The sequence below is a fragment of the Sphaeramia orbicularis genome, chromosome 6 (assembly GCF_902148855.1).
Source record: "Sphaeramia orbicularis chromosome 6, fSphaOr1.1, whole genome shotgun sequence".
NCBI classification, from domain to species: domain Eukaryota; kingdom Metazoa; phylum Chordata; class Actinopteri; order Kurtiformes; family Apogonidae; genus Sphaeramia; species Sphaeramia orbicularis.
In genome coordinates this window covers 5,852,107-5,982,496 of record NC_043962.1, presented here as the reverse complement: position 1 = coordinate 5,982,496, position 130,390 = coordinate 5,852,107, and the positions used below count along the sequence as shown (strand labels likewise).

The 130,390-nt window shown below is 36.6% G+C and overlaps 2 protein-coding genes and 1 long non-coding RNA gene across 3 annotated transcripts; all 3 read right to left on the bottom strand.

The window, feature by feature from the left end:
• Nucleotides 1-15,025, bottom strand: LOC115421581 (uncharacterized). The gene is made up of 5 exons (XR_003935703.1): nucleotides 14,993-15,025; nucleotides 10,330-10,465; nucleotides 10,100-10,209; nucleotides 5,754-5,885; nucleotides 1-15 (listed from the first exon to the last, which is right to left on the bottom strand). It is a non-coding gene; the product is annotated as an uncharacterized LOC115421581 (long non-coding RNA).
• A 10,029-nt stretch (nucleotides 15,026-25,054) lies between these two features.
• On the bottom strand, nucleotides 25,055-90,673 carry il34 (interleukin 34). Its single transcript, XM_030137519.1, is given in 9 exon segments — nucleotides 25,055-25,160; nucleotides 25,162-25,196; nucleotides 33,331-33,514; nucleotides 37,158-37,265; nucleotides 42,960-43,037; nucleotides 43,168-43,245; nucleotides 45,339-45,442; nucleotides 69,988-70,212; nucleotides 90,396-90,673. Coding segments are annotated over 8 exon segments (702 nt in total). The 5' UTR covers nucleotides 70,034-70,212; nucleotides 90,396-90,673; the 3' UTR covers nucleotides 25,055-25,091.
• On the bottom strand, nucleotides 81,435-84,206 carry LOC115421579 (trichohyalin-like; the record flags this gene model as incomplete). The annotated part of the gene is given in 2 exon segments (XM_030137518.1): nucleotides 81,435-81,764; nucleotides 82,992-84,206. Coding segments are annotated over 2 exon segments (1,545 nt in total), but the record flags the coding sequence as incomplete, so codon positions are not given.
• Nucleotides 90,674-130,390: the final 39,717 nt, after the last annotated feature.

Here is a 130,390-nt window from a genome sequence, read left to right as displayed (position 1 = left end):
CACAGCATCTAAGACCTTCCAACAAAGACATGCAAAGGGTTCATTTTATTATATACACTCATTTCAGAGGAAAAAACATAATAAATGCTGTCACAGTCGCAGAAAAAATTATTAGACCACCCTTGTTTTCTTCAGTTTCTTGTTCATTTTAATGCCTGGTCCAACTAAAGGTCCATTTGTTTGGACAAATATAATGAAAACAACAAAAACAGCTCATAGTAGTTTAATTTCAGAGCTGATATCTATCCATTTAACATGTTTTCTTGATAATAACCAGAATCACTTCAGTTCTTCCATCAATATCTGTCATTGGACTGATAAAAACAGTGCTTTTAGACGTTCCATGTTTTCTTTTCTGTCTGTTTTAGTCACATGACACACAGGAGTTAGGACTGGATTGCATAACCATTGTTTATGATGACTTTTGATGGTCTAATCATTTTTTCTGCGACTGTATATATACACTATATGGACAAAAGTATGTGGACACGTTGAATTCAGGTGTTTCTTTTCAAACAGGGGTCTGGGATACAAACCAATAATGACTAATGTCAGAATATAGTTTTATATTATGGGGTAAATATCATTGCATTGGTTAGTTTGGTTTAAATTGTTATCTTTGTTTCCAAAATGACACAGAGATGGTTTGGACTTAATTTCTCTCAACATTATTATTATGTTATTTTAATCCATGACTATGATTTTAAATGTTCTACCTCTAAATTTCCACAACTAACCATCTACTTTCTGAGGAAAAAAAATCTCCCATTAAACTTTAAGGAAATATTGATGTTTTTATCTCAGATCATCATGAACAGGACACCTTACAGCTGTAGACATGATGCGTCCCAATATTTATATTATATTTTATATTATATTATATTAATAATATATTTATATATCAGTATTTCCTTAAAGTTTAATGGTAGATTTTCTTCCTCAGTAAGATGTGAAGAAAGTAGATGGTTAGTTCTGGTAGAAAATTATTATTTACAGTCAGAGCAGGAAAATACTTGGGAAATTTAGAGGAAGAACATTTAAAATCACAGACATGGATTAAAAAGCAAATCAATGTCAAGAGAAATTTAGTCCAAACCATCTCTGAGGGATTTTAGAAGCAAAGATGACAATTTAACCCAAACTAACCAATGCAATGATATTATCCCATAATATAAAACTATACTCTGACATTAGTCGTTATTGTTTTGTATCCCAGACCCCTGTTAGAAAAGAAACACCTGAAGTCAAAGTGTCCACATACTTTTGTCCACATAGTGTCTGTATCTCCATCTTGATCCTGGTCCAAACACAAATTAAGACCAAAACAACCCAAATTAAACCCCCTCCTTCAGAGATCTGCTCCTCAAGGACTCTGAGATGAAACCAATTTGGTTTCATTTGAGATTAAATGAAACCAAAGGCTCAAGTCGACCAATTCAACGGAACATTCTCAGTATTTAACTGAATGTTCCAAGAACTAATTCCCCCAAACTCTCCTGGGGTAAAAGTTCCTTCAGCACATTGTGATTCATGTTCTTCGGGTAAATCACGCAGATCAGATCCATGACATTCAAAAACAACATAATATGAAGCTGAGTTTTTCCACGTGGGAACAGGACCATGAGCCCTGGACAACATTGGACTACAGGATTAGACCCATGATCAGTCTGATATAAACCCTTTCACAAAGTCGCAGTATTCAGACAATCAACATAACTGACTGAAACAAACCATAACTCCAATACCAGTACAGCGGACATGTGAGCCTTCAATTCTAACACTAATTCTTTTCTTTTTTTTTTGGATTTTATGTTGTTTTCTTACTTGCTGTTTTTAATCACCTTTTACATGTTTCTTTTATAATGTTTTAAATGTGTTTCTTTTTCCCTGTCGTTGTATTTCAATGTCCTGTGTGAAGCACCTTGAATTGCCTTGTTGCTGAAATGTGCTATACAAATAAACTTGCCTTGCCTTACCATTTCAGGACATATTTCTATTCAAGGTGAAGAAGTAAATCCAGTTTAAAGGTGTGGTCCACAGCTGGTTTAGGAAGTAGTAAAGGTTATTTATTTTATTTTTTTTATAATTAATTTTTTTTACTTCCTTTTCACATGTTCATGGACATAAAATACAACAAACAGTACAGCAAGGCCAGTTGAGGGGTGCAGTATTCAACAAAAAGACATCCAATAAAAGGAAAATAAGGGCATCACATTTCAGCGCTGACGTCTTTGTTTTTAAATCAAATCCATTTGTCCCATTTTCTATCAAACTCGTCTTTTTTTAATCTTAAGGTATAAGTCATTTTTTTCTATCACCCTTATTTCCTGTACTATATCTAACCATTGTTTGTACAGGGTGTGGAAGCAAAATTTACAATGAACATTTAGTTGTTTTTTCTCAGCAGGCACTACGTCAGTTGTTTTGAAACCAAACATATATTGATGTCATAATCATACCTAACACTATTATCCATACCTTTTCACAAACTTTTGCCCATATGAGTAATCAGGAAAGCAAACGTCAAAGAGTGTGTGATTTGCTGAATGCACTCGTCACACCAAAGGAGATTTCAAAATAGTTGGAGTGTCCATAAAGACTGTTTATAATGGAAAGAAGAGAATGACTATGAGCAAAACTATTACCAGAAAGTCTGGAAGATACTATTAAAGAAGAATGGGAGAAGTTGTCACCAAATATTTGAGGAACACTTGCGCAAGTTTCAGGAAGCGTGTGAAGGCAGTTATTGAGAAAGAGGAGGACACAGAGAATAAAAACATTTTCTATTATGTACATTTTCTTGTGGCAAATAAATTATCAGACTTTCAATAAACTAATTGGTCATACACTGTCTTTCAATCCCTGCCTCAAAATATTGTAATTTTGCTTCCCCACCCTGTATACTCAGTGCCAATGAAAACGCAACACTTGAATGTGTTTTATTGTTCCTGAGCTGCATCCGTATGTTTCAGTTTCACCTGTATAAGATAATCCCAGACAATCTCTTAACAACCTGAGACAGGCTGAGCTATTGTCACGCTTGAATGAACTTGTCTGCATTCATAAGACTTGTTTTTCTCATCGCTCAAATGAACTGCTCACTTCAGGAACTGTGGTCAGTTAAGGAGTGTCATGTTCTGTATATAAAGGCAAACTGAAAAGCACCAAAATCATTTGCAATAACTCAGCGATGCCTAGACTGACACTGACCACAGATGCCATGCTATGGGGCTCCTGGAGGCCGGAATCTCTGCTCGGCAGGTGGGCGCCGTTTTGGATGCAATGTGTCCACCATAGTCAGGATGCAACAGAGGCATGAAGAAACTGGCCAACTGCAGACAGACCTCGCCCTGGACGAGCACGTGTGACCACGCCACAGCAGGACGCTACACTGAGCTGCAACCTCCGGGACCGCTTTGTGACTTTTGGTTTTGGGGGTCCTTGAGTTTCTTTCTTTATCCTTTTTTTTGTCAACAAATTTGGATGTGATTTTTATTTTACTGTATAGAAATGGCCTATGATTAATTCCAAAGAGTGATGGAATAAAAATCCTCATTGATTTAAAAAAATATAAGAATCTTCAAGTGTTGCGTTTTCATTGACACTGAGTATATCTAGGTTGGTCCGTAACAGGCCAGTTTCTTGTTACGGCCTTCCTGCCAGCTGTGAGAAGAATTCTGACAAAGTAATTATCTTCTTTCAGTCCAACTGTACTTATATTTCCCAAATATAAGGTGGAACAATTCCTGTTAACCGTATATCCTCGTACCTCATTTATCAGAGTTTACTTTGTCCCAAAATGGTTCTATTTTGGGGCAACACCAGAAGACATGTGCATGGTTTGCATTTATTTGACCACACTGCCTCCAACATGTTTGTTCTTTTAATAATGTAAGTAACGTTTATTTACTTTTAGTTTGGATAGATAAGGACAGATTTGGACAAAAAGATACTAAAACTTACTGCATTTTACTTTTGTAATAATGTAATAATGTAAGGATAAGATGACAAAAAAAACAAAAATACAAAGAAAACTTCCATGTAAATATGTTCAAAGTTCAGTTTTACTCAAAGTAACGCAATCTAACATGGCCGCCGTCCTGTGACGTCACAATATGCAAATTAGATGAGTACATTTACTCCCATCATTATTAAAAGAGAAAATCTCACCCAGAGGTAAAGCTTCTGGAACTCAACTTTCTCTGAAATTGAATGGTCAACAGCATGGACGATACCATATAAATTCTGTATTACGAACAAAATTAAAATAATACGTCTCAAGATTTTACATAACATATACCCTCCAACACTATTTTACTTAGACATTTTCTGACATTGAAGAAATACGTAACTTGTGTAATTCTTATCCTGAAACAACTTTACACTTATTCTTTCTTTGTGTGCATTCTTCTGACTTCTGGTCCTAAATTGAAAACTATCTTATATCTAAATGTAATGAAACTATAGTTATAACATCTCAAAATGTATTTACATATTTTGAACATGACACACATAATTCTGAATTTATTGTTAATTTGATCATTTTATTTGGAAAATTTTACATACACAAAAGTAAATATGCCAAAACATGCCCAAATTTTTAAGTCTTTATAAATGAATTTGAAAAATATATTGATTCACAGGAATTTATCTTTAACAAGAAAAGCACAACACTCTGACAATTATATAGAATTCTTTCAAATGACTGAATTTTTTTTTTTTTTTTTTTTAGATATATATTTTAAGTTATTATTATTATTGTCTTTTCTTCTTTGTGTCTGTAAGCATTTGTATTATGTTAATTTATTTGTTTGGATGATTTTTCCTTTGACATCTTGATGTCTGTTTAAAATGTCTTGATGTTTGTATACACATACTGTATATTTTCAATAAAGTTGAAAAAAAAAAAAAAAAAAAATTTAGTCCCATTATAAACTTTGGGTCATACTCAATACTTTTCTCATTTACAGTCTGACTTTATCTCTAAACACTTCCAGGATACAGTTTTTTCAAATCTTAGCGTAGTCCACTTGAATATTGTCACTGTCGGGCTGAAACCTCGTAAGTCTATTTTTGGTCTTTTTATTTATTTTTTTTATCATAAAACTATTCTATTGGTCAGTGTTCACGTTGGCTGGATGGTTTTGACATATTTAACCAATTAAAAGTGTTGAAAATGCCCTGTGACTACATCTCCATTCATTTTTTTTAGAATATAGATCATTTTTCCAGTTTCCTGAAAAATGACCGTTTTGGACATAAGAGGTTTCTGCATCTACATTCTTCTGAAATCTGGATATTGAAAGCACCTAAAGGGTTAACATTTTTACAATTATCAGTAAAATCTCATCCAATAAATGAAGTTAAAAATGCCCTTTGTGGCTTTGATGGAACCTCATTAGAGGCGGCAGTCCTGTTACCACTGAACCCAGTTTATTCATTTAACTGATTATTTCTGATCCAATAAATACCGTGGAAAAACAGTTGATGTGGACTTTCTTTACATGATTGTCAAATGTTTACAAGTTGGAAATATTAGTTAATAGTGTCCTGGATCACTAATGAATGGGATCAGCCCAGACCAAAAGTCGCATCGATCCATGAATGACCGACTGTGTTTACGTGCACAAGGTTTTATTTATATATTTTTATTTATCTACAGTATGTGGACAAAAATACTGGGACACATCATGACACCTGTCAGATTCTAACTTTCAGAACATGTTTTTAGCATCAAAACCAAAATCCCCCACCTGCAGTTTCTCCTTGTTGGAGGTGCGGATCATGGACGCCACCACATCTGGAAGCGTTTCCCTGGGCAGGCTGTCCAGAAGACGGCGGAACTTGGCCACAACTGGAACAGACATGTCCAACATACCCAACAACTACACACACACACACACACACACACACACACACACACACACACAGTTACACGTCTCCTCGGATCTAAAATCACATCCATCACATCCTGATGTTTTCATGATCATTGACAGTTTACAGCTGGAATAAGGCTCTGTTCACACTGCACGTCCAAATGCTCAAATCTGGCTTTTTACAGAAACCTTCATCAGTGGTGTTTATTGTCTCCAGTGAGTAATGTTTGTACAGAAGCATATTGCATTCACACAAAAAATTTATTTGGCTCTGTTTTTCCGAATGAATGAAATAATTCTTGTAATTACGAGAAAAAATAAGTAAAAAAAAAAAAAATATTCAGCTCTGATTTTCTGAATTAATAAGATACGGTTTTCTGAAAAAATTTAAATTCAGCTCTGTTTTAAAACAGTCAAATTTTTTTTTTTGTGTGAGTGCAAGATGCTTCCGTATGTTTGTTTATTTGTTGTAAATTTAGTTTTCTTATTGCTTATTATTATTATTATCATTATTATTATATTATTACTTACCACCTATATTACTTGTATATCGTTGTTATGACTATTATTACTATTATCACTTTATTATAATTATTAGCGCTGTCAAACGATTAAAAGTTTTAATCAGATAAATCACAGAGTTGCTGTGGATTAATTTAGATTAATCACAATTAAATATCATTTTAACCTATATTAATGGCGTTTCATTTTGCATGAGTCAGACTCAAGAAAGAAGGGAATACGTATGCACTTAATGTGTTTGTCGTAAACTGGGTGACGCGTTAGCTGAAGTGCTAGCAGAATCTGAACCGACTAATGTATGCGTCGTGTTAATGTGCTTCAGTGAAAAGAAAACTCCTTCCTGCAGAGTGTTTAATACTTTATGTCGGTCGACTGTTCCATTTTGGGTTTTCTTGTCCTCATATTTCTGGATTAACTGCCCATTTGTTCGTGCGTGACGCTAACTCCACTTGGACAAACTGCCCGAAATGTGTCACCAAAGACGTTCAGAGTTATTCTGTGCTGCAGATGGGTTAATTGTGTTAAAATTTGTAATCAGATTAATCATGATGATGGATAAATCCACGTTAACATGTTAATTTTGTCAGCATACAACACACACATACAATATATTTATTTATTTTATAGTGCATATTGTAATATTGTAACATAATTACTTATTTATTTTTATCATTATTATTATTATTATTATTATATAATAATAATATAATATAATAATAATAATAATATAATAATAACAATAATAATAATAATAATAATATAATATATAATTATTATAACAATAATAATAATAATAATAATACTACTTTATTTATTTCTACTAGTATTTTCTAATATGCAACTGCCTGTTTTTCAGTACTGTTATAATAGTTATTGTTATTACTATTTCCTTTCCTTTTGTCTTGTAGCATTTTTATATGTATACCTGGATGTTGTGTTGTTTTGTGTTGTGTTACCAAAACTTCCTGTGTTGGATTATACATAATCATGTTGTGAGCATTTACTATCCAGTCTGATCTTATCTTTTGGTTGGTTTGATCTCCTAAGCCAGTGTCAGACATACGGTCCGGGGGCCAAATCCGACCCTCCAAGGGTCCAGTCCAGCCCATGGGATGAATTTGTGAAATGCAAAAATTACATTAAGATATTAACACTCATTTTAGTTCAGGTTCCACATTCAGACCAATTCAATCTCAAATGGGTTGGACCAGTAAAATACAATCATAAACCTATAAATAATGACAACTCCACATTTTTCTCTTTGTAAATGTAAACATTTTCATGTAATTTTACTGTATTTACATTATAACAAACTATCATTTCTCAAAACACAAGAATAACCTGAAGAAATATGAACAGGTTCAATAGAGCAGTATTCATGTCAGGGATAAATGAACATAAGTTTGTTTATTTTTCGACCAGTACTGCAGGCTCCGTCTGTCAGAACTGGGCACATGGGTCATTTCCAAGACAGATCACCCTTTTAAAGTATCATTTACTACCATAACAGACTCCTACGTCTCCACACTGTTAGTATTCTGGAGCAGAGGACAAGAAAAGACTGTAGCAGAGTTTGGATTTCCAGAAATGAATCACAGGTGTTTCGAGCAGCACTAAAGGCAGGAGCAGGACTTTCCTGACAACACACACTTTTCCACAGATCCAGGTCAAAGGTCAGATGGTGATCCCACCTTTTTTCCCACTCTTGACTGATTTCCACAGCCAAAGGAGGAACAGAAGTAAGACAGGTTATGTTTGTTTACTGTACATGGGTCATGGTCATTTTTAACCCCCCCCCAGGGGCACAGGGGTTGCACATGTACATCATCAAAACGTCACCCCTTGGTTGTGGAACCAGAGCTGTTCCTTTTCCATAGCATTCCTGAATCCTGCTTCCACCTTTATCAGCTCTGTTTCTACCTCCAGAGGAGTTACAGAGGTAGGACCAAATGATCCACCATTTCATTTACACAGATGACGTTCAGGAATAAAGGGGAAATTCCCGTAACAGTAGTGATGTGGTAAAGGGGCGATAGTGTCGAAAGGAGCTTGTTTTGATAGAACGCTTTTACAAAGAGCTAATCTTGGTAAGACTAGAAGCACTCGAGAGCACAGACCTCCGCCTAGGCAGATCAGTGCCCTGGATTTGGATGAAAATTTCAGGAAATGTTGATGCTGGCACAAGGAACAAATGATTCAATTTTGGTGGTGATCGGGGTGGGGGGGCACCACTGATCTGCCTTGGCGGAGGTCTGCGCTCTACGAGTACTTTTCTAGAAAAGACAGCGCAGACCTCCGCCAAGGCAGATCAGTGGTGCCCCCCCACCCCACCCCCGATCACCACCAAAATTTAATCATTCGCTCCTTGTGCCAGTATCAACATTTCCTGAAATTTTCAACCAAATCTGTCCATAACTTTTTGTGTTATCTTGCACAAAAAACAGACAGACAGACAACCAACGCCGACAAAAACATAACCTCCTTGGTGGAGGTAAAAATGACTAAATCTTCCTGAAAGATGATGTCACATAAAAAGTCTTTGATTCCAGGGTGCGACTTGTTTTCACATCACTACTTCTGCTCATTGAATTTCATCCCAGGGATGGGGGTGGGCAAGACAACCAACCAATGTAAATACCACAGGTTGTGACAGTTTTCTTCCACCTATATCCTACATTACTGACACTAACGTTTACCTGAACCGAACTGTTGCAATCTCAGAATTCGTGAACATCCCCATGCACTGGGGTGCCGTAAAGGGGGGGTTAACGTGAGTGTCCAGTGGATACAGGTTAGAAGGTGTGAAAATTTCACGTAAGATCTGTTTATAATAGAGGAATGGAACCAGGAGTTGGACATTTAAAGTATGTAAAGTTTCACTTTCGTTTCATGCCAGCGTTAGTTATGTTAGTTATGGACCACACCCCCACATATTTAACTGCCTCCACCCCCCCCCCCCGCTCCGACAAAAAAAAAAAAAGAAAAAAAAAAAACATCCTCCCTTCTTTTTTTGACAAATTGCACCCTGCATATACTTATACAGATACAGAGAACTTTGTTATTCCCCAAGGGACAATTCAGTTCAAGCAGTTCCTGAACATAGAACACACCAACAACAACAACAAAGCTTCTGGTCCTCTGATTTATGAGAAATCACTTATTTTTAGTGCTTTTTGAAAATACACTGCAAAATTTAAATCTTCCCAATGTATTTTCTCATTTCTAGTCCAAATCTCATCATACTTAAAATAATACAGTCACCTAAAGAGAACTTTTCAGTGAGATATAAGAACTGATTTTTAGACGATAGATCTGGAAAATCTGATTTCAAGAAATCTTACCAAGATAATTTTCATTTGTTACACTGGCAGAATGGAATTAATAGATGAATTAAGATTGTCTATCTATCTATCTATCTATCTATCTATCTATCTATCTATTTTGAGTTTTATACATACGTACAGTACTGTGTAAAAGCAGTGAAAATTTAATGTAAGATCTGTTGTATAATAGAGGAATAGAACCTGGGAGTTGGAATTTGAACATGTAAAGCTTCACTTTCATTTCACCCCAGCGTTAGTTATGGACTGCACCCCCACGTATATAACCGCTTCCTGTATACATTCGGTGTTCTGTAAAGTTCTATCTAATCTAATCTAATCTCGAGGAGTAGATACATAATAAAAATCAGAAACGCAAACCTGTAGCGCAGCCTGATAAAACTTCTGAGAAAGTTCCCCTAGTTCTCCATCTTCTGTGGGACACTGTCTGATGGTGATGTGTACTGCTCCAGTTTATCCAACTGCTCCACCTGCACATTTTACAGACCCAAAGATGCATTAGATGTATTATTGTTATTGCATTCAGTCTTAAAGTATATACACATTAGTTCAATGACACGGTGCTGATGTGAAACACGCATGTGCTGTACCTCTGCGAGTACGAAGGGTCGTTCCTTCAACAGACTCGTCACACTGAAGCGACACAGTCCAGTGATGAGGAGGGTGTAGTGTGGCTTTGGCCAGTTACTGCCCACCACCTGCACTGCGATGCCCGCTGTACCAACCCTGAACAAAAAAAGGCAGACACACTTACAGGAGCGTTTTAGATGAGTGTAATGACACCGTGAACTTTCTGAGTTCATCGAAAAACTGGATCTTTACAGAACAAATAATTAAACGATTAACCATTAAAACCTGAGAAGTGATTCCAGGTAAAGGTGCTGCTGTGAATCTGCATCTGTTTCAGGTTTAAAGCTGCTATGAGTATGTGTTTGTGTTCCTTTCTTCAGTGGTTTTGTTTTACTGTGTGTTTTTGGGTCAAAACAGGTGGAATAACGGACAAAGACAAAGAGAATTGAAGTTTGACAGGTTTGGACTAAATAAGGCATTCAGAATGTACATCAGTAAGAGATTTAGGATGTTGAACATGAACTGTGAACTGGAACACAATGGACAACAACAAGGATTTGAATTTGGTCTCAGTAGTTTTAGTTTTGGGCTCTTCTTTTCTAAATCAGTCCAGCTGATTTTTGACACCTGGTTGAACTCCAAAAAGCAGTTACACTTTCAAAAAAACAAACAAACACATAAGCAACAAAATGAGCAAAAATAGCCAAAGTGATCAATGACATGAACACAAATTAACAATAACCAACAAAATAAGTAACATGAACAAAAACAAATAAATACTTACAAAATATAATGACATGAAAAAATATGCAAAAAAAAGACTAAAAGGAAGTAAAAAAAAAAAAAAAAAAAAAAAAAAAAAAAAAAAAACAAGAAAAGAAAAGAAAGAAAGAAAGAAAGAAAGAAAGAAAGAAAGAAAGAAGAAGAAGAAAGAAGAAAGAAAGAAAGAAAACCAAAAGCAACAAATATTTGAATTTGGGCCCAGTAGTTTTAGTTCTGGGCTGTTTTTTCTAAATCAGTCTAGCTACTTTTTGACACCTGGTTGAACTCCAAAAAGCAGTTACACTTTCAAAAAAAATTATAAAATAAGCAACAAAATGAGCAAAAACAGCCAAAGTGATCAATGAAATGAACACAAATTAATAATAAACCAACAAATAAGTAACATGAACAAAAAGCCACAAACTGAACAGAACTGAAGAAAATATAAAAAATAAAAACAAATGTAAGAAATAAACAAAATAAGCAACTAAATGAACAAAACAAATAAAATATTTACAAAATAATAAATAACATGAAAAAATATGCAAAAAAAAAACTAAAATGAAGTAAAAAAAAAAATAAAAACAAAAGCAACAAATATTTGAATCTGGTCTCAGTAGTTTTAGTTTTGGGCTCTTCTTTTCTAAATCAGTTCAGCTGATTTTTGACACCTGGTTGAACTCCAAAAAGCAGTTACACAGACAAAACTCAGTAAAAACACAGCAAAAATAAATAAAGGAAAACCATGACAACACTGCAAACAACAGTAAAAACAAACAAACAAACAAAAACACCAAAAAGAAAATGGTGTAAAAAAATAATAATAATTTTAAAAAAAGCCCAAACCTTCTATTTTTACAGTGAGTCGATCTCACTCACTGCTGTGTTTAGCCTCCATTCTACAGGAGGCAGGGGATGTACTGAGCATGCTCAGATGTCTATGGACAGAACAAGGTCTATTCAGCAGCACATTTTCCTATTGAGGAAAACGGCTGAATTTTTATGAATATTTGAAATAAATCATACATTCACAACGTTCAGACATGTCAGGGATTAAAGGGTTAATAAAGATAATAATAATTTGTTGGAGCCCTAAATGACACTGACTCAGTTTCAGTAATGAAGCTGGTAAACAGTCGAATGGGCTGTTTTCTACATGTTAACAGGACTGGTCTGCATGGATCTGTCCAAGGTTAAAGTCCACCTCTGAACTTGGCTGGTGTTTTCGAATGCAGGGCAAAAGTCTGGACTTTTCCAGAAACACAGCAAATACAGTATGAGATGTTTATCTGACGCTAGAGGCACAGTTAACCCTAGTGCTTCCCTTTAATTTACACCCTCTGGACCCTCGAGACAAAAAGGCTCATGTAAAAAAAAACTGCCATAAATCATCATATATCAATATTTTTCTGCATTAATTTGTCAAACCAGTTCAGCTCAGCACAAAACTAACAAATGTTCAGTAATGCTCAGGATTTTAACCATTTAAATTCTGGTATGAATATATGGTGTCATTGTTATTTATGGAAAAAAAAATAGATTATATTTTTACATAATGAATAGTTGGGCAGGGGCATTGCTGGTGATTAGTCTTGAAAATTAAAAAAAAAAAAAAAAAAGTGCATCTTCTGAGGACCCAGGAGTCAAAAAAGTACATGTAAAAAACTTCTACAAAATCATCATATAGTAATATTTTCTATGTTTTCTGCAGAAATCTCACAAATCACTTCAGTTCTGCTCAAAAGTACCAAAAAGAGAAAAATATTCATGCATGATGATTAATAGCAGCAGTTTAACTGGTTTTTGGCCTGAGGGTCCTCAGAGGGTGCAAAAACAAAGATATAATGATCACAAAATCAAAAAAAAAAATGACCAAATTGCACACAAATGGCCTGAGCGTTCACTAAGGGTTACGTAAAACTGTAATTTGACATTGAGACAAGAACAACTGTTTTTTGTGACTCTGACACTGAGTCTTAGAACACCTGGTTTTAACTGCACTTAGACCAGAGTGTTTAGGGAAGCATTTCAAGACTGGATATCTGAAAAGGACACTCCATCACCAAAGCTGGAATACAAAGACATGAAGTATCGAGTTATAATACAAAACAAAAAATGGGAAATTATGTATAACACCTTAATTAAGATTGTCAAACAGTTTAACCACAGATGCAGATTCATGAAGAGCCACCCACTGTTCTGAATTTATATCAACAAGATAACGAACGGGAAAAAACAAAAAAACAAAAACAAACACTGAAATGTGTCAAAAACAAACAAGCTTTGACTGTTTATGACAATATAAATGTACTGATCCTGATTAGACCTCTGACTTTTATTTAGTTACTTATTTTATTTTGCTTTTTGATATGTTCTATACAAATAGCAGCCCGAGAGACATAGTCTCTCCAACGTGTCTAGGTCTTCCCAAGGTCTCCTCCCGGTGGGACATGCCCGGAACACCTCCCCAGGGAGGCGTCCAGGAGGCATCCGAAACAGATGCCCGAGCCCCCTCAGCTGGCCCCTCTGGATGTGGAGGAGCAGCGGCTCTACTCTGAGCTCCTCCCTGGTGACTGAGCTCCTCACCCTATCCCTAAGGGTGCGCCCAGCCACCCTGCGGAGGAAACTCATTTCGACCGCTTGTATCCGGGATCTTGTCCTTTTGGTCATGACCCAAAGCTCATGACCATAGGTGAGGGTAGGAACGTAGACTGACCGGTAAATCAAGAGCTTCTCCTCTCAGCTCAGCTCCTTCTTCACCACGAAGACCATAAAGCGACTGCATCACTGCAGACGCTGCACCGATCCGTCTGTCAATCTCACGCTCCATCTTTCCCTCACTCATGAACAAGACCCCAAGATACTTGAACTCCTCCACTTGGGGCAAAGACTCTCCACCGACCCGGAGAGGGCAGACCACCTTTTCCCGGTCCAGAACCATGGCCTCGGATTTGGAGGTGCTGATCCTCATCCCGCTCGCTTCACACTCGACTGCAAACTGCCCCAGGGCACGCTGGAGGTCCAGGTTCGATGAGGCCAACAGGACAACGTCATCTGCAAAAAGCAGAGACGAAATCCTGTGGTCCCCAAACCGGACCCCCTCCGGCTCCTGGCTGCGCCTAGAAATTCTGTCCATAAAAATTATGACCCATGCAGATGGTCACACACGTGGCATTTTATGTAGCTGGATTGCCACTATAAATATAATTTTTGCAGTTCACAAATTCATCCTACGGGCCGATTGGACCCTGTGGTGGGCCGGTTTTGGCCCCCGGGCCATTTGTTTGACACCTGTGCTCTAAATGCTCAGTCTGGAAAATAGTATTTTTAAATAGTATTAATAATAGTATTCTTTGTTTATATTTTTGCTGTACTTAGTCTATTATGGTTTGTTTTCTATTGTCTTCCTTATGCTAATGTTGTCATGAGGTGAAATTAATATTATAAGCCCCATGGGTTTTCTGATCTCACCTGCACAATCGGTTTCTGGGCTTGTCCTAATGTTGATTTGTCGTTGTATGCAAATAAATAAATTAATTTTAAAAAATTAAATATTTCTCTATGGAAATCTTTTGAATGTAACGCCAGATTTTGATTAATAAGGTTGGAGGGAAAAAAAAAAAAAAAGTAAAACTGTATTTACAGTGGAGTACATCTGAAGGAGCAGATTCGAGGAAAATCAGGAAAATAAAAACGTATTATCTACGGTTATGTGGTATATTTTTTGTGAGTGGCAGAGCTATTGACTTCTACCTTGACATGAAAATAATTTTATTTCGTGGCTCCTTAAAGTCCAGAGGTTTGAGGTTTTGCCCACTTGGCAAATGTCACCTCAGACCCCCAGGGCAAAACAACAACACCAGAAGTCCATCAGCCACAACCGAGCTAAAAAACAGCAGCTCCACACAAACTGGACTTTACTTGTGCAGGGTGGGGAGGTCATCTGCTTCGTGCTCGGGTCTCTGGTGTTTGGAATCAGTCCTATGATGGTGCTCTTCAGAGAAGTGCCCCTCAGCAGGCGGTTCTTCACCAGGTGCATGTTCCGAGGAGAGTCCCACGCTGAACCGGACCGTGGAGCCCGGCAGGAGCACCCCTTCATGGGTCAGGAGCAGCGGGAGACGGCTGGGTATCTGATAGCTCCGCCAGAAGACATTACTGATAGTTTTCAGCAGAAGGTCAATGTTTGGGTTCAAGTTCCACAAACAACAACTTCACTGTCACCGTAAAGAACGACGTAACGCGCACTTCCGGGTTTAGGTTTTCATATAAAGCATAAATCCACGTCCTTGAGGAATTTGTTGTATTTTCAATATATTTATAAAACAAACTTACTGTAAAATAAACACACAAAACTACATTACTTTAACTTGTTTTCTTTGAGTAGCGTTATTTGGCTTGAGGGGCCACATTTTGACTCTTTTCTTACAGAAAAAACGGTTCTTTCCTTATGGTTTGCACTTCCGGTAAAACTACAGCAAGCCGTAAAGGACAAATGACATGCTGACGCTAAATGCAATTAAGGTAAGAGAACATTATTTGGATCCGAAATGGTCCTCTAAGAGACCTCTGAAGTCTCTTGAGACGAAACATTCTACTACTATTATTATTATTATTATTATTATTATTATTATTATTATTATTATTATTATTATTATTATTACTATTATTATTAAAAACAACAAGACAATATCAATAAAGTATTGAACAAAAATACAGTATGATACATGGAAGTAAATCTAAATTTCTGGATAAGCTGTTGAGCAAACACAATTCATATGAACTAATCTCCACTGTAAATACACCCACAAACCAGAAAACAAGTGGTTTTGCAAAGTGATTACTCTGACCTTTCTGAGAGCCGTCTAGAACTAGACCTGTTCTGAAGATACTATAACTAAAACACTGCTTTATTAAATGATTTACTATATGAACAATAACAGTAGCTGTATTTCATCCAAACTCTTTTTCCTGAATGTCCAGGACTTTTTATTAGTTTATCACACAAACACACGGAGGAGGAAGAACTATAAAATATTCTCTGTATCTTAAACATCATGATAAATCCAGTGCCATGTTCAGAACCACTAACTAGTAAATCTAAATTCTCTATGCTCATGTTGTAGGAATTTAGGATTTATGTTTTCTTCAGATCATGCCTTGTTCTTATGGTCTTTTTAAACAACCCATTTTTGAAACAACCCAACCTGAAACCCAACTGTCTGTGACCAACTGGTCACAGACATCGGATTATATGGATGTTCTCCTCCTTCAGACGGCTCTGTTTACATTTTAAGTGAGAGGCTTTGTAAGAGCAGAGTATGCACATCCCTGCAATTGATATTTCTAGAGGAGATCATAAGGATTTGTCATGCATGTAGGATGGAAAAGGCACCTGGACCTTATTAGGACCAAATTATTTTGATTTTAACTTATTGCTCCTGTACAAAGGTAAATATGTTTTCATCTTTATCATATTTTTTTTATCTTATAAATCTTTATCTGATTTAAATTTGAATTAAACATGTTGTTAAAGTGAAGTGTTTTTTGTTCACTTACCAACATATTCCTGAACTTATACCCATTACAAAGGCATTGTCAGAGTTGCTGCTGTTTCATTTACTCAAATTCCATGGAAAAAGTGGGCCAGTTTGGACATGAAGCTCCCGGGCTTAAAAAGGGGCACACTCTGGCCCTGATGGTGTGTATTATTGTACAATGTTTCCTAGAGTTAGAGCAGATGTAAATAAATTGTCTTGTGTCCCTATAATTGCGTGCATTAAATTATATTTCAAATATGTCTGCACACTTACATTTGTGTGTAATCTTAACCTAAAATCTAAATAGAAATAACATGAGTGTCACTTGACTAAATGATCTGTTTATCACCAGAAATTAAACAAAAAAAATCTAACTATTGCATTTCTATAGCGCTTTTCTTTTCCTTTTCTTTTTTTTAATTCTCTTTTATTGAAAGAAAATTTTTCTTTTCATACATTGAAAAAACAAACAAAAACACAAACTATGTACATCCAGAGAGTGGTTGTAAAAAAACAAAACAAAAACATTTACAGCAGCTCATTATGGTCCTGTCATACAAGATTTCAAAGTAAAGAATCAATGCAAAAATAAAGATAAACAAAAAACACAAAAACATATTTCCTTCAGATGATTTTGGGTCCATATTCATGCCTTCATCTCAGCAAATCAGATCTCAAAGGCTTCACATATCTCACCCATCCCTCCCAGTGTCGCACAAAAACATCCATCTTCAAATTTACAGTAAAGGTTATTCTTTCCATCCTATAAATTCCCATGGTTATGTCTATCCAATTATTTATTGTCGGTTCTTCTTGTGTCATCCATCATTTAGTTATTGCTTTTCTTCCTGCAGCTAGTAATATACCAAAAAGGTATCTGTTTATTTTCTTGACCTCTGGAGAAATGCATCCCAAATACATTGTTTTGAAATCAAAAGGTAAAATAGATATTAAGAATGATTTCTATGGCTTTATGTATTTCTTTCCAATAATGGTTAAGTTTTGGGCATTCCCAGAATATGTGAAAATGATGTGCAATGTGGCAGCTACAATTCCTCCAGCACTGCGAATTCCCATTTGTGTAGTGTGACTTATGGCTAGGGGTAATAAAAAAAACGGGTTACGTTTTTCCAACAGAATTTTTTTCCATAAATGAGACTTTGTACTTTTCCATTGAAATTGGCAGATGTTTTGCCATTTTTCATCCGTTATTGTTAGACCTCCCTCTTTCTCCCATTTATCTTTTATGTATCTTGTTGAATGATTGTTAAAGTTATGGAGACTTTTGTACAGTTGTGATAGGATGTTTCTTTTCTCTATAGCGCTTTTCATGGCACTTTACATTAGTGATCCATTATAAGTCTGTTATTGTTATTAATGTTTTGACTAATGAATGGACACACACTTGTTGCTAAAATTTCCTTTTATTTCTTTCATAAAAGTATTGTCACATAGCATTATACACTTTTAAAAAATAAATACATTCAATATCTTGTGTATAAAAATCTGTTACCAAATCTATCTTCAGGCCTCAGACAACAACCGCCCGTGTGTTTGATGATATCTCTATGTTGTTGCCAGAAAGCATCAGGAAATATCACTTAATATTTGCCGAAGGGATCTTTGAATATACCTTAAAATGCTTTTATGGTTACAAAAAGATCACCATACAGTTACATATGATTGATAAAGTATAATAAAACTGCATTTATAGCAAAACACCAACAATGATTATTCATCTGTTACGGAGCCGTTGTTATCAGGACAGACTTTACGCCCTTTAAAACTGGGATGACTTTCAGAGTTACTGTTATTCTCTCCACAGACTCAGGCTCGACCGTTGGCTGTAATCAGTGAACATCATTCTCCCTGCCGAAAGAGTTACACCGTTAGACATGCGAGGCTTAAACGTACATCATAAGTGAAGTGTGGAGTGAATGCATGAACTGAGACTGGAGCACTCACACACACATAATGAGCTTTCACAGATACTTTGTGCATTCATCGAAGACCTGGAGAACTGAGAAACATCCCAATAAAAACACCAAACCTCCCACTGGTGGTCGACGCTAATGATCCTATGCTAGATGATTTGTTTTTTTGTTAATTTCATGCCCTGTTCTTAACCTCATTTAATGCATCAATAATAAACCACCGCAGTTATTATTATTATTATGCAGTGCATTTTTGAAACCATGACTGGAACCAAGTGCATTAGAAACACATAAAACCCCTAAACTCAAAAGAAATATAAGGGTAAAAGAACTTTACACCTGAAACTTACTAACCAGCAAGTCAAGGCTTTGCAGGAATCAAACCAGTTGTACAAAGGGTGGAAGTTAACACCAGTATGCACAAAATAGGACCAAAGAGCTTCGTATAGATAAGTACAGTGTATAATGTATGGACCAAGTAGTCTTCACTCCCATTTCAAACCCAACTGTCTGTGACCAACCGGCTGCAGCGGGTAAAGGCTGGAGGATAATCAGATTAAACGCATGTTCTCCTCCTTCACACAGCTCTGTTTACATTTTTAAGTGAGAGGCTTTGTAAGAACAGGTCATGCACATCCCTGCAACTGATATTTGTAGAAGAGATCATAACGATTTTCCACGCATGTAGGTTGGAAACTTGACAATGGCACCTGGATGTTATTAGGATCAAGTATCAAATGTTGTAAAGATAAAACATTTCATTGCCCAACTTAGCCTCTTGAAACCCAGAAATGCATTTTTGTCCTCTGAAGGGACAAAAGTTTCACATCTTTACTTAAAAAAATACTGTCCACTGCAAAGGACATTCATTCATTCATTATCTGAACCCGCTTTATCCTCACTAGGGTCACGGGGGTCTTTTGGAGTCTATCCCAGCTACATAGCGGCGAAGGCGGGGTACACCCTGGACAAGTCGCCAGTTCATTACAGGGCTGAACATATAGAGACAAACAATCACTGTCACATTCACACCTATGGGCAATTTAGATTAACCAATTAACCTATCAGTGCATGTGTTTGGATGGTGGGAGGAGCCAGAGTACCTGTAGAGAACCCACACAGACACGAGGAGAACATGCAAACTCCACACAGAAAGGTCCCACCCCCATCAACTGGTGTTGGAATCGAACCCAGGACCTTCTGTCTGTGAGGCACAAGTGCTAACCACTGCACCACTGTGTCGCCCTGCAAAGGACATTCCATTAAAAAAAAAAAAAAAAGAGGACCAAGGCTCCTGTAATCCAACAGCATATTTAAGGACATTAATTGACATTCATTTAACCTTTCAAAGTCAATCAAGGTCAAAGGTCATGGCACCAAATGAAAGCCCATACTGTATAAAACTTCCTATCTATTGCTAATAGTAATTATATCAATATTTTCAACTGTTTTCAAGTTACAGCACTTTGAAATGTGTCCCATTAGAAACCAAAAGGGATTTTTAAAATTTGAAAAATTCATAAAATTTTTTTTTTTTAAATCTGTATTTCCCAATTGTTTGAACAAACTTGGCAGACCTTAGACCAAAGATGTTCCACAACAAATATAAAGTCATTCTGACAGTTTCAGAGAAGAATATTTTTGAAAAATTGTTTACAGACGGATGGACGATGGACGGACGATGGATGGACGATGGATGGACGATGGATGGACGGATGACAACAGATCCATTTATAGTCCATTGGACCCTTCAGGCTGTTGGACTGAAAATGTATCTGTTGCATTATACTGTTTTCAATCACAATTATATCATGTAAAAAAAGCCAAAACCTTTACTTTTCTGGGTCTCAGGAGGTTAAACCATTCAGCTGTCGTCACAGGTGGGTGTGTCTATGCATACCAAACACAAGTAATATTTAATTTCTCTTTAATTTCATTTATGTTGCAATAAGTAACACTGAATATAATAACTGTAAAGGTTCTGTTTGAATGCATTCTTGTAGGTTTATGTGCAGACACTGGAATGCACCATATTGTCTAATGTTTTTTCTAAATGTATATTGTACAGTTTTATGAATGTGATTTCTATTGTATTAATGCTGATGTTTCCTGTTTTTAGGGGGACTCGAACATCTGTCCAGGGACAACAGATGAAAAATAATTAATAGTTAAAATAACTCTAGTACATTTACAGTAGTCGCTTTTCCATTGACCCTCAAATTGCGCACATATAACTTGCGCATAAAAATTTACCAAATGGAAAAACGAAAATGTCTCCAAAAGTCTAATTTTTCGATTAAAAGTTTTTGCGTTGGCAAGAGGTGTTTTTTTGGGCGTAGCCCAAATGGTATGGTACAAATGGTAAACTGCAATGGAAAGACCTTTTTTCGCAACTAGAGTCAGGTGAATTACAAAAACGGATGTTGACGTACGTTACAACAAGTGAAGAAGAAGACGAAACATGTGTGGTATGTGTGGACACACCAGGAAACCACATCATTTTTAAATTTAGTAGGAGATAGAGGGGTAATATATAATAATAATGAATATATCTGTAAATCACACCACATTTACGTTCGTCGCTATGTTTATGTAATGACTTCTCGTATCATCTCATGATAATAAATAAACAAATCATCACATTTGTGATTTAATGGAAAAAAACAGCATCACGCAGTTCTGTTTTTTCGACATTTAGTAAATATCGGTAAAGTTTTGCGCAGATGTCCAATGGAAAAGCGACTAGTGATGTTGATGAATGTACATTGTCCCTGTCCAATTAAAAAAAAAAAAAAGTTAAAAGGCCAAAAAAAGACCCAACTGGCAACATTAAAAATGCAAACCCCTGGGATACTGTTAGGCCTCACTTCATAGGCTTTGATTGGGAGGCAGCGACATTATTGCAGGGCTCTCAAACTCCTTTTTTTTTCAGGTTCCACATTCTGTCTGATTTGATCTGCAGTGGGCCGGACCAGTAAAATAATAGCATAATAACCTGTAAAGAATGACAACTCCAAATTTTTGTCTTTGTTTAAGTGCAAAAAACCCTCATTAAATTATGAAAATACTTATTTTATAAACCATCCAAACAAAAAAAATTTAAATAACCTGAAAAAAACTGAAATTTCTTCAGAAAAATAAGTGCAATCTTAACAATATTCTGCCTCAATTTATCATTCACACATGTGCATTATGGATCAGATCTACAAAGACACTAAACACAGAAAATTGTTAAAATTGTGCTTAATTTTCTTTAGACATTTCAGGTTGTTCATATTTGTTCAGATCATTTACAATTTATTGTTACAGGATAGTTTGGAAAAGCAAATATTCCCATAATTTCATGTTATTTCTTGGACTAAAATAAAGGGAAAAAATTGAAGTTGTTAATTCTAGATTTTTTTGCTTAATTCAAGATTTTTTGCTAAATTTGAGATTTTTTTTGGCTTAATTGAAGATTTTTTTTTTTTTTACTTAATTGAAGATTTTTTTTTGGCTTAATTCAAAAATGTTTTACTTAATAGAAGTTTGTTTGTTTTTTTTTTTGGCTTAATTCAATATATTTTTTTACTTAATTGAAGATTTTTTGGCTTAATTCAAGATTTTTTTTACTTAATTGAAGATTTAGTTTTTTGCTTAATTCAATTTTTTTTTCTTAATTGAAGATTTTTTTGGGCTTAATTCAAGATTTTTTTTTACTTAATTGAAGAATTTTTTTTGGCTTAATTCAAGAATTTTTACTTAATTGAAGATTTATTAATTTTCTTTCGACACTTCAGGTTCTTCATATTTGTTCGGGTTATTCACCTTTTATTTTTTCAGGATAGTTTGTAAATGTAAATATTTTCATAATTTAATGTTAATTTTTTGCACTAAAACTACGACAAAAATGTGAAGTTTTCATTATTTATAGGCATAGTGTAATATTATTTTTTTCACATCAAACCGAGAAGAAAATCTGGAGTCATTCTTTTTTTGTGGGTTCTTCTGCTGTTATTATTTGACTGTAGATCATATTGGTCTGTATGTGGAACCGCAACTAAAATGAGTTCCACAGCCTTGACTGTGGAATTTTTGCACTTTGCAAATTCATCCCACGGGCCGGATTGGAACCTTTGGCGGGCCACATTTGGCCCCCAGGCCGCATGTTTGAGACCCCCACATTATAGCAACATGTTACATTTAGTATATTTCCGTGACTGGACGCATTAATACTGAATTATTGTTGCCAATAGCATTAGGATTCCCATCCTGGACAAGACAAGGCTGCTGTTCTAATGAATATGAGCCACTGTGTCCTTCAACAGCAACAACAGCCTTTAGTTGAATTGTACAACTGATCAAACAAAACATAAAACTGGCACAACCTGAGCGGTGACAGCAAAATAAGAACCAGGAATATCTGTTTAGCTTTGAAGTAAAACTCCTACTCAGAATTTACTGTTTAAAATGTTAAGGTCGGACCATGAAAAAAAAAATCCAGACCAGCATGAGATGGTTTACAGCTGCACGTTTAGGCTCCGATCAAATCTAACCTGTCATCTGACACATCAACAGCTGCTTTTCTTTTGGCCAGATATTATGTTAATGTTTTGGGAAACTTTCAAGACCTTTGATTTGAAGAAAACTGGATATGGAGCATGAATATGTGGACAAAAGTATGTGGACATGTTGGATTCAGGTGTTTCTTTTCTAACAGGAGTCTGGGATACAAAACAATAATGAGTAATGTCAGAATATAGTTTTATATTATGGAATAAATATCATTGCATTGGTTAGTTTTTACTTCCAAAATGCCTCAGAGATGGTTTTGACTTAATGTCTCTCAACATTTTGTCTCAAGTTCTCATTTGCCCAGGTCATGGTTCTTCTTGGTAGTTCTTCTGGGTTCAACTGGACTAGTTTTGCTTTTTTTGAAAACATCTTCTTCAGTTTTGATTGCTGGTGAGGTTAAGTGGACTTATGGGCTAAAAGCTGTAGGGGGCGTGGTCTGTGGAGGTTGTTTTTCATATGCTAATTACCTTCAGTGTTAGGGTCGTAGAACAGGTTTCAAGGTGTAAATTTCTAAAATATTTTTCCTACTCTGACTGTAAATAATAATTTTCTAACACAACTAACCGTCTAGTTTCGTCACATCTCATTGGGATAAATATCATTGCATTGGTTAATTTGGTTTAAATTGTTATCTTTGTTTCCAAAATGCCTCAGAGATGGTTTTACTTAATGTTTCTCAACATTTTGTCTCAAGTTCTCATTTGCCCAGGTCATGGTTCTTCTTGGTAGTTCTTCTGGGTTCAACTGGACTAGTTTTGCTCTTTTGAAAACATCTTCTTCAGTTTTAATTGCTAGTGAGGTTAAGTGGACTTAAAGTGGCTGAAACCTGTAGGGGGTGTGGTCTGTGGAGGTTGTTTTTCATATGCTAATGACCTTCAGTGTTAGGGTCGTAGAGGAGGTTTCAGGGTCTACATTTCTAAAATATTCTTCCTGCTCTGACTGTAAATAATAATTTTGTACCACAACTAACTATCTAGTTTCATCACATCGCACTTAAAATGAAAACTCTCCCATTAAATTGAAGAAAGTATTGATGTTCATAAACTATATGGACATAAATATTGGGACACATCATGTCTACAGCTGTAAAATGTCCTGTTCATGAAGATTTGAGACAAAAACATCAATATTTCTTTTATTTTGTCATTATTGTTTTCTACCCCAGACCCAAAACACCTGAACATAACATGTCCCAATACTTTTGTCCATATGGTGAATATAAAACAGTGTCTTTTCATTAATGTAAAGCTGATAAATGCTCAATAGTCGCCTGAGCTGATTCTTGCTGATTGAAGGAGTTGAATTTGTCCAGGTCCTACTTTCTTTTTCTTTGTGCATTAAAAAACATAGAAACAGAAATCCCGTCCATGGAATAGAGCGTAAGTGAACCAACGTGAACGGAGGAGACAGCAGTTATTGGTTTTGGCTTTAGGCTTGAAGTTCACTTCCAGTACAATACGTTCGCCTGTAGCTCCATACTTTCGGCTACAGTACCAGTTTCAGTCAGCTGGATACTGAAGTTGTTCAACAGAGCATTTCCATGGAGTTTCTCATGGTCTCTGAAGTGAACCGTGCACGTCCACCGGAGCTCTTCTTCGCAGGTTTTCCACACAAAGGCCACGTCCTCGCTCCAGACGAATCATTCGCTAAGCAGCTTCAGTCCAAAAACTCCACTTTATAATAGGATTATACGTCAATTTAGTTGATATACGGATGTGAACATGTACAAATCTGTTCCAAAGTGTGAAAGGCGATCAGGAAAAAAACACCCCGACCTTCTCGGCGAGTGACGGAAAGCGAAGAATGAGGAGTCGTCTGCATATTCTGTTGGGGGGGTCTTTGTCTTTGTCATATCATCCAGACAGTCTTGGGTCTCTTTTTCTTCGGGGAAAGACTTATTAATGTTCACAAACAGGACTGAACGTCTTTAGTTTCAGTGTGGATTGTCATTTAGACCCTCTCCCTGTAGCTCAAGGAGTTTTACCGCATCAATCCCTAATCGGTAGACGAACAGGGACGACCTGACGACACTGGCTTCGTCTCAGCTTTGAGGCTTTGAGTGTTTCTTCCTGCCTTTCCTCCAATGGGACACACTGCAATCTGGAAAGAAGACCACCAGAGAAACTTAATTAACAGCTTTGTATTAACTCTTTCAAAGTGAATTATCAGAACCTCAGTCAAGAATTTTTTCCTCAGTGTTTTTTTTTTCCTCTTTAGATGTGAAAAAAACAATGCAAATGATTTTACATTTTACATCACATTTATGCATTTGGCAGACGCTTTTTTCTAAAGCGACTTACAGGGGAAAAACCAAAAAATGAAAGAAAAATACAAGAATAGATTAAAAACATAAAACAGCTGTACAATTAAAACCCGTTGTACAGAAGAATAAAAAGCAAAATAATAGACTAAAATTCAAGGATAAATTAAAAGAGACATAAAAGCAGCTGTACACTTAAAAACTGTGAAATAAAAATACCAAGTGAAAATAACAGAATAGATATGATAATAATTGAATAGACAAGATAAAAAAAATTTCATGAACATATTTTTCATGGAGTTACAAAAAGTGAGTTTAACCATTGAAGCAAAGAAACATGTATTTAACAAACCAAAGTATGAAACAAATCCATTTTTAATGCTGCTAACATAATGTTTTCTCACATTTTAACATATTTTAATACAGGCTGTTGCTCACTTTATGGAAATATGCAAAAATAAAAACACAAAAAAAGGCCAGATATTGAAAATTAAGTACTTCCTGAGTACCAACACAAATATAATTACATTGGTTTAACAGCTGTTTTGTCAAAACACAACGGCTGAAGGAGGAGAAGAAATGGATTGGTTGCAGATTTATTATCAAAGCCATTTTCACGAAAAGCTGGACATCGTTAAGAAAGGTCGGACAATTCCGAAGCTAGCAAGCAGGTCACAACCAGGAAAAGGATTTGTCCGTCACTTTCACTCCACTAACTATGACCAGTACACCTGGTACCCGGTACCCGCATGGATAATCTGTACAACAGAGTAGTTGAACTTTGAGGAAAGAAAGGAGGATGGCTTTTGTGTATAAATAATCAGAATTTTTGGTGAGTAAAATGTTGTGATTTTCCTAAATAATATTGCAAGTTTATGAGGTTATTATTGATGCTTTTTTCTGTGTCACAGCTGTAGCTGCAGTAGAAGCAGACCGGTGCACCCCGGGTTTGTTTATTCAGTAAAGGCATTTATTGTGGCTACAGGAGTTATCTGTCTGCGATGCAACGGCTCTTTATAATGCGTTTCTGCAGAATACGATGGTTTTTATAATCATAAAATAGTTATTGAGGGGTGGATTGATTCAGACGGAGCACTACTGAAGGCCTAGGTGTGAAATGCACGGTCTGCCACTGGTAGATGATGACACTTTATCACGTTAATGTCCATGTGACTCCTATTAACACAGTCTGTCATCGTTATGACGTCACAGCCGACAAAGATGGATGACCTTGTTGTGAACATGTGGTCGGGGCAACGCAATTATTGCACATTCCAACTCTAGTGTAAACTTCTGTTTTCCATCAAGATAACATATTGCATTCCTCATCTGTACCACGGAAATGATTATTGATGTTCTGCCAGGGTTCTTTAGAAACGTAAGATGACGAGAATGAACAGTCTACCTTCAGGTTTCACATTTGGCAGTGGTTGTAACGTACGTCAAGCGAAGAAGAAGAAGAAGAAACGTGTGGGTATGTGTGGACACACCAGGAAACCCAATCATATTTTAATTTAGTACAAGATAAAGGGGTAATATATAATAATAATGAATATATCTGTAAATCGACACCATATTTACGTTGGTCGCCATGTTTATGGAATGACTTCTCGTGTCATCTCACGATAATAAATAAACAAATCATCGCATTTGTGATTTAATGGAAAAACTGACATTACACACTTGTGTTTTTTCGACATTTAGTAAATATCGGTAAAGTTTTGCGCAGATGTCCGATGGAACAGCGACTAGTGATAAAGTCTGAACTACCTGCCGTTGTTGGAGCAGCGCCCACATTAGAACCTGTCCAAACAACACGGTTTAAGGTTTGTGATACTGATATTTGTGGACATGAGTCAAACTGAACCTTATTTGGTCCAGAGCTGATGTAATGTGATTGTGTGTAATTTTGTAAGTGTACATGGAGCTCATACTTCAGACCAAATAAAACCCCTGTGATAGTCATAAACACAGATTAACCTTCAGCAGCCGTCTCGTATCATATGAAAGGGTCGACCCACAAACTAAAGCCTGTCACATGAGGATTTTCTCTCTGGTTTATACGAGTTTATAACTTGGTTAAGAAATTCAATTTCATGCAGGCTAATACATAGACATAGAAACATTCGGACTCATCTGAGCGGAAAGACGGCGTCACTATTACATCCGCTGATTCTTCAAAGATGTTTAAAACTTCGGCTCCTCTACTTAGATTTTTTCTTTATCGATTTATTTATTTGGACATCTTAGGCACAAATAGGTAACATCCTGCAACACACATATGATAGCCACCGCTAACCATGCTAACGGCCTTACTCCATCCCTGTGGTGGGGGTCTGGTTCAGTGTATTAAAGGCTCATAGAGGCACATGACAGAGTAGACACTGTTTCCTTGATAAACGTAGTCACATGTGTTCAATGTCCAGTGGCTGGAGCCTCTAACTGGGAACACTGTGCAGTCACAGCCTGACATTAAAGATGTATCGTGGAGTAAAACCAGGATTAACACGAAGATAACAGAGGCTTCCACTCCAGAAACTCTCCTTCTACACTGTAAGAACGGATAAGTGGAGTTTACTTTGAGTAAATGGTTGCCTTAAAAAATTTAAGTAATGAGTAATGAAAACTTGAGTGTATTAAACTTAAATGCTTGATTTGAATGGAATTACTATTTTAAGTACAACACACTAAATGCCAAGTTTATGACCTCCGCCAGGAGGTGTTGTGATCACTTTGCTTTGTGTGTTTGTTTGTTTGTTGTTAGCGACTTTACAGGAAAACTATTCCAACCATCTTTACCAAACTTTCCCCACAGATAGGCCTAGGCCCTGGGACTAACCCATTCAATTTTGGGCCAAGTAGGCTAAAGTTCAAGGTCACAGCAAGGTCACAACATCTACAATTTTCCTATCTCCTATCACTGAGCAATTTTTGAAAATTCATAAAAAATTCAAAACGACTCCGATTAGCCTCCAATTTGATCCACCTGTAGCTTAGAATAATATCTTGTATCTGGCACAAAACTGTCCACATCCACTGTGGAATGTGGACTCTGTGGACATTTACATTTAACATTGAAAATCCCATTTACCACACATTTTTCATTATAACTCAAGAAATATTGATTGGAATTGAATATAATTTGACATACACATGACTGGTACCAAGCTTCAACTTCTTCTGCTGTATGGAACAACCTGGAAACTGTTGAATTTAAAAAGAAATAGTCGATCCACACATGCACACCGTTCAGGGTGCTTGGCGGAGGTTTGCGTTCTCTGAACACTTGTTTAACTTAAAATTTGTTGCAATGTCAATTAGTTTGTATAATCATCAGACTTAATATCATCAGTTCATCGGACTCAATTCCAAGTTGATTTAAATTAAAATCTTTTGCAATATGAACTGCTTTGTATAATTATTAAACTTAATATATTATAGTGTGGATGGAAGATAGGCAGGAAGTGTGCTTGCTGTAATTTGCCAGTACATGAAGTGCTTTTAATGTGGTAAGGCATAAAAACTTACATAGAATGCAAACAATCTAAGCTGAACAGTAAATCCATTGTTTGGCCTATGGCTCTGACTCATGGTGCAGCTCTACAAAAATACAAAAACAAAGACAGAAAGGCCAATAAACACTGACATACACACATTAGGTCCAAATGAACACTAACAGTACAACCCCGCTGAACCCCTGCACATTTTTAACAACATGCCCAATACCCACAATGCAATGCGGAGATAAAAAGGTGTGGTCATGACTAAAACTTAGTGATTTAAATCCATTCAACTTAAACTGTTTTCTACTTTCGACTATGTCTACAAATTACTAGAATATACTGAACATTTTATAGTAATGTCATAAAACTGAAATCATTTAAGTACATTGTAATTAAAGCCTTTTAGTGAATACAAAGTCTGGGCTTACAGTGCAGGAAACAGTTTACTTCCTGCATATATCATGTTCAACTATGCCAAGATAATATTGTGCAAAATCTGGATTGGGGGGTGGGGGGCTCCCTACATGCAGACCCTCAGAAAAATGACTGCAATTATACCTGCACTGCAAAAATCCAAATCTGACCAAGTGTATTTTTCTCATTTCTAGTCCAAATATCTCATCACAGTTAAAATAAGACAGAATCACCTCAAGAGTAACTTTTCAGTGAGATATAAGAACACATTTTTAGACAATAGATCTGGAAAATCTGATTTCAAGAAATCTTACCAAGATAATTTTCACTTGTTCCATTGGCAGATTTTTTGCTTAATTCAAGATTTTTTTTTTTTTTTGCTTAATTCAAACAAAAAAATCTGCCAATGAAACAAGTGAAAATTCATTCATTCATTCATTCATTTTCTGAACCCGCTTTATCCTCACTAGGGTCATGGGGGTCGTTGGAGCCTATCCCAGCTACTTATGGGCGAAGGCGGGGTTCACCCTGGACATGTGACCAGTTCATCAGAGGACTGAACATATAGAGACAAACAATCACTGTCACATTCACACCTATGGACAATTTAGATTAACCCATTAACCTATCAGTGCATGTGTTTGGATTGTGGGAGGAGCCGGACTACCCAGAGAGAACCCACGCAGACACGGGGAGAACGTGGAAACTCCACACAGAAAGGTCCCAAGTGAAAATTATCTTGGTAAAAATTCTTGAAATAAGATTTTCAAGATCTACTGTCTAAACATAAGTTCTTATATCTCACTGAAAAGTTCATGGTCCATGGTAGAACTTCAGAGATGACCACAAAAATAATGAAATACGTGTGGCAGGGCACCTTTAAAGAATGAGTCTAGCCGGTGGATGGTGGTAAAGGCCACATTTGGATTCAGCACTCACAGACAGACAAACTGCTGCTGTGTGGCATCCCCATTCCCACAATGCATTTTGCAACAAAATTTCTGAAAAGGCTCGAGTGATGTTTGGGTTTGTTATGTAAAAAAGCAGACTGTGTTTATGATGGAGTCATCTTCGCAGTTCTTCACCGAGAGGGAAGTGATTCAGGTGCATAAACATGGAAAAACTAATGCAGGGGTCACCAACCCTGGTCCTGCAGAGCCACTATCCTGCATGTTTTAGATCAGGGGTCTGCAACCTTTATTATCAGTCACAGCCATTTTACCCCCTCTTCTGCCAAAAAAAATAGTCTGGAGCCGCAAAAAATAACAGAGCTTATAAACTTTTAAAAGTTTTAATCTGTTTTTACAATTTTATCTGTTACAACCACTGAATACAACGAACAGAAATGCAGTGTGGAATGGATTCTGGAGTATGATTACTTTAAAAATGCACAGTAAAAGTATTTCACAGTATTTGTGCTAATAGTATATGAAGTACTAATACCAAATATACCAAATTCATGAGCTACTTATTGGAAAAAATATTTTTATTCATCATTGAATTTAGTCTTAAAGCCTATTTCAGACAAAAAAAACACACTTTTGGAGCTTGAAAGTGATTTTCGAGTATGATTACTCCAAAAGTACGCTGTAAAAGTAGTTCATAGTATTTGCGCTTATTGTACATGAAGTACTAATACCAAATATACCAAATTCATGAGGTACTTATTGGAAAAAATAATTTTATTCATCATTGAATTTAGTCTTAAAGCCTATTTCAGATGAAAAAACACACTTTTGTAGCTTGGAAGGGAATCTGTTGTAGGATTACCCCAAAAGTACACAGTACTCATACTCATACAGTCGCTCTATGAAAAGTATCGCTCTTTATGAAAATGATTCTCTTCAAAACTCAACACTTCCTCCACAGTTTCCAGTTGTACTGCTCCATATTCTCTGTCTGGGTTCACATCCGCAAGCTCCCGGAAAACGGACAGAATTACATGAGTGATAAACAAAGGACGGACAGAACCTTCATCTGTGTCTTTAACGCAGAGCAGAAATGAGCCCTTACTTTGGTTATTGAAGGCACATTCGCTCCATGCAGCTCATCTACCGTAATTGTCTAATGCGTAGCGCACAAGAAAAACGCTAGCGGCTGGTTTGACCATGGAGAGGAGAATGGTGGCCGGACTGACCGCAGTAAAGGGAGGAGCTACGACAAGGAGGATGAAGAGACGCAGTAAAGGGAGGAGCTACGACAAGGAGGATGAAGAGACGCAGGCTGCCGACTCCTGTTTTAGGTGAATCCTCTTCCAACACCTGATTCAAATGATAAGCCGATGATCAAGCTCTGCAGAAGTCTGATAACGACCGTCAGGTGGACTGGAAGAGGGAAACATCTAAAACATGCAGGACAGTGGCTCTGCAGGCCCAGGGTTGGTGACCCCTGGTCTACTGGATGAGTTATAATTCAGATCTGACTGGGGTTTGGACACATTTGAACAAACATCTGGGATCAAAGTCAGATGCTGCTTTAACTATGACTCATTACAACAATGTTTCCTGAAACCTTTTAGTGTTGGAATAAGAAGTACGACTGTCTTTTTGGTATTTTATACTGAAAGCACTACGGTGAAAGAATGTGTTTTCTAAGTATTTGAGGAATATGTGCATCATTGATAGCAGTTCCATCGGTGTAAACTGATCCTGGATGTGTTTGTAGAAATGTGCAGCCACAGGATTTCTTCCACATGGTGTGGTTTAGTTTTCAGCCTGTCTCTGCTTGGATGAAAACTGAAAAGAGATACTGACAAAACAAACCCTGAAGTCCAGATAGTGAGATATACCGCATTAAGGTTTAATCTAATCTGACAATCGAGTCCAAGTTAATTCTTTCAAAAACATAAACATGTGACATTAAAAATATTTTTGTGGGTTTTGTAACCTGCAGATGAAAAACAAATATTGCTCAATTACTGAAATATTCTCTCTCACTGTGTATCGTTATTTTATGTCAATAAAACACCCGTATTACACAACAGGTGAAACACCACAGAATTTAATATATATGTGTGTGTGTGTGTGTGTGTGTGTGTGTGGGGTGGGGGGGTGGGGGTGGGGTTCAGGGCGGTGCAGTCCTGCGGCTCTTTCCTGCAGGTCTGTACTATATGGTTGCCCATAGCAACCGATAGCTTGTAAGTTCAAAATGGTGCAGCCTCCCAGATATGTCATGTGATATGATGGATGTCGTCATTCCTACTTCATATGTGCGGCACGGACCGCGGGAGTGAAACCGAAACTGAAATTTAATGCCCATTTACCTGTTCCCGACCTTCTGAATCTTCGCAAACTTTCATTTGGGGGGGGGATTTAAAAGACGGGGTCTCTCTCTCTCTCTCTTTCTGAGGCATACGGCTGCAGACGCCAATGCCAACATGAATTCCCCAAGGTGCCGCAGCCAAAAATAAACAGACGATCAATAGTAAAATAACATGACGACTAAAAAAATTGCAGTCAACTAATTTTCACGGTTGATTATGTTGACTAATTGCGGCAGCACTATAGACCAGCGTAATTAGTACTGGTGTCCCACAGGGTTGCATATTGTCATCACTGCTGTTTTCTCTGTTCATTCATTCATTCATTCATTCATTATCTGAACCCGCTTTATCCTCACTAGGGTCACGGGGGTCGCTTGGAGCCTAACCCAGCTACTTACAGGCAAAGGTGGGGTTCACCCTGGACATTTCACCAGTTCATCACAGGACTGTTTTCTCTGTATTGAAATAATTTGCAAATTCACTTTTATTGTGGAGGTATTTTACTTGTAGACCAGTGTAATCAGTACTGGTGTCCCACAGGGCTACGTGTTGTTGCCACTACTGTTTTCTCTGTATTTAAATGATTTGTAAATTCACAATTTATGTGGAGGCATTTTACTTGTAGACCAGTGTTATTAGTACTGGTGTCCCACAGGGTTGCGTATTGTCACCACTGCTGTTTTCTCTGGATTAAAATAATTAGCAAATTCATTTTTTATTGTGGAGGTATTTTACTTGTAGACCAGTGTAATTATTAATAAAGGTTGTTGTTACTGTGTCGTGTGTTCTACTCACAGTCCTGTTCTCCTTCTGAACTGGAGAAACACTTGCTGAAGAGGCAGTGCATGGTGCGGCAGAAGTTATCCAGAAGGGATTTTGGAGAAACAAATCTCCAGCTGGACTCTGGCACTTTGTCGGGCTCTTCCGTTAAACGATCCCAAATGTCCTGCACGGCGTCTGGAAGCTCCTGCTGGAACGCCTGGACCAAAGTTAGAACATTAAAGACCACATTTATTCACAGTCAGCATTTTAGGACGTGATTTATGTCACTTATGGCAGCTATGCAACGTCAACGTGCACAAAATATGGGAAAAGGAGCACGGATTCAAAGAAAACTAATTACTCATCAGTCGTTCTTAAAATCTCATTGATTTACTCTGAGAATAAGCCAACAGACCACTTTAAATTCGTGATGCAGCCAAGTGTCAAGGGTGAACTCATGACTGCTTTACCATCTACGGCGTGAATCCAAATCATTACCAGACTGTTCTCCACTGAGCAGCTGTGGACGTGAACCCTCATGCATCACAGTCTACGACCAGAACGTCCACAGAAACAGAACCCAAACAAAACAGACCGGGTCCTGTCTGACAATGACCATGGGGGTACATATAGGCAGGGTGGGATTTGTTTGGGAGATTGGGGGGGGGGGTCAACCCCTCCTCTGGTTTTTACATCCCTACTTCTGCTCAATGAGTTTCATCCTCGGGGTGGGGGTGGGGGTGGGGGTAACAACCAACTAATGTAAACACCATCAGGTTGTGTCAGTTTTCTTCCTGGAACCTGGAGTTGGACATTTAACCCTTTCATGTATGAATCATGAGAACCTTAATTAAGATTTGTTACCCTGAGTGTTTTTATTCCTCTTTAGGCATGAAAAAAACAATGTGATTGAAATTTTTTGATGAACCTATTTTTCATGGAGTTACAAAAATGTCCACTTAGCTGGACACCATTTAATTAATTTAATTTTTGAAGATAAGAAACATGTATTTACTGATATACTGTGTGAAAACTATGAAATAAAAAACATTTTTAATGCTGTTGATCTGATGTTTTCTCACATTTTATGCTAGTTATTCACTCAAATAATATGAAAAAAAAAAACTTTTTGTTTAAAAAAAAAACCCTGTTAATGACAGTCTAATAACAATTAGTAATTAATTTACACCCAAATATGATAGTGCAGATCAGGTTTATCATAAACAGGAAAGTTACAGTAATGGTCTGAATGTCAGTGTGTGTGATGGTGCATGAGCGTCCACTGTGTTGGCTGATATGGAACTAAAACAACAAAACCTGTAAATATACATGTCAGGATCTGTGCCTGGGTGACTCTTTGCTCCTCCCTTTTGGTCATGGACCTGTGCCTGTGTGACCCTCAGCTCCTCTTTTGTTATAATCATTATCATCATCATACTCACCTGCTGGCGCTGCGTGGCTGCAGCCAATTACCATTGGCCTATTTAAGGATTAGGTTTGCAGCCATGCAGCGCTGGTCCATTACTCCTCATTCCTTTCCATAGCCCGGACAATTACCCATATTCATCCACGGACTCTGACCCCAGGTTTTGTATGTTTTTTTTATGGACTCTGTTTTCTGATTTAGTTTTTGTGTTAGGTTTTTGTTGTGTTGTTTTCAGATTTTGTTAAATAAACTTATTTTTTTCCCCTTCAGTACCGAGCATTTGAGTCCTTTCTTTTCCCCTTGTGACAATACAAGAGAACAGCTGGAGAAGAACTGTCCACTGGAGTGACCACTATGCATGAAAGGGTTAAAGTATGTAAAGTTTCACTTTCGTTTCATGCCAGCATTAGTTCCGTTAGTTAAGGACCACACCCCCACGTATTTAACTGCCCCCACCCCCTGCTCTGACAAAAAAAAAAAGAAAGAAAGAAAGAAAAACATCCTCCCCTCTGTTTTTTTGACAAATTGCACCCTGCATATGTAGATACAGATACAGACAACTTTGTTATTCCCCAAGGGAGCAATTCAGTTCAAGCAGTTCCTGAACATAGAACACACCAACAACAACAAGCAGAAGCTTCTGGTCCTCTGATTTATGAGAAAATCACTTATTTTTCGGGCTTTTTGAAAATACACTGCAAAAATTTAAATCTTCCCAAGTGTATTTTTCTCATTTCTTGTCCAAATATCTCATCACACTTAAAATAAGACAGAGTCACCTAAAGAGGAACTTTTCAGTGAGATATAAGAACTGATTTTTAGACAATAGATCTGGAAAATCTGATTTCAAGAAATCTTACCAAGATCATTTTCACTTGTTCCACTGGCAGAATGGAATTAATAGAAGAATTAAGATTGTATGCTTATCTATCTATCTATCTATCTATCTAGCTATCTATCTATCTATCTATCTGTACTGTGTAAAAGTTTTAGGCGTCCTTTAGATTTGTTGTTTTTGCAGAGTTTAAATGAACATGCATATTTATTTCTCAATATCTTTTCTTCAGATACAACAAGAAAATACAGGAAATCTGTGCACAGCCCTAAAAGACAAAAAAAAAACCCAGAAGTAAATGGCTTGTAAAGGTTAAAGTCAGTATTTAGTGTGACCTCTGACCCCATGACAAGAAGCATCAAAAACCATTACAAACATCTGTCATGTGTCAAATGAAACCAAACATCAGAAAGTGAACCAAAGGATTAAAGACATGTTTGTGTAAAAGGAACCGCTGTGGTTTATACAAGCTGTTTTTTCACTGAAAATTTGTTTTTACTGTTCATACCACAGTAGTTTTGTACATTTTTTTTTTTTTATTTCTACATGAATGAAGCTTCTGCTATGGGCTAATCCACTTACAATGACTGAAATGATTCTGACTAGAAACAAACTGACCAGAGTTTAACAGATTAAAACATGCCAAACCTTTAACAAAAATAATGGAAGTTATGTCAGAATTGTGTCCATTTGGAGGAAAGTTCCACAAACTGAACCTAATATACATGTGATGTGATCAGTAATAAGGTCTAGACTTGTGGTCTACTGTCTTTACACTGACTGTCTGTCTTAAACAGAACCACAGGACATTATATTAAATATCTGTGAGAGCAAATATGAGAATATTAAAACTGACTGGCACATTGTTTTCTAATCACTGCTGCTGCTGTTATTGTTCCAGTGTGGTTTTAAACCCACAACCAAAACCATCTACTGATCTGAACTGTTTAATACGTGTTGATCCATTAATTCTATCAATACATGTAAATAATTGGTGTAAAATACAGTTGTTCATCTATTCATGGTCATCACATATGACCCATTTGGACATTCAGAGGCTCCGTAGTTAAAAAAAAAAAAAAACAACAACAACAAAGAACCTTGAAGTATGGCATAAAAGTTAACAAATCCCTCTAAAATGAGGAGAAAATGACTGAAATACTTGAAAAATTTAGAAATTTGTCATTTCATCTCTGTTAACCCTCAAAAACCAAAACCATCTACTGATCTAAACTGTTTAATACCTGTTGATCCATTAATCCTATCAATACATATAAATAATTGGTGTAAAATACAGTTTTACCTCAATTATTCATTGGCTAAAATGTACAAAAACTTGTAAAATGAGAATAAAATAGGCAAAATACAAGAACAATAAGGAAAAAATGGACCAAACAACCTTGAAACATGGTATAAACGTGAACAAATCATCAAACATCAGAGACAGAAGCTGGGCCTAATTTACCGTCCACACTGCCATTCATTTCCAATACTGATAAACAGAATAAATGTGAGTTTCTTCTCCCACCAAATGTCATGTGATGTTCTGAGGGATGTTTTGTTGGACGCCGTGGTGCAGGTACCTGAACTCTGGCTTACCTCGTCAGGATGTGACTGGACAAAAACGCCCTCAGCATCCTGCAAGCGTCGCTCCAACTCTGCAGTGTACGGACGCGAAGGGTGTCGCTCGGACATCACCCGGAGGATCTGCAATTTCAGTTTAGACTCACATTAGTCCAACAAGACGCTCCTCAACAAACAGGAACACAGAAAAGATCTTCTATTATTAGCCTCATAGCATAACTGACTAAGTCATGTTTTTGGAAAAATTAGGTGTAAATTAAAGAAAAACTGTCGATTACTGTAATAACAATTATCAGTGGGTTTATATTAAAACATGTTGGGTCAGATCAGGTTTATCCAGAACAGTAACGTTACAGTAATGGGATTAATTACAGCTGAAATACAGACACTGATGCATGGAGTCCAATGGCCCCGCCCCCTCAAACAGGTGGCAAGGGGTGTTGTTGGTTCGGTTGGTTTGTTGAATTCATACCAAATTGGGTTTATATATTGCCAGTGACCCAGAATAGATGTGATTACATTTTGGGAAAGTAGGTCAAAGTTCAAATTTTTTATGAATTTTTAAAATCTTTTTTTTTTTTCCCCATTTACTTACAATGGCCGGAATTTCAAATCACTATAAAAACATCAATTTTAATTCAATTTGCTTAAAATGTTGCAGCGATATAGAGATTCATTTAAGACATCACTCTGCAAAAAATATCTAAAAGATAGCTCGTTTTTGAAATTTTTTTGTTAAATTTTGAAATCTTTTTCTTTTCCCATTTTCTTATAATGGGAGAAATTTCAAATGTCTATAAAAACATCGATTCTGTTTGAATTTACTTCAAACTTGGCACATATATATTTTTTATATTTAACAACTATTGAATGTGGATGAAAATGGGTCGATGCCAAAATAAGCTAAAATATGTGCAAGGGGCGGGGTTTGTTGTGCCTGGCACCACTTGTTATCAATGATATTAATCCTTAGATGTTACTTGATGCTAGTAAATTAATTTATACTTTCAGGGGTGTTTCCTGATATAGAAGGATTTACAAGAAATTGCTGGGATGTTCAGCATTTCTGACCATTTCTGGCCATCTTGGTCATGAGTAAAAAAAATACATAAACACACCTCCCATGACTGGCCAATAAGTGTCAGTGTATGGGATGATGCACAAGTGTACACTGTGTGGGTGATATGGAACTACAATAACAAAACCCATGAATACACAAGAGAACAGCTGTGAATAGATGAACACTGGAGCATGAAAGGGTTAACCCCATAAGGTCTACCATAATAACAGGCCGCCAAGATTACTTCATGTTGTTTTTGCAATAAAAGTGTCCGAAAATGTCTTTTTTGTCAATTCTTTTGCACCTTTTTTCAGGAAGAACTTAACTTTCAATATCTGTCCATTAATTATCATTATTATATGTAATAAATGCTTAAAACAGTGTGTTATAGCAAAAAAAAAAACTGACTAAAATATATACATATATGTGACCATAATGTTATAGAGCAATAGAAAGAACCCAGTCCCAACTAAAACACAATGTCTGATTTTTGTCCATAGTCAGTCATTTGAATATCGGTGTATGCAAAATTGTGGCATCAGAGACACAGTCGTCTGAAAAAGTAAAAAAAAAAAAAAAAAAAAAAAAAAAAAAAAAAAATCCCAACCAAGTCAGCAGCTCATGTTTTTCACCATCAGTCACCAGTTGTTCTTTTTGACCAAACTGGACAGAAAAACACACAGCGTCACCGCAAACAATAAAATACTGCCTTTGATTCCACTGGGTTTGAGAGGTCTCTGTATTTAACATGATATTCTGTTAAAGTTAGCTACACTCGTAATTATGGAACATAAAGTATGTGTCTCATGTGGAAAATCTTTCTGTTTGTTCAGACAAGTTTAGTATAAACGGTTATTTCAGAAGATTCAGAGTCATAAAGTTCTACCAGCTGATGACTGATGTTCGTTATGTACCACAAGTTAAAACTGTTGGGTTAAAATAAGGCGACGTTAAAGCACTAGAAAAACAAAAATATATGCATATATACATATACATGCACTGGTCATGGACAGAAATGGTAATAATAGTCATTATTTTATTCCACTGGTACCTCACACTGGGCTGAATATATTATTTTTATTATTATTATTATTAGTAGTAGTAGTAGTAGTAGTAATAGTAGTAGTAGTAGTAGTAGTAGTATCATGCAGCAAGTGAACATTTACTTATATCAGGGTGGTCAAACTCATTTCAGTTCAGGTTCCACATTCAGACTAATATGATCTGAAATGGGTCAGACCAGTAAAATAATAACATAAGTGGTTTCAGGCACAACAAACCCCGCCCCTCGCACATATTGTATCTTATTTTAGCATCGATCCAGCTGATGTCATCATGTCTATGCATGTGCTGATGTCAGCAGATCAACTGCCTCTATATACAGGGTGGGGAAGCAAAATGTACAATATTTTGAGGCAGGATTGAAAGACAGTGTATGACCAATTAGTTTATTGGAAGTCATGAGAATTTATTTGCCACAAGAAAATTTCCATAATAGAAAATGTTTTTATTCTCTGTGTCCTCCTTCTTTCTCAATAACTGCCTTCACACTCTTCCTGAAACTTGCGCAAGTGTTCCTCAAATATTCAGGTGACAACTTCTCCCATTCTTCTTTAATAGTATCTTCCAGACTTTCTCGTAATAGTTTTGCTCATAGTCATTCTCTTCTTTCCATTATAAACAGTCTTTATGGACACTCCAACTATTTTTGAAATCTCCTTTGGTGTGACGAGTGCATTCAGCAAATCACACACTCTTTGACGTTTGCTTTCCTGATTACTCATATGGGCAAAAGTTTGTGAAAAGGTATGGATAATAGTGTTAGGTATGATTATGACATCAGTATATGTTTGGTTTCAAAACAATAGACGTAGTGCCTGCTGAGAAAAAACAACTAAATGTTCATTGGAAATTTTGCTTCCCCACCCTGTATGTGCCAAGTTTGGAGTAAATTGAAACTAAATTCATGTTTTTATAGACATTTGAAATTTCGCCCATTATAAGTAAATGGAAAAAAAAAAAGATTTAAAAATTCACAAAAAATTTTAACTTTAACCTACTTTTCCCAAAATGCAATGACATCTATTGTGGGTCACTGGCAATCTATAAACCCAATTTGGTATGAATTCTACCAATAGTTTTGCTGCTAAAGTGTTAACAAACAAACAAACAAACAAACTGAACCAAAAACAACACCTCTTGCCAATACTCCACATTTTCATATTGTAATTTTACTTTTTTTACACTAAAACAAACAGAAAACTTTAGAATTGACATTATTTCTATATTATTATGTAATTATTTTACTGGTCTGACCAATTTTCCAATTGATTGAATTGGGTTTGGCTTTGAATTGTGTTTAAGGAACATTGTTGTTATACTTTTAGTACCTTTTAAAATAATGATGTTTTATATATATGTTCTTATCAGTTTTAATTTGGTTTTTAGTACTGACTTTCATTGTGTTTATGTACAGTATATGGATGTACGGCTGTGATTTCCATTTTGTGTAACTTCTGCTGCTGCTGTCTTGGCCAGGACACTCTTGAAAAAGAGATTTTTAATCTCAATGAGCTTTTTTTCCTGGTTAAATAAAGCTTATAATAACAATAATTTGAGATCGCATTGGGCCAAATGTGGAACCTGAACTAAAATGAGTTTGACAGCCGTGTTATAAAACATGAAAATACTGAATACAATAAATATATCAACACATAAATATGTACAAGCACAAACATAAAAACACAAGAGAAAAACATTAAAATACAGAATACAAATACAAAAAATACTACATGGACACATAATTAAATACACACATTTACACACCCATCCATCCACACTGAAACCACCTGTTCTGGTCTGAAAAGTCTGAATGTCTGACCCGAATAGGCTGATGTTATTACATATAAGAGTGGATTTGATTAAATGTACTGACTCCTGAAGCTCATCTTCATTTATGGCATGGGTCCACGTGTTATCGGACTGTAATCAGAGCTGCAGAATACAGTTGGTCACCATGTGGAGCTCCATGGATTGAAAGTTTCAGTGGGTGAAATCCATTACATACAGACAAATGTCCAACATATGAATCCCACAGATGATCTAAAGCCCTGGGTCTGCTGTGGGGAACTGGAACGGCTCTACACAGTAACTCTGTTAGGACATAAAAGCGCTCACACGACTCCTTTGAATGTTCCACTTCCTTCTATTGAATACACAAATACTCCAGTGGAGGACTGAGGGGCTTTTCCTGCTGCTCAGATAATAAAAGGCAGAAACTAGTCTGATTTGAAAACTTTTATCCTTGAACATATTAAACAAATTTACATGTTGAAATAGTTTTGTCTCAGTAATCCACCTTTTTTTTCTCACAGTTATTTTTTATTGCGTTTTTATAGCAGTAGTGCAAAAAAAAAACAAAAAAAAAATCAAACATATTTTATACGGCTTTTGACAAATTCTGTAGGTAAGTAAAAAGAAATCTGCTCATATATAAGTATTTATATAGATTTGAATTGAAATATTACATATTTACAATGTCTTTGCACATGGTCTGATACAACACAGTTTCAGTTAGTTATTGTTTTTTTCTTTTAATTATAGTTTTTATTCTTTTTTTTTTTTTTCAATTAATGAAAATGTTTTTTCAATTCTAGTTTTCATCATTTCGTTAGTTTTCATTAATGATAATAACCTTGGTACTGCCAAACATTGTAATATTCCAACTGGTTGCATTTTGACATGTGTGTGTGTGTGTGTGTGTGGGGGGTCCTGCTCCACCAGCCAGTGAGTCTGTGATTTTTTTCCCCCTCCCATCCTGTGCGAGGGGGAGCAAGTGACTTTTTCAGCAAATCTCTCATTAACTGAACATAAACCCAGTGTGTCCATCCACTGTCACTGATCCAACTCCATAGGTTTTACTGGTGAATCAGTGTTGTAGAAGATGATGGTGTTTCCATGGTAACTACGGAGCCTCTGAACGTCCAAATGGGTCATATCTGATGACCATGAAAAGATGAAGAACTGTATTTTACACCAATTATTCCTCTTATTCCTCTCAAACAGGTGCAGAGGACGCAGGTATGACCAGATACTTACATACAAGTACAGCTGGGTTTGGGAAACTGTTTTCTTTTTCTTTCCAGAACAATAAAGGATCAGTATCCTCAGCCAAACATGATGTCATGTTGTAATCATATGTTATATATACTGTAAAGCTTCACTGTTAAATACACTTTAATAATGTGTCATGAATTTCTTTGAATTTCATGAAATTCCAATGCTACTTCCTGCGATTTGAATTTGAATTACAATTCTACATCCTGTTTGCAATCTCAATTCAAATTCAAATTCAAGAATTTAATTAGAGTTTTTGGGGTTCATTCTCAATCCAATTCTGAATTTTGTACAACCCTGACACATACAGTAGTGTAACAACGGTTGGAAATATACATGTGTGTGGTTTATTTTGATATTTACCTGCAATAACACACTCAGTGCAGTCTGTCCCATAAACAAACATGACAGTGTACCGTTTGTTTTGGAACTGTTTAGGCTTACATGAACCATGCGATCACTACAGTGGTGAAATCAAAGCATGTCGCAACTCTATTTCTCTATGGCTCTGGATAATATTACAATCAATGGGGATGAATCACTTAAGAAAGGTTAAATCTGGAGAAAAATTCATTTGGGAACTGACTCAAAAATAACACTGAGTCTTTATGGGTTCAGATAAAATACATGTGAACTCGTACCTTTTTTAACACTCCTTGGTTGACCTGGAACCACAACCTCTGGAGAACCAGCTCATCCAGGTCTTCTATGTTTAACCTCTGAGGATGAGCACAAGTAAAGGGGGTGGGGGGGTGGGGTGGGGGGTGGACACTGTTAGTTCCATGAAGTCTGACCTTTGACCTCTCACACAAACTGATGAAAATAAAGACAGAGTCAGAAGTTTGTTACCATTCTGTTGATGTTGGACAGTTTGAAGACCTCCTCATAGTGAACCCTGATGGTGTAGTTAATGGGGAAGTTGTGTTTCTGGAAAACACACAAAGCAAAGAACAAATCAGTCAACGACGTCACAGAGTTTGTCTTACATGAGCAGATGTAACCCTTACATACACAATATTTTAGCCTCAAATGACACTTTTTTTTTTTTTTTGGTAATTTATTTTTTATTGACATTCAGTATCAGACATTTACATGTAGTATAACACATAAACATATTGCACATTTCTGTTGTCTGCTCTAAATGCCAGAACAATATATTTTTGTAACCAGAACAGATAAATGACACTTTTTGAGTCAAAAAATGAAATGGAAAAATAATTGTAACAAATGTTTGTATATTGACGTCATCTGAGCTGATAAATAAAAAAAACATTACATTTTCCATTAAAAAAAGTTGTTTGTATTTCCCTTTTCAGTTGATTGTTTTGTCATAATAGAGGTTTTTCTCCTTTGAGAACCAGAGTAAAGCTGCTGATTTACACTGCAAAAAAAAAGTATTTTTATTAAAAGAAAAAAAAAAACAAAACATAAAAAGCCATGTTTCTGTAAAATTGCTCTCTCTCTCTCTTTTTTTCCCAAAAAGAAAAGTATCATTGCTAAGCAAGTTTTCATTAAGTGCATCGAACTTTTTCCCCCAATAAGATATTTTTACTTACCAGAAAATATCAGGTCTGCTGAGAGTCTGAGTTCTTTTAAGTCCAGGTTAAAGAGGTTAAAGGTTAAAGGCTTTTTACTTTTTAAATTTTATATTTTATGTTCTCTTTCAAAACTCTGCACTGCAACTCTTACTTTAACCCTTTCATGCATGAATTATGAGAACCTTAATTAAGATTTTTTCCCTGAGTATTTTTATTCCTCTTTAGGCATGAAAAAAACAATGTGATTGAAAACATTTTTTATGAACCTATTTTTCATGGAGTTGCAAAAAAGTCCACTCAGCTGGACACCATGTGTTTAATTTTTGAAGCCAAGAAACATGTATTTACTGATATACTGTGTGAAATGTATGAAATAAAAACCTTTTTAATGCTGCTGATCTGATGTTTTCTCACATTTTCACACACTCTAATACTAGTCACAACTCACTTCATGGGGATAATATGCAAAACGTTAATGACAGTCTAAAAACAATAACAAGCAACTGATTTACCCTCAGACATGTTAGTGCAGATCAGGTTTATCAAGAACAGCAGAGTTACAGTAATGGTCTGAATGTCAGTGTATTATGGGATGGTGCATGAGTGTCCACTGTGTTGGCTGATATGGAACTAAAACAACAAAACCCATGAAAATACAAGAGAACAGCTGCAGAAGAACTGTCCACTGGAGTGACCAGTGTGCACGAAAGGGTTAATATATGTGTGTATTTTTATATGTTTGGCTTACTTGCTGTTTTGAATCACCTTTTACGTGTTTCTTTTATGTTTTAAATGTGTTTCTTTTTCCAGGTCATTGTATTTCAATGTCCTGTGTGAAGCACCTTGATTTGCTTTGTTGCTGAAATGTGCTAAATAAATAAACTTGCCTCGCCTTATATTGAGCTTATATTCACTGGTATAGTGAATATAAAAGTGAATATAAGGTAAGATAGATAGAACGACTGAATGATAGATAGATAGATAGATAGATAGATAGATAGATAGATAGATAGATAGATAGATAGATAGATAGATAGATAGATAGATAGATAGATAGATAGATAGATAGATAGATAGATAGATAGATAGATAGATAGATAGATAGATAGATAGATAGATAGATAGATAGATAGATAGATAGATAGATAGATAGATAGAGTCTTAACGTGTTTAGATTCATGGTGGTTTTATTAATTTGGTTACCACACTGGCACTGGCTTTTTTTTTTTTTTTTTTTTTTTTTTTTTTGTCTCAAACAACACATTTGGATGAAATGTTTGAATATTTGTCTAATTTCTGCGTCTCTTTGTCTGGATGCTTTCACACTAACCTCATATACTGTTTATTATTTAAACACATTTACTAGTGGAGTTTAGGGTAATTTTTACATTGAGGATTCATGTGTCCCCTTTGACCCCCCCCCCCCCCACTGGTCTAAATGTAAGGCGGTTGACCCCTCCCCCCCACTCCCACTGGTCTCACCATGAAGCGTCTCCTGTGGCCCAGGCTGTCGTTGAGGGTCTTCAGTGGAGTACACAGGCTGGACGGGCTAGGAGCCATGAGGACAGGCACGAGTAGAAACAGGCCTGGAAGAAGACACACACACATAAGACAGCTGGACATCTGGACATCCATCCGTCCATCCATCCATCCATCCATCCATCCATCTGTACATCCATCCATCCATCCATCCATCCATCCATCTGTACATTCATCCATCCATCTGTACATCCATCCATCCATCCATCCATCCATCTGTACATTCATCCATCCACCTGTCCATCCGTCCATCCATCCATCCATCCATCCGTACATTCATCCATCCATCCATCCATCCATCCGTACATTCATCCATCCATCCATCCATCCGTACATTCATCCATCCATCCATCCATCCATCCATCCATCCATCCATCTGTACATTCATCCATCCATCCATCCATCCATCCATCATTGGTAGTATTGTGACTACCACACTTTTTATTTTTCACCATCTCTTTGCTTGAATCCAAAATAACTAAATTATTTTTTTCAAAAATACCAGAAATGCAAAGGTTTGTGGACATTTTCCAGGAAGTCCACGTCAAATCCTTAACATTCTTAATGTTGTTTTTAACATCCACCTCAGACCCTTGAAACCATCACTCATCACACCTTAAAGTTTCCACAGACCTGTTCCCAAACGGCCTCTACTCTGACCCCCACCCGAAAAGATAAGAAACAGATGAGAAGAGAGGAAACCTCAGCTTAGGTCAAGTACAGAACACAGAAAAGGTCAGAAAAATGGAATAAAACAGTGAAAATAATAATATTTAAACCATTCACTTCAACTGCCTCCTTTGTCCATATTAAGGCTCTGTTCAGACTGTAGGTAAATGTGGCCCAAATCTGATTTTTTTGTCCATATGTGACCTGTATTCGATCTGTTAAAGACAGATCGAACAGCACTAATCCCATGTTTCCAAATCTGACCCAGACCACTTTCATATGTGATCCTAAATCCGATACGTATCCAATATTTTGCAACGTGACTTCAGTCTGAACGGCCAGGTCGCATTTATCTGACCTTTACATCATTGAAATGCGATAAACCTCACAATTCTGCGTCCCAGGAGTGTTACTTCACTGCAAAACCCAAATTTTACCAAGTGTATTTTTCTTATTTCTAGTCTGATGTTTTTTCTTGAATTGAGCAAAAAAATAAATAAATCTGGAAACATAACCTCTGCTGTTCCTTGGTGAAGGTAATTAAGGAAAAAAATCTGCCAATGGAACAAGTGAAAATTATCTTGGGTTGATTTCTTGAAATCAGATTTTCCAGATCTGTTGTCTATAAATCAGTTCTTATATCTCACTGAAAAGTTCCTCTTAGGTGATTCTGTCTGATTTTAAGTGTGATGAGATATTTGGACTAGAAATGAGAAAACACACTTGGGGAGATTTAGATGTTTGCAGTGTTCTGTAAACACAGTGTGTGTCTGCGTGGTCACGTGTTACGTCAGGACCTCTTTTGTGCATGTGGGTCACTTCAGGGTCACATTCAGTTCAGACTCAAAACTGCATTTAATGTGTACACTGTAAAAAAAATCTGTAATTTAACAGAATTTTAACTGTTTATTTTACAGATGTTTCAAATATCAATGAAATTCCAAAAACAGACTGTGATTTTACATGTCAAATGTAAAATAACATGAAAAAACTGTAACTGTGAATAACCAAAAAATTTCCATTTTTTTCAAGAATTTTTTTTTTTCACAGAAAAATACAGTTAAAATACATTTGAAAATGTATCATAATTTCAAAAATATTTATTTTCTATTTATGAGATTAAACTGTTAATTTAAAGTTTAATAGTATAAAAAAAATTTAATAAAATGAGATAAAATACTGACAATTAACCATTAAAGAAGTATTTGTTCTGTAAGTTTAACCAGACTTGTTTGTTAATTGACAAATATCTTGTGTAATTACAGGAGGTTTCACAACAAAAATGTTGAATAAATATATTTTTGTGAATGTATAACATATATAAGCACTGATAAACTGTCCAAATACAGTTTTTATCAGTGGATTGGACAACTGAGTCTCATTGAAAATTACACTGGGTTACAAAAAAATGTTTTTTGCAAGTTGTCTTGGTTTTTTCAACTGAATTAGGACCATTTTGCACCGCTAAATCCAAAAATGACATCTGTTTTTCTCAATCAGGTCAGGGTTTTTTGCTAATTTCATTTTGAAAAATTTGACCTTCTCACAAAATTGATTACATTTTTGTGACTTTATCAGTTGATTTTTTATATAGTTCTCACCCAAAATAGGTTTTAAGAGAAAAAAATCATTTTCTAACAGGATTCCTGTTAGGTACAATGGTGTATTCACCGCAGATGTAGCAGAATACGTCAGGCTTATTTTTGCAAGATCTTCTAGTCGAAGCCATTTCATTCACCTGTAATATTAAAAAAAAACATTAATCATAAATTGGCAAAAGTAAAATCTTCAGAACTCATTTATTGCAAGAAATATGAAAGAATTTTGTATCATGTGATGTGAAAATGCCCATAAATGTAAGCAAAAATGTTAAAAAGTCAATATGTAGCATAGTTCAGAAAGTTGACCTGATTGAGCAAAATTAATGTGATTTTTGGATTCAGCACACCAAAATGATCCTACATCAGCTCAAAAAACTTCAGCAATAAATTTGTTGTTGACCAGTGTTATTTATATATATATTTATAGGTAATTTGATTGTTTTAATACATGTAAATATTCTCTATTAAACAGTAAAAAGTAAAAAAAAAAAAAAAGTATGCAAAATCTCAGTGAAAGTTAGGGCAAAAAACTGCATTTTAATTATGGAAAATTACTATATTTTTATGAGATGGTTATTTTCTGTTATATTACAGTATTTTTTCGGCACCCCTGCTGCCGAAATAATACCGTAATATCGTTTTTTTTTTTTGTTTGTTTTACAATTTTTTTTTTTTTTTTCCGGTGTAATATGAACAAGCACATGAAAAAAATCTGATTTCATAAAAAAAATCCAAATTGTGCCTGAAGGCCTGCACTCTGAACGCAGACTAAATAGATTCTTGGAGATTCAACATTAACGTCTATCATACTACAGCATCTTTTCTACGTATCCAGTACTGCAGGGTTTATTTGAATAATTCCCTATAACATAAACATCTGGTTCATTTAGACAAATCTTCAGAAAGACCTTCGTTTCATTTTCTTCCACTTGCCACATATTTTCTCTTGACTTTTCAAAGAAACGTTGGCACCTGTAACTTGTTATTCACAGAAAATGACCCGTCATACTTCTTGCTTGGCTGCGCTAGAATGGAGAATATTTACTGCTGCATGAGTGAAATCCGTGAGACGAATGAAGACTATAAAACACCAGTGACACCTGCTGTTTTGTGTGCTTCGCATCACTATCACATGACCTTTACAGCCTCCAAGATCAGATTTATCAAAGAAAAGTAGCAACGAACAGTCTGTGCAGTTATGAAGCATGAAAATGTCATCGGTCACAGACTCACAGTCCAGTTTGTTCAGCGTTCAGGAAAGATGAAGCCTTTTTCAACCACCATGGAAAATCCTACACCTATGAAGACACCCATCAGCCCTTTAACCCTTTACCGGGCAAGTGACTACTTTTAGTAATTTCAGCAGATATTAAATATGGAGCCAATCCCGTGCCTCAGTGAGGTCAAGAGGCATGTTGGTTTTTGTAGAGAGATTTGACAGAACCTGTGTCACTTTATGACCTTATAACTGTTGGTTTATTGCATGTGTTTATTTTTTAGCAAGTGCTGCTCAGATGTTTTATGGGGAGGGGAGGGAGACTGTTGTCACGGCAACCGACGAGGAGGTAGATGACGATGTCCAATAACTCTACATGATGAATTATGTTGGAACCACACAAATCTTTGCGACGCTGATCAGTACAGATGTTTTGTTTGACACTGCTTTGTACGGTGGCCAACAAGGGCCAAATACCATACCATACCAGACCATACCATACCGTACCAGACCATACCATACCGTACCAGACCATACCATACCATACCAGACCATACCAGACCATACCAGACCATACCATACCAGACCAGACCATACCAGACCATACCAGACCAGACCATACCAGACCAGACCATACCATACCATACCATACCATACCATACCATACCAGACCATACCATACCATACCAGACCATACCAGACCATACCAGACCAGACCATACCAGACCAGACCATACCATACCATACCAGACCATACCATACCATACCAGACCATACCAGACCATACCAGACCAGACCATACCAGACCAGACCAGACCATACCATACCAGACCATACCAGACCAGACCATACCATACCATACCATACCATACCATAATATAAAACTATACCATACCATACCATAATATAAGACTATACCATACTATACCATAATATAATACCATACCATACCATACCATACCATACCATACCATACCATACCATAATATAAAACTATACCATACCATACCATAATATAAAACTATACCATACCATACCATACCATACCATAATATAATACCATACCATACCATACCATAATATAAAACTATACCATACCATATCATAATATAATACCATGCCATACCATACCAGACCATACCAGACCATACCATACCATAATATAAAACTATACCATACCATATCATAATATAATACCATACCATACCATACCATACCATACCATAATATAATACCATACCATACCATACCATACCATACCATAATATAATACCATACCATACCATACCATACCATAATATAATACTATACCATAGCATAGCATACCATACTATACCGTACTGTACAGTACCGTACCATACCATACCATACCATACCATACCATAATATAATACTATACTATACCGTACCGTACCATACCAACTTTATTTATAAAGCACTTTAAGAACTTTACAGTTGGCCAAAGTGCCGTACACGAGTCATAAAACAAGGAATTAAATAAGTAAATAAGTAAAAACAGCTATAACACAGGGTGCAAAGCAGGCTAAGAACAACAAAATACAACCATCATAAAACCAAAGACAAACTAAAATCTGAAAAAAACAGCATAAGAAATATAAAAAAGAAACATCTCACTCATTGATTAAAAGCCAATTAGAAAAAGTGCATGCAAACACATTCCAGTGCGTCTCGGTTAGAGAAAACTATGCAAATTCCCAAACTCAAACACAAGTCTAAATGAGGTACAAGAAGAGGAGCGTGGTGCAAATGAAAAAATGCGCCGCAAGACACAACAACACATGCATAATCATCAGATGCTCTGCAAATAAAGAAAGGAAGAAAACTTCTGCGAATGAAAATGCTGCACAACCAGTCAGTCCAACAGAAGGGCTCCAAACCTTCCTCCCACTCCTTTTCAGGCATGTAAATGGAACTGTTGTGCTGTTCTTCTGTCTAAGATTGTTATGATTCTTGATATTTGTATTATTATGTATGTTTTGCTAGTTTGCATATATGTTAAATTTCATTGCATGTTTGGAATAAATCAGATAAACCTGTAGGGGGCAGCGTTTATAGATAACGGACTAGTGTCAAATAGAATCAAATAAAAGTCACATGACCGCGCTACACCGTAACTTCAGTTTGTTCCACTGTAGTTTGAAACCCTGTCAGTCAGCTGTTCTCCATCTCTCTCTCCATCCTGTGTCTGTTCTGCTGACAGCGCAATGTTTTCTTGGTTTGCATCGTTTCTTTATTTGCAGAACATTTGGTGATTATACATGTGTTTTTGTGTCTTGCTGCACATTTTTTTCATTTGCACCACATTCCTCTTTTTGTTCCTCGTTCAGACTGTGTTTGAGTTTGTGAATTTACATCGTTTCTGTAATTGCAGCTGTTTTCTCTAAATGTGACGCGTTGGGCCGTTGGAATGTGTTTGGCCTTTGTCAGCCACCGTAGCTTGTCCCTGTCTCTTTGAATGTAGAAAAAATGCATTGCTCTTTAATTAACAAAGATTATTGGTAAAAATAAGGAGAAAACATTGGTTTTATATGTGGCAAAGCACTGGTTGCATGTGTTGGAAATTATTAGAGCTCATTTGTAGATCATTTCTAGGGGTGTAAAGGAGGTAGAAACTCAGGAACACGTCTGTCCTCGGGGGGGGTTATGTTTTTATCTTTTTATGTGATGGGTAGAAAACCCATTTTGTCTTTCAATTCTACTTTCTTTTTAATCTAACTTATTCTTAGCTACTTATAGTCTGCATTTGTGATCTATCTATCTATCTATCTATCTATCTATCTATCTATCTATCTATCTATCTATCTATCTATCTATCTATCTATCTATCGTTCTATCGTTCTATCGTTCTATCGTTCTATCTATCGTTCTATCTATCGTTCTATCGTTCTATCGTTCTATCATTCTATCTATCGTTCTATCTATCGTTCTATCGTTCTACTCAAAATAAGATGCAAATTCTGACCTAGAAAAGGGAAAATATATGTTCAAAAAACAAGGTTGACTTTCTTACACTGCCAAGATATTTTTTCTATCAGCACTTAAAACTAGAAAAAAAAAAACAACAAAGATTAATATCCCCAAATTTCCCTTTCTTGAAAATCACCTTTTGCACTGTAAGGTTGAAATAAAGGCTTAACTGAAAATAGTCACGTTATCGGGATTAAGACAAAGAGAGAGAAAAAATGATCCATCACACATGCTGCCAGCAGTCGAAGTGCTGCTTCACATTTGGAGGTATTTAAGTACAGTAATTTTACAGATGAAACACGTACAGTCTGTAAGTGCTCTCAGAATTCTGGTTTAGATTCAAGATGTTTAACCCATAAAAACCCAAACAGACACTGACGACCAAAACCATCTACTGATCTAACAGGTGGAATACCTGTTGATCCACTAATCCTAACAATATATGTAAATAATCAGTATAAAATGCAGTTTTACCTCAATTATTCATGGGATAAAATGTATAAAAACTTGAAAAATTACAATAAAATAAGCAATACGCTTGAAAAATAAGGGAAAATGAACCAAACAACCTTGAAATATGGCATAAAAGTGAACAAATCCTTCTAAATTGTGGAGAAAATGAGCAAAATTACTCCAAAAATGACAAGAATTCTTCATTTCATAACATCCCGAATCCTGTATTTAGTTTGTTAACCCTCAAAAATCAAAATGTATCTACTGATCTAAACTGTTTGATAACTGTTGATCCACTAATCCTAAAAATACATGTAAATAATTAGTATAAAATGCAGTTTTACCTCAATTATTCCTGGGATAAAATGCACAAAAACTTGAAAAATGAGAATAAAATAAGCAAAATGCTTGAAAAATAAGGAAAAATGAACCAAGCAACCTTGAAATATGGCCTAAAAGTGAACAAATCCTTCTAAGTTGTGGAGAAAATGAGCAAAAATACTCCAAAAATGAGGAGAATTCATCATTTCATACCATCCCAACACCTGTATTTAGTCTGTTAACCCTCAAAAACCAAAATCATCTACTGATGTAAACTGTTTAATACCTATTGATCCTCTAATTCTATCAATACATGTCAATAATTGGTGTAAAATACAGTTCTTCATCTTTTCATGGTCATCAGACATGTCATCCACAGGCTCCGTAGTTACCATGGAAACACCGTCATCTTCTGCAACACTGATTCACCAGTAAAACCCATGGAGTTGGAGCAATGACAGTGGATGGACACACTGGGTTTATGTTCAGTTGTTGATATATTTGCTGAAAAATCCACTTTTTCTTCAATTTTCTCTGTTTCTGATAGAATAACCCTCGACCCTCTTCCATCTATAGCCTACATTACTGACACTAACATTCACCTGAACTGAACTCTCGGCAGTCTCAGAATTCGCGAACGTCCCCATGCACTGAGGTGCCATAAAGGGGGGGTTAACATGATGAATAACCTGGGGTCCAGCATTTGCGTGTCCAGTGGATGCAGGTTAGAAGGTGTGGAAGTTTCTTGTAAGATCTGCTGTTTAATAGAGGAATAGAACCAAGAGCTGGACGATGAAAGTATGTAGAGTTTCACTTTCGTTTCACACCAGCATTAGTCACGTTAGCTATGGACCGCACCCCCACATATATAACTGCCCCCCCCATCCCCCTCTCTGTTTTTTTTAACAAATCGCTTCCTGCTCTTATCAATGCTGGTTCTGTTGTGAACATACGAGTCAGTGCACGTCTGTTCACATACCAAATCCAGTGTGTACACGGGTTTAATCCAAGACTGTTTCTGTCATTGTGTGTGTGTGTGTGTTTTTGCTGGAGTGACACCAGTTTATTATGTGATTCCATGGCAGTGTGTTGGATCAGATAACATCAGTGTTGTGATCCAGAACAGGCCGTTCTCCGTGCAGTGGCTTCATAATGAAGACCCTGTGTTCCATGTGAGTGAGCTGTAGTCTGGAACGGACGACTTTATCCATTAATCATCAGAATTAACTAATGCAGTGCCGTGACACTGACTTGGACATCTGCCAGATTAAATATAAATCTAATCAAAAACACTTGAGATCATCTATTATGAGCCTGTGGTCGTAGTGTGTTATTCAAACGTCCTATTTAACAGCGTCATCTTCTGCGCTTTGAATCTGTGCAGACATGTGCAAAACATGAATGTAAAGCTCAGGTTCCCCTCAGCTGAAGGCCCTGTTCATTAAAGGTGCAGGAGACTTTCATGAACAATTTTTCATCAGATCTTTCAAACCTCAGTCATATCCTCAGTATCAGGAATCTGTAAGTCTGTCTGTCATTACTCACCTGAATCTCTTGCATTGCGGTGAACAGTTTCTTAGTTCCATCCACCAGAAACAGACCATGTGTTTACAAACAGAGACAGGAGGGAACTCGGGCATCTTCGGAATTTTGTTGTGACTTGCGTTGTAAGAAGTGAAGGCTCGCGCCGCCACCTGACAGCGGCAGTGGTAGCGGCAGCACGACCATGATATGATATTATATGGATGAAAAAAACATGCGCGGAAACGGCTGAAATGCAGAAACGGCTGAGGAATATGCATAGAGGGAAGGGAGCTCCTGTCGTTTCTGCCTCGTTTCTGTAGCAGCTGCCGCTGTCAGGCGGCGGAGCGAACCAGCAGTTTCTCACAGTGCACATCATGACAAAATTCCGCAGATGCCCGAGTGACCTCCCACCTCTGTTTGTAAACATACGGTCTGTTTCTGGTGGATGGAACTAAGAAACTGTTCACCGTAATGCAAGAGATTCAGGTGAGTAACCACAGACAGACGTACAGATTCATGATACTGAGGATATGACTGAGGTTTGACAGATCTGATGAAAAATTGGTCACAAAAGTCTCCCGCACCTTTAAATACAGCTTATAGACTTAAACATCCTCTGACCGTCTTCAAGTGTACAGAACAGTGTCATCTGTGGATTTGACACCTGGGCCTTTAGTGTTGTTCTACCAGACTATACCATCAGTACTCTACAAAAGGTAGTTCCAGTGTCCCTGTACGTCAGCATCATGTTCTATCTGAATCAACCCCAGTTGAATGTGTGAGGTTGTCAGGTTCTGTTCTATGTTCCAGTTCTTGTCATGTCGGCGTTTGGACTTTGTCTTTTCTGTTTTGTTTGTCATTTCCTGTTTTATTTTGTTAAGTTTCCCTCATGTGTCTTGTCTGTTGTCTTTACTTCCTCTCCCTGACCGTGTTCACCTTTTCCCTGATTACCTTGCTCCTCCCTGATTATCTCCACCTGTGTCTCATTGTCTTCCCGCCCTCCTGTGTATTTAAACCCTCAGTCTTCCCCTGTTTAGTTGCCAGTTTGTGCTCTACAACTCGTTTGTGTTCACTAACCAGCATTTCTTGGATCCTGTTCGTTTGTCTGCCGTTTTGACCTGTTTTCGTCCTTCGACCACCGATTCAGCCTGTTCCTATCCTGCCTGCTTGTTCTCGACCTGGTTCGTGTACCCGACTCTGTCTCTGCCTGCTCCCTTTAAATACCTCAGCCTCCACCGATCACCTGTGCTTCGACCTCCGCCTGGATTACTACCGTGAGTCTGCCTGTCCCCCATGTACCGTTGCTTGTTTGACTGCTTATCCGTGTATGACCTGGCTTGTTTTTTGACCACCCTCTGTTTGTCCCTAGTGGGGATTCTGTTGGGGTTTTCCCGGCTCGGCCAGGCCGGTCGTCTGCCGTATTCACCCGCAGCCCAGACGTTTATCCCCAGAATCGGAGGCTTCACAGAAGTTACATTATCTCTGTGTTGTATATTATTCCCTGTTAAAGTGTTTAATAAAAACACTAAACCTTACTGGTTATTGGTGGTCTTGCTTTTGGGTTCAGCCTTTGTACTTAGCCTTTCACAGTTCTGTGGTCTGGATGCAGATCAATTTAACAATAGAAGTGGGCGGGACTTTCACTGGAGGAGAACTCAACTAAATCAATCAAAGTCCATATATGACTTCTATCAGTGATCAATAGGAACTAAGGAAGTTACATAAAAATTTGAAATGAATCCAACCAGTAGTTTTAGAAAAGATCATTGAAATCCAGACCTTGTGTTTGACCCTTCAAGCTCATAAAGGTCAAAGATCATGGACCCAAATGAAAGTCCATATATGACTTCCTATCAGTGATCAATAGTAACTATATTGATATCTGTAACCATTTACATGTTATAAGCCATTAAAATATGGACCAGTATAAGTGAAGTCAAAGTTTTAATATTTCAAAAAATTGTCAAAATTCAAAAATTTTAATATCTCAAAACTGTGAAGAAACTTTGTAGATATTGTCCCAAGAAAGATACATGTAGAATTTGAAATGAATCCAGCAAAGACAATGATGAAGACGACAACAAAGACAACGACAAAGATGATAAGGACGACAAAGACAACAAAGATGATGACTACAAAGACGATGGCAAAGACAACAGACGACAACAGACGACAACAGACGACGATGAAGACAACAATGATAACAACAAAGATGATGACTACGAAGATGATGGCAAAGACAACAGCGAAGACGAAGACGACAAGGACAACTAAGACGATGACGAAGATGATGACTGCAAAGACAGCGAAGACGATGGCGAAGACAACAGCGAAGATGAAGACGATAGTGAAGACAACAGCAAAGACAACAGATGACGATGAGGACAACAATAAGAACTAAGATGATGACTACAAAGACGCCGCCGAAGACAACGGCGAAGACGAAAATGACAAAGACAACTAAGATGATGACAAAGACGATGACAAAGACAACAGCAAAGACAAAGACGACAAAGACAACTAAGACAATGACAAAGATGACGACAAAGATGACGACAAAGATGACGACAAAGACAGCGAAGACAATGGCGAAGACAACAGACGATGACAGACAACAAAAACAACTAAGATGATGACTAAGACGATGACTACAAAGATGACGGTGAAGACGACAGACGATGACAACAAAGACAACATTAAGAACAAAGACGACAGAGATGACGATGAAGGCATTGACGAACACACCTGGTGAGGCGATAAAACAACTAAAAGCAGTGTCTACATCAAAGGTCAAACTCACTGGCACTTCATCACAAGTACAATCACCTTTCCTCAACACAGGAGGGGTTTGATTTATTGCCCATAAATCGCCTTCTAAACTCCACGATCGTCTTCAAAGTTGGATGGTGTTAGTGGGACTGCTCTGAGTACAGATGTGTCTCCAGCTGTTCAACACTACGGCACATTTCCACTGACTGAACTTCAGAGGTTTGTCCTGGAGAGCAGTGGATAGTTGAATATATAAGTGGAGCCAAATACCCAAGAGAAACATTAATATTTAGACTTTTATTAAAGCATCACGTGCATAATGCAGACCCCCAAATCAGTACTTATTGGAATCATGGACCATGTAGACTTTGAAGTTGGACTCAGTGGGGGTATTTTAAGGAGGCACCAAGCGAAGACTCTACCCATATAGTGGTCGACATCTGGCTCCATGGCCTGCGTTTTTACACATTTAATTATCCACTATATGGACAAAAGTATGTGGACACGTTGAACTATTGAATTTAGGTGTTTATCCATGACTGTGATTTTAAAAGTTCTACCTTGAAATTTGAAAAATATTTTTCATGTCCTGACTGTAAATAATAATTCTCTAAAACAACTAACCATCTACTGTCTTCACATCCGACTGAGGAAGAAAAATCTAACATAAAACTTTAAGAAAATATTGATGTTTATCCAATAAAGACCCAAACATCCAACACCGACCAAAACCATCTACTGATGAATGAATGAACGAATGAATGAATGAATGAATGAATGAACGAACGAACGAACAGTTTGGGAAATGAAGGAAGGAAGGAATGTATGAATGAATGAACAAATGAAGGAAAGAATGTATGAATGAAGGAGGGAGGGAAATAATAAATAAATGTATGAATGAAGAAAGGAAGGAAGGAACGTATAAATGAATGACCAAATGAACGAATGAAAGAATGTATGAAGGAAGGAAGGAATAAATAAATGTATGAATGAATGTATAAAGGAAGGAAGGAATGAATTAAGGAAGGAAGGAAGGAAGGAAAGAAGATATAAATGAATGACCGAATGAAAGAAAGAATGTATGAAGGAAGGAGGGAAGGAATAAATAAATGTATGAATGAATGAATGAATGAATTAAGGAAGGAAGGAAGGAACATATAAATGAAGGTACAAATGAAAGGAAGAATGCATGAAGGAAGGAGGGAAGGAATAAATGAATGAATGAAGAAAGGAAGGAATGTATGAATGAATTATGGAAGGAAGGAAGGAACGAATGAACGTATAAATGAATGACTGAATAAATGAATGAAAGAAAGAATGTATGAAGGAAGGAGGGAGGGAATAAATGAATGAATGAATGAATGAATGAAGAAAGGAAGGAAGGAATGTATGAATGAGTTAAGGAAGAAAGGAACATAAATGAATGAACGAATGAAAGAAAGAATGTATGAAGGAAGGAAGGAATGAAAGAATGTATGTCTGAATGAATGAATGAATGAATGAATGAAACCTGTTAAATTGTGGCTAATCCCAGTAAACAGTCGTGCAGTTCCATAGTAGATGCACTTCAGTGACAGATGAAATGATTTCATATAAAAGTCAGTTTGATTCGTCTGGAGTCAGTCTGTCTTTTGTTTCATGTTTTCACAAAATCAAATACATCACATATAATATCGTCATCATCATCATTTTTTTTGTTTTGGTTCGCACAAAAAGTTAGGTGAACATTGTTACTCCAGAACCAAAGACGAATAAAACATGAAATAAATACATGAGGATAGATGTTTGATATAAACACTGGTTTATATTAAATTATTTGTGCAGATGATTACGGTGAACAGATGATAGTTTACTGATTACTTTACTTTAGTTCTTCCTGTTTACTTTAGTTCTTCCTGTTTACTTTAGTTCTTCCTGTTTACTTTAGTTCTTCCTGTTTACTTTAGTTCTTCCTCTACATTTTCAATCAGTACAGTAGTTTTAGCGCCCTCTAGTGGCAGGTCTGTTACTCGTTTACTACTCATTACATCTCCTGTATATTTTTTATTTTTATTTATTTTATTTTTTTTACTGTTATTCTTTGGAGTGAAGAACAAAACCTATGATGAATGGAGCACAAGTTCCTGTGGAGATCAAACATAAACTGAAAACACAAACACATAACTCATAAAACACAACTAGGTCTGATTCACATTCTTTACAAACCATTCTAGTCTGTAATTACAACACATTTAGTTCACATGTGAGACACACAATTCACTTTCCAGTATCCTGTCAGTTTTCAAGAGTGTGATGGACATACTAGAGTAGATATGTGACTCTGCCCCCCCCCCCCCCCGCTGTAGTGTTAATACAGTGCAGATGCTTTTTAAAGGCCGTTGCTCTGTTTGTGTCAGTGTGGGTCCACTTAGTGTGCTGTTGATCCCTTAAATATATCAGTGTATTGAACTGTTAAAACACATAGGACTGAGTCAGAGTGGTGCATTATGGGAAATGTGGTCCTTATCGCAGACAGGCTGCAGAACCACGTCCACTATATGGACACTGTTTGGATTATTGAGCAATTCTGGTGACATATACAGTCTACTGGTACCAGAGTCCACATCCCCTCCAGCAGAACACTAGAGCTGTGTATCGGCAAGAATCTGGCGATAAGATACAAATCACAATACTAGGACCACAATACGATATATCGCGATATATCATGATACTGTTTAAAAGCAATTTTTTGTTTGTTTCTTTTTTTAGAATCATTATTTCCTGGAAGAAATGAATTACACCAGAAATCTGCACAAATACTAAACACATTTTATTTGATCACAACAGGATCTAATGCGATATCACAAAATGTTCCTGTGTTCAAACTTAAAATATGTTTTACAGACATTACAGTTTAAGATCCTGTTCAAATGCTCATATTCTGTTAGTTCAGAACTAACATCAGAACATTATTTTTGTGTAATCCCAACAAAGGAACTAACATCTGCCTCTCTCAGACAGTAAAAAGTGCTTTTAGGATCATTGAAATAACCATTATTTAATAAAACAGTGTTAAATAATAATAAGTAAGATATGAACAATAAAGAAAACCAAAAAACAAAAATGAACATCTGCCATATCTGCATTTGAATAAATACCTAAAAAATACTGATACAGTATTGTGAAATGAAATATCGCGATATATTGCAGAATCAATATTTTCTAACACCCCTACAGAACACAACACAACACACAGACACACACAGACACACACAGACACACACAGACACACACAGACACACAGAACAGGCACTGGCTCCCAAATCATATTATATATTTCTAGGGGCAGAGTGGGTCCCTTTTGGTGGATCTAGAAAAAAATTAAAGTGTGTGTGTGTGTGTGTGTGTGTGTGTGTGTGTGTGTGTGTGTGTGTGTGTGTGTGTGTGTGTGTGCAGGGGGCAATTTGTTGGGGGGGATGGGGGGGATCTACCCCCCAGTTTGGTTTTTACATCCCTACTTCTGCTCAATGAATTTCATCCTCGGGGGGGGGGGGGGGGGGGGCTACCAACCTGCTGTAAACGTAAACACCATCAGGTTGTGTCAGTTCTTCCTCCTCTATCCTACATCACTGACACTAACATTCACCTGAACCCAACTGTCGAAGTCTCAGAACTTTTGAACATCTCCATGAACTGGGGCGCCGTAAAGGGGGGGGGGGGGGGTGAGACAAATTCATGGAGCCCACGGAGCAGTGGAGGGGGTCCAGTGGATACAGGTTAGACGTAAAAATTCCATGTAAGATCCACTTTATAACAGAGGAAAAGAACCTGGAGGTGGACGATGAAAGAATGTAGAGTTTCACTTTTGTTTCACGGCAGCATTAGTTACATTAGTTATGGACCTGTGTGTGTGTGTGTGTGTGTGTGTGTGTGTGTGTGTGTGTGTGTGTGTTCTGTGGTTAAAGGTCTCTCTGGGTGGGATACTACAGGGATAATGTCAGTCTGACTTTCTGTAAAACCAGTGCATGATGGGATTGCTGGCAGAACATATTTGTTCTTTTCAGTGGAATGTGTTGAAAGTAAATCCAAACTGCTACTCATTATTATTACAGTATTATAAACAGGCGTTGTCACCGACAGCTGCAGTGGCTCTGCTGACGTTCTGCCAGTGGCTGCTCTTACGTAAAAACCCCTCCTGTTTCCACACGTCAACTCCTGCTTTTGGCGAAAAACTGCAGTGAAGTGAAGGAACGTGAAGTTAGAAGAATGCCAGTGTCACAGTGAGACTGGAGGAGTTTCTCAACATTAAGAACACAGAGTACGGTCTGGGTCGGAACGGTCTGGGTCAGAACGGTCTGGGTCAGAACGGTCTGGGTCGGAACGGTCTGGGTCGGAACGGTCTGGGTCAGTACGGTCTGGGTCAGAACGGTCTGGGTCGGAACGGTCTGGGTCAGTACGGTCTGGGTCGGAACGGTCTGGGTCAGAACGGTCTGGGTCAGAACGGTCTGGGTCAGAACGGTCTGGGTCAGTACGGTCTGGGTCAGAACGGTCTGGGTCAGAACGGTCTGGGTCAGAACGGTCTGGGTCAGAACGGACTCCCTAAGAACTCCAGTCTGTTTTTGAACGGCTGTTTGTGAACTTTCCTTCCTGTCTCTGCTGTATTTCCACCATTGGCTCCAGAATGCATTTCCCTCCAATCACCACAATATCACTCAGTTTGATTTCAGTACATTAGTACGAGTGTTTACATGTCATTTATACAGTGTGTGTATTTTTCTGTAACACATTTCACTGAATCCCATTTCATGATAATAAAGTCCTGTTTGTTGCTGTTCTGCCTCTCACTTGTGTTCTAACATTATATCACATCATCTTGTTACTCGTGGCTTTGAGAGATGAATGAATGAATGAATGAATGAATGAGAGTGGTATGGGGGAAGAGCTGGTGAACCGAAGGGTGTGTGTGTGTGTGTGTGTGTGTGTGTGTGTGTGTGTGTAATAAGGTATGAGTGAGTGGATGAGGAAACAGAGCAGAGTTCAGTTTTTCTATACAATCTGTTTGTCCTGTTGTTGCCGTGGTTACGACCAACAGTAACCTTTTGGAGTTCTGTTCATAAAGTCACCGGTGCAGAATAACTGGGGTCATCTTTAGACATCCAGCTGATGTAAGTGCACAATGTATGTGTGTAAATAATTCAGTTCAGTTCAGTTCAGTTGGGGGGGGGTGGGGGGTGGGGGGGGGCACATGCAGACAGCAGAGGGGGTCTATCCAGACAGGTGAGGGTAAGGAAGGAGGTCAGGGGTCACAGATAGCCTATAATAATTCTTCATTCTAACCATGATGCTGACAGATGAATGGAAACGGGGGCAGAGGCGTTCATTCTGGGTTAAATAGTGAACACACACGTTAGCAAACACCCTTCAACACAAATAGAGTAAATGATGGTTTAGCGAACATGAGCTGCCCCAACGCAGCTGCAGTATTTAACTCCAGGTACAGATAAAACCAAACAGAGTGAAACATCAGTGATGTCGAACCGTCTATGCCCAAACAGTTCATGCTGTTCAGAGGCGTTTATATCTCCTCTAATGGAGGAGTTTAGCAGTGAAACAGCTGATAATAATCACAGAAACATGTGAGCTACAGCCCATAAACACTGACAAAAACAGCCCATGTGCTGTAACACGACACTAAAAAAAAATTAATAAAAAACAGGCCCTGGGGATCTGAGTCACTTCACAACCTGGAACCTTTTCATGGTAACAGAATGATTTTTCAGAAACACTCTCCAGTGATTCAGACAGATTTTATGGACATTTTGAAGCTTTAAATAGTGAATATGAGTGAGTTTTGTCTGTTTATGACCTTATAACTGTTATTTCATTGGACGTGTCGACTTTTTAGCAAGTGCGGCTCAGATGTTTTATGGCAAGAGATAGTGTCCAATAACACACTAAGGTTGAAATATTGAATTTCACAGTATTTCAGTGAGTGCCCTATAAAGGGTTAAATGTATACATCAGGGGTCTCAAACTCACTTTCTTTCAGGTTCCACATTCAGCCCGATTTGATCTCCAGTGGGCCGGACCAGTAAAATAATAACATAACCTATAAATAAAGACAATTCCAAATTTTTGTCTTTAGTGCAAAAAAAAAACACCATTAAATTATGAAAACACTTACTTTTATAAACTATCCAAACAAAAAAGATGTGAAGAACCTGAGAAAACTGAAATTTCTTAAGAAAAAAAGTGCAATTTTAACAATATTATACCTCAACTTATCATTTCAACATGTGCATTATGGATCAGATCTACAAAGACACTAAACACTGAGGAACAGGTAGAAAATTATTGCCTCCACCAGGAGGTACTGTGATCACTTTGCTTTGTGTGTTTTTGTTTGTTTGTTTGTTTGTTTGTAACTTTACAGGAAAACTATTCCAACCATCTTTACCAAATCTTCCCCACAGATAGGCCTAGGCCCTGGGACCAACCCATTACATTTTGGGCCAAGTAGGCCAAAGTTCAAGGTCACAACATCTACAATTTTCCTATCTCTAATCATTGAGCAATTTTGACAGTTCATAAAAATTCAAAATGACTCCAATTAGCCTCCAGTTTGATCCACCTGTAGCTTAGAACAATATCTTGTATCTGGCACAAAACTGTCCACATCCACTGTGGAATGTGGACTCTGTGGACATTTACATTTAACACTGAAAATCCCATTTACCACACATTTTTCATTATAACTCAAGAAATATTGTTTGGAATTGAATTTAATTTGACAAACACATGACTGGTACCAAGCTTCAACTTTTTCTGCTGTATGGAACAACCTGGAAACTGTTGAATTTAAAAAGAAATAGTCGATCCACACATGCACACCGTTCGGGGTGTTTGGCGGAGGTTTGCGTTCTCTGAACACTTGTTGTCTGAGTTTTAGTGCAAAAAAAACACCATTAAATTATGAAAATACTTACTTTCATAAACTACCCAAACAAAAAAGATGTGAATAACCTGAAAAAACTGAAATTTCTCAAGAAAAATCAGTGCAATTTTAACAGTATTCTGCCTCAACTTATCATTTTAACATGTGCATTATGGATCAGATCTATAAAGGCAGAATACTGTTAAAATTGCGTTTAATTTTCTTTAGACATTTCAGGTTGTTCATATTTGCTCAGGTTATTCACATTTTATTGTTACAGGATAGTTTGTAAATGTAATTATTTTCATAATTTAATGTTATTTTTTTGCACTTTGAAGTTGTCATTATTTATAGGCATAATGTAATATTATTTTTTTTCGCATCAAGCCAAGAAGCAAATCTGGAGTCATTCTTTTTTGTCAGTTCTTCTGCTGTTCTTATTTGACTGTAGATCATATTGGTCTGTATGTGGAACCGGAACTAAAGTGAGTTCCACAGCCTTGACTGTGGAATTTTAGCACTTTGCAAATTCATCCCAGGGGCCGGATTGGAACCTTTGGTGGGACGCATTTGTTTGAGACCCCTGTTCTAAACAGAGTCAGTTTCACCTGTATAGAACAAGATGAAAATTTCGGTGACAGTACGTTTGCTTGTGCGTACAACATCCGGCACTGATGATACATGTCCTCATCATCTGACAAATGATCTGTAATGAAGTGACCCAGGTACTTGACACCATCGCATATGGATTTAGATCCATTGTATAATAGTATGGGAGGCATACCCCCCCCCCCACCCCCCAACCCGATACCCGGGGTTCAGGGATAACTCGCTAATACGCGCATCACTTGTGAGGGGGGCTTTATCAACAGAACGCACCGCATCGGAGCCAGTTCACTTTCACTTTTATTTTGCAAAGGGAAACATTAGACTGTTGTAGTGAAGTGGCTCATTGGTGCGTACAGTCGTATGGATCTGGATCCTGCTACTCACTTACACCAATCAGGTGAAATTGAATAATCTTCCACTGGGCCTGTAACGGTACACCAAATTTTCGGTTCGGTACATTTTCGGTTTTCAAAGCCACAGTTCGTTTTTTTTTGGTATGGTACGGGAAGAAAGAAAACCCCTCAAAATATCTATTAATGCATTTATGAATTTTTTAACATTTTTCCCCCAATTTTTGGAGACAATAGAATATAGAAAAACAGGAATAATATAATTCTGCTGCTAAAAATCAAATAGAAAATAAAATGAATTCTTAATATTACTAAATGTATTTTAAACATTAGTATTGCACTTTTCTCTGAAAGGTAGTTTTGACCAAACAAGAAAAATCTAATCACAGTTCTGTCAGTTCACATTCTGCAAAAAAATATCAAAAAAATTCCACATGAAGTGCAACATTAACAAGAGGACAAACTGGTATTCTGTTGAAACAAACGGAAGAGAAACACTGACAACACAATGAACCAAATAATTTATTTTAGGACAGAGAACAAACTGTGTTGTGTGCCTGTGTGCACGGGGGGATTTTTTTTTTGTTTGTTTTTGTCGGAGCCGGGGGGTGGGGGCGCGCGCAGTTATATACCTGGGGATGCGGTCCATAACTAACGTAACGAACGCTGTCGTGAAACGAAAGTGAAACTTTACATACTTTCAACATTCTATTTATTCCTCTGTTATACAGTGTGTGACAGACAGACAGACAGACAGACAGACAGAGCTAGTGTCAGTGTTTTAGAACTACCGTAGTTCCTAGGGGCCAAACAACGTCCGTCTTATTAGCATCTCTTTCCTGGTTGTTGTCTTTCACCTGAACCTGAACTGATCCAAACTGGACTGGACTGATGGTGGAGGGTCTGCAGTCTCTTCCTTCCAGGTTCACATCATATTTGTTGTTTTTTTTAAACCTTATATCAGCTGCTATTTCATATTTCGGGTCAATGTGTGCGTCCTTCAATATGTCCGTGTGCAACTTGCGCGGATTTAAAGTTCTGCATCACACGACGTCTTTTGTTCCTTTTTCTTTTTCTCATCATACTGTGCTGTTTCGGTACAGCTGTGTACCGAACCGAACAGGTGTGCACTGAAACGGTTCGGTATGTGTACCGTTACAGGTCTATCTTCCACGACACACCTGAGGATTTCTCATGGCACACTGGTTTGGGAAACACTGACTTAGGCTACGTTCACACTGCAGGTAAAAGCTGCCCAAAGCTGACTTTCTACTTATATGTGACTCACATCTGTTTATTTTATGTTAGTCTGAATAAATCAGACCCTGTCCACTTTCACATGTGGTCCTAAATCAGACACATATGTGATAGTCTGATTTTTGCGTTGTTGAAATGCAACAGACATCACAATTCTGCACTGAAGGAGGCAGGACCTGGAAATATCCATATTTACTTCTATAAATGCCGTGTGATGTGTGTGACATTACATCTTCTACACATGCAAGTTCAGGGGCGAACATAATTTGCACATGAGTCTGATGGTGCTAAATTATGTGAACAACCATGCAAAAAAAAAAAAAAAATGATTTCAGCAAAAAATTATTATAAAAAGAACCTTTGGCGGGCTGCATTTGGCCCCCGGGCCGCATGTTTGAGACCCCTGGTATACATTGTATTGTACTGATAAAAAAAGACAATCTAATAAAAACTAAGTTAAAAAAAAAAAAAAAAAAAACAAGACACGTACTAGACGCTAAGACAACAATAACCATCGACCATGAGAAACAGTGGCTTTGAGTTTTCACATGGTTCCAGAAAAACCCTCAGATGAAGCGTCTGTCAACCACAGGTTCTGTATGTCAGACCAAAGTGTGTCTGAAAAGGCCCAAAACAGGAGAATTATTTATATCCAGGGTTCAGAGTCGCAGCATATGAGTATAGGTCTGACCAAATATACTAAACACAGACACAAACGGGCTTTTACAGCGTTTGAAGGAAACCTCCTGAACCTGTGGCTCTGTCTTCAGTTCAGCTGTTATTATGTAACAGGGATAAACACAAGAGCTGCCAAAACAAGTCAAAGAATACTTTCCTTCAGCCGCTCAACAACATTTCCACATGCTGGATTTAGTCGCAACAATCAACACTGTGCAAATTATACGCTTTGTGTTTCCAAACGTCAAATGCAACTTTGTCAAACAACATGTTGAACTCTTAAAGACCGAACACTGTCCTTCCAAATGAGGTTTCTCCATATTCAACCTTTGAGTGGTTTATCACTGTTAAATATCCAATTTTCCTTTGCATTTTTAAGTGAAATTCAGATATTTTCCTATGTTTAACCTTTCTGTATCCATGTGAACATGTTATGCACACTTTGCCGGAGACAGAGTCGTCCTAAAATAGAGAATATGAACTGACAAAATTAGAATGTCTGAAATATGTCCTGTCTGTCATCACCATCAGTCAGAACAGGCCAAATATAACAGGTGGAATATAATATAATATAGATTACAGATTACATTATATTTGTCTGTCGTTACTTCTTCCCTGTTGCCCATATAGTTGAATTAAATATTTTTAGTTCTTCTGGTTAAATAACTGTGATGATGTGATTTATTCTAAATAAAGTGTAACTGATACTCAGTATGTAATGACTGTAATGTAATCAAAGATGATTACTGATGTGAATGAAGAGGAAGAAAAGGACAAATGTGGCTGAAAATAAATAATTCCATCTTTATGGGTAATAGTGGATTATTCATCTGATCCATATCACATCCAGTAGTGACTGTAAATTCAGATTCTGGACACTAACTTTACAAATGATCATTTAACCCTCAGGTATCCAGGTGAGTATATTATGCACACTTTACATTTCATGTTATTAAACCTGTTTAACCCTGACATATTTTCAGGGGAAAAACGCCTAAAAAGACATACCCAAAGTAAATGAAGAATTCCTTCACAATAATAAGGTTCATATAATTGTTCTTGGTGTCTATGGACATTTGGAGACCTCACAGAATCTATTCCCATCGTCTAAAATACTGTATCTATTACTATGCCTGAGTAAACTGTAACAAAACTAAAAGAGAAATTAGAATTTTTTATCCTTGCCTTTTTTTTTTTTCAGCTGGATGATGATATGCATAAATTAATTGTTCGTGTCGGAGATTTTTAATAGCGTATATTTCACCCCACAAAGATTAAAAATCATGTTTGAACATTAAAGTTTGCACTAAAATACACTTTTGATGCACTTTTATTAACATTAGGGTCTAAACTTTGAGCAAAAGTTGAAAAAACATCCATTGTCCTGATTTATTATATTTTTATAGTAGATGAATATTAATATAATTTTTTAGCCCTATCAGCCCGCCAGCGGGCTGATAGGGCTAATTAAAGGTCATATTATTTTTCACAATTTGTTTTCACGTCAGAATTCAAAAGTTGTTCATTTTTGCATGTTTTTTTTTAATTTTTTTATTTTGACCCATCCAGCAAAATCAGCAGACTGTAAACAGTGTTAAATTTCTACACGAACACCCTTTGACCAAGTGAGTACAAAATGCACACTGACACATTTTAGCATTTAACATTTGACCTATAACCAAAAATAAAAATAATGCATATAAAGCAACGTTGGTGTTAATCACGGACATATACCAGGATGAAAAAATAAAAAATGGAAGTAATTCAATTTTTACGTCAATTATTGAAAATAAAAAGGTTTTTTTTTGTTTGTTTATTTCATGTTATAACAGGGTTTATGCAGGTCGTTAAAAAGGATTAAATTACATCTGCTGAAACCTGCAGAAACCCTGTATAAAAGTTCATACTATTTTTCACAACTGGCATTAGGTCAGAAATGAAAAGTTGTTCATTTTAGCATCATATTTCGAGAATGTGCAGCTAAAATAAGTTTTGCAGGTCAAAAACTTACAGCATCTTTATCAAAATAAGTTGGTTCCATAAGCTCCTATTTACTAGATATTTAATATTTAATATTTCTCTTGAAAAAAAAAGACAAAACCACAGTTTTTTCAACACAGATAGAACCTGCATCCTTCTCCTCCTGCCTGCAGGTGGCTGCCTCATGCCTCCATTTACACCAACTAATAATACAGTTATACAGAAATAGAACAGAGTTTACATCTGCGTGTGCACGATGTGGACAAAAGTATGTGGACACGTTGAATCCAGGTGTTTCTTTTCTAACAGGGGTCTGGGATACACAACAATAATGACTAATGTCAAAATATAGATTTATATTATGAGATAAATATCAGTGCATTGGTTAGTTTGGGTTATATTGTTATATTTGTTTCCAAAATGCCTCAGAGATGGTTTTTAGTTCATTTTTCTCAACATTGATTTTTTTTTTTTTATCCATGACCATGATTTTAAATGTTCCTCCTCTAAATTTCTAAAATATTTTTCATGCTCTGACTTATTAATAATAATTTTCTTTCACAACTAACCATCTACTTTCCTCACATCTCACTGAGGAAGAAAAAAAAATAACATTAAACTTAAAAGGAACATAATGTTTTTATCTCAAATCATCACAAACAGGACATCTAACAGCTGTAGACATGATGTGGCCCAATATTTATGTCCATATAGTTTAGAAAAATGTATAAAATTCCCCATGAAACTCTAACCCATAAAAACCCACTGCTACTTTCTTAGTTTTGGAAATTTTCCCAGTTTCAGATCAATAAAATCAATTCTCTGTAGCACTTTTTAACCCTTTGCTGCATACTCTATCTATCTATCTATCTATCTATCTATCTATCTATCTATCTATCTATCTATCTATCTATCTATCTATCTATCTATCTATCTATCTATCTATCTATCTATTTAAATTGTTATCTTTGCTTCCAAAGTGATCATCTCTGAGGTATTTTAGAAACAAAGATAATTTAACCCAAACTAACCAATGCACTGATATTTATCCCATAATATAAAACTCTTTTCTGACATTAGTCATTATCGTTTGTATCTCAGACCCCTGTTAGAAAAGAAACACCTGGATTCAATGTGTCCACATACTTTTGTCCCAGTTCGGTGTGACAAAATGCACACAAAACCCCATGTAGTGCATCAGGTTTAAAGGCTGAGGGTCCAGTGAACAGAGGTGAACCCCTGCGTACGGACCGTCATGTCTTACCCACAGGCCCTCCCAGCAGGCAGACTGACGTGGACAGTTGAACCATACTCAGCAGCTCCACAGTTCCTCCTGAACACGGTGTTTCCAACCTCGTGCGTACGTCGTATTGGCCGTTCCGACGCTCGCGTGCACGTCTGCAGCTCCTCAGTGCACGTGTTCGGTCGGACGGACGTTCATCTTTGCAACATCTCCTGTAGTCGGGCTTCTCCTTCTGCTGTTAACAGCCTGAAAACAAGAGACAGATGCAATGAAGGGAACTGCACAGAAAACAGACCAGAATGCAAACAGATGTAGGAACTGGCATCAGGCCCCGTGGACGAACAGACGGACGCACAAAGACCGAGCGAACGCCTCATACCAGGTCGACACTGGACGAACATGTGGATGAACTCATGTTTCATAAACTGATGTGTGTTTATGGTGCGTAGAATTCTAGTTTTGGGTGGTGTTTTACCTAAATCTGTGCAACATTCAGTACAATAACCTTCTGTTTCTATTGATAATATTCACCATGAACACAGAGGTGGAAAAGTGTGTGTTCATGTGTATCAGTATTAGTATCAGTGTTAGTATCAGTGTTAGTATCAGTGTTAGTATCAGTGTTAGTATCAATATCAGTATTGGTGTCAGTATCAGTGTAAGCATTAGAATTATTATCAGTATCAGTGTCAGAATTATTATCAGTGTTAGTATCTGTTTTAATATCAGTGTCAGTATCAGAATTAATATTAGTGTCAGTATAAACATCAGTATCAGTATTAGTGTCAGTATTAACCCTTTCATGGATTAATTATAAGAGCCTCAATTAAGATTTTTTTTTTTTTTTTACTTAGTGTTTTTATTCTTCTAGGCATTAAAAAAAAAAAAACGCAATTGACATGTTTTTGTGAACCTCTTTTTCATTTAGTTGCAAAAATGTCCTTTCAGCTGGACACCATGCATTTAATTTTTGAAGAGAAGAAACGTATTTACTGATATACTTTGAAAACTATGAAATAAAAACATTTTTAATGCAGCTAATCTGATGTTTTCCCACTTTTTAACATACTCTAATACTGGTCAATACTCACTCCATGGAGATAATATGTAAAAAAAAAAAAAAAAAAAAAAAAAAAAGAAAGCTTTTTGTTTAACCCATAAAAACCCAGTGCCACTTTTGTCATCATTATGTTTAAAAAAACCCTGTTAATTACAGTCTAATAACAACAACAAGCAACTGATATTCATTCAAACATGTTAGTGCAGATCAAATTTATGAAGAACAGCAAAGTTGCAGCAATTTTATGAACTGCAGTGTGTGGGACGATGCATGAGCGTCCACTGTGTTGGCACATATGGAACTAAAATAACAAAATCCATGAATCGAACAGCTGTAAAATAGCTGTCCACTGTAGTGACCACTGTGCATGAAAGGGTTAACATCAGCATTAGTGTCAGTGTCAGTATTAGTATTAGTATCAGTATCAGTATTAGTATCAGTGTTAGTGTCAGTATTAGTCTTAGTTTCAATATCCGTGTTTGTATCCATATTAATATCAGTGTCAGTATCTGAATTATTATCAGTATCAGTATTAGTGTCCGCATCAGTATCAGTATTTGTATCAGTATCAGCGTCAGCATGAGAATTAGTGTCAGTATGAGTATCAGTATTAGTATCAGTGTCAGTATCAGTGTCAGTATATAGTATCAGTATCAGTATTAGTATCAGTATCAGTATATAGTATCAGTATCAGTATTAGTATCAGTATCAGTATATAGTATCAGTATCGGTATCAGTATTAGTATCAGTATCAGTACATAGTATCAGTATCGGTATCAGTGTCTGGGTCCAACATTTCCATGTATGTGATTCTTATTTAATCTGTTTAATGTGGACTTTCCACCCACTGTGGGTCGTTGTTTTGGGGTGGAGCCCTGGTTTGTTTTACTAATTCCTCTATCTACAGGACAGTCAGAGGTGACCTGAAGTCCACACATTCTTTCCTCCAGTACAAAACCAGATACTCCTGAAAAAACAGACTGGAAGTGGAGGAACAAGGACTGACTCAACTTTTAGATGGACCTAAAAAAGACAAATAAATACACGACAACAACATTAACTTCACCTCAGCTCTGGGCTTTTTTCACAGTCCATTTGTTCGTCTAAATTAGGAGTGTTAAACATACGGCCCGTGGGCCAAAACCGGCCCACCAAAGGGTCCAGTCCAGTCCATGGGATGAATGTGTGAAAGGCAAAAATTACACTGAAGATATAAACAATGAAGGACGTTAAACTGATTTTAGTTCAGGTTCCACAAACAGAACAATCTGATCTCAACTAGGGCTGAGCAATATGGGAAAAAATCATATCATGATCATTTTTTTCATATCAGACAATATCGATATGTGTCATGATACAAATCAAATCACTATTTTTGTTAAGCTTAAATTTTGTGCGTTACTCATAAGTTAGGTGTGAAGACATCAGAGGCTTAGTTTGGATTTAAATCTGATTTATTTTCTGTCAGACACTGAACATGACAGATGTGCTGAAGAACATTATACAACTGTTTCAGAAAAATAAAACAGCTCCATAGGTTTCAAACTAAACTAAAAGTCTGACCAGCAGGAAAAAGCTTTCAGGTTTTAAAAGAGAACACAAACAAAACAGACCGTCTTCACCAAACAATACCTGGGGTATATATGTGGGGGGGCGTTCCTTAACTGCCATAAATGGCATAAACTGAAAATGAAACTTGCTTTGGACGTCCGACTCCCTGCAGCGCTAGTTAATTACCTCCACCAGGAGGTATCGTGATCACTTTGCTTTGTGTGTTTGCCTTGCGTGTTTGTTTGTTTGTTAGCAAGATAACTCAAAAAGTTAAGGACGGATTTTCATGATATTTTCAGGAAATGTTGATACTGGCACAAGGAAGAAATGATTAAATTTTGGTGGTGATCGGGGGGGTGGGGGGGGTGCTTTTCTTGTTATGATTGGCTGTTCTTATGTCTGTCAAAACATGGACGAATAAATTCTATCAAAATTCCATCAAGCATGTCTCACATTTCTATTGAAGAAAAGTTATTTTGCGATATACAGGTAAATGTTACCGTTTTATTACACAGCCCTAATCTCAAGTAAAACTAGAAAAGCACTTGGAGAACGCAGACCTCCACCAAAGCAGATCACCCCCCCACCCTATCACCACCAAAATTTAATCATTTGTTCCTTGTGCCAGTATCAACATATCCTGAAAATTTCATCCAAATCTATCCATAACTTTTTGCATTATCTTGCTAACAGACAAACAAACAGACAAACCCCGATGAAAACAAAACCTCTGCCGTTCCCTGGTGGAAGTAAAAACTAGAAAAGCACTCGGAGAGCACAGACCTCCGCCAAGGCAGATCAGTGGGCCCCCGTGGCCCCCCCACCCCCAATCACCAACAAAATTTAATAATTTGTTCCTTGTGCCAGTATCAACATATCCTGAAAATTTTCATCCAAAACCGTCCATAACTTCTTGAGTTATCTTGCACACAGACAGACAGACAGACAGACAGACCAACGCCGGCAAAAACATAACCTCCTTGGCGGAGGTAATAACCCATAAATACTGACAACTACAAATTTTCTTCTTGGTTTAACATCAAATAAATCCCATTACACTATGAAAATATTTACATTTACGAGGAAGGACTTGAAAACCTCAAAATCCAACACAACAAACTCAAACTGCACTTTCAGAGTAAAACCTCGACACAAAACCTGTTTTTTTTTTTTTTTTTACTGTTTCTCAAAGTTGAAACATGGGAACAGAGTAACCCTTCACCCCTGACGGTGCTTCTTAGATGGCATCGACAGCTGGGTGCATGCAGGTGAATATGCAGTCGACCGGAAAACACAGAAAACAAAAGGAATGTTGAGGAACCAGAAGCCGAACACGGAGAAAAGAAGGTCAAACAACCTCCAGAAACACTGTTTACTGCATGTACTTAGTCAGATATTGTTAACATTATTCCTATTCAGTGGATTAGACGTAACAGTAAACATATGACAACAGTATTTCTGGATAATCATTACCACCCACAGACCTCTGTATGTTAAGTACGAATGGTTCTGATACTGACATCTGGTTCTGCTTGAACAGACTTTTCATGATTACCATGTCTTTGTCAGTTCAGATGTTTTAAATCCTGATACTCTCCATTAATTACATCCTGATGCTGTTGATTCTAAACAGAATTTTATGGTTTTTCTCTTTCATTGTCGGTGTTTGGTTGAGGAACAGATTGTTTTAATTAATCTCTGCTGAAAAATCCCTGCAACAAAGAACGTGTTTTTCTTCCACCTTAACAAACAGCAAATACATGACATGACGGCCTTGTAGAGGTGTTAATGTGTATGTTTTTAACCCTTAAAGACCCAAGCATACACCTTTAACCTAAACCATGTACTGATCTAAACTGTTTAACAACTAATGAGCCACTAATCCGATCAATACATGTGAATAATTGGTATAAAATACAGTTTTAACTTAATCATTCATGGGATAAAACATACAAAAAGTGGCAAAATGTGAATAAAATGAGCAAAATACTTGCAAAATAAGGAAAAAATGAACCAATTTGAGGAGAAAATGATAAAAAAAAAAACTGGAAAATTCATCATTTCATAACACCCAGAGCCTTGTTTTTAGTCTGTTAACCTTTAAAAACCAAAACCATCTACTGATCTAAACTGTTTAATACCTGTTGATCCACTAATTTGATCAATACGTGTGAATAATTGATGTAAAATGCTGTTTTACCTCAATCATTCATAGGATAAAATGTTCAAAAAGTTGAAAAATGTGAATAAAATGAGCAAAATACTTGAAAAATAAGGAAAAAATGATCCAAATTGAGGAGAAAATGAGCAAAAATACATCATAAATAGGGAAAATTCATCATTTTATAACATCCAGAACCCTATATTTAGTCTGTTAACCTTTAAAAACCAAAACCATTTACTGATATAAACTGTTTAACACCTGTTGATCCACTAATCTGATCAATACGTGTAAATAATTAGTGTTAAATACAGTTTTACCTCAATTATTCATTGTAAAATGTAAAAAAAAAACTTGCAAAATGTGAATAAAATAAACAAAATACTTGTAAAATAAGGGAAAAAATTAACCAATTTGAGGAGAAAATGAGCAAAAATACTTCAAAAATAGGGAAAATTCATCATTTCATAACATCCAGAACCCTGTATTTAGTCTGTTAACCTTTAAAAACCAAACTCATCTATTAATGTAAAAGGTTTAATACCCGTTGATCCATTAATCCTTTCAATCCATGTCAATAATTGGCGTAAAATACAGTTCTTCATCTTTTCATGGTCATCAGATATGACCCATTTGGACGTTCAGAGGCTCCGTAGTTACCATGGAAACACCATCATCTTCTACAACATTGATTCCACCAGTAAAATAATCAATGAAATGGGCAAGAAAAGGTAGAAAAATAAACAAAATAAGCAACAAATTGAACAAAAATTAAGGAAAAATAATTAAATAGCCACAAAAAAAAAATCCAAAACAGCCAAACTAATCAATAAAATGAACAAAATTAAAAAAAAAAAAAAACTGAAAAAATAATAGGCAACAACAATAAAACGAAGCCACAAACTGAACAAAATTTCTGAAAAAAATTATAAAATAAATTACAAAATGAACCAAAACAAAAAAAGCACTAAACAAAATGAATAAAAAGGAACAAAATAAGTTTGTAGACATTTGTTTTTATGTCACTTTTTGTCACGTTTTTGATATAATAACCCTCAACTTTAATGCGAGTTTTGATGAACATCTGCATGATCAGTGAATTAAATATAGGAAAATACCTGGTTTTCAATGGAAAAACTAAAATAACGTAATAAATGGCCATAAATCAATAAAGAGAAAAAGGCTCTGTAACATTGTCATCTTCTACAACATTGATTCACCAGTAAATAATTAAGTAACATGAACAAAATTGAAGAAAAAATTATGAAACAGGCAAAAAAAAAGAACCAAAACAAATAAAATATTAAATAAAATGGATAAAAATGAACAAAATAAGATTGTCGATGCTTGTTTTCTATTCAGTTAATGATATATTTGACTGAAAAAGTAAAATTTTCTTCAGTTTTCTCTGTTTTTGGTATAATAAACCTCAACTTTAATCTGAACTTTTATGAACATCTACATGATCGATATATTAAATATAGGAAAACATATGATTTTCACTGAAAAACCCCCGCAAAATACAGATAATGATGCACGGATGCACAACTTTGCAAAAGCAGTAGTTGAAGGTGGAACAGTGACGCAGTCGACTCCACGGTGAAGGTGTTGGACTGATGTTGTACACAGTAGCAGTTGTCATGGTGATGTGACCCCCGACTTCCACGTCACCACCCCATTAATCACCACATCATTGCACACGGCCCCCACGCACCCCCAAAATATTGTTTAATTTACTCAGAGTGTGAAACTGGAGCTGTGGGCGGCCGACTTAAACCAGGAACCCCTGCTGACTCTGATGACATCCACACATGGAGCTGCTCAGCTGCTCGGCCTCGGAGCCGTTTCCTCCTGAACTCACGTTTGTCAGGATTCACAGCCGGACTTCATGAAAAGGATCTAAGGCCGTTGAAAACATGAGCAACGGAAGCATAATATAGCAAGGATTTACACACTGTCATCCTTAGGCTGGAATTACCTCTATAGATATCTGTATATATCCTATATAACCTGTATATACCCTATATTATCTGTATATATCCTATATTATCTGTATACATCATATATTACCTGTATATACCCTATATTATCTGTATATATCCTATATTATCTGTATACATCATATATTACCTGTATATATCCTATATTATCTGTATATATCCTATATTATCTGTATATATCCTATATTATCTGTATATATCCTATATAACCTGTATATACCCTATATTATCTGTATATATCCTACATTATCTGTATACATCATATATTACCTGTATATACCCTATATTATCTGTATATATCCTATATTATCTGTATACATCATATATTACCTGTATATATCCTATATTATCTGTATATATCCTATATTATCTGTATATATCCTATATTATCTGTATATATCCTATATTATCTGTATATACCCTATATTATCTGTATATATCATATATTACCTGTATATATCCTATATTATCTGTATATATCCTATATTATCTGTATATATCCTACATTATCTGTATATATCCTATATTACCTGTATATACCCTATATTATCTGTATATATCCTATATTATCTGTATATATCCTATATTACCTGTATATACCCTATATTATCTGTATATATCCTATATTATCTGTATATATCATATATTACCTGTATATATCCTATATTATCTGTATATATCCTATATTATCTGTATATATCCTATATGACCTAAATATATTTTATATTACCTGTATATAACCTATATTAGCTGTTTATACCCTATATTAGCTGTATATATCCTATATTAGCTGTATATATCCTATATTACCTGTATATATCTTATATTATCTGTATATATCATATGTTACCTGTATATATCCTATATTACCTGTATATATCCTATATTATCTGTATATATCCTGTATTACCTGTATATATCCTATATTACCTGTATATATCTTATATTATCTGTATATATCCTATATTACCTGCATATATCTTATATTAGCTGTATATATCCTATATTACCTGCATATATCTTATATTACCTGTATATATCCTATATTATCTGTATATATCCTATATTACCTGTATATATCTTATATTACCTGTATATATCCTATATTACCTGTATATATCCTATATTATCTGTATATATCATTTATTATCTGTATATATCCTATATTACCTGTATATATCCTTTATTACCTGTATATATCCTATATTACCTGTATATACCCTATATTATCTGTATATATCCTATATTATCTGTATACATCATATATTATCTGTATATATCCTATATTACCTGCATATATCTTATATTACCTGTATATATCCTATATTATCTGTATATATCCTACATCATCTGTATATATCCTATATTACCTGTATATATCCTATATTACCTGTATATACCCTATATTATCTGTATATACCCTATATTATCTGTATATATCCTATATTATCTGTATACATCATATATCATCTGTATATATCTTATATTACCTGTATATATCCTATATCATCTGTATATATCTTATATTACCTGTATATATCCTATATTACCTGTATATATCCTATATTACCTGTATATATCCTATATTATCTGTATATATCCTATATTATCTGTATACATCATATATCATCTGTATATATCTTATATTACCTGTATATATCCTATATTATCTGTATACATCATATATCATCTGTATATATCCTATATTACCTGTATATATCCTATATCATCTGTATATATCTTATATTACCTGTATATATCCTATATTACCTGTATATATCCTATATTACCTGTATATATCCTATATTATCTGTATATATCCTATATTATCTGTATACATCATATATTATCTGTATATATCTTATATTACCTGTATATATCCTATATTACCTGTATATATCTTATATTACCTGTATATATCCTATATTACCTGTATATATCTTATATTACCTGTATATATCTTATATTACCTGTATATATCCTATATTACCTGTATATATCTTATATTACCTGTATATATCTTATATTACCTGTATATATCTTATATTACCTGTATATATCCTATATTACCTGTATATATCTTATATTACCTGTATATATCAGTAGACAGTTGTGGTTTTTCAGGGTTCACAGACTAAATACAGGGTTCTGGATGTTTTGAAATGATGAATTCTCATTTTTCCAGTATTTTGTACATTTTATCTTTGAATAACTGAGGTAAAACTGTCTTTACACTAGTTCTGGACACATACTGATAGTTTGAATGGATCAACAGGCACTAAACAGGCACTAAACAGGCACTAAACAGGCATTAAACAGGCATTAAACAGGCACTAAACAGGCATTAAACAGGCACTAAACAGGCACTAAACAGGCACTAAACAGGCATTAAACAGGCATTAAACAGGCACTAAACAGGCACTAAACAGGCATTAAACAGGCACTAAACAGGCATTAAACAGGCATTAAACAGGCATTAAACAGGCATTAAACAGGCACTAAACAGGCATTAAACAGGCATTAAACAGGCATTAAACAGGCACTAAACAGGCATTAAACAGGCATTAAACAGGCATTAAACAGGCATTAAACAGGCATTAAACAGGCACTAAACAGGCACTAAACAGGCATTAAACAGGCACTAAACAGGCACTAAACAAGCATTAAACAGGCATTAAACAGGCACTAAACAGGCATTAAACAGGCACTAAACAGGCATTAAACAGGCATTAAACAGGCACTAAACAGGCATTAAACAGGCACTAAACAGGCACTAAACAGGCATTAAACAGGCATTAAACAGGCACTAAACAGATATTAAACAGGCACTAAACAGGCATTAAACAGGCACTAAACAGATATTAAACAGGCACTAAACAGGCATTAAACAGGCACTAAACAGATATTAAACAGACATTAAACAGATATTAAAGTGTTCAGATCAGCAGATGGTTGTGCTCACGGTGGACGTTTGGGTCTTTAAGGGTTAAAGCTTCGTTGACAGGTCGTTAATGTTTGACGTCTCATTCTTCGGCCTTTCTCCAACCAATAAACCATTTGAATGACTCACTCCTTCCTCCTCCTTTCACTGTTCTTTCACTTTCCCTCTTCATCTCGGTATTTTCACCACAGTCATTTTTCTCATTCGTATTTCACTAATTACCCTCTGACCAACTCAACAACATTCCCTGGACGACTGAACGTACGACCAGCGATGAAGTCCAAGTGGCAGGCCACCAGAACAACAAACAACTGAAGCCACAGTTAGGTTCAAGTCTGCAAAAAAAAAACACAAACAAAACCTGTCCAGTGTAATTACAGGCTGAAAAGAAAACCGAAGTGTGGCATCATCCCAGAGTTCAAACACTGGAACTGTCCTCGTCCAAGAAAACCTTCAGTCTGACCTGAAGTAGAACCTGAGGTCAACCTGCCAGGAGCTGGAGGAAAACACCAACCGGTTCAAGTTCCAACAGGTCCAGAAGTTCACAACAGTGTCCAAGGATTCAAAGTCAGGAAGACAGAGAGGGACAAAGGAGGAGACAGGCTGTTTACAGGCTGTTTACAGGCTGTTTACAGAATGGTTTACAGAATGGTTTACAGGCTGGTTACAGAATGGTTTACAGGCTGGTTTACAGGCTGGTTTACAGAATGGTTTACAGGCTGGTTACAGAATGGTTTACAGGCTGGTTTACAGAATGGTTTACAGGCTGGTTTACAGGCTGTTTACAGGCTGTTTACAGAATGGTTTAGGGGCTGGTTTACAGGCTGTTTACAGGCTGTTTACAGAATGGTTTACAGGCTGGTTTACAGGCTGTTTACAGAATGGTTTAGGGGCTGGTTTACAGGCTGGTTTACAGAATGGTTTAGGGGCTGGTTTACAGGCTGTTTACAGGCTGTTTACAGAATGGTTTACAGGCTGGTTTACAGGCTGTTTACAGGCTGTTTACAGAATGGTTTACAGGCTGGTTTACAGGCTGGTTTACAGAATGGTTTACAGGCTGGTTTACAGGCTGGTTTACAGGCTGTTTACAGAATGGTTTACAGGATGGTTTACAGGCTGTTTACAGAATGGTTTACAGGCTGGTTTACAGGCTGGTTTACAGAATGGTTTACAGGATGGTTTACAGGCTGTTTACAGAATGGTTTACAGGATGGTTTACAGGCTGTTTACAGAATGGTTTACAGGCTGGTTTACAGGCTGGTTTACAGGCTGGTTTACAGGCTGGTTTACAGGATGGTTTACAGGCTGGTTTACAGGCTGTTTACAGAATGGTTTACAGGATGGTTTACAGGATGGTTTACAGGCTGTTTCCAGTTCCCAGGTTCTGGTATGTGTGTGTTGGGTTCATGCCTGTGCTCATATCTCCCCTCTCTTCTTTCTCCTCTCTCTCCTTTCTCCTCTCTCCTCTCGTCTTTCTCCTCTCTCTTCTTTCTCCTTTCTCCTCTCTTCTTTCTCCTCTCTCCTTTCTCCTCTCTTCTTTCTCCTCTCTCCTTTCTCCTCTCTCCTTTCTCCTCTCTTCTTTCTCCTCTCTTCTTTCTCCTCTCTCTTCTTTCTCCTCTCTCTTCTTTCTCCTCTCTTCTTTCTCCTCTCTCCTTTCTCCTCTCTTCTTTCTCCTCTCTCCTTTCTCCTCTCTTCTTCTCCTCTCTTCTTTCTCTCCTCTCTCCTTTCTCCTCTCTCTTCTTCTCCTCTCTCCTTTCTCCTCTCTTCCTTTCTCCTCTCTTCTTCTCCTCTCTCCTTTCTCCTCTCTTCTTTCTCCTCTCTCCTTTCTCCTCTCTCTTCTCCTCTCTCCTTTCTCCTCTCTTCTTCTCCTCTCTCCTTCCTCCTCTCTTCTTCCTCCTCTCTCCTTTCTCCTCTCTCCTCTCTCTCCTCTCTCTTCTTTCTCCTCTCTTTTCTCCTCTCTTCTTTCGCCTCTCACCTTTCTCCTCTCACCTTTCTCCTCTCTCCTTTCTCCTCTCTTCTTCTCCTCTCTCCTTTCTTCTTCTCCTCTCTCTTTCTCTTCTCTCCTTTCTCCTCTCTCTTCTTCTCCTCTCTCCTTTCTCCTCTCTTCTTCTCCTCTCTCCTCTCTCCTCTTTCTCCTCTCTCTTCTTTCTCTTCTCTCCTTTCTCCTCTCTCTTCTTTCTCCTCTCTCCTTTCTCCTCTCTCCTTTCTCCTCTCTCTTCTTTCTCCTCTCTCCTTTCTCCTCTCTTCTTTCTCCTCTCTTCTTTCTCCTCTCTCCTTTCTCCTCTCTTCTTTCTCCTCTCTCCTTTCTCCTCTCTTCTTTCTCCTCTCTCCTTTCTCCTCTCTTCTTCTCCTCTCTCCTTTCTCCTCTCTCTTTCTCCTCTCTCCTTTCTCCTCTCTCTTCTTTCTCCTCTCTCCTTTCTCCTCTCTCCTTTCTCCTCTCTCTCTTTCTCTTCTCTCCTTTCTCCTCTCTCTTCTTTCTCCTCTCTCCTCTCTCCTCTCTTCTTTCTCTTCTCTCCTTTCTCCTCTCTCTTCTTTCTCCTCTCTCCTTTCTCCTCTCTCCTTTCTCCACTCTTCTTTCTCCTCTCTCCTTTCTCCTCTCTCTTCTTTCTCCTCTCTTCTTTCTCCTCTCTCCTTTCTCCTCTCTCTTCTTTCTCCTCTCTCCTTTCTCCTCTCTCCTTTCTCCTCTCTTCTTTCTCCTCTCTCCTCTCTTCTTTCTCCTCTCTCCTTTCTCCTCTCTCCTTCTTCTTTCTCCTCTCTTCTTTCTCTTCTCTCCTTTCTCCTCTCTCTTCTTTCTCCTCTCTCCTTTCTCCTCTCTCTTCTTTCTCCTCTCTCCTTTCTCCTCTCTCCTTTCTCCTCTTCTTTCTCCTCTCCCTCTCTTCTTTTCTCCTCTCTCCTTTCTCCTCTCTCCTTTCTTCTTTCTCCTCTCTTCTTTCTCTTCTCTCCTTTCTCCTCTCTCTCCTTTCTCCTCTCTCCTTCTCCTCTCTTCTTTCTCCTCTCTCCTTTTCCTCTCTTCTTTCTCCTCTCTTCTTTCTCCTCTCTCCTTCTCCTCTCTTCTTCTCCTCTCTCCTTTCTCCTCTCTTCTTCTCTTCTCTCCTTCTCCTCTCTCTTCTTTCTCCTCCTCTCTCCTTTCTCCTCTCTCCTTTCTCCTCTCTTCTTTCTCCTCTCTCCTTTCTCCTCTCTTCTTTCTCCTCTCTCCTTTCTCCTCTCTCCTCTCTTCTTTCTCTTCTCTCCTTTCTCCTCTCTCTTCTTTCTCCTCTCTCCTTTCTCCTCTCTTCTTTCTCCACTCTTCTTTCTCCTCTCTCCTTTCTCCACTCTCTTCTTTCTCCTCTCTTCTTTCTCCTCTCTCCTTTCTCCTCTCTCTTCTTTCCTCCTCTCCTTTCTCCTCTCTTCTTTCTCCTCTCTCTTTCTCCTCTCTCCTTTCTCCTCTCTCTCTTTCTCCTCTCTCCTTTCTTCCTCTCTCTTCTTTCTCCTCTCTCCTTTCTCCTCTTCTTTCTCTTCTCCTCTCTTTCTCCTCTCTCCTTTCTCCTCTCTTCTTCTCCTCTCTTCTTTCTCCTCTCTCCTTTCTCCTCTCTCTTCTTTCTCCTCTCTCCTTTCTCCTCTCTCTTCTTTCTCCTCTCTCCTTTCTCCTCTCTTCTTTCTCTTCTCTCCTTTCTCCTCTCTTCTTTCTCCTCTCTCCTTTCTCCTCTCTCCTCTCTTCTTCTCCTCTCTCCTTTCTCCTCTCTCCTTTCTCCTCTCTTCTTTCTCCTCTCTCCTTTCTCCTCTCTCCTTTCTCCTCTCTTCTTCTCCTCTCTCCTCTCTCCTTTCTCCTCTCTTCTTTCTCCTCTCTCCTTTCTCCTCTCTTCTTTTCTCCTCTCTCCTTTCTCCTCTCTCCTTTCTCCTCTCTCCTTTCTCCTCTCTCCTTTCTCCTCTCTCCTTTCTCCTCTCTTCTTCTCCTCTCTCCTCTCTCCTTTCTCCTCTCTTCTTTCTCCCTCTCTCTCTTCTCCTCTCTCCTTTCTCCTCTCTTCTTTCTCCTCTCTTCTTCTCCTCTCTCCTCTCTCCTTTCTCCTCTCTTCTTCTCCTCTCTCCTCTCTCCTTTCTCCTCTCTTCTTTCTCCTCTCTCCTTTCTCCTCTCTCCTTTCTCCTCTCTTCTTTCTCCTCTCTTCTTCTCTCTCTCTCCTCTCTCCTTTCTCCTCTCTCCTTTCTCCTCTCTTCTTCTCCTCTCTCCTCTCTCCTTTCTCCTCTCTTCTTTCTCCTCTCTCCTTTCTCCTCTCTTCTTTCTCCTCTCTCCTTTCTCCTCTCTCCTTTCTCCTCTCTCCTTTCTCCTCTCTTCTTCTCCTCTCTCCTCTCTTCTTTCTCCTCTCTCCTTTCTCCACTCTCTTCTTTCTCCTCTCTCCTTTCTCCTCTCTCTTCTTTCTCCTCTCTCCTTTCTCCTCTCTTCTTCTCCTCTCTCCTTTCTCCTCTCTCCTTTCTCCTCTCTTCTTTCTCCTTTCTCCTCTCTTCTTTCTCCTCTCTCCTTTCTCCTCTCTCCTTTCTCCTCTCTTCTTTCTGCTCTCTCCTTTCTCCTCTCTCCTTTCTCCTCTCTTCTTTCTCCTCTCTCCTTTCTCCTCTCTCCTCTCTCCTTCCTCCTCTCTCCTCTCTTCTTCTCCTCTCTCCTCTCTCCTCTCTTCTTCTCCTCTCTTCTTTCTCCTCTCTCCTTTCTCCTCTCTTCTTCTCCTCTCTCCTCTCTTCTTCTCCTCTCTCCTCTCTTCTTCTCCTCTCTCCTCTCTTCTTCTCCTTTCTCCTCTCTCCTTTCTCCTCTCTCCTTTCTCCTCTCTTCTTCTCCTCTCTCCTCTCTTCTTCTCCTCTCTCCTTTCTAACCCGTTGTCCATTCCATCCTAAAGCGTGCCTGGTCCGTCTCGTCGGTCGGTCCTGTCTAATCCTTGGTGCTGTGGACCTTCAGACTCCGCCCACTCTGATGGGGCTGTGGGTCAGAACTCAGGCATTAGACAGAACCACTCATCCTGCTCTTCTGTCCTCCTTCTGTGTTTTTTTCTCTTTTATTCATTTGTTTTTCGCTGCCTGTGCTGAACAGACTTTTCCATTAATCTGCATTAAACATATTAAATACAGTGGAGCTGCAGAATGAAATGCACAGTTCGAATAAACCTGTTTGAGCACATGTTGTTCAGAGATTATTTTGGAACTGCAGCTCTAATCCAGACCTCTGTACGTGCACTTTACTGCAGCTGAAGCGCTGGGACGTTCCCACTGGAAACTCTACTTAGTGTTAATCTGTTCCCGTCTGCTTTTGCCTTCGACCTCTAAGTGTGTCTGAACTTCTGTCCTTTCACTTTTCCTCTTCTCTTGTTTTCTCTGTTGTTGAAATCTTCTGATGCTGGTGTTTAGACAGTGGTTTTTTCTGCTCAGTCTGAACCCTCATGGACCTCTGAGACCTTTTTTGGACATTTGTGTCATTTTTCTTTGTGGATTTTCTTTAGTTGTTGCATCCGTTCTTATAAAATCCTCATATATCAATATTTCTTCCGTTTTATTTATTTATTTTTTTAAGCATAAATCTCTTAAAGAACCTCAGTTCTGCTCAAAACTATGAAATATTCAATAATTTTCAGGATTTTAACCCTTTAAATGCCATGTAACACCACTTGTTTTAGTCAAACAACATAAAATATGAGATATTTTCCACATAAGAATAAGGATTTTTAACCCTTAGTGACCCCCTCAGGACGTTTTTTTTTTTTTAACTTTTTTTTTTCTTGATCATTATATCTGCGTTAAAGGTCACATTCTGGATTTTTTTTTTTAATCTAATCTCAGTTACTCTTACAGATCTATTACACACTACTGACATTTATCCTCTCTTATAAAGTCATCATATATCAATCATACTTTTTTTTTTGCATAAATCTCTTAAACCACCTCAGCTCTGCTCAAAACTTTGAAATATTTAATAATTTTCAGGATTTTAACCCTTTAAATGCCACATGACACCACTTGTTTTTGTCAAACAACACAAAATATGAGATATTTTCCACATAAATGAAGATTTTTAACCCTTAGTGAACTCCTCTGGACATTTTTGTTAATTTTTTTTCTCTTTTTCTTTGATTTCTTGATTGTTATATCTGCGTTTAAGGTCAAATTTCTAGAGAATGTTTCTTTTTTGACATTTTTTTTTTATCTAACCTTTGAGCCAAAATGTACATGTACAAACAATGCTATAAAATCATCAGTCATCAATATATTTTCTACTTTTTTCCATATAAACCTCTTAAACCACTTCAGTTCTGCTCAAAACTGTGAAATAGTCATTGATTTTCAGGATTTTAACCCTTTAAATGCCAGTTTGATTGTGTGATACCACTAGTTTTATTTAAAAAAAAAAAAAAAAAAAAAACACAAAATGTGAGATATTTTCCATATAATAGATGGTGGAGGGATGGGATATTGTTTTATATCAGAGTCTTGGACATGTTAAAGATGAACTATGACTCTGATTTTATTGTATTAGTAGTTCTTATGTAATATTTTAAAATGTGGTTTTAATGTACGTACTAAGATTAAAAATAAATATGAAAATAAGGACATAAATAACACACGGAACATCGTTTTAAATCAGCCATAAAACAAGTGGCATCATGTGTTCAAATGATGGCATTTAAAGGGTTAAAAACGTGAACATTATTGAACATTTGGTACTTCTGAACAGAGCTGAAGTGATTTAAGAGATAAGAGAAAAATACTGATTTATGATGACTTTATGGCAGAGGATGTAAAAAGTGCCAGTAGTTTATAGTAAACCTGGAAGAGTCACTGACATCACAGTTGTTAAATTTGTCGACATTCCTGCCGTGAGCTGCAACACAGACGGAGTGATCAGCAAATCAAAGAAAGATTTATGGAGAAAAAAGAAGGAAAAATGCTGACATATGATCATTTATTATGACCTTTTTATAAGTACATTTTTTTGGCTTGAGGGTGTGAACAGATGCTGAATGCTTTTTGCAGTGATCCTGTGCCATAAAAATAGAAATAATAATTTTAACCCTTTCATGCATAATGGTCATTGTAGTGGACAGATATTCTCCAGCTGTTCTCTTGTATGTTCATGGGTTTAGTTGTTTTAATTCCATATCTTCCTGAGACCCAGCAGTGCATTTTTGTCCTCTGTAGGGGACTAAAGTTTGACAGTTTTAATAAAAAATTTTTTAAAAAATGCTGTTCATTGCAAAGGACATTCCATTAAAAAATAAATAAATGAAAATAATGGGATAGGCGCCAAGTGACCCCCGTGAGGATAAAGTGGGTTCAGAAAATGAATGAATGAATGAATGAATGAAAATAATTTTTAAAATGTATCTGAAAAAACTGCTGCATTATGCAGTTTCCAATTAAGATGACTGTTTAATGTCAAAAAGCTAAAGATTTTCACTTTACTGGATCTCAAGAGGATATCAACCAACACAGAGGACGCTCATGCACCATCTACACTGACATTCTGACCATTAATGTAACTTTGCAGTTCTTGATAAACCTGATCTGCACTAACATTTTTGAATGTAAATCAACTGCTTATTTTCTCAAACAAAAAGTTTTGGGTTTTTTTTTTGCATATTATCTCCATAACTAGTATTAGAATATGATAAAATGTGAGAAAACATCAGATTAGCTGCATAAAAAATGTTTTTATTTCATAGTTTTTACACAGTTTGTCACTTTATGATGATGGGTTTGAAATATATGTGTCTTTGCTTCAAAAATGTAATGCATGCTGTCCAGCTGAGTGGACATTTTTGTAACTCCATGAAAAATAGGTTCATAAAAAAATTCAGTCACGCTGTTTTGTTTTTTTTCATGCCTAAAGAGGAATAAAAACACTGAGGAAAAAAATCTTGATTAAGGTTCTCATAATCCATGCATGAAAGGGTTAAAAAGCAGATTTTCCACATTCTAACCCAGTGGTTTCCAACCTTATTCCAACCTATACTATGTTGCAAATAAATGTTAATTTTAGAGGACATTTAGTCTATATAATGTATATTATGGACGGAGGCAGTAAATCCAGGTGTAGATTACTGCACAAAGGGAGAATTGGATTTTCCTTGGTCAGGATATGTACAGTCAGTCCAGCTGTGATTTACAAGACTGACAGTTAATACTGAACAAACAAGAACTCAAACTATGAATTATGAACGAGCTGCAGCATCTGAAACTGACCACAACGAACATTTGACAGATAAACAGAACCACAGTGCTGCAGTTTCACACTCAGTTTTTCTTTTATGGATTGTGAGTCTCTCTCAGCTCACCATATATTTTTATCAGTAAGATTTTATTTACCTGCGCCAAGGAGGTTCTGTTTTTGCCAGTGTTGGTTTGTCTGTTTGTTTGTTTGTTTGTTTGTTTGTTTGTGTGCAAGATAACTCAAAAAGTTAAGGACGGATTTGGATGAAAGTTTCAGGAAATAATGATACTGGCACAAGGAACAAAGGATTAAATTTTGATGGTGATGGGGGGGGCACAGGGGGGCCCACTGGTCTGCGTTGGCGGAGGTCTGCGCTTCTAGTCTTTATCAATTACTAGAAATTTCAGGCGTCCCCATCAGAATTCCAGGCGACCCCACGTGGGGTCCCGACCCCAAGGTTGAAAAACACTGTTGTAACCAAACCCCTGCATTGAACTGCATGTAAGTAAATACATATTAAACCACAATGAAGTGACTGTTTCAGACTTGGATGAACTTCAGTTACATTCTTTCACCTCATATTCTTTAATGACCTTAGAATTAAAGCTTCGATCCAAACTGTGCGCTTTTTCATCCTCATATTCTGAAGTTATTAATCTGATCTAACCTGGTGTTACGCTTCTGTAATCTGAACTTTTGTCCTCTCCTTCTTCTTCTTCTGTGGTAACTCTGTGGTGCGTGTTTGCGTACGTAGGTCTCGCCTTTTCGCTCCTGATCCGTGACATCTGCTACCCAGCCAGCATGTCCATGTGGGCCCACAAGGGTTACAGCTGGGCTGCATAGAAGGGTCCCATGTGGGTTTGTCTGCCGTTTCCATGGTGACCCCACATGTGTTTGTCCATATCAGAATTAGAATCAAAATCAGAATCAGAATGTCTTTATTGTCATTGTACCAAGTACAATGAAACTGAAGAAAAGCTCTGCGGTTCAGCGCAAGAATTTACAGACAGACACAAACATAGAGCTGCAACCGATGAATCGATTAGGTGGTTGAAGCGAATGCAAAAATTCCCCATTCAATTAATCGACTCGAACTGATTGAAGGGAGATATTCTACTGCAGTTCTCCTGAACTGAAGCTTCTTTGTGCGTCACGATAAGCGTCCATGTGAAACACAACAGTGGAACCAAAGTTTAACAGCAGAGAAATGAAGGAAACAAAGCTTTGATTCTGGAGAATTGTGGTTGAATGATTTTTTTGGATCACTTTGAGTCGATTAATCGGTTGCAGCTGTAAACAAATATCAGTAAAACAACAACAAAAAGAAAAGCACTCGGAGAGCGCAGACCTCCGCCAAAGCAGATCAGTGGGCCCCCTTGGCCCCCCACCCCCAATCACCACCAAAATTTTATCATTTTTTCCTTGTGCCATTATCAACATTTCCTGAAAATTTCATGAAAATCTGTCCATAACTTTTTGAGTTATCTTGCTATAAGACAGACAAACAAACAAACACACAAAGCAAAGCGATCCTAATACCTCCTGGTGGAGTAAAAGGCAGTTATTTACACTAAAAAATAAAAAGAATTGCAAACTAAGATATTTGTAAAACATAGAATTTAACCCTTTGATGCATGAATTATGAAAACCTTCATCAAGATTTTTTTCCTGACTGTTTTTATTCCTCTTTAGGCATGAAAATAACAATTCGATTGATTTTTTTTAACCCATTTTTTATGGAGTTACAAAAATGTCCACTCAGCTGGACACCATGTGTTTAGTTTTAGAAGCAAAGAAACATGTATTTACTGATAAACTGTGTGAAAACTATGAAATAAAAACATTTTTAATGCTGCTAATCTGATGTTTTCTCACATTTTAACATACCTGCATGAAGACAATATGCACAATAAACTGTTAATTACAGCCTAATAACATTTAACCGTTTTTTTTTAACTCTCTAACATCTTACTGCAGATCAGGCTGATGATCAAGAACAGCAGTTACAGTCCTGGTGTGAATGTCAGTGTATGGGATGGTGCACGAGTGTCCACTGTGTTGGCTGATGTGGAACTAAAACAACAAGAGAACAGCTTTGAACAGCTGTCCATTGGACTGACCACTGGACTGACCACTGGACTGACCACTGTGCATGAAAGGGTTAAGTAGTTCAAATGACATGAAAGATAAATATCATGGGATGAATAGTGTTAAAAATAAATAATATGATAGATTCAGATGTCTGATTCTGATATGGGTAAACACATGTGGACCACCATGGAACCTGCGGACGAACCCACATGGAACCCTTATCTGCAGCCCAACTGGACATGCTGGCTGGGTGCGAGGATCACGGATACACAAATGAACGCAGACCTGAGCCAAGAAATACTTGTCCTGTTTCCCAGCTCCAGGTCAACACTCTTTTGTTCGCACCTGGTGAAAGTGAAAGTACAGTGCTGTGTACCCGGAGGGACCCGCGCGCAGCTGCGCACACCTGAGCGACAGAAGGCGCATACATTCAGATGGACATACATGTGTAGGAACAGACGCACCTTCAGATCCTGTGTGCCAAAGGGGGTCCAGGATGCGCAAAGATGTGCGTATCCGCTCCAAAGTGCACCGTCTGTGGAATTAAAAGAAGCCGAGCACGACAGCAATCCAAGAAAAGGAAAAAAAACCCACAGAGGAAAGTGTTTAAGACAAGTCCATGGTAGTTCTGTCCATCCGCGCGGCCGTGGTGCGATGCGCTCCGTCTGCGTGTGCGCCGCCAAGTGCGCAACAGGCTGGTGTGACGGTCCTTTCAGTGCGTCAAGTCACAGACGCGCACCAAAAAAAAAAAAAAAAAAAAAAGACGAATACGAGGTGACTTCAAAATAAAAGCCCAAGTAGATGAACACCCCCGGACACGCAACACACACCTCTGAGGCTTTTTCCACAAGAAGACACGAGCCACGGGAAACAGAAGAAAAGATATGAATTTAATTTAATAAAGCAGCGTCTGCGAAGCTGAGTTTATCTAATACTGAGCTCTGCTTATCTGAGATGCACAGACACATTCCTGACCTTATGGTACCTGATAATATCCTGAATAAAACAACCGAAACATATTTAATAAAACACATGTTTTGCTTCATACACGTTAAAACGTGCGTATTTTTCTTTTTACACACTGTAAAAAAAATAAATAAATATAATAATAATAATAATAATAGTAAAAAAGAAACAAAAACGTCAAAACAAAACACGGTGATATTCTGGCAGCAGGGATGCCGAAAAAAATACTGTTAAATAATGGAAAATAACCATTTCATAAAAATACAGTAATTTTTCATAATCAAAATACAGCTTTTTGCCCTAACTTTACATGAGATTTTGCCTTTTGTTTTTTTTTTTTGTTTTTTTTTTTTTACTTTTTAATGTTTAATAAAGAATATTTACATGTATTAAACCAATCAATTTATACACACACACACACACACACACACACACACACACACACATACATACATATATATATGAATATATGTATAAAATTTTCAATGAGACTCAGTTGTCCAATCCACTGATAGAAACTGTATTTGGACAGTTTATCAGTGCTTATACATTTTATACATTCACAAAAATACATTTATTCAACATTTTTGTTGTGAAACCTCCTGTGATTACACAAGATATTTGTCAATTAACAAACAAGTCTGGTTAAACTTACAGAACAAATACTTCTTTTACGGTTAATTGTCAGTAATTTTATCTCATTTTATTTTTTTATTTTTTTTACAGTATTAAACTTTAAATTAACAGTTTAATCTCATAAAGAGAAAATAAATATTTGTGAAATTATGATACATTTCCAAATGTATTTTAACTGTATTTTTATGTGAAAAAAACCCCTTTAAAACATGGAAATTTTATGGTTATTCACAGTTACAGTTTTTTCATGTTATTTTACATTTGACATGTAAAAATCAGTCTAGTTTTGTAATTTCATTTATATTTTCCTGTATCTTAAAAATACAGGAAAAATCTGCAAAATAAACAGGAAAAATTCTATTAAATTACAGATTTTTTTTTACAGTGCAGTTTCTACTTTCTAAATCATGATCGTTCTAAAATTTCTCTTTATTCATTATTTTATTATCATCATTGTGTGACCCAAATAAAACCTCCAGTGACCCACACATGGGCCGAAAACCAGTGTTTGTGAATAAATACAAAAGTGAGGAAGGTCAGACATGTTGGAGCCCAAACCTTCATACTTTTCGATCCAATTTGTCGTGTAAATACCCAAAATTAAACCACATCTGTCACACAGTTTATTGGTTCCATCTACAGCTGCTTTCCCTAAACTGTTGGTGGTGACACACAATGGGACATGGAAAGAGTTTTAATGGGAGTAAAATGCATCAAAATAAGAGTTCATTTTTCTAATTCCAGTGTTTTATTGAATCAGACGTATTTATAATAAAGTATTATCACATTATGCTACTTTATACTCTGACTCTATTACATGTGTCATAGAAATACTACAATACATGTTGTAACTTTACACCTAAACAACAAATGGTGTTGGTGTTGGTGTTGGTACTAGTGTTGGTACTAGTGTTGGTACTAGTGTTGGTATTGGTAATGGTGTTGGCATTGGTGTTGGTGTTGGTATTGGTACTAGTGTTGGTATTGGTGTTGGTATTGGTACTAGTGTTGGTATTGGTAATGGTGTTGACATTGGTGTTGGTATTGGTACTAGTGTTGGTATTGGTGTTGGTATTGGTACTAGTGTTGGTATTGGTGTTGGCATTGGTACTAGTGTTGGTATTGGTGTTGGTATTGGCATTGGTACTAGTGCTGGTGTTGGTATTGGTGTTGGTATTGGTACTAGTGTTGGTATTGGTGTTGGCATTGGTACTAGTGTTGGTATTGGTATTGGTGTTGGTATTGGTACTAGTGTTGGTATTGGTGTTGGCATTGGTACTAGTGTTGGTATTGGTACTAGTGTTGGTGTTGGTACTAGTATTGGTATTGGTATTGGTGTTGGTATTGGTACTAGTGTTGGTGTTGGTACTAGTGTTGGTATTGGTACTAGTGTTGGTACTGGTGTTGGTATTGGTGTTGGTATCGTTGTATTATATAAAATATTTTTATTTTATATATTTATATTTTTCCAATGTGATGTATTTGTGATCATTTCAGGTCATATTGTGCTGCATGTGGCTGAATTATTACATGTATAATTTTTCTCTATAATCCTAGACCTTGGTAAAACTCCTTCTGCTCAGACCCTACTTGTACTTTTCATCATCTACAGGAACATTTACTCAGAAAACATCTGTACTTTAACTGAAACAGACCTTTAACTGTAAAACAGAATGACTCTGCCTCAGTTCTTTTAGTAGTTTTTGGAGTTTTAAAAGGCTCTGAATACTTCCTCGTCCTCTGTTGTTTTTTACTTCAGTCTTCTTGAACTGGTTTGTGTACGTCCACAACAACAGATTCCACTTCAGGGTCCAGAGCTGAAACCATTTAGGACTAAAGTAGATGAAGTCTGCACCCTATGGGACGCACATGTGGTTTCACTTAACACCAGGTCTGTCTACAATCCACCACACAGCCAAACAAAAAAAAAAAAAACACCCAGAGAACATAAACTTTTACTTTGAAAGTTCAGTTACTGACAGATTTGCAGTTGGAGGGAGGTGGAGGTTTGAGGTTGGTCTAAACACCGTCAGTCCTGCACCCAGAGCAGACCACAGAGGACACCTGGACCTGGACCTGTAGAACATACCTGTATATACAGCATATATAAACTAATGCACTGTTCTAGACTTCCACAGACACACACTGTAATACTGGTGATACTGTAAAATACTGTGTCTATTCATATTTTGTCTTTTTTTTTTATTTTATTCTACTTTGTTCAATTCTTAGTTTACTTTTGTCCTAGTGTTCTATTCTGTCGCATTCTATTTTCAGTTCTGTTCTATTCTATTTCTGTAGTGTTCTATTTCTATACTGGCCTATTCTATTCTTTTCTCTTCTGTTCTATTTCTATACTGTTCTGTTCTTTTCTACTCTATTTCTATACTATTCTATTATGTTTTATTCTATCGTGTTTTATTCTATTATATTTCTATAATCTCCTTTTCTGTTCTGTTCTGTTTCTACATGGTTTTATTCTGTTCTTTTTTCTATTCTATTCTATTCTATTCTATTCTATTCTATTCTATTCTATACTGTTCTATTCTGTTTTGTTTAATTTATTCTATTCTATTCATTTCTATTCATTTCTATTCTATTCTATTCTATTTCTATACTATTCTATTCTGTTTTAATTTATTCTATTCTATTTCTATACTGTTCTATTCTGTTTTGTTTAATTTATTCTATTCTATTCATTTCTACTCTATTCTATTCATTTCTATTCTCTTTCTATACTGTTCTATTCTGTTTTGTTTAATTTATTCTATTCATTTCTATTCTATTCAATTCATTTCTGTTCTATTTCTATACTGTTCTAGTCTGTTTTATTTAATTTATTCTATTCTATTCTATTCATTTCTATTTCTATACTGTTTTGTCTATTCTATTCTATTCTATTCTATTCTATTCTATTCTATTCTATTCTATTTCTACACTGTCAGTCTCTGTAGTTGAAGTCCTGCTGAGTCGACAAACACATCAGCTGTAAAATGTGAACATGTTGGATGTTCATGACGGGTCATATGTTTGACCACCTCCTGTTGTAGACCGGTCAGTCCCCACCTACCCCCCCCACCCCGTCGGTCAGTTCTCCTGCCCCCCCCCCCCCCCCCCCCCCGTCGTAGACCGGTCAGTTCTCCTGCTTTAACCCCAAATAAAAAAGTCAGGACCATGAATCACTGTCACTGAACCGACACTGACAAAGTGGGGTGGATGTTCTGACCCCACACCTTCTGTTTCATGTTCTTGTATCGAACAGTGTTCAGTGACAGGTCTGAATAAACACTGAGGTCCGGCTGGACTCTGACAACATGGGTTCTCACCACCAAGAAGACGTCCAGGAGCTGAGGACGCTGAGGACGCTGAGGTATGAAGTGTGTGAGTCTGCAGAAGCACAGGATGTGAAGAAGATGATCCATCAGGGGTGGTCTGGACCTGGACCTGGACCTGGACCTGGACCTGGACCTGGACCTGGACCAGGACCAGGACCAGGACCAGGACCAGGACCAGGACCAGGACCCTCCTCTTCCTCATCCAAGACTCTGCATGGTCCAGTTGGACTGTCCACAGATGTTCCTGGAAAAGATAGAAATGTCAGAGGTCAAGAGTTTAGGACGAGACACAGACTGACGTTCAGTAGACAGAATTTATAGGACTTTAAAAATCTGTCAAACTATTGAATATATACAACTGATCTGCAAAAGATTATAGAAATACAAACAATATATAAGAACGAAATCAGCATCCATCCATCCATGTATATCTGTCCCTCCATCCGTCAAGCCATCCGTTTATCCATCCATCCATGAATCCATTATCCATCCATCCATCCATCCATCCATCCATGGTCATTTCATCTTCTGGGTAAATGCCTGTGCAGTTGTATGATGGTCAGATATTCCATTCTTGTAGCCCGGCTCCGACTCCGGCTCTGGCTCCAGTTCCGGCTCCAGTTCCGGCTCCAGTTCCAGTTCCAGCTCCAGCTCCAGCTCCAGTTCCAGTTCCAGTTCCAGCTCCAGCTCCAGTTCCAGTTCCGGCTCCAGTTCCAGTTCCAGCTCCAGCTCCAGCTCCAGTTCCAGTTCCAGTTCCAGCTCCAGCTCCAGTTCCAGTTCCGGCTCCAGTTCCAGTTCCGGCTCCAGTTCCAGCTCCAGCTCCAGCTCCAGTTCCAGTTCCAGTTCCAGCTCCAGCTCCAGTTCCAGTTCCGACTCCAGTTCCAGTTCCAGCTCCAGCTCCAGCCCCAGCTCAGGCCAAAGCTCCACCACAGGCCTGTATGTCCCACCACACTGGCTGCTGAGCTCAGAAGGGAAAGCCCGTAGGAGAACAGCAGGGTTTTTTTCAGGATTATTTCCATTTAGTCATATGAGGGCGCCTTTTGTACTGGTTTGTCGCCCAGACTGAAGTATGAACCATAAAACATGACTGAGGACACTGCAACAAATATAAATACATATTCTGTAGTAAACAGCAAATGAAGAATAAAGGTTTAAAAAATGATCATGTTTATAATTATAGACAAACCCATCTGTGTGTGTTCAAGGGAATGGACAGAAATACAGACATGATCTATTCGACTGAAAAAGTCACTTTTTCTTCAGTTTTCTGTTTTGATGTAATAAGCTTTGACTTTACTCTGAGCTTTTATGAACATCTACATGATCAGTGAAGGAAATATAGAAAAATATACACCTGCTGTTGGTGCAAAATACAAAAGGTAGAGGATAATTACCTCCACCAAGGAACAGCAGAGGTCATGTTTTCATCAGGGTTTGTCTGTCTGTTTGTTTGTCTGTTGGCAAGATAACTCAAAAAATTACAGATGGATTTGGATGAAATTTTCAGGAAATGTTGAAACTGGCACAAGGAATAAATGATTAAATTTTGGTGGTGATTGGGGGGGGGGCATCTGCCTTGGTGGAGGTCTGCGCTCTCCGAGTGCTTTTCTAGTATTACACTGGTCTACAAGGAAAATGCTTCCAGAATAAAAGTGATGAAATTTTACCACATGAGAGTCACTGATAAAGAAAAATCAAGTCAAAAATGCTGGTTGGCTGAACTTTCCAAGATACAGCCTTGGGTCAAAATGTGAAATTCAAGAATTAACGAGAGAATGGGTTTGACTCAAAAGGAATATTTGTCTCAGAGCTACAAGATCTACTTCAAAACACTGTCTGCACATTAGAATACATTCACTTTACAGGTTCTATTTAGTGGAAGAGTTATAAAACTATTATATAAATGTACATAAACCAATATATATGTGTAATAACACTTAATCATATACCTTGAAAACATCAGCAAACCGGCACTTTTGTCATTTATTTTCCAATTAATCTTATTAAAATACGTAACATTTAGCACATTTAATCTCTGAAGCAAATCATTTCTAAAAACTTGTAGACCAGTGTAATAAGGCACTGTCTACTGCTACAGTACTGTGGCATGAAATATGGGTGTGTCTATTTCCACAGAGCCAATCAGATGTTAGCATTTGTCCTGTGTCAGTCAGCAGTAAGGACATGGTGTTGTCCCAGAGCCACACACAGATACTGTTCATGAACTCACTGTCCTCTTGTTGCCACAGTAATATCGTTCGGGCCTTTCGTCCACATGACACCGGTGTTATTGGTGTCCTGAAACAGTATTTTTGGAGAACGAGTCCCATAACGGAAAAACCTCCCAGCTCCGCCCTGGCGTTGGCGTATGGATAGGCACAACACCACTGTATGGAAACCATGACGCCATAGAACCATGTGACCAGAAGAAGAAAACTCTGGTTGTAACCTCCTGCACATGCTCAGTGCATTCTTCTGTGGTTTCAGTGTATCCTGCAGCTCTGTCTGTGTTTGTGAACAGCGCCACATATAGGTGTGGCATACGTATTACACTGTTTTAACCCAGTTTTTGGACGCAGATATTTCTTGAAATGAAACATGTATGGACGCCAAACGTTTATAATCTGGCACACTTCCACATTGACCGAACCATTTTAACTTTGTTTTATCGTTCTTGTATTGAGTCTGTTTTCTCTTTTTGTCTGGTGCCGTGGTTCGGTCAGACCTCAGTTGCAGAGAAACTCATAGAATCAAATAGTGAGATGGTCCAGTCGCCTGATTGGTGAGTCCCAGTCTTGTCCCGCCTCCCTGTACACTAAACAGGTGCAGAGGATGGATGCATCAGTTCTTAACAATGACTTCCATCCTTTACCAGGTGAATTTCAGCTCCTTTCCTCTGGACGGAGGTTCTTAGTCCCAGGTGCAGGACACAGCGTTAGAAAAACAGCTTTGTTCCTGTCGCCGTCACTGAGCTCAATAAGAAATAGTGACATTGCACTTTACTAACTTATTTAGTTATTTATTCCATTTCTTTGCTCTATTTATTATTATTGTGACTTCAATTTTTTCAATTTTTAAATTTTATGTTCTTATCCTGGTTTTTATCCCGGATTGTTTTTTATCTTTTCTGGTTTTTATTGTGTTTTATTGCATCTTGTTTTTATTTATTTGATCTTATCTATTTTATTCTTTTACTTATCCATGCTGCTATACAGATGAATGGTGGAACACTGAGCACTTTTTGTCCTGTCTGTAAGCGTGATCAAGTGCCTGTCTTGCATGTTTAATGTGTGTGTTGTTGTAATGCCAAGGCAATCACCTAGACTGCAAAACAAACCTACCTACGAGTATAAATAAAGTAACCTTGACCTTGACCTTGATCTGCACCAGAAAAATACCATGAGTGTTGTCATCTGGATGTAGACGGTACCTGGTCCCCTGTCCTTATCCTGGACCCAGATAGGCCCATGACATGTGTGATGGTTCTGTCCACAGTCCTGTGTCAGCAGGGGGACAGGTGACCGGTCTACACAGGACAGAACCAGGACCCTGACTGGACCTGAGGGACAGACACATGAGGAAGGTGGTCCAACAGGCTGAGGACAGACACTTCTATATTTATAAAAGCTGACTTAGTGACGGTTCAGTGGATCGGCTCTAGATCTTTAACGGGTGAACAGATCATATTTTTAACATTTCTAAATATACATTCCAGTTCCAGTGCCTTAAATACTTTGGTTCTTTAACTGAACGGACACTGATATCATGGTGAACGTTGACCCAGTGCAGAGTTGGTGGACCATCACAAGTATAAATTTAGCACCAGTGTAACTATTTCTGGGTCCAAATTGCACCATCACGACCTCAGCGATTTTTTTTTCTTGTAATTTTTGCTAAATATTTTAGGTCAGTGGGTGCAACCGAAAAAAAAGTCCATGCATGAATAGAACGGTCAGACCATAGAAATGCCTCCGTTCCACCAACAGAAGTGATTCAGCTTCAGTGAAAATGCTTAGTGGCCACCAGTAAAGGACTGTGTGGTTGAACTGGATGTGCTGTTGTGTCCAGCTCCAGTTTTCCATTGTTCACAGTTACAGAAGGTTTAACTGGAGCCGCCTTCACAGCACACACGCTAATGGAGGACGCCGTTACACGCAACCATGAACCGTTTGACACACCGTAAACACTTGGCCTTCAAACACAACACAGGTCTGTTTCTGGAGTTTGATGTAAAAAAAGTGCTGGTTTGTTGATGTTTTCCAGGTATATGATAAAGTATTATTCCACATATACAGGTACAGCTCAAAAAATTAGAATATCATGAAAAAGTTTCATATTTTTGTCACTCATTTCAGAAAGTGAAACCCATATATCGGGGGGGTCAAACTCATTTTAGTTCAGGGGCCACTTTCACGCCAATATGATCTCATGTGGGCCAGACCAGTAAAACAAGAACAATGAAATAAGTACAGTTACATTATGATAATGTTTACATCTACAACGTTTCCTTAAAAATCTGAATAACATGAACAACTTGAAACATCTGAAGAAAAACAAGTGCAATTTGAACAATATTATACCTCAGTTTATCAATTTATAATTTACACATGTGCATTACAATTTACATGACAATTACAAACACACAAAACATTTAGTAACAAGCAGAACATTGGTAAAATTGCCTTTACTTCACTTAAGACATTTCAGGATGTTTATATTCCGGTGGTTATTCCATTTTTTGTAAAATGATAAATTGTTAATAGAAACATTTTCATGTAATTTTACTTTTTTTTTACACTAAAACAAAGATAAAATCTGCAGTTGTCATTATTTATAGGTTATTGTGATAATATTTTACTGGTCTGACCCAACTGACATCTTATTAGTCTGTATGTGGAACCTGAATTCAAATGATTTTTACAGCACTGATTGATAATTTATTCAGTGTCATTTTTACATTTCACAAATCCATCCTATGGGTCAGATTGGACCCGGGCTGCATGTTTGACACCTGTGACATATATTATATAGACTCATTAGACATAGAGTGGAATATTTCAAGACTTGTTTCTCAAAATTTTGATGATTATGACTCACAGATAATGAAAACCCAAAATTCAGCGTCTCAGAAAATTAGAATATTGCATAAAATCAATAAAAAATGTAAAAGGAGGCCCAACCAAGTCATTTCTGTTTAAAATATCCTTTTTAAAATAAAGATTTCATGTAATATTTATATTATTATATTATATTAATATTTAATGTTTTTTAATGTTGAATATTTAATTTTACCCTGTTTCAGTTATTCATTTATATTGACAGACATGATGTTGTTTTTATTCCATTCCTTCATTTTTGCATTGATCTGACAGCTTCATGTTGTGTTATTTCTGCCCTCTGCACTACGATGCATTCACAGTCAGTCGTGTTTTCGTGTTTGCTGTACTCATCTCCTTTACTGTGTTGTTTTCTATGTTTGTATTCGGCTGTTGTGCACTTTTTGCTTTGTCTGTCAAAGCACTTTGTAAACTCAGTTTTTAAAGATGCTATATAAAGTTCTTCTCCATCTTCTTCATCTTCATCTTCTTCTTCGTTGTCATCTTCTCCTTCTTCTTCATCTTCTCCTTCTTCGTCGCCTTCTTTGTCTTCTTCTTCGTCGTCTTCTTCTTCATCGTTGTCTTCTTCGTCTTCATCTTCGTCTTCTTCTTCGTCATCTTCTTCATCAGCTTCTTCTTCTTCGTCGTCTTCTTCTTCTTCGTCTTCTTCTTTTATTATTATTATTATTATTATTATTATTATTATTATTATTATTCTGTATAAGCTCAGGCATAAAGGATAAACTGAGGTATAATATTGTTAAAATTGCTCTTATTTTTCTTCAGAAGTTTCAGGTTGTTTGTTATTCACCTTTTATTGGGTGATTATACAACTTTTAAATGAAGCAACATTTTGCCAAAAAGTCCAATAGATTTTGGAAAAACTGCTCATTAAGACTCCTTTTTCCCATCGTTCCTCCGTTAAAGGGTTAAATCTGTGTCCAGTCCATGAGCCTCCTGTCCACATGTGCATTTATTAAACCTTTAATACCTGGCACACACTTCAAAGTGCCTCCACTGTGGCCAAGGCGGAAAAATGTGGAAAGGAAAACATTCAATTGCAAAGCAATTAGAGCGGCACTCGTCCCATTTGAAGAGCTGTGAAAAGACTCAGTGTTTACGTCTGTGCTGTCCTCAGATCTGCACCGACCACAGGCCTCAACAAACACTAAAGAGTTGGATCAAGAAGAGGTTCTACCAGAATCTGGTGTCAGAAGTATCTGGACATGGAACAACTACTACTAGGAGACACCTGTGGTACATGACACCCTACTGGAGTGACTTAATGGAGTCATATTAGAGTTTTAACCCTTAAAAAACCTACACAGTCTTCAGTGAGCTGAAGTATCTACTGATCTAAACTGTTTAACAGCTGCTGATCCACTAATCCCATCAACACATGGACACAACTGGTGTAAAAAGCATCAAAAATACTGGAGCATTTCATCTACAAGTTTCACAAAGAAGGTTTTTACCTGAACTGAACAAATGCAGAGGATGGAGGTCCACCGCGGTGCATTCACTGACAGCACGGAGAGGATGGAGGTCCACCGTGGTGCATTCACAGACACCACAGAGAGGATGGAGGTCCACCGTGGTGCATTCACAGACACCATGGAGAGGATGGAAGTCCACCGTGGTGCATTCACAGACACCATGGAGAGGATGGAGGTCCACCATGGTGCATTCACTGACACCATGGATACCGGGAGAGGATGGAGGTCCACCGTGGTGCATTCACTGACACCAAGGATACAGGGAGAGGATGGAGGTCCACTGCAGTGCATTCACTGACACCACAGAGAAGATGGAGGTCCACCGTGGTGCACTGACTGACACCACGGATACTGGGAGAGGATGGAGGTTCACCGTGTTGCATTCACTGACACCACGGAGAGGAAACCAGTCGACCATGGTGCATTCACTGACACCACGGATACTGGGAGAGGATGGAGGTTCACCGTGTTGCATTCACTGACACCACGGAGAGGAAACCAGTTGACCATGGTGCATTCACTGACACCACGGATACTGGAAGAGGATCGAGGTCCACCTTGTTGCATTCACTGACACCACGGAGAGGATGGAGGTCCACCATGGTGCATTCACTGACACCATGGATACCGGGAGAGGATGGAGGTCAGCCGTGGTGCATTCACTGTCCATTGTTCCTTCAGTTTTCTCTAAAAGGTCAGTGAATCAAATATAGAAAAATACATAATTTTATTATTATTACATAACAAAAAAAGCAAAATGCAGACACTGATATAATAATAAATGGTGATAAATCACATGGTTTGATAAATGACAGTGGTTGTAGATGTTAGTTTTTAAACTCAATTACTGATATATTTTTAACAGCCACATTTCTGCAGGTTTCTCTGTTTTGAAAATGAATAAAAACTTTTAAGAAAAACAAATTATGTGAAAAAATAAACACTAAGATGAATAAAAATAAAAATAAAATAAGCACCAAAATGAACAAAAACACCAGAAAAAATGGATAAAATCCTGAAAAAGTCATTTTTTCTTCTGTGTCCTCTGTTTTGATATAACAGTCCTTAAATTTGCTCTTAGTTTTAATGAAAATCTATATGATCAGTGAATTAAATATAGGAAAATACCCGATTTACACTGAAAAATGCAAAATGCAGAGGATAATATGATGATTAATGGCGATAAATCACCTATGAACAGTTAAATATGGAGGAAAACAGGTATATTGTCACAACTTGTTCTAATATTCTCCTCTGTATTTCGCATTTGTTTCCACTTTCACTACGGGTTAGTAGTGTAGTCAGCTAATGATATATTTTCGCTGAAAAATTCACTTTTTTCAGCTGTCTCTGTTTTGATATAATAATTTCTGATCTACATAGTAAATTAAATATAGTAAAATACGTGCTTTGCTGGAAAAATGCAAAATACAGAGGATTATATTATTATAAATTGAGATAAGTTGTTGATTTTGTCATTTTTTTTCTCTACATTTAACCTTTTGGAAGTGCCTTATCTCCATTTATTATTATATTATCATCTGTATTCTGCATTTATTCAGTGTAAATTAGGTTTTTTTTTCTGTATTTAATTCACTAATCATGTACATGTTCATAAAAGCTCAGAGTAAATTCAAAGATTATTATATCAAAACAGAGAAAACTGAATTAAAAAACTGACATTTACCAGACATTTAGTTCAGTTTTTGTGTGTCTTTTAAAGCTGTGCACAGATTTCATGTATTTTTTTGTGTCTGAAGGAAAGAGAATGAGAAATAAATCTGTCTGATCATTTCAAGCCTGAAAAACAACAAAGACAAAGGCGGTATTAGACTTTTACACAGGACTGGACTTTGGATCGATGGACATTCTTTGTAAAAGTCACTTTGTCCATATGTATTTTCTGTTTCATTTAAGTTGAAGAATGTTAATAATGTTAATCTGCACTTGTCCTTATATTAACCCATAAAGAGCCAAACAGCCCCAACCAAAACCATCTAAACTGTTTAATACCTGCTGATCCACTAATCCTATAAATACATGTAAATAATTGGTGTAAAATACAGTTCTTCATCTTTTCATGGTCATCAGATCTGACCCATTTGGACGTTCAGAGGCTCCGTAGTCACCGTGGAAACATCATCATCTTCTACAACATCGATTCACCAGGAAAACCCATGGAGTTGGATCAATGACAGTGGATGGACACACTGGGTTTATGTTCAGTTAATGATATTCTTGCTGAAAAAGTCACTTTTTCTTCAGTTTTCTCTGTTTCTGATTTAATGATCCTCAACTTTACTCTTAGTTTTTATAAACATCTACATGATCAGTGATTTAAATATAGGAAGATACCTGATTTACACTGAAAAATGCAAAATATAGAGGGTAAAATTATAATAAATGGTGATGAATCACTTAAGAAAGGTTAAATATGGAGAAAAGTGGATGGAGACTCTATAATAAATAAAATAAACACAGACAAATTTAAAAGTACAATAAAATACAAACATAAAAAATGAGCAAAAATTAACTAAAATGAAGTTTGAAAAAAAAGAGTAAATTAAAGCAACAAAATTAACAAAAACAGCCATAGTGATCAATAAAATGAACAAAAATGAATAATAAATCAACAGAATAATAAGTAATGTGAATAAAATTAAGAAAAAATATTTAAATAGGCAACAAAATGAACAAAATAAATCAATCAATAAAAATGAACAAAATGAATTTAAAAAAAAAACTGCAATACAGAAACAACAGAGTGGTTTGTAATAAAGACGTTGTATGAGTATTTCTACTTTTTGTGACAGAATGAACATCGTTAACCTCATCGCATAATTACCTAAGCCATCCACTATATGGACAAAAGTATGTGGACACATTGAATCCAGGCATCGTCTGCCTTGGTGATTGACAGGTGGGTAATAAAGTCCCAGTAACAAAGTCAAGAATCGCAGACATCACAGTTCTTTTGTCTAATTCTACACAGTCTACGATTGTAAGTTGAAAATGGATAGAAATACACTATATGGACAAAAGTATGTGGACACGTTGAATCCAGGTGTTTCTTTTCTAACAGGGGTCTGGGATACAAAACAATAATGACTAATGTCAGAATATACTTTTATATTATGGGATAAATATCATTGCATTGGTTAGTTTGGGTTAAATTATCTTTGCTTCTAAAATGACTCAGAGATGGTTTTTACTTAATTTCTCCCAACATTGATTTTTTTTTATTATTATTTTTTTTTTATACATGACTATGATTTTAAATGTTCTTCCTCTAAATTTCTTAAATATTTTTCTGTCTCTGACTGTAAATAATAATTTTCTACCACATCTAACTATCTACTTTCATCGTATCTCACATTAAACTTTAAGGAAATATTGATGTTTCTAAACTATATGGACATAAATATTGGGACACATCATGTCTACAGCTGTAAAATGTCCTGTTCATGAGGATCTGAGATAAAAACATCAGTATTTCTTTAAAGTTTAATGGTAGATTTTTCTTCCTTAGTGAGATGTGAGGAAAGTAGATGGTCAGATTTAATAGAAAAATATTATTTACAGTCAGAGCAGGAAAAATATTATAGACATTTAGAGGAAGAACATTTAAAATCATAGTCATGGATAAAAAAAAAAAAGACAACATTTTAGAAAATAATATTGAGAGAAATTAAGTAAAAACCATCTCTGAGGCATTTTGGAAACAAAGATAAGAACTCAAAACAAACTATCCAATGTAATGATATTTATCATAATATAAGAAAAGAAACACCTGAATTCAATGCGTCCACATACTTTTATCCATATAGGTAATTATGCCAAGAGGCTAACGATATGTTTTGTAAATTACATCTTACATGACAAATTCCTCACATTTCCACCTGTGCATTTTACATTAAAAAAAACAATCCGCAATTCAAATACATGACAAAAATGCTTTTCTTTTTGAGTTTTTTTTTTTTTTTTTTTTTTTTTTGTATCATTTTGACCCCATGTCGGTGGCGGTTGTAATTAAGTCAGGATCTGAGGGTACGCATTACGCTGAATGAAAGGGACTTATTGAATCAGTGCATCATAGACCCTTTAAAAGTTAAAAGGCAAATCCAATCAGGAGTCTAAATATAACTGGAATTCACTTTGAGAAAGAGCTCTAGTGAGGGTTGGACAGCGGAACGTCCTCATGTCCAAACCCTCCTTCAACAGGACACGCTACACAGATAAAAGACCTTTAATTTTAGGACAGAAAACACCAGTAGTGAGGTTCATTTAGCCTGTTTTCTAAGAACGTAAATAAGTTCAAAGTGTCCAAACTGTTGCATAAGCCGCTGTACTGTGTAGTTTGTCGCGTGTTATTTCCAGTAATTACAATTTCCTTTCTTCCAGGCGTGCTTTAAGTTTTAAAGGAGCCACTTTATCTTAAATGAGTTGATGCTGATTCGTGTGATTCCTTCTCCCTGGATCAGTGTGTGAACATGGAGCTGTGTAGGTCAAAGGTCAGCTGTGGGTCTGTTCTTTTGAGCCAGTTTTTACAAAATGAACGACAACGTAAAACAAGTTACAAAAAAAAAAAAAAAAAAAACGAAGACGCTATTCACTTTTATTAGATATGAAATAAAGACTACAGCGACTATAAGGACGTGATGGAGATGGAACATGTTTGAAACGTCGGTGAACATTTGGTCAAAGTTTATTAGGCCTCAAGAAGGAGTTTAATGTGGTGCCTTCAGGGACACTTCCAAAAAACTGGAGGAAAGCATTTGTTCTGATTATAAATAAGACTGTGGTCCAAGTGAAAAATTATTGTGTATTATTGTTATGCAATGGACAGAGTTTACGTTTTATTTATTTATTTTTTTTTATATGGGTATTAGTGTTATGAAAAGGACAGAGTATATTTTTGTTTTTTTATATGGTATTGTTATGAATTGGACATAGTTTATTTTTGATAAGTACACTGTAAAAAAAAATCCTGTTGTTTTTATTGAAAAAAACTGGCAGCTGTGGTTTCCAGAACAATACTGTAAAAAAAAAAAACACATCCAACTGTAAACATATTTATGGAGTAACATGTAGATTGAACATTTTAAACATGTAGATTTAACACTGGATTTAACTGGTAAATGGACTGCACTTATTCAGTGCATTTTCTCCACCTTCATGGTGTCCACAGCCACCAGGTCAGTTTAAGGTCCAGTGTCTTCCATGGACACTTGGACATGTGGACAGTCTGAGCCAGGATTCAAACCACCAACCCTTCGGTTATTGGATGGGGCCGCTCTACCAACTCTACCAACCCATTCATTTACAAATTTAAAATGTTAAATTGTTAAATGTTTGCTTTTTTTTTATAACTTTTTTATTTAAAAAAAAAAAAAAAAAAACGCAAACAGGCTGTGTTAAGCCACATTATGTAATAAATTCCCATTATGTAATAAAAGTTCAAAATGTAATAAGAATGTCACGTCATCTTGTAATAAAGCTGCATTATGTCATAAACTGACACATTTTGTAATAAACTACCTCAACGCATTATGTAGTAAATTTTTTCACAATATGTAGTAAGTTATTACAATTTCAGAAATTTATTACAAAATGCACTTGACACTTTTTTTTTTTTTCAGGAAAATGTAATGTGCTAAATTAATCTTTAAACTGTGTGGTTAAAGTTCTGATTCCATTACCTGTAGCTCCTGTGACTAATTTCTTCTAAATTGCTCTGAAATTATATTACTTTGGATTGTTATTACATAATGAACCATGTTATTACATTTTTTAAAATAAAAATTAAAATAAAAATTTACTTCATAATGCGTTGACGTAGTTCATTACAAAATGCGTCAGTTTATTACATAATGCAGCTTTATTACAAGATGACATGACATTCTTATTACATTTTGAACTTTTATTACATAATGGGAATTTATTACATAATGCGGCTCAACAGGCTGTTATTTCAACGTTACGGTTTTGCAATTTAAACCACATTGTTTTTCAATTTACAGTTTTATTTCCTAAAAACAATAGAAATACATCATTTCTACATACAAACCTGCTTTTGTTCACATACTCTTCCTGTAAAAAATACAGCTATATTTGATTCAATCGTTAACACAAAAATCTTTTCAAATAAACAACTTTGCTTTGTATTGTCACTTACAGTTTTTTTATGTTGCAATTGTACAACTTTTTGGTGTTAATTCTACAGTCATTTTTTACAGTGTATGTTACTGCTAAGAAATGGACAGTTTATTTTTATGCATTATTGTTATGGAACAGATAGTTTACTTTAGTTTTTAATATGTGTATTATTGTTAAGAAATGGATAGAGTTTATTTTTGTTTTTTAATATGTGTATTATTGTTATAACATAGACAAAGTTTATTTTTGTTTTTTAATATGTGTATTATTGTTATAACATAGACAAAGTTTATTTTTGTTTTTTAATATGTGTATTATTGTTATAACATAGACAAGGTTTATTTTTGTTTTTTAATGTGTATTATTGTTATAAAAAGGACAGAGTTTATTTTTGTCTTTTAATGTGTGTGTTATTGTCATGAAATGGACAGAGTTTTTTATATATGTGTATCATTGTTATGAAATGGGCAAAGTTTTTGTTTGTACAAAAAGCACAGAGTTTAGTTTAATGTGAAATGCTGCTGCAGAATGGACAGTCTATCCTTGACATGTACAGCAATTTTGTATTTTTGTGCATAGTTGAAATTTACAGAAAGTACTGCCAACAATCTGGAGGGGGCGGGGCCTGAAGTGGCTCATATACATTTAAAGGGCCAGCGCTCCAAACCACCTTTCTGGTGTCATTACTCAGAAATAGGGTTGAAGATGGACCTGTGGAGTTGAATGAATGAAGAACTCAGAGCCAAGCAGAGCATTTACAGTTTATGGAGACCACAGGGAAATGTGGGAAAAGGAAGAATTCCATTTAAAACTAGAAAACCACTCGGAGAGCACAGACCTCCGCCAAGGCAGATCAGCCACCCAACCTACCCCCCACCACCACCAAAATTGTATCATCTGTTCCTTGTGCCAGTATCAACATTTCCTGAGAATTTCATCCAAATCTGTCCATAACTTTTTGAGTTATCTTGCTAACAGACAGACAGACAGACAGACAAACAGACAGACAAACAGACAGACAAACCCTGATGAAAACATAACCTCCTTGGTGGAGGTAGTAAATATGAGCTGTGTTAGGGGTGTTAAACATACGGCCCATGGACCAAAACCGGCCAACCAAAGAGTCCAGTGTGGTCCATGGGGTGAATTAAACTCATTAAACTCATTTTAGCCCAATTTAATCTGAAGGGGGTTGGACCAGTGAAATAATAATATTAATAATCTATATGAATAATCTATAAATACTGTAATGACAACTCCAAATTTTTTCTTTATTTTAAGTCAAGTCAAGTCAAGGTTACTTTATTTATACCTGTAGGTAGGTTTGTTTTGCAGTCTAGGTGATTGCCTTGGCATTACAACAACACATACATTAAACATGCAAGACAGGCACTTGATCACGCTTACAGACAGGACAAAAAGTGCTCAGTGTTCCACCATTCATCGGTATAGCAGCATGGATAAGTAAAAGAATAAAATAGATAAGATCAAATAAATAAAAACAAGATGCAATAAAACACAATAAAAACCAGAAAAGATAAAAAAAAAACAATCCGGGATAAAAACCAGGATAAGAACATAAAATTTAAAAATTTTAAAAATTGAAGTCACAATAATAATAAATAGAGCAAAGAAATGGAATAAATAACTAAATAAGTTAGTAAAGTGCAATGTCACTATTTCTTATTGAGCTCAGTGACGGCGACAGGAACAAAGCTGTTTTTCTAACGCTGTGTCCTGCACCTGGGACTAAGAACCTCCGTCCAGAGGAAAGGAGCTGAAATTCACCTGGTAAAGGATGGAAGTCATTGTTAAGAACTGATGCATCCATCCTCTGCACCTGTTTAGTGTACAGGGAGGCGGGACAAGACTGGGACTCACCAATCAGGCGACTGGACCATCTCACTATTTGATTCAGTGAGTTAGTGTAAAAAAGGGAAGTTAGATTACAAAATTTACAGTTACAAAATATTCTTTCACAAAAAATATGATTAACCTGAAATGTCTTAAAAGAATTAGAGCACTTTAAACATAATGTTATTAATGTTTCTGTTTTTTCTTCATTTTTGTATAAGGTTTCCTCTTGTTCCTTATTTTGTTCAAATTCGTCCTAAATCGTAATCTTAATTTCATATCTAATAAAAGTCAATAGTGTGTTTTTTTTATAACTTGGTTGACGTTGTCGTTCATCTCGTATGAACTGGCTCAAAGGAACTCCTTTAAAGGTCAAAACCCCAGCGACAAAGAGGACGGTAATGACAGATTTATGCTGACTGGATGCTCCGCCCCCATTCAATCTGCCCCTCCCACCTCCGAACCTCCGTGACCTTCTGAGTTTATGTTCGTGTGGCTTTAGTTCGGTTTATTCTCCTTCTCTGGAAGTTATCTGGATGCGGTGTTGTCTCTGATCCAACAACCCAGAGACCGATGGAAGGGAAATACAATACAAAGTCTGAAAGCAGAGGTCAGTAAATCAGATGTGAACCTTTAGGAACCAGTGAACAGCTTATCTGTGTGTGTGAAAGTACCTCATAAACGACCAAAAACAGACATGAACATCCTGTTGGTCGTTGTCATCACAGGAGAACCCGACCTTAAACAAATAAATTGACAAAAAATGAAGCAAACTTGTAAATCATACATCGTTATCAAGCTATATAGACATAAATATTGGGACACGTCATGTCTACAGTTGTAAAAGGTCCTGTTCATGAGGATTTAAGATATAAAGAACAATGTTTCCTTAAAGTTTAATGAGAGAAAGTAGATGGTTAGATGTGGTAGAAAATTATTACCTGGGTGCTTCTATGAAACAGGACAGAGGAGTAAAAATTCAAACCAGGTGTAGACGAATGTTATGAAGCAGGTTTGGAAGCATTTTGGGTCTATTTTAAAAATACACATTTACTCAGATAAAAGAGAAACTATTTTTCCAATAAAAGACATTTTTATTTGATGTGTCCATACAAAAATCCGCATGTAACACGGACACCGGGTTTCTATAATGTCTACAATGAACTCCTCTGTCTTTTTCTTTCAGGTTTTTTTTTCCAATACCCACATTTTTACACAAGGCAAATCCACAGACAACTCAGTGATGTTGGAGTTTTCCCCTGAAATTATTACTAGTCAGTATTCTAGCAGTGCATCGATGATTCTGCAGAAATTATTACCCCGATGTAACCAAGGGAATGAAAGACATGACGAACGTACTCAATCTAAGACAGTCAGAGCATGAAAAATATTTGAGAAATTTAGAGGTAGAACATTTAACATCATAGTCATGGATAAAAAAAACTACAACACGTCACGTCTCACAGAGGAAGAAAAATCTACCATCAAACTTTTTTTTTATTGATTTATTTCGAATATGGAAATAATACAAGCTTCCTGATTGCTACTAACTGACGTCTTTACACAACATAATATAAAAATAAAATTCAAGGAAGCATAAAATAATGATACACACAAAAAGAAAATGAAAAAAAAAAGTCATTCGAAAAGGAGAAGAAGCATAGCTTATTAGCTCTGACCCTTTTGTCTAAACCAACAGTATGTACATATATACACACGAGGGCCGTTCAATAAGTTCATGGCCTCACCCAGAACACAACAACACAGACTGATAATTTATATTTTATTTTTCAACATAATCTCCATTTACAGCAATGCACTTGGTCCATCGATGTTCAAGCATCACTATCCCATCACGAAAGAATGTAACATCCTGTATTATAACAACCAGTATTTCTGGGTGAGGCCATGAACTTATTGAACAGCCCTCGTTCATACATATACACATATACATACATACATATACACGTACATACACACATATACATACATACATACACACATATACATACATACATATACAAGGTGGGGAAGCAAAATTTACAATGAACATTTAGTTGTTTTTTCTCAGCAGGCACTACGTCAGTTGTTTTGAAACCAAACATATACTGATGTCATAATCATACCTAACACTATTATCCATACCTTTTCAGAAACTTTTGCCCATATGAGTAATCAGGAAAGCAAATGTCAAAGAGTGTGTGATTTGCTGAATGCACTCGTCACACCAAAGGAGATTTCAAAAATAGTTGGAGTGTCCATAAAGACTGTTTATAATGGAAAGAAGAGAATGACTACGAGCAAAACTATTACCAGAAAGTCTGGAAGATACTATTAAAGAAGAATGGGAGACGTTGTCACCTGAATATTTGAGGAACACTTGCACAAGTTTCAGGAAGCGTGTGAAGGCAGTTATTGAGAAAGAAGGAGGACACATAGAATAAAAACATTTTCTATTATGTACATTTTCTTGTGGCAAATAAATTCTCATGACTTTCAATAAACTAATTGGTCATACACTGTCTTTCAATCCCTGCCTCAAAATATTGTAAATTTTGCTTCCCCACCCTGTATATGCATATATGCACATATACATACCCATGTGCATACACTTACATATACATGTACAAATACATATATACACTGTTACATACATACACATATACATTCCCATAGGCTTTTCTGCCTCTAATCCCTATGCAATATCAATGAATAAAGGACAATAGTCAGTAATGATGATTATCAATTATCAATTATAACTGCTAAACAAAAAAATATTTTTGTACATTTTCTTAAACTGGTTAGTATTTGGAGTTTGCTTGAGTTCCTCACGTAGATTGTTCCATAGCTTCACACCAGAAATAGATAAACAAAAACTTTTTAAGGTTGTCCTGTTTTTGATTTTGAAGTCATGTTCCCCTCTTAAGTGATAACCTCCCTCCCGATTTCTAAAACTTTTTAGATATTTTCTGGATATTCTGGATACCATTAAACTTGAAGGAAATATTGATGTTTTTACCTCAGATCGTCATGAACAGGACATCTTACAGCTGTAGACATGATGTGTCCCAATACTTTTGTCCATATAGTTTATAAACATCAATATTTCCTTAAAGTTTAATGGTAGATTTTTCTTCCTCAGTGAGATGTGATGAAAGTAGATGGTTAGTTGTGGTAGAAAATTATTATTTACAGTCAGAGCAGGAAAAATATTTTAGAAATTTAGAGGCAGAACATTTAAAATCATAGTCATGGATAAAAAAAAAAACAGTGTTGAGAGAAATGAAGTCAAAACCATCTCTGAGGCATTTTGGAAGCAAATCTAACAATGTAATCCAAACTAACCAATGCAATGATATTTATCCCATAATATAAAACTATATTCTGACATTAGTCATTATTGTTGTGTATCCCAGACCCGTTAGAAAGGAAACACTTGGATTCAACGTGTCCACATACTTTTGTCCACATAGTGTATTTTATGTCCTTAAGTGAAAGCAGGAAGAATAACATGACCTTGTTTTTTTTCTTGCTGCTTCGGCTTCACATCCACCCAACTACTCATCTAAATGACTCTGACTCTTGACCTACAGTACGTTAGAATTTAGAGAAAGATATACGACTGTGCTTTTTCTAGTCCTATGGTTCTGGGGCTGCATGCTGGGGGAAGGTCTGACAGCCTCTCAGGAGGAACGACGGGGCATACATTCATCTTTTATTGTCAAGGAGATGTGAGACCATGGGACTAAAGAAAAGAAAAGAAAAGGTTGCATGTGGCGATCCATGAAAAAGAAAAATCTGACCAGTTCCTCTGTACGTCAGCATCATGTTCTATGTGACTCAACCCCCAGTTGAATGTGTGACGTCGTCAGGTTCTGTTCTATGTTCCAGTCCTGTGGTCTGGATGAAAATCAATCTAACTATAGAAGTGGGCGGGACTTTGACTGGAGGAGAACTCAGCTTATTCAATCACAGTCCATATATGACTTCTATCAGTGATCAATAAGAACTCGATTGATATAATATGTAAATGGATACAGATAAGTCATCAAAATATGGACCATTAGAAGGAAAGGCACAGTTCTGATACTTCAAAAATTCAGCAAAAATTCAAAAATCTAAATTTCTCAAAACTGTGAACAGACTTTATAGACATTGTCCCAAGGAAGATACATAGAACATTAGAGATGAGTCACAACAGAAGGTTTGTTGGAGATGTTTGAAGAAATTTCAAGACAAAGGTGACGAAGACGATGATGAGGAAGACGGCAAAAATGAAGGCGATGACAAAGAATGAAAATAACAAAAACGATGAAAAAGACAACGATGAAGTCAACAACAATAAAAACATCAATGATGATGATGCCGACAATGACGAAGAGGACAACGATGAAGATGAAAATGAAGCCGAAGACATCAATGATGATGACGACAAAGATGCACATGACAACAAAGACGTCAACGATGATTATGACGACAATGATGAAGACGAAAATGACGCTAAAGATGTCGATGATGATGATGACAATGACGGAGATGACAATGATGCCGAAGATGTCAACGATGATGATGATGATGACGACAATGACGATATCAGCAATGACGACAACGAAAATGAAGGCGTCAATAATGATGATGATGATGACGATGAAGACGACAACAAAGACGAAAATGACAACGACGAAGACGATGATGAGGACACAGACGAGGCTGGTCCCAGCGCCTTCCCAACAGCTGGGGGTCTGTCTGAGCTAAAACCAGGCAGATCTGATGGGACCCCTGGTGTTCACAGATTCCTGTTTACAGATGCTGTTTCTTCCTGAAACTGGCTGAAGCCTGGCTCTGATGACGGCTCATGTCAAACGGTGGTTTTAAGGAGGCGTTAAATGTAATCTAGTCAAACGGACATTTCCTCTGCAGTTACTGATGGAAATGCTCTGAGCAGCTGGAGGAAATCTGAGTTAAAGACGACAGAAGAATGTCAGTGACAAAAGAAAACAGACTCAGACCAGTTAAACTGAAACTCCCAGGGTTCAACTGGGACTGGATTTGATGGGAATATAATAAATAATATTTATTATATAAGCAGGTGTCAAAGTTATTTAACCCTCCGGTATCCGGCTGCGCCTTTTAGGCACATTTTGCACTTCGTTTTAGAAAACTTCATATTATTTTTCACAATTTAAATAAGGTTAGAATTCAGAAGTTGTTAATTTTTGCATGATCTTTAAAATTCTGGCCACCAACTAAAATGTGCACATTGTAAACAAAAGAAAATTACCAGACTAGCATCTGTCTGCCAAATGTGCCTAAAACGCACTATTTCTTCCATTTGATCTGTATGATTAGAGCTGACCTGGATTTACAAAAATACAATCAAATTAGAGCAGAAAAATAAATCAATATATAATATTTAATAGTTGGATTTATAGGTGTGCCTTTTTGGCACACTTGGTGACAGATGCTAGTATTTTAGAACATTTGACCTAACGCCAAAAATAATAATGCAAATTAACCGATGTTAGAGTTAATCACTGACATATGCCAGGATGAAAAAATCAAATAATGTGATCCACTTTTTATGTAGTATATTGAAAAAAATAATAATTTTTGTGTTTTTGGCATCCAAAAAAAAAAAAGGTTTATTTACATTACAAATATGGCATTTAAAGGGTTAAAACATGTGACAATTATTGAGTATTTGGTATTTTTATTTATGGCACAAGTTGATGAAATAGAAAAAAAGTGTAAAACAAACTGTATGAAATTTTTTTGACATTATTCCACAAGTGTGCCAAAAAGGCACACTTGGTGCCTAGTAAGGGCCTTGGTGGACGGGATACCGGAGGGTTAAGTTCAGCCCAATATGATCAGACCAGTAAAATAATAACATAATAACCTATAAATAATGACAACTACAAATGTGTATCTTTGTTTTGGTGCAAAAAAGTAAAAGTAAATCCTGGAAATGTTTAGATTTACAAACTATTCTGTCAATAACCTGAAATTTCTTATGAAAAATAAGTGCATTTTACTCTAAAGTGCAACTTTTTTCCAGGTTTTAGATTGAAAAAAGTAAAATGACATGATGAAAATGTTTATATCTACAAAACTATTCTCTAAAAACACTGTGAATACTACTAACACTACTACTACACTGGACTTCTAATAAAACCCCTACTGTTTCTGGATGGAGGAAGCTAATACTGGAGCACATTCCACTTGACTTTTTGACATGTTTGGCACATTCTAAGATCGGCATATTCAAGCGCATTTAGAAACCCTTCTTGGACTAAACTGAAGGAAACGTGTCCTCAGTTCTGTCTGGAACGTTCTTCTGCTCTTAACTCAGGGGTGTCAAACTCATTTTAGTTCAGGGTCCAATAAGATCTCCAGTGGGTCGGATCACTAAAATAATAACAGTGACAAAAGTAAAATTAAATTATCTCAATGTTTACATCTATAGTTTCTTTAAAAATCTGAATAACATAGACAACTTGAAATGTCTTAAGAAAAACAAGTGCAGTTTTAACAATATTCTGCCTCAGTTTATCAGTTTATCATTTACACGTGTGCATTACAACTTACTTTACAATTACAAAAACACAAAATATTTACGAACAGGCAGAATATTGGTAAAATTGCACTTAAATCTCTTAAGACATTTCAGATTGTTCATATTTATTCAGGTTATTCACATTTTTTGAAAAAGGAAAGTTTGTCAATGTAAACATTTTTAAGTAATTTTACTTTTTTTACTCTAAAACAATGAGAAAATTTGCAGTTGTCATTATTTATAGGTTACTATGATAGTATTTTATTGGACTGACCCACTTGAGATTATATTTGTCTGTATGTGAAACCTGAATTAAAATAATTTTGCCTTGTTTCCTCCTGAGACCCAGGAAATGTCAGGAAAGTACAGCTTTTTTTGGTTTTTTTTTTATTAAATAAGTGCCTATATTGGAAACATCATGATGCAACAGTTTTTTCAGATGCAGTTTTTAACATTTTTATGGAATGTCCTTTGTGGTGGACAGTTTTCTTTTTTCTTTTTGTATAAAGTTGTGAAACTCTTGTCCACAAACGACGACATTAAACCCATAGCTGGGTCTGAGGAGGTTCAATGTGCGCTATAAATAAACCTGACGTTGACCTTAAGTATAAATCTCATTGTTTTGTTCATTTTTTTACTTCAATAGGTAGAATCGGTTTTATAATGCATGTTAAATTGTCTCTACTCAGATCTGCAAATACAGACACAAACATGCCCAAGTCAACTTTCATTTCTCAGAAAAAACGAGTGAATTTACTTCTCGAAACACAAATGTTTGCACAAAAACATTGTATTGTATTGCAACATGTCAACAAGTTGTATTTTCAGACCGAGGTTTGGGAAAAAGAGAAAAGTGGTGACCCCAAGTGAGTCCATATCAGCAAGTAATTGTGGTCAACATTTTACTTTAGCCACAACTCAACAAAACATTATGCCATTTCCACTCAAAGAATGATCCGTTTCAAAACAGTAAATTACCCGATAAACAGTCGCTGCTAAAACATATTGGATTATTGAAAAAAAAAAAAATCGGATTTTTGGGAGTTATTTTGGTGACCCGCTCCCTAAGGAATTCAGTTCAAAATAAATGTTATTAGCCGATGCCTTTTCTATCAAAGCATATTCGGAGGTTCCAGCGCTCTGTGTTACTTGTTTCCTGATGTTACATCCGCTCGTGATCCTGAGAACAGGTCCATGCGCAAAACATTAGGCAACTTCCAAACACTGGACTGACTGATTCCTCTCAAATGCAGCCATCTGTTAAAATATGATTTGTCCGACAGTGACGACTCTCAGAGTCTGTGATCCGACCCACAGCGTTTGATCTGTGCTGTTCACAGACATGACACGTTGTTATGAAATGAAAACAAGAAACGAAAATCACATGTGTGGAAACACTGTGGGAAGTCTCACACTGTGCGATGGAAATGGAAATGTTTCAGAAAACAGGAGGATGCTGGAAACTGCAGAACTAGAACTTCATGAAAAAATTGACCCAACAGCCTTTTATCAATAATCAATAACAAATTGGATTTTCCGCTACGTTCTAGTCCTGTGGTGTAGATGCAGGAGATCCACCTCCCAATAGAAGTGGGCGGTCCTTTCACTGGAGGAGAACTCGATCCTCCAATGAAAGTAACTATATTTATATCTGTAACTGTTTCCATGTTAAAAACCATCACAATATGGAACATTATAAGTAAAGCCACAGTTTTAATGTTATTTAAAAAAATGTCAAAATTATGAAAAAGCTTTGTAGACGGTGTCCCACAGAAGCTACACAAAAAATGTGAAATGAGTCCGACCAGTAGTTTCAGAGAAGACTGTTCCGATCTAGACAATGATGACCTTGAGTTTGACCCTTCAAGGTCACTTAAGGTCAAAGGTCATGAACCCAAATGAAAGTTCATGTATGACCTCCTATCAGTGATCAGTAGTAACTATATTATACTGATATCTGTAACTATTTCCATGTTAGAAACCATTCAAATATGGACCATTAGAAGAAAAGGGAAATGTTTAATATTTTAATATTTCAGAAATAATTTTTAAAAAATCAAAAAATTTAAAGTGTCATGAGATAACGTTTGTTACGATGTGATGCTATTTAAATAAAAGTTGGTTGGTCGGTTGGTTGATGGGTTGATTGATTGGGTAGTTGGTTGATCAGTTGGTCGGTCAGTTAGTTGGTTGGTTGGTCGGTTGGTCAGTCGGTTGGTTGATTGGTCGGTCGGTCAGTTGGTTGGTTGATCAGTCGGTTGGTCGGTTGCTTGGTTGGTCAATTGGTTGATCAGTTGGCTGGTTGATTGGTTCATCAGTTGGTTGGTTGATCAGTTGGTCGGTCGGTTAATTGATTGGTCAGTCAATTGGTTGCTTGGTTGGTCAGTCGGTCAGTTGATTGGTCGGTTGGTCGGTCAGTCAGTTGCTTGGTTGATTGGTCGGTTGGTCAGTTGGTTGGTTGATCAGTCGGTCGGTTGGTTGCTTGGTTGGTCGATTGGTTGATCAGTTGGTTGGTTGATCAGTTGTTCGGTTGGTTAGTTGATTGGTCGGTCAATTGGTTGGTTGGTTGGTTGGTTGGTCAGTCGGTCGGTCGGTTGATTGGTCGGTCGGTCGGTCAGTTGCTTGGTTGATTGGTCAGTCGGTCAGTTGGTTGCTTGGTTGGTCGATTGGTTGATCAGTTGGCTGGTTGATCAGTTGGTTGGTTGATCAGTTGGTCGGTCGGTTAATTGATTGGTTGGTCAATTGGTTGCTTGGTTGGTCGGTTGGTTAGTGGGTCAGTTGATTGGTCGGTCGGTCAGTCAGTCAGTTGCTTGGTTGATTGGTCGGTTGGTCAGTTGGTTGGTTGATCAGTCGGTCGGTTGGTTGGTGGATTGGTTGGTCAGTTGGCTGGTTGATTGGTTGATCAGTTGGTTGGTTGATCAGTTGGTCGGTTGGTTGTTTGGGTGATTGGTCGGTCGGTCAGTTGGTTGATCAGTCGGTTGGTTAGTCGGTCGGTTGATCTGTTAGTTGGTTGGTCGCTGATTTTTCAGACACTTTTCCACGGTTCCGTCCTGTCGGAGCGGAGGTTGGTGCCTTTCGGTGTAAACTCAGAGCAGGTGCTCAGAGCCACAGCTGCTTTTAAAGAGGCCACACTGGAAACCCTGATGTACGACCTCAGGGTCTTGGGGCTCATATGGGGGGCGGGGGGGTCAGCGTACCCTTACAGCGGTCCCGGTGTCGGTGGGTTGTGTTCCTTGGTGGTTTTCCCTGGAGTTAAATAAAACCCAGACTCTCTCTTCTCTGAGCAGAAAAGGCCAAAGTGACGCTGACGTTAACGTTCAACTCACCTGAACCTGAATGGCTGCTTTCAATGAAGACATTTAGTCGTTCGGTCGTCCTCTGGTTCCGTTGCATCACATCTGTCCTTTATAAACATAAATAACCACTTCATTTCTCACAGCTCATTCTCTTTAAACAGCTGTTCTTCATCTTAAGGCCTCAACGAAAAATGTCCGACGCTCTGGTTACTTTCTTCAAAGCTTCGTCCAGATACGACAGATTCCAAAGTAGATTCATCCGTCAAATCTACCGTTAAACAAAGACAAACAAAACACACCCACAGAAAGTCACGATATCGTAAAACTGTCAAAAACAGATTTGTCCGTTGACATGAAATGAAGTGATGACAACGCTGACAAAACATTAAAGCCATGTTCCGAGCAACAAAGAAAATTAAAGACAGGTTCCAGTTTGTCAGAAGGAAAATTACAACGCTGGGCTGTTTTTATATCGGTAGTTTATATGTTTAAAAAAACTTACCTGCTGATTTAAGACTTTAATATGAACAGTTTAAAGACTAAATGATGAATGTAAAGGGTATTAAAAGCCTTAGTGAGACAGAAACACACTGTCCAGGTCAATAAAACTACTGACAGGATGAATTATATGTTCTATATCAGGAGTGTCAAACTCATTTTAGTTCACTTCCACATTTGATCTGCAGTGGGCCCAACCAGTAAAATAAGAACAGAATAATAAAGAAATAATGTCAACTCCAAACTTTTCTGTATGTTTTACAGTGAAAAAAGTACATTTACATTATGAAAAGGTTTACATCTACAAACTATTCTTTCAAAAGATGTGAATAACATGAACAAACTGAAAAAATAAGTGTAATTTTAACAACATTCTGCCTCAGTTTATCATTTACGCATGTAGATTAGAACTTACAGATCACAGTGGATCTACAAACACACCAAACATTTAATAACAGACAGAATATTGTTAAAATTGTACTTACTTCTCTTAAGACATTTCAGGTTGTTCATATTTGTTCAGGTTATTCACTTTTTTTTGCAAAATTATACTTTGTTTTAGTGTAAATACATAAAAATATTTACATTTACAAACAGAAAAATGTGGACTTGTCATTATTTCTATGTTATTATGATAGTATTTGACTGAATCCTGCCCACTTGAGATTGAATTGGTCTGAACGTGGAACCTGAACTAAAAGAATTGTTGATATTTTAGTGTAATTTTTGCATTTCACATATTCATCCCAAGGGCCAGACTGGACCCTTTGGTGGGCCAGTTTTGGCCCCCGGGCCGCATGTTTAACATCTGTGTTCTACATAATAAAAACTGCAGAGAAACCAACCAGTGAACACTGACTTATGAGGAACCTTTAACATTTTGGTGTTTGTGATCAAGTGTTTTAGGTTGGTGTAGGTCTATTCCAGGTGTGAGTGACTGTCAACGAGTTTAACCTGCAGAGAAAATACCAAGACTAGCTCCACAAAGGCGATAGTTTTCTAGACAGTGGGCACTGTCAATCCACTGGTGTTTTTTCATGACTGTTTTTCTCTGGTTTTATGTCTAATAAATTTAAGGTCAGGTTCTACATTCAGCCCAGTATGATCTCAAGTGGGTCAGACCAGTAAAATAACAGAATAGTCGAATCAACTGACCATTTGTTCATGTGCGCTAACTCTACTTGGACAAACTGAACGTCTCTGCCAACGCATTTGGGGCGGAGTCATTCTGCTGCAGATGGGTTAAAATTTTTAATCAGGTGAATCATCATGATGGATTAATCCACGTTAATGTATTAATTTCGACAGCCCTGCCTGCCTGCCTTACACTAAGAATTTTATAATTCTTTTAGTTCAGGTTCCACATTCAGACCAGTTCAATCTCAAGTGGGCAGGATTCAGTCAAATACTATCCTAATAACACATATATAATGACAACTCCACATTTTTCTGTTTGTAAATGTAAATATTTTCATGTATTTACACTAAAACAAAGTATAATTTTGGAAAAAAAAAAAAAGTGAATAACATGAACAACTAGAAGCACTCGGAGAGCGCAGACCTCCGCCAAGGCTGATCAGTGGCCCCCCCCGTGGGCCCCCCCACCCCTGATCACCACCAAAATGTAATCATTTCTTCCTTATCCCATTTCCAACAAACCCTGAAAATTTCATCCAAATCTGTCCATAACTTTTTGAGTTATGTTGCACACTAACGGACAGACAAACAAACAAACCCTGGCAAAAACATAACCTCCTTGGCGGAGGTAAATATGAACAACCTTAAATGTCTTTTTTTTTTTTTATTTATCTTTTTATGAGCAATGTAACAGAGCATACAAAGGAGCATAAATACAATGCATTCATTATACATTGCCTTTTTATATCATTTTTCCCCCATTCCCAATCCAACCCCAAGGCCCTCCGAGAAGGGGCAACAGCAGAAACAAGAACATCACAACAGTCTCTGAGCTGTAGAAAATCAAATAAGTACAAGCAGTATCAAATCTGTGGTGTACAAGAATATTAATTGAGCTAATGGAAATAAAAGGAAAAAAAAAAAAATCATAGCTTGTAGATACCTGTGTTTACTTTTAAATATTAGACATTACCTAGATGTATCAAATGTGACAATAATTGGTAGACAGAACAAATTACAACAAAAAAACAACAATACCTAAACAATAATAAAACAGAGTAGGGTGGAGGTGTGAGAGATCAATCTGAAGGCAACGTTTGTAAAGACTGAAAGTAATCTAGGAAAGATTGCCATTTATTAAAGAATTTAGTTGAGGAGCCTTGTAGTGAGAGTCTAATCTTTTCTAATTTAAGAAAAAACATAACATCTCTAAGCCACAATGAAATAGACGGAGGTTTAGGAGACTTCCACAAAAATAAGATATGTCGTCTTGCAAGGAGGGATGTAAAAGCTATTATATCAGACTCTATTTGGTTAAGACAGGAGTCAACAGGGAGCCCAAATATCGCTATAAAAGGGTGAATATTGATATTTTTCCTAAGAATATTAGTCATGATCATAAAGTAATCACCCCAAAATTTCAGTCAACCTTAAATGTCTTACGATAAGTAAGTACAATTTTACCAATGTTCTGTCTGTTATTAAATATTTGGCGTATTTGTCGATCCACTGTGATCTGTAAGTTCTAATGTACATGTGTAAATAATAAACTGGGACAGAATGTTGCTAAAATTACACTTATTTTTTCAGTTTGTTCGTGTTATTCACATCTTTTGAAAGAATAGTTTGTAGATGTAAACCTTTCATAATGTAAATTTACTTTTTTTGCTCTCAAACAGAGAAAAGTTTGGAGTTGACATTATTTCTATATTATTCTGTTCTTATTTTTACTGGTCTGGCCCACTGCAGATCAAATTTAGCTGAATGTGGAACTGAACTAAAATGACTTTGACAGCCCTGATTTAACCGGTTCGGTCCGTTTGAGATCATACTGGACTGAAACTGAGTCCGACCCCCCTGGTCTAGACAGGACTAAATTAAACCGACCTCTGAGGGTTAATAACATTCATAACAGATGAGTCTCATGTTGTTGCTCCAGTTGCAGATGTTTGGAAAAACCTTGATTCACACACTCAGGTCATGTACGTGGAAGGAGCCACCATGTTGTCACCTCCGCTGTGGTTTTCCTCCATGACTAAGTCCAAGAGTCTCTGTCACTTCCATGACGTCAAACAGGACGTTTAGACGCAGCTCAACCATCATTAAAACCACCGGAGACCACACGCGAACACACAGAGGATACTTATTCACCAATGACAAACGCTGTTATTTCCTGTCGCATTCTGTCTGTGTGAGGTACAAACCAAGCACATGCATTTCATTAAAACTCTGGTCGTTTACGGTAAATAAACGGTGCATCACTGAACCTCTGTCGTTTCTGTTGGATGTGTATCACAGACACCGTGCACTAGAACAGGGATGGCAAAAGCAGCTTAACCCTTTCATGCACAGTGGTCACTCCAGTGGACAGTTCTTCTACAGCTGCTCTCTTGTATATTTATGGATTTGGTTGTTTTACTTGCATATCAACCAACACAGTGGATACTTATGCACCATCCCATAATACACTGCTTACTGTATGTTGGAGCCATTTATATTATTTATTAATATTTTGGATAATGGTAAATCAAAATAAGGCAAATGATCATATTGATTAATGAATTACAGGGTGGGGAAGCAAAATTTACAATGAACATTTAGTTGTTTTTTCTCAGCAGGCACTACGTCAGTTGTTTTGAAACCAAACATATACTGATGTCATAATCATACCTAACACTATTATCCATACCTTTGCAGAAACTTTTGTCCATATGAGTAATCAGGAAAGCAAACGTCAAAGAGTGTGTGATTTGCTGAATGCACTCGTCACACCAAAGGAGATTTCAAAAATAGTTGGAGTGTCCATAAAGACTGTTTATAATGGAAAAAAGAGAATGACTATGAGCAAAACTATTAGCAGAAAGTCTGGAAGATACTATTAAAGAAGAATGGGAGAAGTTGTCACCTGAATATTTGAGGAACACTTGCACAAGTTTCAGGAAGCGTGTGAAGGCAGTTATTGAGAAAGAAGGAGGACACATAGAATAAAAACATTTTCTATTATGTACATGTTCTTGTGGCAAAAAAATTCTCATGACTTTCAATAAACTAATTGGTCATACACTGTCTTTCAATCCCTGCCTCAAAATATTGTACATTTTGCTTCCCCACCCTGTATGACTGATTTCATATTGTTTTCAGCTGCTCACGCTCTCCTCCTGTGATTAGGGAGAGAGGACCGCTGGTTCAGGCCTTTTGTCTGACTGTCATGAGGAAGGAGTGAGGAGTGACACAGTTTATCTACCACTAAATATACTATATCTGCTTAAGAAGTTTTTTTTTTTGTTTGATTATTGTGAAATAGAAGTCAACCACGGAGAATATTTTTGCTGGAGAAAATAAATTTGGATCATTTTTGAATATAGAAATATCTCCGTGAGTGCTTATTAAGGAATTTAGTGAGTCACAGACCTCCTCCTCAGATTATTCTGCTATTCTTATTTTTTATTTTTTTTACCCTTTTTCTTTTTGAATGCAAGAGTAGCCGTAACACTGTAACATTCCTGTTCTTGATAAACCTGATCTGCAGCAACATATTTGAGTGTAAATCAATTGCTAATTGTTATTAGACTGTAATTAACAGTTTTTTTTTGTTTTTTTTTACGTTGTTGTGTTTTTTGCACATTATTTGAGTGAGTAATAACTACTATTATAGTATGTTAAAATGTGAGAAAACATCAGATTAGCAACATCAAAAAAAAAAAAAAAAACCAAAACATTTATTTCCTAGTTTTCACACAGTATGTCAGTAAATACATGTTTCTTTGCTTCAAAAATTAAACGCATGGCGCCCAGCTGAGTGGTCATTTTTGTAACTCCATGAAAAATAGGTTCATGAAAAAAAAAAATTTCAATCACATTGTTTTTTTGATGCCTAAAGAGGAATAAAAACACTCAGGAAAAAAACCTTGATTAAGGTTCTCATAATTCATGCATGAAAGGGTTAATTTGATCTCAAACAGGTCGGACCAGAAAAGTAATACCGTAACTAGAAGCACTCGGAGAGCGCAGACCTCCGCCAAGGCTGATCAGTGCCCCCCCCGATCACCACCAAAATTTAATCATTTCTTCCTCATCCCATTTCCAACAAACCCTGAAAATTTCATCCAAATCTGTCCATAACTTTTTGAGTTATGTTGCACACTAACGGACAGACAAACAAACAAACAGACAGACAGACAGACAAACAAACAAACAAACCCTGGCAAAAACATAACCTCCTTGGCGGAGGTAATAACCTACAAAGATTAAGGTTTATAAATAATATGGACATAAATATTGGGACACATCATGTCTACAGCTGTAAGATGTCCTGTTCATGAGGATCTGAGATAAAAACATCAATATTTCCTTAAAGTTTAATGGTAGATTTTTCTTCCTCAGTGAGATGTGATGAAAGTAGATGGTCAGATTTAATAGAAAAATATTATTTACAGTCAGAGCAGGAAAAATATTTCAGATATTTAGAGGAAGAACATTTAAAATCATAGTCAAAGATTAAAAAAAAAATATTGAAAGAAATTCGGTCCAAACCATCTCTGAGGCATTTTAGAAGTAAAGATAACAATTTAAGCCAAACTAACCAATGCAATGATATTTATCCCATAATATAAAACTATATTCTGACATTAGTTATTATTGTTCTGTATCCCAGACCCCTGTTAGAAAAGAAACACCTGGATTCAACATGTCCACATACTTTTGTCCACATAGTGTATTTCTATCCATTTTCGACTTACAATCGTAGACTGTGTAGAATTAGACAAAAGAACTGTGATGTCTGCGATTCTTGACTTTGTTACTACGACTTATTACCCACCTGTCAATCACCAAGGCAGACGTCAAATCCTTCCATTTGACCTTAAAGCTTAATGGGAGGTTTTTCTTCCTAACATTTTCTTAATTTTTTTTTTTTTTTTAATCCATGACTATGATTTTAAATGTTCTTCCTCTAAATTTCTAAAATATTTTTCCTGCTCTGACTGTAAATAATACTTTTCTACCAAAACTAACCATCTACTTTCTTTACATCTCACTAAGGAAGAAAAATCTACCATTAAACTTTACGGAAATATTGGTGTTTCTAAACTATATTGACATAAATATTGGGACACATCATGTCTACTACAGCTGTAAGACATCCTGTTCATGAGGATTTAAGAAAAAAACATCAATATTTCCTTAAAGTTTAATGGTTTAATAGTTCAGTCATTTCGAGTGGGCGCTCAAAATGATTGAATGGTGGTTTTTCAGTCCTGTCCATTCCACAGGTGACTGATTTTTTTTAATTTTTGTGTTAGAGCATTTAATTAATTAGTTGTAATTGGGGTGTGAAGGGGATTTTAAGGAAAATAATAAAAAATGCTCCAGAAAAACATCTTGGACCCCACCTTTAACCCTTTCATGCACGAATTATGAGAATGTTAATCAAGATTTTCTTCTTTATTCCTTTTTAGGCATTTAAAAAACAATGAGATTGATTTTTATTTTTATTTTTTTTATGAAGCTATTTTTCATGGAGTTGCAAAAATGTGCGTTTAATTTTTAAAGCAAGGAAATGTGTATTTACTGATATACTGTGTGAAAACTATGAAATAAAGACATTAAATGATGCTAATTTGATGTTTTCTCACATTCTAATATACACTACAAACAAAAAGTTATGGGCATTTAAAATTTTGGGGGCTATTTTTTTCAGCTGGGATTTTTGCACAACGCTTTTCACTTTTTTGTGTGTGAATTGAAACACATTTTTTAATGACCAGACATAGTTTTATTTACAAATGGCAAAAATAACAAAAAAAAAAAGACAAAAAAAGAAAAGAAAAAAGAAATATCCTTAACTTTTTGTGTGTTGTGAACTCCAATACTAGTCACTTCATGGTGATAATACGCCAAAAAACAAAAAAAAAAAAAAACTTTTGTTATTAATTACAGTCTAATAACAATAACAAGGAATTGATTTACACTCAAACATGTTGATTTGGTTTATCAAGAACAGCAAAGTTACAGTAATATTATCAATTGCAGTATATTGTGTTGGCTGATATTAAACTAAAGCAACAAAATCCATGAATATACAAGAGAACAGCTGTAGAATATCTGTCCACTGGAGTGACCACTAAGCATGAAAGGGTTAATATATTGTAGCATGGATGGAAGTTAGGCAGGAAGTTACCTCAGTGTAATTTGCCAGTACAGGAAGTGCTTTTAATTTGGTAAGGCATATAGATGTTCATCAAACAAACACTTTGACAGCTGAACAGTAAATCCATTGTTCTTCCTCTGGCTCTGACTCATGGTGCAGCTCTACAAAAACACAAAAACAAACACAAAAAGGCCAATAAACACTGACATACACACATTAAATCCAAATGAACACCAACAGCACAACCCCACGGAACCCCTGCACAGAAAAAGAACACATTTACAACTAGAAGCACTCGGAGAGCGCAGACCTCCGCCAAGGCTGATCAGTGGCCCCCCCCCGTGGGCCCCCCCACGCCAAGGAGGTTATGTTTTTGCCAGGGTTTGTTTGTTTGTTTGTCTGTCTGTCCGTTAGTGTGCAACATAACTCAAAAAGTTATGAACAGATTTGGATGAAATTTTGTGGTCTGCGCCCCCCCCGTGGGCCCCCCCACCCCCGATCACCACCAAAATTTAATAATTTCTTCCTTATCCCATTTCCAACAAACCCTGAAAATTTCATCCAAATCTGTCTATAACTTTTTGAGTTATGTTGCACACTAACGGACAAACAAACAAACAGACAGACAAACAAACAAACAAACCCTGGCAAAAACATAACCTCCTTGGCAGAGGTAAAAATATGCCCAATACCCATAATGCAATGCACAGATAAAAAGGAGTGGAAATGACTAGAACTTACTGTTTTAAATCCATTCAACTGAAACTGTTTTGTACTTTTGACTACGTCTACAAATTAGTAGAATATACTGAACATTTTAGAGTAATGTCATAAAACTGAAATCATTTAAGTACATTGTAATTAAAGCATTTTAGTAAATACAAAGTCCGGGCTTACAGTGTGGAGGGTTCAAATTCAAACTGTATGAACTATTAGGGTCCAAATACACAAAGAAACGAACCACAGACTAAGAAACGTGGGTTCAGATGAATATGAGCCCTTTAAAACACCGGTCCTCACGTGGCCTTAGATTATCTGGGAGGTCTGTGGACGCTCACATGCATCTCGAGGTATTTGTAACACCTGATTTTTATAACAATTCGACTCTGGAGACCACCCAGACCACCGAGGGCGTGTGGTTCATAAAAGTGTGTGAAGGTCACATCCAACAGCGACGGTCGGACTGAAGGTGATTGATGGACAGGGTCGATCTGTTCTGTCTAATGTCACAACCTGGTTCAGGATTCCAGAGTCTGCAGGGAGTCTCTGTGGGAAGTGGTCTCACATTAGCTTCACAGTCGGACCCTTCACCTCGGACTGAAAAGCACAAACAGGAGCTCCATCTGCTCTGACTCGAACTTATGATGATGTTTCTGTTTGTTTCACTCAATATTCAGTACTGATTATAGATCTGTTTCTGTTTATAGCTGATGTTCTGCTGCCAGGTCGGACAAAGACAAACGGACAAGGATCGTATAAACCCAAGTATTATCCACTGCAAAAAATCTAAATCTTACCAAGTGTATTTTTCTCATTTCTAGTCCAAATATCTCATCACACTTAAAATAAGACATAATCACCTAAAGAGGAACTTTTCAGTGAGATATAAGAATTAATTTTTAGACAATAGATCTGGAAAATCGTATCTAAAGAAATCTTATCAAGATAATGTTCACTTGTTCCATTGACAGATTTTTTTTTTTGCTTGAATTTAAGCAAAAAATCTTGAATTAAGAAAAAAAAAAAAAATATATGCCAGTGGAACAAGTGAAAATTATCTTGGTTAGATTTCTTAAAATCCAATTTCCCAGATCTATGGTCTAAAAATTAGTTCTTATATCTCACTGAAAAGTTCCTCTTTAGGTGATTCTGTCTTATTTTAAGTGTGATGAGATATTTGGACAAGAAATGAGAAAAATACACTTGGGAAGATTTGGATTTTTGCAGTGTAACATTAAAACACTGATTATCATGATGTAATAATTATAATAGTTTTTTATAAATCAGAATATTTTAATGTTACAACAGTTTAAATATTCTGATGATATAACAGCATCATTTTCCTGATAAAAGGATATTTTCAAGATATATTCATGATGTAACAAAATATTTTCATGTTAGAATTTTTTTTTTTTTTGCATAATTACAAAATATATTCAGATCCTCATTAAAACATTTTCATTTTCTAAAATGTTTTCATGTTATAGCACAATATTCTAATTTTGTAACAAAATATTTTACTGTAAAAACAAGAGATTTTCATGTTACAATAAAATATTATCCTGACATAACACAATATTTGCCCGTCTTAACTAAATATTTTTGATGCTATAATAATAATTATCGTGATATAATAGGACAGTTTTAAATAAATAAAAATAATAATAATTTTACACCATTAACACCATTTCAGGGCATGTTTCTGTTCAAAGTGAAGAAGAAAATCCATTTTGAAATGCGTGGTCTCAAGCTGGTTTAGAAAGTGGGTAAAGTTTATTTAGTTTTGGTTTGGATAGATAAGGACAGATTTGTCTACTCTGCTGCTTTAGATAAAAAGATACTAAAACTTACTGCATTTTACTTTATACTAATGTTTAAGTTTATTTAATTTAATGATAAGATGAAAAACAAAAGGCAAAGAAAACTTGTAAATATGTTGAAAGTTAAATTGTACTAAAAGTTACATATTCCAATATGGCTGCCACCCTGTTACATCACAATATGTAAATTAGATGAGTACATCTACCCACATCACAAACTTCAGGTCATATCCCATATTTTTCTCATTTACAGTCTGACTTTATCTCTAAACACTTTCAAGATACAGCTTTTTGAAATCTGGATATCAAAATGGAATATTTTTGGAAAAGAAAAAAAAAAAAGCAAAAACTTGGCGCCTAAAGGGTTAAACTATTCTCGTTACTTCTCATGCATATATTGTACAAATATTATCTATATGTGGTCCTAAATCTGACCCAGACCACTTTCATATGTGGTCCTAAATCTGACCCAGACCACTTTCATATGTGGTCCTAAATCTGACCCAGACCACTTTCATATGTGGTCCTAAATCTGACCCAGACCACTTTCATATGTGGTCCTAAATCTGACCCAGACCACTTTCATATGTGGTCCTAAATCTAACCCAGACTACATTCATCTGTGGTCCCAAATCTGACCCGGGCCACTTTCATATGTGGTCCTAAATCTGACCCAGACCACTTTCATATGTGGTCCTAAATCTGACCCAGACCACTTTCATATGTGGTCCTAAATCTGACCCAG